The sequence below is a fragment of the Mus caroli genome, unplaced genomic scaffold (assembly GCF_978045245.1).
Source record: "Mus caroli unplaced genomic scaffold, Mus_caroli_1 scaffold_9, whole genome shotgun sequence".
NCBI classification, from domain to species: domain Eukaryota; kingdom Metazoa; phylum Chordata; class Mammalia; order Rodentia; family Muridae; genus Mus; species Mus caroli.
In genome coordinates, this window is record NW_028227264.1 from 92,127,590 (window position 1) to 92,267,851 (window position 140,262).

Genomic DNA, 140,262 nt, shown 5'->3' on the forward strand with positions numbered 1-140,262 from the left:
ATGCAAGGTCTCTTCCAAGAATGATGATGATGGATGATGATGATACTGAAAACAGGAAGATCCGAAGATGCTATGAGGAAAAGGTTAGACTTGCCACCACGGGCAGCAGTGAATACCTTGAGCAAAGAAAGAAAAAAAAACCCTGAAAGCATGGACTATTAGAAAGGCTGGTCTATCAAGGTGATGTAGTTGCATGTAGAGTAAGCCACGTGTGAAGTTAGATGAGGGTGAATGTGAGTGTGCCAAATGGCTGAGCTAGAAGAGAGAATCACAGAAACAAAGCACCAAGAGAGAAAACCTACTGTTGCCTGCACTAGTGCCAAGGGCTAAAATAGAATCCTGGGTAAGCATCAAGGAGATGAAGAGAGAGCCGAGCACTCTGCCCAGGGTGGCACACAGACATTAGACTCAGACTACAGTCACCCCAGTTCCAAGATCCGTAGGGGTTTCAATTAACATAGATGTTTAAATAAACAGGGACATTGTGTTGGGATTACGTGACAGAGGTCCAGGCCAAGATGTGTGCTTAAGAGGTCATACCACACATCAGATCTAGTGCAATAAGTTTATTTGGGGTGGCTGGAGCCAAAGGCTGTCCTGACATGAGTGGGGACACGAGAGAGAGATGGAGACAGAAAGGGTGAGAGAGAGGATGAGGATGCCATGATGCTGAGAGGAAACTTTTAAAGGGTGCACGTGTATCATAATAAATATGAAGCTCATTGTGAATGCAGTGCACCTGGCCACAGTGGGCAATGGCGTAAATGGCTGGCCCTGAGTTGCTGAAAGGCAGGCTGGCAGAGTACCTGATTTATATAATACACTGACCACATTTTTTTCCTAGTCTCTCCATAGGAATTTATCTGTTTGGCGATACTTTGATCTCTATTGATGGACCCATCATAACCATTTTTAAGAGACCCAGGAATGCCAGAACTAAGTCTGTGGCTGGCTGACTATAATAAGGTAATGAAATATCATTATATCCAAAAGAAATGTCAACAGACGATGTTATTGGGATGCACACAGCCTCTTTTGATTCCTTCATTATCAATTCACTGCTCCTCCCTCCTTTTCTTGATTCCTTCACAATTACCTCTACTCCTGACAGAGATGTGCTGCCTGCTGCTCTGACCATCTGGCTCACTGTTTTTGAGAGTCAGAGACTATCAATTCTGAAATGCTGGGGAGGGGGCAGGGGTGTTATACTTTCGAAAATTAGCATAAAGAACTGTGCAACAAAGCTGACAAGAAGTTGGGAAAACACCGTGTGGTAGGTGTTAGGGAAGAATACTATTTTGGTATTGAAGCTTGGAAAAATCTAAAGATACTGATTTTTCTGCCATATGAGCATACATATTTGACTATTTGCTGCTTTTCTTGTTGGCGCAACTAAATAGTTGACAAGAAGACACTTAAGGAGGGAAGTGTTTACTTGGTTTATAGTTTGAATGTACAGCCTGTTGCTGTATGGAAAGAACAGCTGTAAGGATCTGAGCTAGCTGGTCACATCATGCTGAAGGTCCTGACCACAGAGAGACATGAATATAGGTACTGAGTCACCCTCTTCCTTTCAGGGTTGGAATTCCAGGTCACAGGATGATGCCGCCCACATTCAGGGTGGGTGTTTTAGTTACTATTCTATTGCTGTGATAGAACACCATGACCCAAGGTAACCAAGTGGGATAAACTCTCAAGAAGAAGTAGTCCTGAACCTCAAGAATAGCTTTGAATTCTGCTTCCAGCTCCAGAGGATTAGAGGCCAGGAGGGCAGAGCAAAGGCATGGTGATAGGAACAACTGAGAGCTTGTATCTCCAGCCACAAGGAGGATGCAGAGAGCACACTGGAAATGACACAAATCTCTTGACACCTCAAAGCCTGCTCAACACCCCAATGACATACTTCTTCTGGCAAGGCCACATCTCCTAATCCTCCCTAAACAGTCACCAAATGGGGACCAGGCATTCAAATGCCAGAGGCTTATGACAAGCATCTCATTCAAACCACCACCACAGTGGGTCTTTTCTCCTCAGGCAAACCTCTATAGAGGTGTCCTCAACAGGAGTGTGTCTCCTAAAGAATTTCAGTTTCAATTAATTAACTATCGCATGTTGTACCTGAGTTATTCCATCTATTGGTGGTGAATACCCGAGTGGGACAAACTCTCAAAAAGAAGAATTCCTGAGCCTCAACACGGTGTTTGACTAATAAAAAAACAAAACAAAACAAAACAAAACAAAAATACACAATAAAATAGTGCCTGGGAAGTAACTCTCTAACACACCATTTTGAAAGTGGTTATAAGTTCAACACAAGAAAGACGGTTGCTATTAAAAGCAATAAGGTCTAATCAATAATAGTAAATATATACACAATGAAGGATAAGATACAAGTACATTTTAAAAAGCTAATTGGTGCATTGTTTCTTACCTTGCTGGCTTCAGAAACAAAAACTGGGTTCAAACAACTCTAGAGGAATGAAAACTGGGTTTCAATTCTGGTGCAAATTCTGACTGATCAAAGGTAACTACCTAGATCCCAGTGTTGGGTTCATGGATTTACTGGGAACCCAGGGATGTAAGTTATGGGAGATAGTAGCATAGGGAAGAAGACCATGGTGGTGGAGTCTGTGCAGTTAGCTTGACACTTGCCTTCATAACCAGCACTAGTGGGTTCTTTGCTTTGTTTTACATTATTTAAGTTGAATTTAAGTGTATCCAGTTGGTTATAATTGTCGCCATATTTTAATTACTTTTAATTATTTTCAAGGGTTTATTTTTATTTCTTGTGTGTGAGTGTTTTGCTTGCATATAGGTAAGTGCCCTGTGTGTATGTATGCCTGGTGGTGTAAACGCCAGAAGAGGGCAATGGATCCTCTGGAACTGAAATTGCAGAGGGTTGTCCACTGTTTATGTGGATGCTGGGAACCAAACCAGGGTCCTCTGCAAGAGCAGCAAGTGCTCTTAGCTGCTGAGTCATCTCTCCAGCCCCTGAAATTGCTTTTCTGGGAACCAAACCAGGGTCCTCTGCAAGAGCAGCAAGTGCTCTTAGCTGCTGAGTCATCTCTCCAGCCCCTGAAATTGCTTTTCAATCGTACACTTCTTTTTCTCTTCTTAGTTCCACACGTGTGTTTATGCTGAATTGTTTTTTTCTTTTTTTTCTATTTTTGGTTTTTTCGAGACAGGGTTTCTCTGTGTAGCCCTGGCTGTCCTGGAACTCACTCTGTAGACCAGGCTGGCCTCGAACTCAGAAATTCGCCTGCCTCTGCCTCCCAAGTGCTGGGATTAAAGGCATGCACCACCACGTGCCCACTATGCTTAATTTTTAATCTTCTCCCCACCCTCTTTTCTCCTGCATACCCCTTCTTTACAGCAAGCCCTTCCTTTGATGTATTTATTTATTTATTTACTCACCATGTTTATGATGATGCACCATGTTGGATGCATGACTAGTCAACCATCTACATGAGAAACTTATCAATGGGTACACCCGCCTCCTCCAGCACCCATTCACTGCTACAGAACCTCATCGTAGGATAGAACCTCCTGAGGTCCTCACCGGCACGAATGGTGTCTAAGGAACGGTTTCCCGATGCCATAGAATCTGACTTAAAGGCATTTCCTAGATGTCACATGGTATAAAAGGAACCCATGTACTGGATGAGAAAAAGAGTGAAAAACTGTAAAGTCTCTAAGTCACTAACCCTGGGCAAGACAACAGTCATCACTAGGCAACCTAGGTTGTAGTTTTCTGACCTCCACCCATGCACTGTGATATGTGTACACCTACAGTCACACATAATACCCATACATTATATATGCACAGGATAAGCATACACACACACAAAAGAGATTCAAGAGACATGGTGTGTTGATGATAATTGATATAATGAGATTGCATTAGAGCAGCCAGGCAAGAAAGTACAAAATGAGAAAGATGGGTTGCTTCCGATTGAAAGGATGCCTGAATTTAATGGATAAGCATTAGAGGGTCTCCTGGAGAAAACCAAGAAGGGGTGGTTTGAGATGTGTCACGGCCACCACAAGAGGAAGTACCAAGGATGCCAAGATGGAGCTCCTGACGAGATGGTGGTAAGCAGCAGAAATCCTCAGAGGAGTAAACTAAGAAAGGACTATGTTGGGCTGTGCACTGATTAAAAGGCCTGCAGACATGCTAATAGCGAGATTTAGTGCCCCCGAGTAGAGTGGATAAGTATTAAAGTGAGGAAAATAACTATTTGACTCTAATTAGAGAAGCTCAAGGATTGTGTGGCTAGAGACCAGACAAAGAAAAGCTACTAGGAAGCATGACAGATTGTAAGATCGTGGTCTTTTCCATCGCCTGCAACTGGATAAACGTGGTCTATTTTTTATTTGCTGGCACGAGTCTATCAAAGGTTGATTTCAGTAGGCTCACTGCTCTGAGAACTGACAGATGACTCTAAGAAGAAAATAACTCCATCCCAGGAGGTAGAGAGGAGACTGCTAAGCCCAGCTCCCCTGTCTGGGGGGTTACATCAGCCAGGTTTTACAACGACATTTGGCCTCTTTGTTGATCCATTTCCTTAGCTGTGGAATGGGGAAATAATTCCCTTTTAATTGGATCCTGAAGTGATAAGGGCTTTTCAGACTGCTCAGGACTCTACAGTGCTTCCAGACAATAACCTAGCTCAGAAATTTCCCAGCTACATCCTCCTACTCCCTAGAAAGCTACTTTTCTCTTCTCATAAAACCTGCAACCCAAGTGCTCAAGATGTAAACTTGTGTGTGTGTGTGTGTGTGTGTGTGTGTGTGTGTGTGTGTGTATGTGGTTGTACTGGACTTTGGATCATGAACTATCTCCTGTCTTTAATATACCAAAACCAAGTAGAAAACAGCCGAGAATGAATGGCCCAAGGAATTCCACTGTCCATACCATGGTAGCTTCTACTCACTCATTTGTTCAACTGAAGAACTTTCTAAAGCTAAATTCCTACCTGCCTAGGTCACAGCCTCTAGTTTTATTGGATGTGTGCAAGCTCATTTGCATTCTGTTTCTTTCCTCTTAAATTTCAGCTTCTACCAACTCAGTATCCCCCAGGAGCTGCCAGTAGCAGCCATACATCGTTGTTTGCAAATAAACCCCAACTGTCTGATGGAAATTTCCACTCGCATATCCAGCCATCTCGCCCATGCATCACATCTATAGTCAGATTCATCAAGCACTGGCTACTGCCCAGGGGCTCCTGTTTCTACCAGTTGATGTCATTCTCCCCAACACCCTGGCTCAGGTCCTCGGCATCACCCCTATGCCCTCTCTCTCCTTGATCTTTTGTCTCTGTTACTCAAGTCTAAAATTTTTCCACTGAAATGCCTGGCTCAGTGTCTCATAGCTTCCAGGTTTTACACACTTCAAATGTGTCTGCCACCACGATTTGTGAACCTCCCCTCCCTTGATTACCCCATAGCCCTTCCAGGTCAGTGATGTTCCTCTACTTTTTCAGATGAAAAAGACCATAGTTGAATATGTACACTGCAATGGACTGAGGCTCAATAGCCTCCAAATTCACAGTTTGGAACCCTACCCCTCACATTGTGACTATATGTGGAACTGGGCCTGTGATGCAGTGACAACAGTTAAATCCTGATTTAACTGTTATCAGGACAGGGTCCTTACCTAATAGAGCTGGTCTACTCATACAAGGAACAAAAGCAAAGTCATTGTGGTGGCACATGCCTATCACCTCAGTACTTGGGAGACTGGAGTGGAAGAATTACAAGGTCAAAGTTCAGCCTGGGTTACATAGCAAGACCCTAGCTCAAAAAATTTTGTAAGAGGAGCAAAAAGACACCAAGTGTGACAGAAGGACTTCAGGGAGTCAGCTTCAGTGAGATAGCTCTCCTTGATTGTTCCAGGGGTACATAAGGGTCAAAGGGGCTGATTGGTCACACCACAACCACACCTCATTATCACATGGGTAGAAGGAAAGAGCACACTTAAAAGCTGAGTCATACAGTCTTTCAGGAAGCTCTGCACTGGTCATCCTCCAAGTAAGATCAGGCATCTGTGCTCAGACAGTCTCCAAACAAGGTCAGGCAGAAAACAGGCAGCCCCACTGAGAAAGGGAGTCCTCATCTTGCGCCAAGCTCGGAGAGCTATCTGGACATAGTGCACTACAAGCTTAACTGTCCAGGATTCATCCTCTTCCGACCATGTAAAGAAGAAGGAAGAGGAAGTGCAAGCCAGCATGAGTTCCTCACCAGGAAACAAGTCAGCAGGAACCCTGATCTTGAATTTCTCAGCCTCTAGATCTGAGGCTGTTACTAAGCAACCCAGATTTATGGCATCTTGTGATGACAATTGAAGCGTATGAACATAAAGAATATGCCTAACACACCACTAAGGGTTGGAGCTAGGATTTCAATTTAAACTGAGTCAACACTTCAGTTCAAGTCTTCTTGGCTCCCTCAAACACCACTCAGGTCAGATGAGCCCTTTGACCAAAAAGCTTTCTGTGGCTCTTCATTGTCAGCAGGACCAGGTTTCATTTCCATAGTCATCCAAGGTTTCATTTAGTAATCCAGACCCACTTCCACTAATGGACCATCCTAAAGTCCTGCCATGCTGCTCATCAGAGTTTGTCTGTGAGTTCTAGTTGGGTAAGGTGGAGTGCAGAGAGGCTTTCTCTGCAAGGCCAGGATCTGGAAAATAACACTCAGTAGCTCTTGAATGAATGCCTAAAGGAATTGGTGTGACATTTCACCTATGTAACTGTACTACCAAACCATCCATCCCTATGGTGCCCAGGGATCTGAACTAAGATCAAAACTACAGGGATCTTTCCAAACAAGTCACCCTCCATGATCTTAACCTTACTCCAGGCTTCTCCTCCAGGTTTTTTTTTTTTTAGTCCATCTAATGACTTGACACAGGTCACCTATCTACAGGAATCAGCATAGCCACCATGTTCAAGAATGGCCTATGTTGTTCTACCACATCTATGACAAAGAATGCTAGTTGCCTCTCCAAAACTCCTACCATTCCCCCGCCCTATCTTTTCAGTGTTATCAACTAAACTCAAGGCTTAGGCAAGGGCTCAACTTATACCATCAGATTTCTTGCTTATTGTAAAAAACATAACCCTTTAGCTAGAAATACTACTGCCAAGCTAAAACCAGCAAACTTTTGTCCCAGCCTCCTTGGCAGCTAGTTATGACCAAAGGTCTAAATTTTGACTGATGAAGGTAGAAGTGTGTGTCTGATATCTGGCAAGCATCCTTATGGCCATATCTTTTCTCTCTACTCCCTCAGTTAAGGACTCTAGAAAGCACACTGGGCTATGAAGATTTGGATATGATAAGGCAGAGAGCTATAAAGAGTCTAATTATCTGGAGTATCATAGCATGCCCATCACTGCCTTATGCTATCTCTGACTTCACAACAGAGGAACAAACTGCTCTCTTGTTTGAACCATGGCTATTTAGGTGTCTCTAACACAGTCAAACTCACATATACTTGAAATTCTATCAACAGAAAATGTGCAAGACAGATGTGTTGATATAACTGTGTTTATGCACTTATTTGCAAGTGTGTGTGTCTGGGGGCGGGGGAAGTTATGAATGTGTACACCATTCTCCCAACTTATAATAGGTCCTAGTATCTGACTTGCTAAAATCTATAGAAATTTGTTGAACATTTTGTACAATATTATCTGGCATAAGGAATGGACAGGGCGTACCCTAAGAAATAAGATCCTTTATTCTCAATGACATCACAATATATTGTAGTTCCCATGATTTTTCATGTTCCTTATTCTCAATTAAATATCAGCATGTTTGGCTTCTCTTGTAGCCCACTGCTCCCTACCATCTACCACACTTAAATTAGTTTGTCTTAAAAAAAATAACTACCTTATAATTTAAAAGATGTTGCTGGTAAATCTCAACATAGGAAGACAGAGGGAAAAAAAAGACGTCAAAAGGAATAAAATGGCACTTCTCTTCAATACCTGTTTAAAAGAAATTAATACTCAGCCATAGGTTTATTGGGTTCAAACTTACTCCTGCCCTATGTATTTAGTAGCTATGTTTGAGAAGACAAGAATATTCTTCTAGAAACCTGGGGAAAAAATCCATGCAAAGCCCGTGGTCTCTGCTGAGACACAGTGCTGAGGGCCATGGAGAAGTGTCACACATGTCACTGAGCTTCTCGGGAAAGGCCAGCTCTGGTTTACTTAATAATCGTGCCCTTGACATTTGGAAGCTCATGTTTGTTACTAACTGCTTAATTAGGCACCCCAAAGTTCATAAAAAATCATGGGTTTTGCTTCAACTTAAGAGATTCATGTAATGACTCTTGCTCTGAAATCTGATCCCCTCTCATCCACCCTACAGGCAATGACAGCCCTGCCGGCTGCTGGAGGTAACAGACCTCATGTAAACGAGACATCTGAACATGGAATGACCTGGTTTTTATTTTATTTTATTTTATTTTATTTTATTTTATTTTATTTTATTAATGTGTGTATCCACAGACAGAATCATGGAACGGATAAATCAATAAGGAGAAAAGGCTAATCACTCAGTAAATCATTAAAAGGGGTGTGCATGAGTGGAGGGTGACATAGGCTGAGTGCACATGACCTTCAGGAGAATGGCTCCCCAAAGGTCTTTGCATATTTCTCCCAAGATGCTCGAGGAGGGGAACGCCCAGCCCTACGTCTTTATCATTACCAGCTTCATGGAAATCAGCCAGCATTTTTCTGAACCATACACAACTCTTAGCTAAAGCCAACAGTAAATTTGATGAATTTTGGCAGTTTACAAACACACATACACAAAACACCCAAAACAATTATGTCTAGGAGTGAAAACTGGAAAAAACATTATTTTTTCTTTTACTGAGCAGTCTGCAATATTCGAACAAATAACCAAATGGCTTGAACAGAAGGTAACAGAACGCGCCATGTAAAGACAGAAGATGACTCTAAATTCAGGAGGTTGACCCTTCAACAACTATACTTGTTAAAGTGCTCTCATTAAAATAATTCTTTGGTCAAAAGCATTATGAAATATGACACTGAGCACATCTTTTCTGAGACATTCTCATTAGTATACCATTCAGTTAGCATATTAAAGGTTCTATGTAAATGTAACCAGATTGTTTTTCTCCCACAATAACTGTGCCTTTGTTCCCTTTTGGACACTTTAAGTAGTATGAAGTTGGTCTTTCTCTGTAGATTGTAATCTTCAACCTAATGTTATTTTTGTCTTGTTTTTTGTTTGTTTGTTTGTTTGCTTGCTTGCTTGCTTGTTTGCTAGAGAGTCATATAGTCTAGACTGGCCTGAAATTCATGATGAAAATTGGGATGACCTTAATATCCTTTTCCTCCTGTCTCTACTTCCCAAGTGCTATGATTACATGTGTGTGCCACCACACTTGGACTGAATGCTATTTACTATGAAAGTGTTGTCTAGCCATAGTCTCTGAAAGCAGAAGCGTCTTAAAACCCATAAGGTTCTAAAGGAGGTTTACAAAGGCTCAGGAACTAAACAACTCAGGAGTCTCAGGATGTACCTGAAACTAGCCAGATTCACAGATCTCATCAAACCCAAGGCTATATAAGCAGTAAGAATTTCTGCTGTGACAAAGACCAACTAAGCTGCCTAAAAACAGAGACCAGTTGAGTTCCATAAAAGATAATCTCTAACTTCTTAAGTCCCCTGGAAGTTATACAATGATATGGAGCTTGTACCAATATGGAGATGTGGTTTGGTGACAAAACTGTATTTCAGATACTTCCTGATCTTGTTAGTAACCCTGCAGAGACCTGCACAGCTTTGAAATTGACCTGATAGGGAAGGAAGAAACAACAGGCATACATATAGAAAAGGTGGGTTCCAGTGAGCTGTGAGCTCTGATAGGAGCATATCAGCAGCCCAGAGTATATATTATATTCAGCTGAATGAAGAAGAGGCAGGTTAGTTAGTCTCCATAGGAGATCTCTGTAGGAGACCAGTCTCAAGCTGCTGTCATCAGGAAGGAGGAAGCTGTGGTTGATATTTTATGTACCCATTGTCAACATCCATGTGTAGATGGGGAAAGACCTTGCCATTCACTTAAACCTGACCCAGGGAAGGCCTTGTGATCCCCATGGGTCTGAGGCACTAGCATCTTTGGTGTGGCCATGTTCTTGTCCATAGAGAACATTCACACAGGACTTTATCCACCTCCCATATAAACTCTCATCCACACACCTATAAATAACACTCAAAAAGTCATTGATTCACCTATGGAGTTTGGTAGTTGTGTTAGTCACTGTTCTATTGCTGTGAAGGGACAACACGACCAGGGCAACTCCTGTAAAAGGAAGCATTTAATTAAAGGCTTGTTTACAGTTTCAGAGGTTTAGCATTATCATCATTGCAGGGAGCATAGTTGTGTACAGGCTGGTGCTGAAGCACAGGATTAAGAAGTGCACCCTGTTCTGTAGGCAGAGAGATAGAGACAGGAAAAGAAAGACTAGGCCTGGAATGGGTTTTGAAGCCTCAAAGTCTACTCCCCAGTGATGCACTACAATAAGACCACTCCCAATCCTTCTCAGATAGTGCTACCTCTTGGTGATGAAGCATTGTCACAAATGATCCTATAGGGGTCCATTTCTATTCAAACCACCACACGTCACTCAGTCCCCGGCCCCTATAGACTTGTAGCCACATCATAATACAAAATGTAAAATGATTGTAAGTCTAACTTCAAATGTATCCATAGTCTTTTCACAGTCTCAATGCAGTTTAAAGGTACAAAGTTCAAAGTCGCTTCTAAGACTCATGACACTCTCGTAACTATATCCCCCTTAAAATCAAAATCAAAAAGCAGATCACATACTTCCAACATACAATGGCACAGAATATATATTTCCACTCCAGAAGGGAGGATCGGGAACACAGTGAGGAAATGCCAGACTAAAGCAAGACCAAAGAAAGCCAGCAGGGTAAACACGAAATTCTCCATCTCCATGGCTGCTGCCAAAAGGCTGTTTAGATCTTCAACTCCTTTCATCTTTGTTCACTAGAACTCACTTCTTTCTCTTCAGTTGGTTATTCTACAGTGGGTAGCCCATGGCTCTGACATCTCCACCATCTTGGGGCTACACCTTCACAGTTGACCAAAATAGCTTCTCTGGGCCTCCATGCAGGGACACTCTGCCACATGTCTGGCCTTGAGAGGATCTGATTCACCTCGTTTTAGAAAAGGCAGCCATATTAGGCTGTAAACTTCAATTTCCCAGAAGGACAGCCTAGGCTTCTCTGAAAAACCACAGAAAAAGGACAGCCAATCAACGACTCCTCTCAACATCCAACCAGGGGCTTACAACATACAAAAATGTCTCTCCCTTGAGGTATGAACCAATCAGAAGTGTACAAATATCCCATGCCATAAGCTCAACCAATCCTGATGAAGGTGATCCAACCACAACTGGTAAGCTCCTAACTGGCTCTCCAAGGGGTCTGTGAGCTTCGCTTGGGTCATCATTTTGCTTGGATGAAGGGAGATTTCACAAGCCTTTTCTTTATCCTTGACTCTAAATCAAGAACCACAGAGCTGAACCTGCCAAGTTCTGCTGTTTGATGGAGCTGAAACTCGACTGACCATCTTGTTAAATTGCATCTGCCTCAGCTTTCTGGTGTTGATGGTGTCCTTTAGTGCTTAAGCTTTTCTTTAATTCCTTTTCACGAGTGAAGCTCAGCTGGGTGGGTCTTACCCTGAGGTTACCACTCCCTTTATTTCCATTTAGCATCAGATTCCCTTTAAACCTTTTAGCTCCTTGAACACTGGACTCAGCGCCATGACACTTCCTGGTGCTTCTTTTCTCCTCAGGCTATACATTTTATATTTTTCTTTGTCCAGTTTGCGCCTTCTCCTTATAGACCTGCATAAGAGTGACCATTAATAACCACACAATGCAGTCAATACTAGGTGCACTTGAAATCCTTTCTGCTATTGGCCATTAGTCCAAAAAATCTTGAATTTATTAGCCTCAGATAGAATTTTTTTGGACAAGGGAAGGAAGCAACCACATTCTTCACCAAAACATCACAGGAAATGTTTTTAGGCCATTTACTGATATCCTTCCCTGCCAAAGACCCTCATCTGTCTGGGGAAGGATTCGGGTGTCTGGGAGCAGCAAAACAAACAACTTGAAAATAAATCATGGGTCCAAGGTGGCAGCCTACACAGAGGCTGAAAGCCTCTAGACAGCTCTCTCTCTCTCTCTCTCTCTCTCTCTCTCTCTCTCTCTCTCTCTCTCTCTCTCTGTGTGTGTGTGTGTGTGTGTGTGTGTGTGTGTGTGTGTGTGTGTTCTGCTTGAGACAACTTTTCAGTTTGCTCTCTGTGTTCTGCTCTTCTTGAGAGACAGCTTTCTCTTGATACTCTAACATCTCTCTGGATAGCTCATCTTTTGCAGATCAAAAGCCCAGTTTTGTATTGACATTTCAATTCAGTCATTACCCCAGGTTCCCTTTTGATTATCTCATGAATCAGAATCCTGTAACCTTAACCCCATGAATCTTAGAAAGAGACATCAAGCACAAACACAAACAATAAGATAGCTGGGTGGGATCCTGGCTGGAAATTATCATTCTGACCTGGATCTAAATTAGCTCTGTCCCAGACTGACCTTGAACTCGAGAATTCATCTGCCTGTGGAAGCTGAAACAAAAAAATCTGAGCTTGCTGGGTTGTTGCCTTGGGATCACCACTTCCTAAATCTCTTTATCACCTTTCTTTGTATCTTTCTGACAAACTGGCTCATAGTACAGATGCCTCTGTTTCTTTAGATCTGTGATGCTTCTTATACAATTTATATTGCATCCTTATAGTTTGCATAGTTAAGAAATTATATATTTTGGACTCATGCTTTCAGCATTCTTTCCCACAGCCTTAAGGGCTGTCCTGAAGATCTTAGCATTTGCCATTTGGCTAGACATAGACATACCCTCCCCTCCCAGATTCATGCTATCTCTGATTATCATCAAGTTATTAACCTTAGCACAAAGGGCATTCCTCAAAGGAGGAATGTGAAAATATATACCCTATTATACAAATAAGCCTATGGCCACAGCAACCATCAACACTCGAGGAGACCCACATCCTGCTGGCTATGTTTCAGGGACAGGAAACCATGCCATACTGTCCCTTACATTTCCAAGCCAGACTTAGCACTTCCCCTCTGAAAACTCTTAAGCCAGTCCATAAAAATTATATCACTTTAAACACTACTACCTTCCATTCTTCTACTAATATGGCCCATTAAACCCCACTTAAAGAGATCAACTTCCTCACTAATCCAAAGTCCACATTTTTCCAACAACCAGCATGGTCAAGTCTGTCACAGCAACACTCACTCCCTGATACCAACTTCAACTTCTGTATTAGTCAGGGTTCTCAAGAGGAATAGAACTGATAAAATTATATCTATATATCTATATCTATATCTATATCTAATCTATACCTAATCTATATCTATCTATATACATACATACATATATAACATATATATATATATATATATATATATATATATATATATATATTTATTAGTATGACTTGCAGGCTGTGGTCCAGCTAGCCCAACAATGGCTGTCCAAAAATCCAATAGTTCTTTGGTCCCTTCCTAAAGAAATAGGCCTTAGTGCCAGTAAAGAAATGGACTTGGTTGTGAAAGCAAATGGGCAGGGACAGCAAGCTTTCTTCTTCCATGTCATTTCTTTAGGTTGTCAGTAAAAGGCATGGGCCAGATTAAAGATAGATCTTCCTACCTCAAAAGATCTGTATTAAGGGTGTATATCCTCACCTCAAAAAATCCAGATTAAAAGTTACTCTTCCTGATTCAAATGATTTAATTAAGAGAATAGCTCTGACAAGTCAACCCTGATGCTTGGGATTTAGTTAATTCCTTATGTAGTCAAGGTGACACCCAAGAATAGCTATCACAGTGGTGTTCTTACTTGGTCTTTCACTGGCTCTCTATCTGGAGTGAAGAGATAATTGTGTTGCACCTCCCCAGGAATGGTGCCACACATCAAATGGTCATTTACTGAAATGTTGCTGTGGTTGAAACATTATAACAAATGAAATCCGAGGAGACAAGATGTGAATGAAGTAGGATCTTCGATCTTTAGAAGCTTACACTGAAATAGAAAATCTACCATGCATATACCTCAAACTAGAATGCATTCAGCAAATGGGAATTTCAGCAATTGCCGGGGCTAAATGAAAGACACAAGGATTCAGTGTCAGTAATAATTGATGCTGAAACTTAAAGGATGGATTGGAGATCATTTGGGAAGAGATGGGGTTCAGAATACAATGCACAGAACACTCAAGATTTCCCAGGGAAATGATGAATTGTCTAAGAGGGTAGGGTATAGAATGAGAGAGAGAGGAGCCCAGGATAGATGCTAGAAAGATCACCAGCAGTTTCAAAGAAGAGGTGACTTTGTCAGAGTGCTTGACGGCGTGACTGAGGAAGGCAGAGACTCAGGGCACAGGAGGATCTTGAAGGTGATGTGGTTAGAGCTCTATGTGGGATGATTTGCAATGCTGCCCTTACTTCAGTCAGAACTGCAGCCATCGGAGGCTTCTCATCCTCCTCTTGGATCATGGCAATATATAATTTAAGATCTTAAACAAATCCCTGATATGAAGGTTCAGAGAGCTGCACATTTTATCAGAAATGTTCGCAGGCAGCCAAGAGACTAGAAAAGGATGGTTCTGGAGTAACAGCGATGGGCAATAAATCCCGGCAGCCTTTCATAAATTCACTGTGATGGCAACACAAACGAGCAGACCTGAAAATCACCTCTGCACATCTACTCTCGCTGGGGCTGGCAACCAGGATGGTCCTGAAAACAGATGAGACCAATTTTAACACTGCAACTTTTATTGGTCACCAGGCATGACCTTTATCCCTCACAAAGCCACACACTATTAAACGTCTACATGGGGCTTATGTCATGAAGGGGCAGTGAAATGAAAACAAGCAAGCAAAATGGAAATGCCATAAAGCTAAAGACCAAATACAAGCAGAAACTGTTTTTACTCTTACAACTGCTCCCATACTTTATACTGCCAGCAATCTATAATTGTGCTTGACAGAGGAGGCAAAAACGTTGTACCGAAGCTTCAGAGAATTTAAAAATAATTATTAAAAAATATAAGTAGTCAGTGTTCACTGCACTAGGAAGGCTCTCCTATTGCACCACTGAAAGGGAGAGTTGTTCAGCTGAGGAGCCCTAAAGGTTCACAAAACAATAGCAGACAAAGCCTTGATTAATTAAAGTGGATGCTGTACACAGAGGTTTGGGTTCCTTTGCTAAGTAACTAAAGATCAACTGTCCCCCCCCCCTCTTGTTTTTTCTTCTGGTTACTTTTGCTAAAAAAATACTCATGAAATCAGTAAACCCATATCCATATCGCATCAGATCGACTGTCTCCATTGGTTATTTCTAGGCATCAACACAGCCCTGGACTAGCTGTTTATGAGTCACATAGACAGCTTCTGAGGAACGCAGATTCCTGGCCTGCCACGACCCCATTCTGATTCTATATGGGTCTATATAAAATTTCAGAGGTCTTAACTGCCTATGTTTTAAGCATCACAAATTTCCACGATAACTGGATGTTTCTTAATGCTAAAACCTCATGAAGAACTATAGCAATATGCTGTGGCAGAGTCAGGACTATGCTATTGGCTTCCTGGGTAGACCCAGACTACATTTCCCAGCCTCCCTTGTAGCTAGGTGGAGGGCACATGACTGGGTCTTGGCCTTATTTACTGTCATCTCTGCTTTTCTTTGTATCCTTACATTGATGGGAGAACTGTGAGATTCTAGTACATTCCAGGGCCATTGGGATTGAGAGTACATGAAGGGTTATATAGATTAGAGAGGGAACTCCCACTGCCCCTTACTGGGCTGTAGGGAATGAGAGAAACAGGTTTTGATTGTCTTGAGGTACTGACGAGATGCAGATATTTTTTGCAAGTCGTGAACTTATAACTAACTTACACTGAAACAATTTTAAGGTATTTTTCAGTTAAATGTTTTAGAAACCATAGAGGGGTACACTCACATTTTAGCATGTAATTAAAATGCATAAGACCATAGGCCATACTTAACCTTTAAAACAATTTCTGATATGAGCTTGTTGCTTTTTTACTGTGATTTTTCTTCTTCTAAAAGTAGAACACAGTGGAGGGTGGGGGGAGGAAATCTGGCTAACTGAGAGTTCCAGGTAATAAGGCTTCCATTTAGTACATTTTTGTAACAGTTGGAGGAATAAAAATGAACGATAGCTGCTAATGAACTCGAATTTTCCAAGTCCAAATGGATACAAACATTTAAAAAAGCATAAAAATTTAAGACTTAACAGAACCACACACCCCAAAGACTATGCAAAAGGTCACAATGTTTACTTACTTTTGAACAGATCTGTGGGAAGGGATTCTACCTCTGAGCTGATTGTTGTTGTGATTCACAGCAGTGTAACAAAGAGGCCAGGGCTAGGAGTCAGATGGAGTTTGAGCTAAACTGCAAGCAAACTCAAACTCTCACATTCCCCTGCATGATAGAAATGGTTTGCTGGAACCCATGGACTTTTTAGGTTTCCATGGCTCTTAGGCGGTACACAGAAAATTATAAACATTTAATGCTTTGTTAGATCAATTTGATATAAAGGTTAGTTGCACCAAATCTGTTTTGGTTTTTTGTTTTGTTTTGTTTTGTTTTGTTTTGTTTTTGTTTTTTTTGTTTGTTTGGGGGTTGTTTTGTTTTTTGTTTTTTGTTTTTAGAATAGCTAGTCACTGTCTACATTTATAAGGGAGATATAAGATCTGTAGAATTTAGAAGACATAAATAGCTCTGATTTTTGTTTCAGAATGATGATTGGGGTCGGGAGAGGAGAGATGGCTCAGTCAGTGTTTGCTGCCAAGTGCGGGGACCTGATTTCAGATTCTTAGCACGTATTTAAAAATCTGGGTGAGGCAGGCTGGGGTAACATTTTTGCACACTGTTTAAAGGTCGACTTTGTATTATTCAAATATTGATTTCAATACAGGCAGGGGCTTTGGTATTGTTATTGTTACAGATCATCCCCTGCCTCAGTATTTTGTAAACATACACCTCCCTCACTTTCTGATTGGTTTAATAAAGAGTTGACTGCCAATAGCTAAGAAAGAGAAGGAAGGTGGGACTTCTGGAAAGGGATAGGAATTATGGGAAGAATCAGGCTCGGGAAGATTCACCAGCAGGTTGTGGAGGTTGAAGGAAGTAGTACCAGGACTTGGTGATGAATAAATGGGTTAATTAAGTTAGAGCTAGCATAAATGGGTTAATTAAGAATTAATAAATGTAGCCTTGCTATAGTGTCTAAGCTTAAGTCTCGGTGCCATTATTCTGGAGCTGGTGGCCCAAGACAATCCAGTGATAGTGGCAAGATTTACCTATAATCCCAGCGCTGGGAGAGCAGAGACAGGAGAATCCCTGGAGCTTGCTATGAACATACAATTTGGTAGAACCAAAGGCTTCTCAAAACAGAAGTGGACAGTCAGTCATTGAGGAAGAGACGTGACTTCAGGCTATAGGTTTTATAGTCAGTCACATTGTAATGTAAGAGTACACACCCAGAGGAGTATGTTACACACACACACACACACACACACACACACACACAGGTGCTGGTTAAGTCTGGGTTTTGTACATGCCAGCATTGTACCTATAAAGCAAGTGTGTGCTAATGTCTATGCACTTTGATCAAGAACCTTGATTCTGGGCAAGGATCACCAGTGTTCAGCCCCATCTGTGTTCTCAGGAAGAAGAGTTAGGCTACCTGTCATGGTCATTACATCTCAGCTAGTTCAAGCTGCTGGAGCTCTTCGTATCATCCATCCTGTCTCCCAAATGCAGCACGAGCCAGAGCGAGTTAAGAGGAACCTCGCCTGAACAGCATCTGCCCACCCCCCACCCCCGCCCACGCCCACCCCACCCTACCCGACCTGGCCTGTCGCCTCTTTTCTTTTGAAAAGAGCCAAGGAGACTGTACCGTCTTCCCCAGTTTTCTAAGTTTTAGTTTGAAAATTGAATTCGGGAGCTTGTCAAGTCTGACAGCTGAGCTTTAAATTTCAGTTCAAAGACAATCTGCTTGTACTTTATAAAATCCGTCCTCTGACTTCAGAGCAGTGGGATTTTTTTCAAAATCTTCACTGTGGGGAAAGGAAAACTTAAGTTTTCCTTCTTTCCAATTAAGCTTGATTCTGTATAAAGACCATCGCAGTTTTTCCAGACTTAGTACACCAACTCTTTTCCCCTGAACTACCGCTTTCAGCAAACAGGACTGGGCCCTTCATTTCAGAAACCGAGGGCTGAGGCTTTTGTGTAATGAACCCCCATTTCATCAGCGAACGCCGAGAATGAAAATAGAGACACACAGGATTAATCACAAAGCGACACTGTTCAGGTGACAGGATTTGTGACACTTCATGCCTTAAAAACAATAATAAGCAAAACCTATGTGAAGAAGTCACGCCTGGCAACAGAGCCCTCCCCTTCCGGTGTATTGAGAGGTAGGATCATCAATGCTCAAAGGGATAGGTCAAAACCCTAAACATGGCAGGAGACCAAGGGTAAAACCCCTGATTCGATGACAGACGCCAAAGGCCCGCTGCTGCCTGGGAAATTACACGGTGAAATTCATTTCTGACATTTCATTCACACAAGAATAACAGGACCCTCAAGTTAAACAGTGACATTCAGAAAGGAAACACCTCCGCGGGTGACACTTCTTGCATAGTTCAGCCTCCAGGGCATACACTCCAACTTGAATTTCATACCACAGCTCAGGTGTGCGTGGGAGAAGGGCTGCGCAGGGGAGGGGGGAGCGCAGGGAGAGGGCAGAGGGACTTTGAGACAGAGAGAGGGAGAGAGCTGAGAGCTTAGCAGAGGGAGGAGGGGGTAAGGGGGACAGTTGCTTCATCCCAAAGGACTTGAGTCTTCACTTCAGAGAATTTTTTTTTAGTGACATTTGAACGGTGCTGCAGTCTCCCATTCATTTGGTTTCTGGTTGCCCTTTAAATGTAATATTCCAACTGAGAGGTCAAGCTGGTGTGTGGGGTGGGGTTTCATGAAAAGGATCCAAGCCAGACAGTTCTGAGTGTCAAGAAGCTCCTGTCTAAAGCTGGAAGCCCGCAAAAATTAACCATTTACCACCCAGGCCCCGGGACCTGAGCACCACTGTGACTTTCTAACTGTTCCATTCTGAAGGTTTGCTGAAGAAAACCTCAAAAGGAAACAGTGCTATGTTTTCAGAAATTCCCTCCCCCTCCCCCCTCTCCCTCCCCCTTCCCTCTCTGTGTGTGTCCCACAAACCCATTTCCACACCAATAGGGAGATGTTGTTTTCTGTGGTGGCCAGAATTGAGAATCAGATCCCCTGGAATTGGAGTTACCCCTAGTTGCAGGCCACCATGTGGGGACTAGGAATCGAACCCTTCCTTATCCTCTGAAAGAGCAGCCAGTGCTCTTAACTGCTTAGCCGTTGCTCCAGCCCCTAGAAATAGTCTTGTGGCCCGGTGCGGTGGAGCACACCTTTAATCCCAGAGGCAGGTGGATTTCTGAGTTCGAGGCCAGCCTGGTCTACAGAGTGAGTTCCAGGACAGCCAGGGTTACACAGAGAAACCCTGTCTTGAAAAAGAAGAAAGAAAGAAAGAAAGAAAGAAAGAAAGAAAGAAAGAAAGAAAGAAAGAAAGAAAGAAAGAAAGAAAGAAAGAAAGAAAGAAAGAAGAAATAATCTTGTTTGATGATTGGGAATCAAAGAACAATAGGGCCCCGTTCATTCTCCTAGACAACTCTTACGAGTCACCTGCTAATTTCCGTTACTCTGCCTTCATTTCATCATGACCTTTAATAATTACTTTTTATTAAGACAAACTTTTAAATTTGTTTCCAAATGTTCTCAATGTGTTTTTTAATTAAGGATCACTAATATACTATATAGGAAATCATTTTCTAAGAGCTAGGGATATTGCTATACTTCCCAGCATAGGCCCTAAGTTCTGCCTTAATACTGAAGACAGTCAGACATAAAGGAAGAGACGAAGGAAAGAACAGAGGAGGAAGGAGGCAATAAAAGAAGGAAATTAGTTCCTAAATGTTAAAAGCAACAGGACAGAATTTTTACACACACACACACACACACACCTCCAAAAACCTTCCTACTATTTTGTTCTTCCTTAGACAGCACAGCTGCCTGCCATTCCAGGTGATTCTGAACATCCCAACCCTCCCTTAACTGAACACATCCGTAACGATTTCACAAAAGTGATTAAAAACTGTATCTTACGAGCTGCTGTTCTTCTCCCAAGTCATCAGACTACAGAGATTGAATTTCCTCCAGTGAGTCTCAGCAACACAAAAACAGGATATTTAATTTGTTTAAGTTTCTAGAGCAATTTACCAGAGACAAAAATAAAATACCACAGCTTTTTGCTGGCATCTTAAATGAAAAAAAAAAAAAAAGGGAAAGGAAAGACAAGCAAACCAATCTTGGAAAGTCAGTGAGCCCCATGAGAGCCCAGACATGAATCCTCTGTCTGTGTGCTCACATATTTTTATGACTTTGTTCACTAAAGAAGAGCTTAACATATTCCAAGCCATGCACTTCGTGAAGAAGCTTCCAACAAAATGGGTCTTTTTATGAGGTAGAGCCCCTGGTCTCCCAACAGCTAAACTCACTCAAGCAACAGTCTGGAGTGTGACCTCAGTAATCAAATGACCCTGCTCACCGGTTCATGTTAATCTGAGCAACGCGTCTCCTGCTTAAATGAATGAAGTTCCAAGCTCAGAACCAGTCCTGAGATTAAGAATTCATAAAGAAGACTTATGGGGACTTCGTGTAAATCTTGAGATGGGAAGGGTATTTGTTAGGGGGAAAGAGGCTATCTCTAGTTGTTGGCTTAGACATTGTATACGTTCAAAACACTGAGGTAGTCAAGAGACAGGTTTCAAATATGGGAAGTCACTGTCGGTTGTTTTGTTTTTCTTTTAAAAATTACATTTGGAAACCCTATCATTTTAAGAAACTTTCGATTTCTCTACTTTACAGAGAGAACATAGGCGATCCATTGGCCTATCGATTGACTTTGGCAGTAGAGCCCAGCAAATATCCACACAGTTGGGAAAAGAGTTTCAAACAGAAAGCTCTCTTGTCTATGGATTCTGCCTCCTTAATTTGACCTCCATCACAACTGACTGCTTAATAGTTAATAAGCACAAAAATCTTCCAGAAGACACTATCCATTTATAAAGTACCATCTGACAAAGACTAGAAAACAAGCCACCATCTATACTAAATCAATTTAGAATCCTTGGCAACAGAAAACTACCCTGGCTAACTTAAGTGGTGAAAGGCTTTGTCCAAGAGGCAAAGGAGAAGGTAAATAAAAGGCTGGAGATCTGACACAGAGAGGGTGGGGGACCAAGGAAACCTTAAGAAGATGAAGTTGACAGGAACAACTTGACCACTCATAGAGGCATTACTGCTGAAGGGAGCAAGGCCGTTGTTTACATCTCAGCACAGAAATCTCAGAGGAGATAATGGAGTAGATTTAGATTAGGGTTTCCCAACCTAGAAAGAACTGAGCAACAGTAAGTACCACGTAATAGTCTGGAGGGCTATCCTTTGCAAAATAGAGGCTAGAGGCCAGAAGCACCCTCTCTAGTCAAGACAGTTCGGCACCGGGAAGCACTGGCTTATATTAAATAGTAAAACCACCATGTCTTTGCTCAGTAGGGGCCAGGGAAGGTGATATAGAATCCGTGAGACAAAAGGAAGTGGGCAAGTCTCCAAAGCAATGAAACTAAGTTATCGTTGGCAAAAGACAGGGAGAGCGATCTTCACTGTTCACCTCTACAAGGATAAGTGGAAACCAAAGAAGGGTGCTTTCCAGTTCACAGGGTTTCCCAACCTATTTCCCAAGAGACAATAGGGGAAGGAAATTGTAAACTGTTTGAAAACAGAATACAGAAAAAGTAGCCCAGGAAGATATCAGCCCTTCACCAAGCTGTGTCACCAGTGGGCTGGAAAAGCACAAGTCTAGTCAACTGGGTGTTTTCCTCCATATAGATTTATTTTTAAAATTCCAGCTCTCCATATTTCCCTATCTGGTTCTGAAACCCGCCAGAGCTTTTTGCAACTCTTGGTATCTATGGACTTGTGGTAATTGACGTGGCTAATTTAAGGGAAACTGATTCCAAATCCCAGAGAACAACCAGTGCAACTCTGTATTAATTAGCTGGCTAACTCTGTTGATTCCAACATGGTGCTAATGAGTCTGAAGGCATGAATTCCATTCACATGCCATATGGGCTGGTTCAACAGCCAACCTAGAGCCCCATACAACCGAACAACTGTATATGGCTTCTGATGAGAGAGATGGGACAGGGAGAATTGAGTGTAGACATGCAGATAGGTCCACCCTTATACCCACATCTCTCTGACACACCCTGCTTGATGCCCGAGGTCTGCAGAGTCCAACTCACACCCATCCAAGCACTTTCCAAACACTTAGAAATACAGTCCTATGTCTTCCCCCACTCCTTCCTAAAGCTCATGCCTCCTCCTAGGACCCTCCTGTACTGCGATTCCTTTTCCTCCTTCTCGTTAATATTTCTTTAAAAATTGGAGTGCAGAAACTCATCTTCAATCTGCCTGACTCTTAAATTCCCTGATCCTGTCATCAGCGGCAAGACTGGGCCTGACTCTTCTCCCATGATTATTTCTGACAGCTCCAGAGAAATCACTTAATATTCATTTCAGCCTCCCTTTACAGACAGTCTTAAAAATCAATTTCAAAATTTTTCTTCTTGATCCTGTCATTTAGCACAGAAATCATCCAAACTGATTACTTGGGACATCAGCACCTCCCTCCCTTCTCCCTCTGGGATATCAACTTCACTTTGGGACTCCCTTCTGGTAGGCTTTTCGCTGGTTTTCATTTTTCAGGGTGGTTGTTTGTTTGTTTGTTTGTTTTGACTAAGAAACACAATGTAAAATGAAAGATGAATTTGTCGAACAACTTTCAGTTATCCCTTTGAAAAAGCGATTTAAAAGAAAAAAATAAGCAAAACGCTTGGGCTAAGAGAAAAGTCAGATTCAAAGGAGGAGGAAAAGGATGTAAAACAGCAACTACACTGTGTCTTCAAGGAGTGACTGTGAAGCCTCCAGGTTCAGCCCTAAAATGTAGTCACAGCATTGTTGTTGTGTTTGGTAATAGGAAGGAGAAGTTAGAATAGCCATTCGCCATAAGATGCTGTAAGCTGTTTGGGAGGGGGAGGCAGGGAAGAAATGTCTAAAGGATGCAGAGGGAAGAGCAGCCAGTGCACGGGAAACTCTTTGTCTGTGAAGCCAGTGGTGAACTGTCTGCAGAGCCCGGCTCACTGGGATGGTCCCTGACTCTCTCCCTCACTATTGTTTTGCTTTTTGCAGTTGTCTGTTTTAAATTCTCCTAAGTGTCATTATTGTAATTAAGGTACCAGGGAGATCAAAATCCACCAGAGGCAACCAAGAGGGGCGGGCAGAGAACATAACCCCATGGGATGCTTCATCCTCCTGTCCCTGTTTTTTCTCGATAGTGAGCAGAGGATGTCTTTGAAAGGTTACTACAAACATGACCCTGGAGGGCTCTGGACCATGCAAGACAGCCTTCCAGCCTGATGACTGGAACCGTGGTTTGCTGTAAGAATCACGTTGTCAGACACGCAGCTTGTCATTTATGTGACCACAGCATCCTGATGGGCCTCCTTCCATCGTGACCAGTTTACTTAAAAAAGAAAACACTACTAAGAGGACAAGAGACAAGGCCATTGGCATAAACTACAAAGTAGAAACAACTGGGTCTTTCCTTAGAGAATCGGAATGTAAAATCTCATTCTTTCCAGAACCATGGAACCTCAAACTTCAGGGCTTCACAGTGCTACCTCGGGAATTAAACATCAAAATGTGAGCCTGGACCTTAAATCACTCTGAGGAGAATACAAACTATAGGGACCTATCCAGACCACAGCAAATGTCACCAAGAGGACTTTGAAATGGTACAATACAACTTGGGATGACATGACCTGTTTCTTTTTTGCCTGCCATATGTGTGGCCTTCCTGTGCAGAACAAGTGTCCTCCCAGTGTCACCAGGAGACTACTTCCACTAACCACAGTGGTATGATGCCACGTTCCAGAGCCCACTTGCAGAAAATGAACCCATAACTACATTGGACTAAAATGACATCATTGGTAAACAAGAGATGAGATACTGTTGATTATTTTGATGACTCTTGTATGGCTCTTTGTTGGGTATCAATAATGCATTATGCTCCATCTGCAACACAGAGTTAGATACTGCTCCTAGCAGGGTATTTAGTCTACATGGACATGCAGGCAACCAAGAGATGCTGTGAGAGCAAAAAGCAAAACCAGGAGCTGTTCAGCTGTTTAGCCTATCAGCCTTTGCACTCTCCTCCTTGGAGACGGTGCTGGCAGCTGGAAGAATCTACATCACAGTTCTCCAGAAAGTTCTGCAAGACTTCCAGCAAGGGTGACAGAAGAACACCCAGACTTCAAAATCAGGTTGTGTCTCACTATACCAAAGCTCCATCTATTACACGAAGGAATTTACTTGTAAATTCTTACAAATAGCATTAGCGTTCTTAATGCATTCCTAATTGGATTAGAATTATAAACACAGTAAACAGCCAGGGACAGAAATCTGAGCTACCTATATAATTAACACTTGTCCCTAGGCTAATAGACTGCACTGACCAAGAAACAGGACCCCCAAATTAGATGCTGTACCCTTAATCTAATGAGGACACACTCCCAGCTTGGAGGTCTTCAGCTCAAATTTCTTTACGACACTTGAGTATTTGTACAAAACCATCTTTGATTCTAGGAAATTAGTGCCGTTGGAGCTCAAAATGGATTTAGGCAGCATTTTCATTGGCAGGCAACTTCAGAGATCACCAGCTAATAAAACCTCCTTCCATAGTCTGGAGGCACCACACAGACACACCCCATGTAGCTCATGTAGTAGAACCTCTATGGAAGGTGATTGCTTCTGGTGGCTGACTATGGTGCTCAGTTTGCACGGTGTTGGATCCCTTGCAATGCTTAACATCTCCTGATGAATGCTGGAAGGTCTGTTTTGTAGATGAAATGGGGTAAGAAAAGAGAAGAGAGCAGAACTTTAGTCTAGTCGTTCCTGCTCTTTCAAAGGTCTTGGTTCCCAATCCTTCCCATTTTAGATACTTGATCTAACTCTGTACTTCTCTACTGTACCTCCTCGGGCTTATACTCTGAATTCAGAAGAATGATCATGCAAAAAAAAAAAAAAAAAAAAAAAAAAAAAACAACAATCCAAAATGCTTGTAATTAATTCCTTGCAAACCACCTCTTCCTTGCCGGAAAGGTGCCCACACATTGGCCTACACAAAAGCACTCCAGAACGCGTTTGGACTGCACAGTGGCCTCTCAGATTCCCCTCTACCTTATCAACAGCTCCAAAGGTAACTCTCTTGAGCTATTTGTGGAAAGCTCTTTTGTTTTAACATGAGTAATTGTGATGGAACGAAGAGAAGATATTTCATATATCCTCTTTGCCATCCACGGTCTTCTATTGTCTCTACAGGCAGGCAAGACCAAAGGATACAAGGCCAAAGACTATATCAGTAGACTAACATTTAATTTACTGAAGCCCAATAGAAGAGAGAGAAATGCACTGATTTGCTAACTGTTCCATACATATCAGTGCCAAGTGGCTTAGCAGCTTGCCCTGATGTCAGGGATATTTCCTCCTCTTGTACCAAGTGTTCAGCCAACACCAGATCCTGAGCAGGACTCCCTACTGAGAACCCTGTTCTGATGACTGCTCCCTTTGCCCTTTTACAAAACACAAACCTGAAAGTTGACTAACACCTACCCTGTTAGCAACCACAAACATTTTTCATTCCAACAAAGAAATAACATTCTAAAACCTTAAAGACTTTTACATATGTAGCTAGATGTTGCATTTTAAATACTCCCATCTCTTTTTCATCTTCTGGTGACTTTCTGTGTGTGTAAAGTTACCTGCAGGTGGGGGGTGGGAGGAGACCAGGAAAAGAAAAAGACTTTCCCCACACTTCCAGTGAACAGCCAGTGAAAGCTTAAAGAAAACACAGGGGAAAATCTATGTAAATTGCCTGCCTGTTCTTAGAATTTAGCCCAACATGATTCAATTTCACACTAAACACAGCAGAGATATAGGAGACAAAAGGGGGAGAGATGAACTATTCGATGTATGTTCTAAAACAAAATAACGTCATTCTTTTCAGAGCAAATTCTTGTCAACTTCTCCTCCTCTGCAGATAAATAAGAAGCATTTTAAAATAACTAGTCACCATAAATTTTGATGTTGCAAAGTAAATCCCCCCAAATGGTTTGTGCTGCTTCAAGAATGGAAAGCTCCGGTGCATTTATTCTGGACGCAGCGTTGCACCCTAGAAAACACATAAAGCTTTAAAGCCACACCAGGATCTGGACGAGATACTGTACTTTACTTTAGGAGACCCACTTTAAATGCTCTCTTAGAAATACAAAGTCAAGCAAGGAGCCTTATAAATACATTTTAATAGTAAAAACGTGTTAGTGGACTATGTTTAGAGTCACTTGTTAAAATTATTGGAGTTTTAAGATAGGGGCAAATTAAAAACACCAGTTTCATGGTGGGTTTTTTTTTTCCTAAAACATAAATACAGTACGCATATTAAATACCTGTAAAAAAAAAAACCAATGGGCTACCATAACATGTAAATGAATGTTAAAATGTATTGTATTAAATGCTTCATTTTCGGATCCCAGGAATCATAATCAGAGATTGCAGAGCCCCTTTATTCAAGCCTAAAGAAAACTGAAGGAACTTAAAAAAAAATTTTTTTTTGAGACAGCTGTGCCCTCTGGAGGTGGCATTTGGGAATTAAATAAATCTTTCTTCAACCCGTAACAATGACTTTTCCAAAGAACCGGACATGTATTGGAAACATACAGAAGGCTTAGAAGGTTTCATTTGTAGTCCTTTCTTTGTGTTAAACCAACTTTCAGTGAGTACTCATTTAGAATTTCAATTTAGACCTGTTCACATGGGTGCCCAACATTCTGGTGGGAGGGATGTTCAGATCTGAAAGACAGTCATCAGGGACTTGGCTGGATGTTATAAAAAGAAAGAGCCGTGCTCCCAAATCCAGTGCCTCCCAGCCTGCCCTGCTGGACTACAGGGAGAAGCTTCCCAGTAGCTTCCTACTCTCTACCCCACTTCCTGTCTTACCCAGCTTCCCACTTCCCATCCCACCTCCTGGCATTTCTAGAGAGAGCTTGACCAGTCAGGCCAGCAAATGAATCTGCATTGTCTTTTCAGAAGAATCCGTACTTCCTTAGCTTCAGTTTGTCTATTTTGTATATTTGCATTTCAAGTAACAGCGGGTACATTTCTCCACCAGTAGACTACGTCATTCCAGCGGGAAGCATATGAGAAAATAAGTACGCCTTTGTTGGAGTTTTTTGAGATAGAAATTAATAAAGTTAGCTTTATGTATTTAGAATTTCAATAAGACAGGAGAAGGAACACTGAAGGAGATAATTGTGGGAGGAGGATCGAAAGAAACAATCCCCCAGAATTGTCCTCACTTGATGCTAGAACAGAACAAAGCACAGAGAGAGCGATGACATCTTAATTGTGCTTGCTGGGATGTGAGTGAATGCTGTTTGTGGCATCTTAAAATGAAGCAGAGAAAGGAAAAGAATTGAGTAATGCCAGTGTGCGGAGAGGGAGTGTAATTACTATCAGTCGGAGCGGAGGGGAGCAAGCCCAAATACCAGTGGGATGTGGCTCTTGCAGCTGTGTCTGCAGGTGGGACTGAGTAGAAGGAGGTTGTGAGGGAAGGAGGCAGTGTTCTTCTGGCTGCACCTGCATCTTGATTCCCAAGGTTGGCCCAGAGGCATCTTCCCTCCTCCTCCTCCTCCTCCTCCTCCTCCTCCTCCTCCTCCTCCTCCCCCTCCCCCTCCCCCTCCCCTCCTCCCCCTCCTCCTCCTGCTTATCCTCCTCCTCCTGCTCCTCTCCCTCCTCCAGGAAACAAACACCAGTGAATAAATAGCAGAGTTACCAGCTTCCTACTACCAGCCTCTAGTTCCAGCTTAGGGAGGTAGCCTGAAGTATGGACTCTTAATTCAAGGTCACTAGCCCTTTGGTCCTTTCTCTCAAAGTGCCTCTACCCTGGGTTCCTTAAAGAGGCCCAGAAGCAAGACATTTCAAAGAAGACTACTTTGAACCCATGAACATTACAGGTGACCTCCTGTTCCCACTGAGAGGACATGCTCAACTTCCCCAAATATGAAATCAAGCATTCAAGGAACATCGGTGGTCAGGACAGGGACATAACAAGCTATGTCAGGCTGCCCCCTCCTTGCCCAGATCACTTCATCTCTCTTCATCAGAAGCCCACTCATGAGTCCTCTGAGACTGCTGCACCTGTGTGCCAGCACCTCAGAGGGCACTGGCAGAGAGCCTCACTGCCCACCATCACACACTGCCTGGATCTTGGGCCCAACCATTTCAGAATGACCAGTCCCCTAGGTAGGATAGAACCAAGGACACAGCTGTGTGATCTAGGTAATAAGACCTAGGATGCAGCCATGGGATACTAGTTACCTGCTGTGAGCTTTGGGCTTCTCGTTATGGAAACTCTGATGACACTAATATCAAAGCCAGAGCTACCAGTCATGATCATAGGCTCATCAGTTCGTTCATTCATTCATTCATTCATTCATTCTTCATTCTTCATTCAGCAAACAAACCTACATATTCCAGGCTCTATGGAGGCCCTGGAAGAACTCTACTCAAAGCTGCCCTCTAGGACCTCAGTTCCAGAAGACGTAACTGAAAGGATGACCTAGGCCTTTCATCTGTAAGACTTCCTAGGCCAGCTTCTAGCACATAGAGAGCCTTTGGGAAACAATGCTGCTTAAAATTAAAGGTTAGCATCCCCATCTGCTCTGTCTTCTTCTTGCAGATGAGAGATTGCCAAGTCCCAGAGCCAGGCAAAAACCTTGTTTGTATCTAAGGCTCACGAAGTGTTTGATGAACAAAGGATGCGACTGAAGCTCCTTAGAGGATGGAAGAGAGGAGGAAGGGGAAGACTCTGTGCCCCAGTGAGACAAACAACCCTGGGACCGATCACCAGCCTGTGGCTCCCTTCACAGAAACTCCTGGTTATCTGGAAGGTAGCCTTCCTTCAGGAAAGGACATCATATATTTGAGAGACTGACCAATCCCAAGAAAAGGAGCTTCTTTTAGCCAGAAGGTGTGGATCTGCTCAGGGGTCACCTTTCCCCCATGACTAGCCTTCCCACCAACACCTTCTGTAGGCATCCTGGAATTAGCCACTGTCACCCCATTTGAGGCAGTGTTTTCAGAGGCAATTAAAAAAAAACTTTTCGTCAGAGTTCTCCATCAAAAATCTGATCTGAGATGGTCATTTACACGACTGCTTTGCAAACGGCAGCTCTTGGGCAAATGAAAATGTTCCTCTTAACTAGGTAAATTTTTGCAGTGTTCAGCTCCTCGAGATAAAGATGGGGTCTCTATCATTTTTTTACCTACTCCAAACAAGACTTTTTTAAAAAAAAATGCATTTTAGAAAATTTCATTGGACTTCCATTGTTACAGAATAAATCACCACCAATTTTGTAGCTAAATCTGTTCATATTTATTATCTCATGGTGTGCATGCTGTAGGCATAGAGCTCTGAACTCCTCTTGAGATGCACAACAGGCATCCTTCTCTGGAGGCTCTATTGTGAAGAGATGCTCTTCCAAGCTCCCTCTGGCCATGAGCAGAATTCCCTTCCTTGTGGGCACAAGACAGAAGTTCTGCTGTTTTGTTATCTGTTGGTCAAGGATCACACAGCTCCTGGAGGTCACTCTCTGGTTTACTATACTTCCCAATAAGGCCCCTTTCTATTGGTCCTCTCATTCTTCCAAACTTGTCTAAAACTCTCTGATTACATAATAGCCTTGCTGGTCAGTTCTCAGTCACTAACGAGGAACAAAGCCATGGGCACAATAGCTTATCATATTCACAGGGAAAGGGATTATAGTCTGAGTTGCTGTAACAAAATACTGTACACTGGGTGATTTCACAAATATTTCTTCCAGTTCCAGAGGCTGGAAAGCCAACGATTAAGGTGACAAGTGACTCAGTTCCCGCTGATGACCTCTCCTAGGTTGGCAGAGTCACACCCTCATTCCCATCCCTCATTCTCACAAGACAGCAGGAAAGACCACCATCCCCCCTTAACACAGTACCACTGAGGATTAGAGCTTGATCATTTACACTTTGGGAAATTAAGATGTCCATCCCATAGCAACAGAACATACAAGGGAGAGGGAATCTTGCAAGTCACCGTAGATTTCTGTAGAATTTACCTGTAAAGAAAATAACAAGAACATTTAAAGCTCACATAATATACTCACTGCGGACATGAGGTTTCTATCTTACAAACTCATGTTGAAAGGCCACATGGATCCATGACTGGGAGAACCTCTCTCTCCCCATCAGCTCTTTAGACTTTAAAATGGCCCTGTTGCCCCTATTCACCTCTGTGCAAATGGGAATTTAAGTCATCATAGGGATTCAAAGAATTAAAGCCATTACCGAGTGCCTGGGGTACAGAAGGCCACTGTCATCACCCCGTGGAGCCTTTGATGTGGCACTGAGACAGCAATTAAAACGGAGAGGTCAGGAGGACATACCTGTGGCCAGAACACAGCTCTGACCTCTTACCTTGGACTGCTCATCAGGACCTAGTTTCTGAATATCCATTTTCCATCCTTTCTGCAATGAAAATAACAAGATTTTCTCCAAGATCTTTATAATACTGGGAGATAAAATAGAGCACCCCAGTTAGACTAGAGAGATGGCCCAACATGTAAAGTGCTGGCCATCCAAGAGCTAAGTTTGATCATGTTAAAAATTTGGGTGCAGTGGTACACGCCTGTAATCCCAATGTTACCCAGCTACAAACAGAAGAGACTTACTAGGACTTACTGGCAAGCCAGCCTACCAGAATTGACAATCTTGGAGTTCTATTAAGAAACTGTTTTTCAAAAAGTAAAGTGGAGTGTCACTGAGGGAGACTTCTGATGACAATTTCTAGTTTACACACACACACACACACACACACATACACACACAAATACATACACACACATGCACACACACACTCATGCACACATGCATACACAGTTGCACACACATGTGTTCACACCACAATCAATGCATTATGCAAATGGCAAGAGGAAAGGAATCAGGAAACCTACAATCAGCTTAGACAAGCTGTTTCTCATGGTATAGACAACATACCTAGCACAATGTGGGGATCCATGGGGCTTACAGATGCCCATGAAGCACAGCATGTGGACTTAAGCATATACTGTCAAATTAGTAAGACAGTGCTTTCACCCAGTGGACAGTTTAATCTTCAGATAGGACTGTGTGTTCAAGAGTCTACTCATAAACTCTTACCCAGAGCCTGGGAGCTTGCGGCCTCACGAGGTGGTCCAGTCAGACAATTGGAGCCGCTGATTCTGCTAAGGTACCACGCTTCGGGTGCTTGGCCTAAGGTGTTTGCAAAAACAGACCAACATGCAATGGTATGAAGAGGGCCAGAGATACACAGTCAGAAGCACCAATGGCTCCATTCTCTTCTGCTGGTCAAAGGAAAAATCAGGTCAGATGGTCCTAAGAGGGCCTGTTGGGATAGAAAGGAATAAGATCTGTTGCTGTCACAGACTGCTAAGTTGCTCAAGGCTGAAAGCAACAGACAGGCTGTTCTACAGTTCTAGGGGGCAGAGGTTTACATCAGTTCGCCTGGGTACCATCAAGGTTTCAATGGGGCCATGCAATTTCCAAGAACTTGAAAGCAGATCCATTTTTTTTTTCTTGCCCTTTCAAACAGCTAAAGAAAACCTGCATCCCTTGGCTCATGGATTCGTGGAGCTCAACCTCTACTCTCACTATTAGGGCTGTTTCTCTGACTTTACACCTCTCTCTTTTAAAATGCTATATGTGATTGCACTGGGCCCCATCTGGACATCCTAGGGCACTTTTTTCCCCCACTAAGATCTACCAATGGCCCTTTTGCCAGTAAGATCAATTACTAGTGTAACGGATTAGGATATGAGCCTTTCAAGGATCCATTTTTCTTCCTAACAGGAGTGTCTATCTGAGTTAGATACCAGTGAGCAACCCACCCTCCACTGACAGCCCACCTACCCTACCAACATGTTAAGGATTAGAACTATCTGCATCAACATAGCTTTGTTTATATTTTCATAAGAAAAAAGATGCTGGGCTGTAGAAATGGTCATCATCAAAAGGAGCTCCTAAATGCCAGTGGTCGGGTACCATTTAATAACACGAGCACAGAACCTATATTTCAATGGTATTCATATTTCTTTTTTAACCACAGTGTTTGCAAACAGCTGTGATTATTGCTAACACCTATATTCCCCTGACCCACTTTCTAACTAGTCTCTAAATTGACTTGATTCCTCCTATTTTTATTGACAGTTCAGTGACAGGTACAAATTATTCCACTGTTTCCTATGGCAACCAAAGCACCTCAAACAAACAAACAAAAAAAACAATAAAGATTAAAATGAGAGGAGGAAGGGTTAGGAATAGAGAAGAAAGAGGAGGAAGAAGAGGAGAAAGAGGAGGAAGGGGAAGGAGGGCGTTGGCATCAATAAGTCATTGTACAAGTGAAGTTGAGTGCTAACTGGGTAGGTTTTTAGGAAAGACCCATTTTCAATAAGGACCCTTCAGTCAGCCAGTCAGGAAGGAAGCCTCCTGTGAGAAGTGAGAAGGAAGCCCCGTCTCTTGCAGGAAGCAAGGGTTCAAAGTTTTCAGAACCTTCCCCGCGCCCTTCTTCACACATCTCTCCGATTTGGAGCATCTCCTTTGTTTTTCGTCTCCTCCTGCTCTTCCCCGTTCTGAACACATTAGTTACTATGGAAACATTGGTGTGAATGTCAGAAGGCTCAGCTCAGAAATGCTTCATAAAGTCAATTTATAGAATGGTCTGACATTTATATCATGTTTGGGAAATTGAAAGAATTTGTGAGTTTCGTGACTCTGGACGGGGGTGAGTGGTAAACATGGTAATATATCTGGTTTTTAAATTTTTGTTTTCTATGCTCTGGGAAAACATCCAGTTTGGTGTTTTAGAGGAAGAATAGAAACAAAAACAGGACTCTCATTTGGGATTTGAGATTAGATTCATTTCCCCTCAGTTCGGAAAGAAATTCTACTTATAAGTTTATGAAACACATTAGAATCCCTTGTATCAAAATAAATGCTTTTTGAAAAACTTCTGGCTGGCTTAATTTTTCTATCTTTAGCTAGACATTAAGATAGATGGTATTACCCATAATAATATTCACAGAGCATCAGAGTCCAAATGCCAATGGCCATGTTACAAAAATCCTTACTTACCAAGATGATTTTAAATCAGTGTTACTCTCCAGAATAAAGATAGTCACTGAGGATTTTAGCCCCCCTTACTGTGTACCAGGACCCTTTCTAAGGACTTTGTATGTATGGATTCATGTGACCCATTCCAAACATGAATCATAGAAGTTATTCTGTCACATTCATTTTATCCACACGAGAAGCACAGGGGACCACAGTAACACATCCACATAAAGTGGAGAAAATAAGATTCACACCAAAGCAGTCTACAGCAGAGCCCATATACTTAACCACAGTATACACCGAGACAGCAGTATTCTAGACGAAAATAAAATAGCGTTAGTATGAGATCCACATAAAGAGCTTTGAGTTGTCCATGCTGGACTGCAGATACCATAGTCACAGTATTGTCTCTCTGAAGACAGCCCCAGAAGACTGGCCACCCTGCATCTGTGGATGCCATGGCTCCCTGGGACTACTGTGGAATTGTGAGAACAGTTTAGAGCAGTGGTTCTCAACTTGTGGGTTGGGAGCCCTTTGGGGGAAGGATCAAATGACCTTTTCATGGGGGTCTCATATCAGATATCTTGCATATCAGATATTTACATTACAATTCATAACAGTAGCAGAATTACAGTTATGAAGTAGCAACCAAATAATTTTATGGTCACCATAGCATGAAGAACTGGATTAAAAAGCCACAGCATTAGGAAGGCTGAGAACTGCTAGTTTGGGGGTTAAATGTGCCTTTAGGTTAAGAGACTTTTCTTAACTTTTCACCTACAATACAGAAATATGTGTTAGGCAATCAACAGGAAACTAGAAGAGCTAAAAAGATATTGAATTCTACTGTCATCCACTAGAATTTATGTACAAAGAGAATCTGCAAGGCAGTATTTATCCTTTACCATACAGTGTTTCCCATTTCCTTGGGCACCAGCTACCAGATTCATCCTTGTTTTGTTCTGTTGCATAGTCACATCCTGCATGTGACCCACTGGGACCCCAAGATCAATCAGACACTCCAGAACCAAAACCAATCAGTATCTTATCCCGCTGACCTCTGGCTTAAAAATGGGCACGTGACTCCATCAGAGCCAATGAGCCCACAAGATCTTCTGATGGGAAGGTTCAATCAGGAAGAAGATAGAAAACTTCAAAGTGGTATAAGTACCTATAGCTATCTCTGCCACCACAAGAGAGTACCTGGAGATTGCAGAGGCTGCTGGTCAAGGATGGAGAGCTTAGAGCCAAAAAGCACATGAAAGATTAAGGGAAAGCCAGGCAAATGTCATCCCAGAAGCATGAACACATGTGGCTAAACCCTTCTGCTAAGTTTATAAATTCTTAAGCCAATAAGTCACTCTCCTCCCTCCTCTTTCTTCCCTCCTCCACACTGGCTTACAGTAAAGTAAAAAGGCCAAGTAGACAGGGCATGAAACAAATGGTGCATTTTTTTTTAAGCATACACTACACTTTGTTCATCTTGTTACTAAACAAAAAAGCCCCTATCTGTGACTGCAAAAGCCACACATCTCACAACTGTAACTCATTCAGTAACAAAATGTGACTTAATACTTAAATGTGACCCAAGACTAGCCAAAGTGTCGACTTATCCCATATAATGCCCATGTTACTGTTTTGCTGCAGAACTATCATTATGTGTGATTATAAGGTGCTACACAGACTCGGTCATGAACTGATATGCTTTATAATGTAAATAAACTCTTACTAAATAAGAAAATCTAAACTCCAAAGACACATCCAAAAGTTTTAGATAAAACTTTAGACTTCTCTTAACATTTGTGGTGGTTTGAATAAGCTTGGCCCATAGGGAGTGGTACAGTTAGGAGGTGTAGCCTTATTAGAGGAAGTATGTCACCATGGCTGTGGGCTTTGGAGGTGTCCTCCTATGCTCAGGCTCCACCCATTGTGGAAGAGATCTTCCTTCAAGCTGCCTGAGGATTCCAGACTCTTCTGGTTGCCTTTGGATCCAGATGTAGAACTCTCGGCTGCTCTGCCAGCATCTCGTGCGCCTGAATGCTGCCATGCTTTCCACCATGATGATAATGGACTGAACCTCTGAAACTGTAAGCCAGCTCCAATTAAATGTTTTCATTTATAAGAGTTGTTCTAGTCATGGTGTCTTTTCATAGCGATACAAACACTAACTAAGACAACATAAGCTGAATAATTGAGTTGGTGAATAAAATCATAATCTCTCAACTGAATGGAGTCTAAGTTAGGTAATGACACTGCTGCAAAGCACAAGATGAAAGCATCTGTCATTCCAAAGGGATACTGAAGGTAACATTCTGCTCTTGTATCAGACAACAGGCATACATTGAATCCAGTATCAGTTTGATAAACATGAAGAGTGAAGATCTGCAAGTCTGGAACAGAAGCAACAGGGACCAAGGGCACTAAAGGAAACATCACAGAAGAGCTTCAAGAACAAAGAATGTAGAAGAAAATTATCTGCTGCCTTACTCTAAAACCAGACAGTTCACATCCACTGACAAGAGATGTAAAGGATAAAAATAAGTGCGGGGATTACGACGCTATCTGTCTTGAAACCTGCTTTTTATGTCCACTGTGAATGTATTCTTAAACCCTCCTTCCTGGGTTAGTTCTCATACTTCACACACACACACACACACACACACACACACACACACACACACACATCTATCTCTATCCTATCTTTATCTCTGTCTCTGTCTCCACATTTTTAAAACAGACTGTCTCTATCATCTCTCTCTCTCTCTCTCTCTCTCTCTCTCTCTCTCTCTCTCTCTCTCTCTCTCTATCTCTATCCAGATACAGATATAGTTATATCTTAGTGATATGAGAACAATTACAGGAAAGAAGTTGAATATTACCCCAAAGTAGCAAATCTTAGGGTCATGAGATCTCTTTTCTTCTTTCTGTCACTGAAACAGTAGTTAGTCCATGACACATACATTTATATGTACTTTATTGATGATTGTATCACCCACCTCATTCTTATATTTATACCACCAGACAATCCTGGCCCACTGTCTGCCAGATGAAGGAGAAAAAACTAAAGGAATTTAGCTGACCGAGGAGATGGCCCCATTGATACAGAACGATTCTCTGAAGGTTTTCCAGCAGTCACGGGAAAAATACTTTTAATTCAGTTATCTCTGAAATGCCTTCCGGATCTGTTCTTATATGATTTTTCTTCCTACAAAGGCATGGTGGTGCACGCACTTGATTACAGCACTCAGAAGGCAAAGGCATATGGGTCTGTACGCATTTTGAAAACAGCCTGTTCTACACGGTGAGTTTTAGGCCTGTTAGGGCTGTGTGATGAGATTTTATTTCAAAATAATACTAAGGCGCAAAGGTGCAAAGGAACTGTATGGAAATTAGTCAAGGCACCGGCAGACAGAGGCTGTGCTAACTTCTAAACTAGAAGAGGACTCTAGAAATTTGAAGATTGGTTGTATATGAATGTAATATATATGACTATCATCTCTTTCATATATATGAAAATCACACCTCAGCTATCCTCCTCCAGCTAAGAAATGGGAAAGACTGGAAAAGTCACCCAGGTTGAAATGGTCCACATTCTAGAGTGAGAAATGTTGTCTCCACACCTCCAGCATCCAAAGCCTTGGCTGTAAGACCCAGCATGCTGCTCAACTGATCTCTCTCCACATTGCTCAAAGCCAACCTATCTACCCATACACTTCTTTGCATGTAGTTGCTAAATTAATTTTCCTTAAGGAAAAGCTTTCAAACCCTCTGTGCCAAAAGCATCAGCATTTCCCAGCAGCCTTCTGCAGCATGTCACTAACTTCAGTGGGGTCACAGGGCACCTTCCTGTCTAGACCCCTTCTCTCAAACCTGTCCTCCTCAGTGTCTAGAGTACTGAACCTCCATCTCTCCTTTAAAATGCCACAATAGTCAAACACTGGTCACAGCCCATTTTCCTTCTGTATATGATACCCAGAGGTGACCACAATATATTTTTCACTACCGTATAGAGGCAAAAAAAAAAAATCTCATTGTGTTTTTTTAAAGTTTTTAACTTAATTACAATATTTCTTCTTTCCCTTTCATCCCACCAAAACCTCCTATACACCCTGCCTGCTCGCTTTCAAATTCATGGTCTATTTTTTTTTCACTAATTGCTATTAGAGGCATATATATATTATACACACATGCACACACACACACACACACACTTCTAAATTCTCTTTGAAACAAAGACCACTAGAAAAAAATGCAGAATTGTGGAACCCAGTTCCAGTGCATCAATCTATACAACACTCCCATATCTAAGGTTCTGGGAACACTACTGAAGAAGGGACAGAAAGGTTGTAAGAGCCAGAGAATCACTGAGTTTGCTGTGAGATTGTGTCTCCTAGTGATATTAGAAACTACACCAATAATGTCTCATTATCTTTTTAAATACAATGTAACATGGAGAAGATAAACATGGCCATTTTAAAGTACAATTCAACATAGTTAAGCATATCCAAGCATTACTCAACCATCACCATTATTGAATGCCAGAACTGTATCATCATCAAAATATAGAAACCCAAACCTACTATAAACAAGCCATCATTTCTCCAGCCCCCTGTTGCCTGGAGACTGCCAGTATGCTCGGTGTCTGTGGACTCTGCTTGGATAGTTTGTGTAAACGGAAGCATATGGTTCTGACTCATCTGTGTGTCTTTCTCTTAGCCTGACACACATCCACGTGGAAACTTCTTTCCTTTGTGTGGCTGGATAAGAGTGCTTTATCTGAAGATGCTCTTTTGCTGATGAATGTGTCTGCTGAGAGACATTGGGGGTCAACTCTCAGTCACTGAGAACAGTGCTGCTTGGAGTACGATTGTGCTCCATTTCTCTCTATCCCTGCTTTTAGTTCTTGTGGGTATATCCTAGAAGGTGAATGGCTGGACTCTAAGGGCATTTATGCTTAACACACGGACACACTGAGAACTATTCTCTAAAGTTCTGTACCAGTTTACATCCCCACTGGCAATGTGTGAAGGGCCATACCTCTTTATATCTTTGTCAATACTTGTTATCTTATTTTTCTGCACGTTCAGTTATGGCTGTTTTGAAGTGTCCACCAAATGGCTCGTTTGTTGAAGTTTGGCTCCCCAACTGGTGATACTGAGAAGGGGCTGATGTGGGGTACTGATTTCATCCATGGACTAGTCCACTGATGAAGCTGTGGCTAACTGGACCATTAGGAGGTAGGACTAGTTGGAGGAAGTCCGTAAGTGGGGGGTGGGGGGTATCTCTCAGGAATAGGAAGGATGTCTGATCGTTAGAGCTCCTCCTGCTTGCTGGCTGTCCTATGGGGAACAGCTTTCCTGCTCCATGCCTTCTTGCCACACTCTTCCTATCTTACCACAGTGCAACAAAGGAGCCAAACTATTTTTTTTCCTCCTCTAAGGCTGTCTCAATCATGTACTCTATCACAGTTATAAAATGTGACTAGGACAGCGGCTTCCTAGTGTGACTAGGAAGTGGTATTTTATTTACCCAGGCTCTGGATTTGCATTTGCCAACTGACCAACCATATGAATATGTTTGTGTGTGCATGTTAGACATTTGTGTATCATCTGGGGCAAAATGTTCTTTTCAGCCCTTTGCCCATTTTAACTGGACTGTTTGTCTCTTGTTGAGTTCTAAGGCTCCTTCTTACATTCCGGGTATGAACTCCTCAATTCCAAATACCTTTCTCTATCTTTAGGTTATCTTTTCTCTCTCTTTGTGACATCTTTTCACGTACATTTTTACCTTCAACAGAGTCCAGATTATCACTTTCCGTTTGTGTCTTCAGTGTTGCATATTAAAAGGGGCGACACTGACAAAACCAAAATCAAGAAAACGTGTCCCTGTGTTTCCTGCTGCTAGAGGGTTGCAATTCAGCTTTAAAATTTTGATCTCTCGAGCTCTCGTTTTGAGCTCATTTTAGTATGACATAAAGCAAAGGTCTTTATTCCTTTGACAAGCATTTCTGCCTGTTTCATCTCTAGACAAAGACCATTCAGTGCTCCAGGAAAACTTGCCACAGATCCCTTGTCAAATGTATAGAAAGCCCCACTCTTTCCTAACATAGATTTCTGTGAACTCCAGACCCCGAGTGTGTCTAGCAGGCTACTCAGTGCCTACATGGCAACCAAAGAAAACATCCTAATCATATTGCCGTAATTCTGAGAGAATCCGCTCCTCTAGGACTGGAAGCCAGGTGCTCCTTCTGCCTTTGCCCATCCACTTCTTGTCAACCAGAGCTCTATATGACGAATCTGTCCTATTGTCTCAAGTTCCCTTTTCACTCCTGCCCACATGACTGTGGTCTACAACCTGGGTTTCGACAAAAATGGTTTCCTGAGCAGATTTATCTGCTTGGGACCATCCTTGCATTCTTCCACCATACTTCAGAGACCTCTTTTTAAAAAGACAAATCAAGTCACCTGTCTCTTTCTGTCTCCCTGCCCCCTACCATGCAGTGGTCATGGGGACACACATGGCTTTGCAGAACCTGATTCAGACCTCTCGAGCCTAGGTAAGTTAGAACAACTCAACCTTCAGGTCTTGCCCCAAATGACACATATCCAACTGACCCCAGACCAGCCCACAAATGAGCATGCAGCCCTGGCCAACACCCCGAGGGGAGGAGCAAGGGAGGGGGCTGGCAGTGTAGCCACCCCAGGCTCCTGAGATAGAGAAACTGAAAGGAATAAATGTGAGTTGGTTGAAACTGCTGATTCTGGTGATGAATATGCAAAAAACAATGGATGATAGACTATAAACCAAGTAATATATTTTCAAAATTAATATATTTATTTGCTTTGCATCCCAATATCAGCACCTCCTTTTCTCCCAGTACTCCCCCTCTTGAAGCACCTCACCCATTCTCCCCTCCTTTTCTTCTCTGAGAAGGGGGAGCCCTCACAAGTATCAACTCCCACCATTCCCACATCAGTCACTGTAGGACTTGTCTGGCCTCAGTGGGATAGGAAATGTATTTGCATTGCTATGGTTGCTGTTTGTTTGGTTTTGGTGCTGTGTGTTATGTGTAACTGTGCATGATTACATGTGAATGGAAATAAATGTGTGTATATATGTGTACTTGTGCAAGCACATGCGCACACACACATACACACACACACATACTTACACACACACACGCACACGCATGTGGTCAGAATGATTGCGGTCCAGTATCTCCTCCCGTTGTTCTCCACTTCAAATACTGAGGCAGTATCTCTCACTGAGCCCAGAGCCTGCCAATTCAGCTACTCTAGCCAGCTAGCATGTCTCTACCTCCAATGTTGTAGAATTACAAGGGGTTGCCGTGCCTGCCTAGCTTTTGCATGGGTCTTAGGAGCATCAGTCTTCACACTTGTGTGCAAAGCACTTGATCCAGAAATCCACCTCCTCAGCCCCATAGTATTTTGTTTTGTTTTGTTTGCTTGATGCTTTGATTTTTTTTTTTTAATAATTTCGTTCAAATAGTTAGGTGACAGCATACCCTAGTAAGAACAACTGTACTACTAGCTAACTCTCCACTGGTGTAAAGTGACATTAACATGCTTCAAGGTGATGGACTCTACTTCTGAGTAGGATATGTAATTTTTGTTGTTGTTGTTGCCCAGACTCTATTCTCAGCAGGTTGGTGCTGTTGTTTGGGGGGATGGGGTGGTTTTTTTGTTTTGGTTTTTTGTTTTGTTTTGTTTTTCTTTTAATGAACCATTTGCTCTCAGACAAAGGATGTAAACAGTTGCAGAAATAGATCAGCTTTGAGGATCAAAACACATCCATAAAGAGACAATTGGAAGAGCCTGTTTCTTCACACGGCACAATCACTCATGAACTAGTTAACAGTCTGTTTTCCTTGCTTCAGCTGTGTGAGTTGGTACATTCTTAGAAATTATATGGCATTGATAACTCCCTGGCACTTATAACCTGGTACCAAGTAAGCCATTGCTGTAACTGGTATGGGCTGTGACATGAAATCCAGAGCCACTGCAATCATTTCTGATGGAAGGATTATGTTTCCAGTAAGACCCTTTATCTTGATTATACACTAAATTACATGTAGCATGACAAACACATCTGGTGCAACGGTAACCTTATAGCTTCGAAAGCGAGATACTCCTTCCACCCTTGCCCATTTATCTCTGGTCAACCAGATCTCTATACAGTATCCTGAGTTTGTCTTCTCTCAAGCTCCTTTTCCGCTCCTACTCACGTGGCCATGATCTTCTGTATTTTGTCTAAGTAGACCTGATGAGTATGTATCACTGAAGAAAATTCTACTAGGAAGCTAATATATATCCTTAAAAGAAAAAAAAAATAATAGTGGCAAATAAGGATGATGAGAGCCTGATATTGTGCTCAAAAACACAATAGAGGACCAAAGAAATGGCTCGGTAATTAAGAGCACTTGCTGGTGTGTTTATAAATAGATAAAGAGGTATAAGATATGTTCTATGGGGTGTGGTGAGGTATGGGGGAAGGCGATGTCTCAGCAGGCACATGCCAAGGCATCCCTTCCCCCTGAGGGAGCAGCCACATAACTGCATAGTATAGAATAGAGTTTATTCAGGGAATGGGGAGGGGAGTTAGGAGGCTAGCAGAGGCAGAGAAAGACAGAGAGAGGGAGAGAATAGAGAAGTAGAGGCCAGACATGGCAAGAGAAAAGCAAGCAGGAAGAGGGAGGAGGGAACAAGCAGCCCCTTTTATATTGGGCCAGGCCTACCTGGCTGTTGCCAGGTAACTGTGGGGAGGAGCATACCTGGCTGTTGCCAGGTAACCATGGGGTGGAGTTTAAACAGAATGCTAACACTTGCTGCTCTTGCAGAGGCCCTGGGTTCAGTTAGCAACACCCGCATGGAAGCTCACAATTGTCTGTGACTACAGTTCCAGGGGATCTGATGCCTTCTTCTGGTCCCCGGGAGCACCAGACATGCACAGGGCACACATACATACATGCAGGCACACACAGAATAAAAAATAAATAATTCTAAAAAGGATTCAGTGGAACCCAAAACAAATGCTAAGGAAAAGGATAAAAACAATATATAAAAAGTGATACATAAATCTTTGCCTATAGAAGAACCTGCCTCCAAAATAAAGGGTGAGCCAGTACTCAAAAGTAAATTACAACATGTACAGGTTGGGAGAGGAGAGGAGACCCTACTGAATGTTGGGAACTCTATGGCTCTACATGTCTTTAATACTGAAACGCAAGAAGAGACAGCTGGTGTTGGTTGTCAACTTAACACTCATCTGAAGAGGGAATTCAATTGAGAAAGTGTCTCTATCCGATTAGTCTATGGCCAAGTCTCTGACACATTTTCTCGACTGGTAATTAATATAGGAGAATCCAGCCCACTGTGGCCTGTATCATCTCTGTGCAGGTGGACCTGAGTTATGTAAGAAAGATAGCTAGGGAAGCCAGAGAGAGCAAGCCCAGAAGCTTGTCTGACCTAGCATCCTTGTGACTATCACATCAAATCTTTGGGGGATGTAGTAACATACTGTAGTTTGTACCACGCTCAAAGAATGTCATCAGAGCATTGTTATGAGGACATTGTTATGTAATGTTAGAACATGGTATTTAGGGTGATCTAAAGCTGGACCAGAACGGAGGTCCCCCATATTTAGCTATAGTGCAAACTGTATTTTATTCCCTTTAAGAGGAGAACTGCTGGTTTGTGCCAATATATCTGTATTTTATACTTGGTGAGCTTATGTTATGCTAGTGCTTATCACAAAGGAATGATTTACTGTTCATCAAATTAATTCATAATTAAAAATTAAGACAAGAGATTAGACGTGAGCCTTCCAGATGGAGCGCCTCCCCTGAAGTAAGGCTGGGATAGTCTTATGTGCATACCACTAAGCCAGGGACAAGGTCTTAAAATATCTACCACTAATCCTAGAGGAAACCTGTACAAAGCAACTTCCCAGATCTGGGATATCTTATAGGCATAGTAATCATCTCCTTCCCTAGCCAAGGAAACAGTGTTCTCCTTCCCTGGAAAGCCAGACCTGGTGGGGAAAAGGAATGCCAGCCATATTTACAGATGGTAGCTTCATATGAAGAGTCTTGATAGCCTCTAACCAGGGGGGTGGACACAGTTCTCCTCATTCTGTAGTGTACAGGCAAGCACACATCAGCTAAGAGGGTGAAGTGGAACCCCTATTTGCTGCCCACCCCACAAGTCTCACTTACCTCTCTGCAGCAACTCCTCCATGTGGCCTTCATGCCAATACCCAGTATTTCACTCCTGTGACACTTAAGATAAACTTCTTTTATTTTCTTTGCATCAATGTCAATAATTATGCTATTGAAAGAGGGCTCAATACCTGTGATAATATTTAGGTATCCAGATATTCTTTGGTATCATCCGGCAGATAAAAATGTGCTGTGCTCTTCATCTTTTTAAAATAAGAAATAAATGTTTTCTCACTTGCCTGCTTTTCAAAGACTAGAGTAGGTGTCTTTTGACATAAGACGTACTTCAAACGAATTTTGAGAATTTCAATTTGTCTGAATACAGAATGAGGCATAATTGATTTTTTGACAGTTTTTTAATATTTAGTGAGCTCATCCCTAGATTAACGTGAATAGGATCCACAATGTCTGTACCAGGGATATGTCAATTATCTTCAATCATATTGTCATTTTGCTGTATACATGAACCTACCTCACTATTATGAAAAGCTGTTAGTTGACATGAAGAATGAAGGTTTACAATTAATCAGATTTCAGGCTTATTGTGAGTATCGTGTATACCACACAGGGATTAATATATAATAACCCCTATATGTACCCAGCATTGTTCAATGGCTGTTATATAAAGAGATAGTATTGAACCTCTAAGGAGAGGTTCACATCACACTGGACATTGTCTAGACTGAGATAATTGAATGGTTGCCTCTGACTAGTGAGGAGCCAGACTTGGAGATAAATCATTATCATAACTCTACAAAAATTACTATACAGCTAGAGGACATGTATTTGGATGCCCAGAAGAGAATAGGGTTGCCTTTGGGTCAAGGAAAGTTATCACCAGGAAGGTGAAAGGTAAGTTACAGTAAGTAGTGTCCTAGAACTTGATAGTGTTTGAAAGGCAAAAGCAGAGAGCCATGAGAAGGCATAATCCACCCACACATGCACCTCCCCACATGTGCATTGATCCGAAGATTGACCCATTGGATATGGGATATGTGGACAAATAAGAGAAAAGTCTGAAAGGACAAGGACATCATACCAAGGACAATATCTCCTTCTTTTGGACAATCATAATTGCATAGAAGACAACTTGAATGGCTGCACAGACAGTGGCCATGTAGATAAGTGGGAAGCCTAGTTAGAAGGCTATTGAAAACCCAGGTGAGATGTGTGGACCATCTGAAGAACAGCAGCTGGGACAGAGGTGGGGCAAGAAACGTACCTAGCATAGCATGAGACACAACCAAAAGAATCCCAGAGGCACCTATTGGTCCTTATGGTGCTCATTTCCAGTTCCTCTACACACTAAGCTGTATTTGTGTCAGCAGCTTGGCTAAAGGTCTCTGTCATAATTCACTTTCTATTACCATGATATACACCATGAACAAAAGCAACTTGGAGAGGAAAGGGTTTATTGGGCTTACTGACCAAATTATAGTCCATTCTTAGAACTCAAGCAGGGTAGGAACCTAGAGGCAGGACTGAGGCAGAGACCATGGAGCACCTCTGCTCACTGCCTTGCTCCCCATGTCTCACTCAGCTTGCTTGTTTTTAAACAATCTAGGACTGCCTACCCAGGGTTGGCAACACCCACAGTTGGCTGTGCCCTCTTATATCAACAAAATGCCCCCACAAACTTGCCTACAGGTCAATCTGATGGAGATATTTTCCCAATTGGGATCCCATCTTCCCAGATAAGTCTAGCTTGTATCGAGCTGGCAAACACCAACCAACATCTCTGTCCCATATTTATTTTTTTTTCTTGTTTCTTTCAGGATCAACTTACACTCTCAGGGATATGTGTGGTATGCATATGCGCGTACAAATGTGTGCTTGTGCATGTGTTTAATGCATGTGTCAAAAGGCAACTGAAACTTACAAGATTTTTTTTCTCTTTCTTCTTTCTTTTTCTTGGCGGTAGGGGTGGCTGGGCTTCTCAAGATAAGGATCTTACTATGTAGCTTCCAATGGCCTCGAACTCAGGATTCTCATGCTATAGTCCTCTGAAGACTGAAAGCACAGATGTACGCCATGATACCTTACCTCTTGAAGCCTGGTTTTTGAACCAGAATATCATTTTTAGTCTACAACAACCAATGCTAATAATAAACTCAGTAAAGCAAGTGCCCTCTACTTTTTAGTCGTAGAAACTGTCTTCAAACACCAAAGGGCAGATAGACAGTAGGGATGGAAGGCTGGAGACAAGACCACCATATACCACATAGTCTGCAGAACCACGACTACATCCAAGGTCTACCATATGCTGAGAAACAACATGTGCTGTACCTGGGCCTGCTTAAAGCATTGTTGGCTCAGTGGTGAAACATGTTGCCAGGAAGCAAGGAAGACAATCCCAGGTAGCCCCAAGACAGAGAGCCTGTCGAGACGGACATGGGTGTGCTCCCCAAAACCACTGAGTTCTAGCTCTACAGCCTGTAATGAAAAAAACAGAAGCACATGTCCCCAAGAAAACCACCTATTTCTGAGATGCCCTGTAGATCTCTTCTTCCTCATTATCTTTGTGGACAGCTTTGGCTCCTCTTCAATCTATGCTAATCTCTGGAAAAGGCAGTTTCGAAGATGTATCTTCCACACTCTGGTCTCACAGTGAAGGTTTCAAATGTCCCCACTCGGCTTCCCTGGTCATTACATATAGGATGCATGCCGCTTCTGAGTCCTACTCTACAGCAGTTCCAGTATTCCAGCCTTGGTGTTTCTTATGTGTACTCTGTCAGACAAACGAGGCTGCCCTTCCAACTGCAGCTCCCTCCACAACCCAGGGCCTGGACAGGGCTACAAGTCTCATGTAATCATGTACCAAAGGTGGTGTGTAGTACAGTTTTTAGTAGCCATTTCCACTTCTTCTTGAGGCCAGTTTCCCAGTCTCTTTGTCCTCTGAAACATCACCATTAGGAATTATTCCTAATGCTCTGCACACAGAACTCTAGGCTCTTTCCTGTTCCCTCTTTCCAATTCTCCCAATCTGTGAGCATAACTCGTTTCCAAAGCCACCTCGAATGTTTTAGTTATAGTAATAACTCCATTGTGGTACCAGTTTTATCTTAGTCCGTCTTCTGTTGCTAGAAACATAATACCAAACTGTGTAAATTATAAGGAAATGGGGTTTAATTAGCTTACCATTCCAGGGATACAAAGGCCCACTTCTTATTGACAAGAGTCCCAAGGTAGCAAGAGATAGGAAACACATATCCACATGCCTTCTGATCTCTTTCACTCTTCTCATGAAGCCACCAGTGTCCAATCTAGGGTGCTCTGTCTTGATAGCTTTATGTAATCCTAAAGCCTCCCGAAGATTCTGTTTCTGAGCCACATAACTAGATTAAATGTCTCTCTCTTAATACCTCACCATGGGGATTACACTCAACATGAGTTCTGGAGATAAACAAACTGCAAACTGTAGCTTCTTCTCTTGAAGAGGTTAATAGCATTCAAAGATAAAGAATTTCTACATCTGCAAAAGGAGCTCAGTTGAAAAAGTGCTGGCCATGCCAGTACAGGGACCTGAGCTCAATTCTCAGAATCCAGTGTGTGCACGAGAGTGTGTGTGCATATGTGTGTGTTCCTTCCCCAGGTGCAGCATTAGTGCATGCTTTTAATCCCAGCACTGGGGAATCAGAAACAAGTGCATTCCTGAAGCTCACAACCACCCAGCTTAGTTTAATTGAAAAGCTCCCAGGGCCTAGTGAGAGACCTTGTGTCAAAAACTAAGGTGTTTGGCAACTGAGGATGTACAAGGGAGGTTGGTCTCTTGCATTCACACACATGCACACACCCTCACATGCATAAACGCACATGTGAACACATACAAAAACCTGAATGATAAATAAAAATAATTGCTAGTTCCATGTGCATGAGTAGTGAGTGCATAGTGCTAAACAATCTGAGAAAGCTAAGAAGAGCTATGAAAGAAGAATGTTTTTGGAAAGAAGAAAACAGAAGTGAGGGCAGACAGCGTAAGGATCTCTGGTGGATTCTCATAGCCTTGTGCTTTGTCCAAGGTTAAATGAAATAAAGCATGGTTTGGCTGAGAGCAGGGGACTGATCCAGAGCCAGGAAGATGTATTCTTCTAGAATGGAGGAGCATGAAGGACCAACTGAGCACCATGCTACTGGCCTCTGGGAAATGTTCTAACTCTAACTATGGACAGAAAACGAGAGAAACCAAAAGAGCTTTTGGTTCTCCTCACAGACAGAGACAGAGTCATCCACACTCGGACAGATCTGGGATATTGAAGCCAAAACCTGGAGGGAAAGTTTCTGAAATCTGAAATATTCTCTAGCCAACAGAGACTGAACAGATACCAGTATGTGGGTGGCATCCCAGACTGAAGTTCCAACACTGTGTGGAGTTCTCTGCTGACCTCCTTGGAGGTCTATGTGAACACACAGGAAACCAGAAGCAGAATCCTCTGCAAAGCTAGAGCCCATGCATGACCCACAGCATGTCCTGTTAAAGTGATCGAGCTCACACTGTCCCTGTGTGGAACCCAAGGCAAAGTCGGCCACCCCGGAGATAGACGTCCCTAGGAGCATCTAAGTCTGTTGGGCATATATTTCAACTTTGTTTCCTATAGTTGCCTAACCTTTCACGCTCAGATACTGAGAGAAGATTCTAACGAAAGGAAAATTAATAACTAACCTTTCTAATAAACTTAGATGAAGTAATCCCAAACACTAGCAAAGTAAATCCAAGATAATGAGGTTTCTTCAGAGTACCAGGATGATTTAACATTTAAAAATCAATACGAACCTCTATATTCATAGATTTAAAGCGGGAAACCGATCCCAGTGGATTCAGCAAAAGCAATTAGCAGAGCTCAGCACCCATTCACTCCTGATTGAAACAAAGCAAAACTTCGCCAACTAGACAGACAACGGAAGACTCTGTGCCTTTCTCCTGCCAATTACTGAGGTGCATTCAGGACTTCCACAAAATTATCAGTGCTGACCTTTTCTTTGGCTGTTTATAGCATAACATTTGCTTTTTACATTTCAGATCTCTCTTATGAGGAGCATGAAACACTAGAATAGCTAAATCTTTTTTCTTTGAACAGGGCAGCATTACCAGATGGCTTCTTTCGCTCCAGAGGGCCTGCAGCCAATCTACTTTTCTAGTTTCATTATCAACTGGACACGACTTAGAATCACCCAAGGAAGAATTTCAGTGACTCTAGGTTAGGTTGGCCCATGGGAATGTCTGTAGAGATGGTCTTGGTCACCTTCACTGATGTAGGAAGACCCAGGCTAAAAGTGGGCGACATCATTTCCTGGTTTGGACTCTGGACTATGTAAGAGTAGAGAATGTTAGCTGAATACTAAGCCATGCCTTCACATGCATTCCTTTCTGCTCCTGGTGGCAATGTGCCTTAGCTGCTTCAGGTCCCTCTCTTGCTTTCCAACCTAACTTCAAATCCTGAGCCAAATAAACCCTTTCTCACTTAGTTGCTTCTTGACAAGATGCCCTTACCACATCTTACCACAAGGGCATCTTACCACAGGGTTAGGGATGAGACTAACATGAGCATTGAATTTATGTTAGTCTTTCATACCTTCTTCCGTTCCTTTGTTCCCATCCTTTCTGTCACCCAGTACTTCAAAATGTGAATCTTGTAATGAGCCCTTAACTTGTGTTTTGTCTGCTGTTTTAATTGGCCCATGAATTCTTTGTATATTAAGCATTGTTCTTAATGCATTTTAATTGAAATATTCTCTTACTCTTGTTTCCCAGCTGGACTGCATATTCTTTTGTGTTATCTTATTTTTCATTATTTATCAAAATTAACACTCTCTCACCCCCAGAAATAGAAGTGAATCAGCCAAAGGTTTGTGGTTTTAGAATAGGTTTTCACAAACAGCATACCTGTATGCCAACACTCAGGTTTGAAAGTAAAGCCCTGGCCTCAGGAATTTCCCTGGAGCTCTTTGGGCCTTGGGCCCCAGAATTCAGATGAGATCTCTATTGCAGCAGATGAAGTATTCCAATAGAACCCCTGTGGTGGTTTGAATATGCTTGACCCAGGGAGCAGCATTATTAGGAGTTATGGCAATGTTGAAGGAAGTGCAACACTGTGGGGGGTGGGCTTTGAGAGTGCTTCCTTTTAACTGCCTGGAAGCCAGTCTTCTGTTCCCCTTTGGAATAAGATGTAGAACTCTCAGCTCCTCCTGCACCATGCCTGCCTGGACACTGCCATGCTCCTACCTTGATGATAACAGACTGAACCTCCGAACCTGTAAACCAGCCTCAATTAAATATTGTCCCTTACAAAAGCTGCCTTGGTCATGGTGTTTCTTCTTCATAGCAATGAAACCCTAAGACATCCCCCAAAGCATGTACACCTATCAGTGGTATAGTGTATATGGGAGACCCTTTAGTGTCAACTTGCCTGAGGCCACCATGCCTACAGGAAATTGTTAAGTTTCGTGCTAACTTGGAGTATGGGTTATTTCACTGTGCTCTGCAGCCATCAGATCTATAAGCCTTTGAATCCAGCCAGACTGTTCATTACTGAAACCTGGCTGCTGGCCTTCTAGCGCAGCATGCATATTGTCTGCCAAGTTTGGAGTGCTGCTGTTCCTTAAGAGGAAAGCGATGCAGAGGACAGATGTAGGCTCAACTAACCTGACTTCAATAGGATCCAAGGGCTGAATGGTTTTGTCACAAGAGGACCTTTGGACAAATTCAAAGTGTCTCAGCGGTATTGGCCCATATAGTCAAAGTTAAATATAGGTCACCCTTCCAAAGCTTACGGGGATTTCCCTACATCTTATAAAGTCTAAGACTTGGTAATCTTAGGTCCATTACCTTAATAGTCCATTCTAGAGCTGAAGTTGAACGTGTGTATGCATGCATGCATGCACATGATGAGCTCATGCATGTACGTGTGCACACTCAGGTGCGTACATACATACATACACTCATAAATATAAAACACATGTAAAATCTGGGTAATTTATTTATTATTAATGATTATTATTTCCTATTGCTTACTGAAAGCCTTCCTCAAGTCTATTGTGTATGTGTGTGCTCACTGATTCTCTTCAGAGACTCGTTTGCATGTAATATCAAGTCATCCCCTCATTTTCAGTCTGGGCATCCTGAGATCTAACAGGAGTCTCTTGTACACACATGCATGTGTTGTTCTTAAGCCAACCTTTGTGATTGAATTGGCCTGTTTAGCCCAGTTATAATAAAGGTAACAATCTCTAGGCTAGATGTTGCTGCTGACCTTCGGCCCCTCCTTTCTGTATTCCCTGGCGCTTTCTTGCTTTCTCTTCCTTCCCTAGGCTTCTTCCATTGTGTTGTTGAACTTTTCTACAGTTATACTTTTTTCCTTCCTCACTTTGCTATCTATATCCTTGGGTGTTACGAGTGTAATTATATAAATCACCTGAATTACTTAATTATAATAATCAACTTTAATACGTGGCTTCATTTATAAAAATTCTACACCTTACACCTATCACCTTTTAGATTACTAATGATGCAAATTTCTGTATGTTCATGCACAGGTGTATGTGTGTGTGGTGTGTGTGTGTCTATGTGTGTGTCTGTGTGTGTCTGTGTGTGTGTGTACATCTGTGTGTAGATCAGAGGACAAACTCACTTGTGGAGCCTCACCTTCCACTTCCTTAGAGACAGGGTCTGTTTGTTGTTTTCCTACTGTATACATCAGACTAGCTGACGGCCCCTAAGCTTCTGGGGATTCTCCTGTCTCTATCTCCCCTCTAGGAGCCCTGGGGTTACAGATGTTTGTGCTAAATGCCTTTTACCTGGGTTCTAGGGACTGAAACTAAGGACAGCATTCTTGTGTCCAAGCACTTCTACCCACTGAGTCATCTCAGCTGACGAATCTCCCTTCTGGCATTCAAATTCAATCCTAATGATTAGTTGTAGGGGTGTGTGTGTGTGTGTGTGTGTGTGTGTGTGTGTGTGTGAAGCCCAGGGTCTCACACATGCCAGGTAAATACTCTGACCTATAGCCCCAGCCCAATGTCATAGATTTGTAACTCTTTAATTTAATTTTACCGTGGTAAAAACATTTAGTATGAGACCTACCCTATTAACAAGCTGTGAGTGTGTAATATATCACTGTTGACAAGAGATGCAATGTGCAGGTCCCTCAAGCTTATTCATCTTGCTTAACTGGGACACTATAATTACTTCTTATGCTCTTAAAGATCCGACGCCCGATTCAAAAATGAATTACCTTTCAATACTACGTGCCTCTTCTATGTGTCTATGCATTGACTTATATTGGGGATTATTTATGAATAGTTTTGTCTTGCTGTTCACCATGTTTTTACTTGAATTTAGGAAAAGTAACTGCTTTATTCAGATATGAGAACACCAGAAACCAGTCGGCCACAGAGCCTCTACTAAAAGGCTAAACATTTGATGTGTTTATTATATGTTATAACATTCCCTCTACTCCCTTCCCAAATATGTGCACTGAGGATGGTTTGTGGCTTTTTCCATCTACTTTGCTGCACTCACTCAACACTTGCTTTCTAAAATCCTCTAACACACTGTTTCTCAACCTGCCTAAGATTGTGAGACCCTTTAATACAGTCCCTCATGTTGTAGTGACTCCCCCCACCACCATAAAATTATTTTCATTTCTACTTCATAACTGTAATCTTATGTAACTCATAACTGCTACAGCTATGAATCAAAAAGTAAATATCTGAGACACAGTGTATCTAAGATGGGAACCCCCAGAGGGGTTCCGACCCACATAGAGCCACTGCTATATATTTCACCAGCATAAGAACAAACCTTATTTGAAAACAAACAAACAAACAAACAAACAAACAAGCAAGCAAACACCAACATCAAACCAAAACAAAAATTTCTCAGGCCCGAGGAATATCTCATGGATCCAGTGCTTGCCCAGCATGTGTGAGGTCCCAGGTTCGATCCCCAGCCTCCCACTCCCCTACTGAGACATGCCTGTGTGTCCTCGTGGTTGTGTGCTTGCTGAAAGTGTTGACTTGCAGGCTTGCTCCTGGTGCTCTTTGAAAGGTTTATACAGTCAGGAGGAGATGAACAGAAAGATTTTAGGCGGCTGGTTTGGAGCATGAGTCAGTGATTGGGTTTATAACAAGCAATGGTTTAATTTTTAAAAAGTCATAAAGGGAACACGTTACAAGATCAATACAATAAGAGGCACTAAAGGCACTGCTGGTGACAGCTGAAACTGAAGCCATGGAGTAGAGAATGAGACTAGACACGTCTAGCATTTAGGCTAACAAATTATTCTGGCAACATTTAAAAGGGGAAAACAAAGAGTAGGCAGGTGTGAAACTCAACTGAAACACGGATCTGGTCCTAAACCAAGGCAGCCGCTTGTGGAAATAAAGGGCCTTCTTCCCAAATATAGGTGCTGTCATTTCCTTTTCCCAGCCTGGAGCACATAATCTGGGCACCTCCATATTAATAAGGTAGTCAGGCCAGGAGATGGCCCAGTGGTTAAAGTGCTTGCCACCGGAGCATGAACACCTGTGTCACAGCCAGACATGATGTTGTGTCTGTAAGCCCAGTGCTAGAGGGTGATAGGTAAGTCCCTGGAGCTTGGGGACAAGTTAGCCAAACTGGTGAGTTCCAGGCTCAGTGAGGAAGTTTGTCTCAAGACGAAATAAAATGATGGGGGAGCAAGTGAGGAAGACCCCAGTGTCAGCATCTGGCCTCCACATGCACATGCGCATGGCCACACTCACAGAAGCATATATGTGCAACACATACATATGTATACACACGTTAACATGGGACATTTACAAATACTAAATTACCTTTTATAACTAATGCAGTAGCATCCTTAGAGAAAAAAAGAAAAGCGAATTATTCTGGCCATTTTGCCTATGTATTTACACGTCTCTATAAATGCTAAGGCATGGGTTTCAATTCTACATCGGCTCTTAATATACAAGTAAAGGCTTGTATAAAAATGACACAAAAAAACCAACATAGCTTGTCAACACATTTATACATAAAAACCACTTGTGTTTTTTCATTATATCATAATTTGCTTCAAATATAGAAGTATATTATGACTTATGGTTTCATGGTCAAAAACTATGTTGAAATAATGCATAAACTAGTACTTTCAATAGAAAATTAAATGTGAGTGTGTTTGGCAACTTATTTCATAAGGCAGAATAAATATAAAGTTATAGAACAGGAGTAATTTTGAGTTGTTGTAGCTACAGACATAAAGGCATCATTCAAAGGATGTGAGAATGGAAACAACAGTGATCTTTATGTTTTGCACAATTCTGCAAAGCGTTGTGTTTTGTGCACCAAGGAAGCCTATAAGGCAGGAGTGGACTATAGCTATCCATTTGTTTATTCCAGCTGATGCAAACACCAGCCCTGTTGCACCCCAGGTGATAAATGCTTAGTGGTTTAGGCATCATAAAATATAAACTGAGTTGGGTGACCTTAAAGGACAGGGAGCCACCCACACACTCCAGAAAGAGCCAGCCTTTGAAACAAGGACAACAACAACACTATCCCTCTACCAAGAGGCTTTGTAATTTCTGAAATGGATCCTATAAACTGCTAGAAAAGATGTTGTATTTTCTGTCTAAAAGCCATAAGTCTAGACAATTTCACATAGTTTCCCCAGCATATTTCTGCTAGAAAATGGGAGAAAAACACTACGATATGAGTAACCCATTTCAATAGTTGGTCAAAATATCATAATTACTCTTTATAGCTGCCATTTTCTCATAGTGTGAAATCATGGTTCAAGATCGGGTCGAGCATATAATGATATATTTCCATTTAAACATTTCTTGAGTGGTAAAAATCACAATTTACCTAGTAACTGAACTAGTATTATTTCCGTGAAATATATAGACTCTTGCCACCCTTTAACAAATATCATTATCCATAATGCCAGGCATTCAATAAATGAGGAAAAAGAACAAATTTGAAAGCTCAGTGGGTAAAGTGTTGGCTGAGCAAGCATGAGGGCCTGAGTTTGCAATCCTAGCACCCACATAAAAAGCTGAGCATAGCTGTGCATGGCTGTAACCTCAGCACTAAGAGGCAGAGACAGGAGGATCACAGGGGGCTCACTGGCCAACCAGTCTAGCCAATCAGAGAGCTCCAAGTTCAGTGAGCAAGTCTGTCTGCAAAATAATGTGGCAGAGAGTGATAAAGGAGGATAGCCCAAGTCAACCCTGGCTTCCATGTGTGTGTGCGGGTGCACACAGACACACACAGACACACACACAACTTGAATACAACCTTTATTGTGATTCCTTGCCTGTACTCTCATGACAAGTTCTGCAAACCACACTTAGACTTTGCCTTTGAGCAAATGCTGCATCCTAGCCAGGAAGGTTGCAAATTCAGATTTCAGGAGGCTGAAGTACGAGGGTCCCATGTTCAAGGCCAACATATCTCAAAAATAAACAGACTAGAATGTACAGACAAAAGAAGGAAATGGAAAACTAGACTTGACAGTTTCATTTTTCTCAGTAATGATTTGTCATTTATCAAAAACCTGTGTGTGTGTAAATGATAACCATCTGAATCTCCCAGAAAAATAAATCAACCGCAAACAAAATCTCTAATGCTCATCAACAAATAATCATGTATAGATAGATGTGTATTAGGTGAGATGAAAAAAGTAAGGTGGTTACAGTTGATTAACTAGGAACTGTCAAACAGCTACGTTAAAATTTTAAATGTATAGAGGCTGCCACCAAAATGCTACTCAATTTTTCTTAGAAACCAGAAAAATACATTCTATGCTGGGTAAAGTTCATTATTCCATTGGCTTTATTTACTATAAATCCAAAAAGGGGTTTTATTTACTAAAAACCAATCTATGGGTTTACCTAACACTGCACATTCTAACAGTCCGTAATAGTCCCTGTAGACGTGGTCTGCACATGATACAGATTCAGTACCAACTCTCTCCTCATATGCTGGGATGGTTAGTTCTGCCAGCTTGACCCAATTCATAATCAGCCAAGCAAGGAGTCTCCATGAGGAGCTGTCCAGATGATGCTGGCCTATGGGCATGTTTACAAAGGATTTTCTAACTTAGGCCAATTGAGGTGCAAAGACTTGCCCTGGATGTGGTCAACATCACCTCATGGGCTGGGCCCTAGACTAGATACAAAGGAAGGCAGTTATGCATGCATGGCACTCTTTCTGCACTTGACTGTGGATGTGACTATCTGCTTCTATTTCCAGTCACCTTGCTCCTCCACAATGACAGACTGACTGGAATCATGAGCCAAGTAAGCTCTTCCTCCCTTATCACATCTGTCAGTGTATTACTAGCAACAGCAGAGCAAACTAAGATCTGAGTGCTAAGTTGATGTCAAATGATTCTTTCAGTTCATATATCCTTCATAGTTTTGAACAATATTCATGGTGTGAATGGCAGGCAGAAGTCATTTCAACCTACTTATGCCAAACATTAGAAGCGATCACTTTTGGGGGGGACACATGGGAGGGTAAAGATGAGAGGATCAAAGGCCAAGGTCAAGCTTGGCTACATAAGGAGTTCGAGGCTGGCTGGGCTGTGAGGACCATCTTAGGTTGAAACAGCTGATATTAAAATATCCATATCAGAAGCATCATTAAAACCCAGACTAGGCAGTCATCAGTGACAAAAGCCTTCCCATGACCCTTTGGCATCCTTCTCTGACCCCACTCCCTACTGTCTACAACCACTGACTGGTGCCAGGTTAAGTTTGCATGTGCACATGGCCACATAGCACTGGTTTTTACCCATATATTTTGTGTCGACTCCACACTAATCTATGTTAATAGTTCTTCCTTTCATATAGCTGGTGGGGTTCCATCCCACATACTGTGATTTGTTTAGTCATTTACTCATTGTCAAGTGTTTTGGATGGCTTCTAGACTTTGGATATTGCAATAGCTGATATAACAATTCCTGTGCAACATTTGCCTAAGTGTCTGGAGTAGAACAGCTAAGGCATGTGACTGGTGGATGATGGGAGAAACGGTTAAAAAGTGTTTCCTAGAATGACTGTACTATTCTTTATTCTGAGTATAAAACTCACAGTTGTTCCACTTCCTCGACAAATGTGATTTGAATAGGTATGGCCCCTATAGAATTCTGTGTTTGAATGCTGGCCCATGGAAAGTGGCACTATTAGGAGGTGTAGCCTTCTTGGAGGAAGTATGTCAATGTTGGGGTAAGTTTTGAGGTTTCAATCCTCAAGCTACACCTACTGTGGTACAGTCTCCCTCTGCTGCCTGTGGATCCAGATGTAGAGCTCTCGGCTCCTCCAGAACCATGTCTGCCTACACACTGTGATGCTTCCTGCCATGACGAAAGATAATGAACCAAACCTCTGAAACTGTAAGTCAGCCCCAATTAAATGTTGTCCTTTAGAGTTACCACGATCACTGTTGTCTCTTCAGAGCAATAGGAGCTTAACTAGGACAAAGTCATATTTCTAGCTCTCAGTAGTTAAATGAACATACAATGGCATCTCCTGGCTTGGTCTGAACTTCTCTGAGGACTGAGATTACAGTTTTTCCCACTCGCAGTCTTCCCACCATCACTGTCAAAATGCCTATTAGAATCACTTGCCCATTTTAAAACATGTTACTTTTCTACTGAGCTACCTTCATGTCTGGAGTGCAAGATACTAAATGGCATTTTTCCATCATGCCTGTCTTCTGGATCTCTTTTGCACTATTTTTTGAAGAACATTATCAAGTCCAAGTTAACAATTTTCCTTTCAAAGTATTATCTGTTGACATTTACAAAACTGCTAAGCTCAATATTTCCACCTGATACTGACTTTTAGAACCTTAAAGTTTGCACAGTTTGCTCTATTTTGCTTAACTTTTATATAATAAAAAGTATGTCTCACAATCTTTATTCCAGCCATCTACTTATTCCAACAAAAAATATAAACTTTATTGGTTGGTTTATGTCAAAAATCAGTTGACGAATATGTATGATAGGACTAGACAGTGCTGAGGTTCCCACATCTTGTACACTTGCTGAGAGCCATTTTAGGTTTAACTACAGTTTGGTCTCCTTGATGGAAAACCCCACGGAAAATTACCCAACTTTTTTCTAAAAATCCAAGGTTAAGATGCTCCAGCTAACTTATCTTAGCTTCTGATTGTCTGCTTGGGCAAAACCTCCTTCTTCAGCTATCTGCTTACCTTAGCTTCTGTTAAACTGCTTGCTTGTGCAAAACCTCCTCCTATAGCTGCCAAAGTGGGATGTCAGGGTGTGGTTTTTGCCTTAAAAAAAAATAAAAATAAAAACCCTTACTCTAAATGCCCAGTACTATACTTGGGTTCGAAATATCTAAGTGTGTTCCCAGCCAATTGTAGCACAGACTCTCAATTGGCTATACACTTAGGTCATTTCTGGTGGGCTGCCCATAACATATGAGTGTGTGTGCCACAATGAGAATCTACTTTTGGGCTTTATTATACCTTATTGATGTGATTAGATTTACATTTACCTGTTATCTTGGCTAGTTGTAGCTTTTAATGAGGAGTTATGAAATATAAAACCAAAGTGCTATTTTCCCTAGACTCTTTGGTTATTCAAATATTTTCACATATTTGACACATATTTTTACATATCTGGACATTTCACAGTACTGAGGGTTTTAACTCCTGATGTGCATGCCACACTTATAAAGCTTACCTTCTCATTGGAGAGTACAGTGCATGGGTCTATCAAATCTATCCCTCAATAACTCATGTTTTTATGCTATTCAAAGTGGCATTTAACTTTCTCATTAAATGTTGCTTACACAGAAATGAGGCTTTTGTATATTCACTTGCACCTGGGCTTTAAATCAAGAGTGAATGCTGGCTCTGTCAGATGCTTCTGCAACTACAAAAAGAACATTTGCTTTGTGATAGTCTTTTCTTAGATTTCCTCATTATCCCAAGTTTGCACCTTTGAGAAATTGCCTTTAGCTATATCATTTAGTGGACTGCTGGATTTGAACTATTAAAATGTGATGTGGGATTGTCCGGACGCCGTCTCCTTTCAGTAGCAGAGTGTTGCTGGCTTTTTTGAGTTGGGTATCACACCCCAGTTTCATAATACTGCAAGCACTTGTTTATTAGTACTTGCTGTTTTCTTTAAATATTTAAAAGAATTCATTAGTTTTCATACTTGGCTTTTTGTGTGTATGTGTGTGCGCACGCACCTTTGTATGAGATGGAGAAATACTTGTAGAATAGGTAATTCCTTTCACTTCCAATATTGATCATTTATGTCTGATTTTCTCAGTTCTGTGGCTGGTGGCTTATCAGTTTTATTGCTAAGAATTACTGTACGCTTCACTATTTTCACCAATTGATTTGATTTTCCACTGCATTCATTCCTTTTTTTTTTTTACATTGAGGAATATTCTTCTATTTGCAGGTAAAAACTGAGGTCACTAATTCTAGGGGTCTTTCCTTTTCTAAGATAAGCTTTGATGCTATACATTCATCTACAAATAACACACTGTGTGGTTTCCACAATTTTAAAGGATTTAATTATTTAAGAGGAAGAGAACATGAAGATGACAGAGGAGGAGAAGAAGGGATAGGGAGGGGAGGAGAAATGGGGGGAAGGAGGGGAAGGGGGAGGGGGGAGGGAAATGGTGCTATTTTGTTGCTGTGTATTAGTAACAATCTTGTCTTTTGCTTTCAAATTCCCAGAGGGAAGGTTAAATTCCCTCCTTATTACTCCATTTCAACTAGAGGTGAAAGGTTCAAGCTCAGACTGTCTACATTTTGAATGCAAAAATTTATTGTACTCAGTGCTTAAATCCATGACAAGTGTTTTACCTATATACATGTTCTATCAGACCTTTTTTAATACACAATATATACACCTATAGAAAAAAGGAAATAGGAAAATATTAATAGGTTAAAATGTAGTATATAGACAAAGGACTTCTGCATTCTAACGTTTGAGGGACATATAAGGAGACTTGTTACAAGTCATAATGCCAAGAAAAGACCACAGAAATTTGATACACAAATAGACTTTCTGAATCACTTGGGAAAAGTCTTATTCCTGTTCCACTTTTGGAGATAGTTATTCACAGGTTTATATTTATTAAATACACCCTTACAGATTCCATCTCTTTAGAAACACATAAAGTTATCAATCTAAGCTACATTTTAGTAAACATCTTGATCCTAGAAAGCAAAAGTGGGTAACAGATCTACATATAAAGTACACAGTCGAGATCTTTGGGCAAGAGGCAGCAAGAATATAAACGGGTGAGTAGCCCCTAATCCAGCCCTATCAAAGTGTGGATCACAGCAGGCAGATGAACACAGCCAGTGCTGCCAACATGTAAATTCTTTGCATGATGAACCTTTATAAATATTATGGTAAGGCTAAGGATAGAAAGTGCTGTTCAGAGCACACTGTAATTAGAGAAAGTTAATAATAGACAACACAGAAGAAATAATCTATGCCTGTTACTTGTGAGGAAAAAAATGGCAACAATATTCTAATATTTAGTTAGTATAAGAAAATTTCACTGATCCTAAATTGAGTGATGAAAATCTTATAGTAATGATTTTGCACATAGTTAATTCATTAGACAATCAGCAGATATATAGCCCTTGAATCTTCCAAACCCTTAAAAGTTTTATATATATATATAAAATTAGGTAACCAGAACAAAGGTACCATGTATCTGTACAACACAAAGTTTCAAAAATGTATTACATATACACTAAATAAATAAGGCATACCTGATGTCATCATGTTAACAAAATAATTACTAAACTGTGAAAAAATCCAATTGCCACTTTACAATTATTTCTTCATAAAATAGAAGGTATACCGAGGTTTTAAAAATTGACTACCTAAAAAAATTTGGAATACAATTTGTCCATCAAAAATATATCTATTTTTAAAAGTCATTTACAAAACATAAACCTATCCTTATGAACATTCTCTTCTTTTAGGAAAAGGGCACTTAGTGTATAGCTAAGGCATTCAGAAAAGAAATTTCCTGTTGACTTCCCCACTAGGAAGATTGGTATTCTGTTCAGTTTTAATATAAAAATATAAATGTCTGACAGAGATGGAATAGTGCGTGCTGCAAACCCCATTTTCAAGGCCATGCAAACAATACTGATTCCGTGTATTATAGTTGCCAGAAACCTCCTAACTCGGAACAAATCAAGGTGCCCAGAGGCTTCAGAAATGGGCCCGCAGCCTTTTGTTTTCTTCTCGCAGCCTTTCGATCTCAGCCACTAAGCCTTCATTCACGGAGTATCTTTCCAGCAAAGAGTGCATTTCATTCTGGAAAAGGCAGACATACATCTTAAATTACGGGCTCTTCCCACTACACAGTGAGCTGTGTTACATGAGTTGAGCTGCCACTCCCATGCTCAATTAGCTAGCTAAATGGTATTCCTTGGACCTAACCAGGAAGATTGCATGAGAAATTAAATATCGGGGAGATCTACAGTCATACTTTTGGGAATCTTTTTTTTTTTAACTCATCAAAGGTCAAACCTGTTCTTTGATAGAAGCCTCAATTTTCACAAGTTAAAAAGCACAGCCGGGCGTGGTGGCGCACGCCTTTAATCCCAGCACTCGGGAGGCAGAGGCAGGCGGATTTCTGAGTTCGAGGCCAGCCTGGTCTACAGAGTGAGTTCCAGGACAGCCAGGGCTACACAGAGAAACTCTGTCTCGAAAAACCAAAAAAAAAAAAAAAGCACATGTGTAGATGAGATCTGCTTCACTTGTTAAAACATCCCAAACTCTACTTACTTATATTAGCAACTAGCTATAACAACTAAATAAAAATGGACCTTTTTTTTCATGGATTCTTTTTCTCAGATCCTCACCCTACTATACTCTTTAGGACACTATTTGCTATACATACCAGTTGTATATGAAACTGTTTAATCATTTCCACTTGCAGATTCACAATGTCTCTATGGCAAGCTTCCCTAGAAAGAAAATAATTCCTGTTAGAACTGGAACAATGTTACAGCTTTAGATCATTCACTCATAAAGCATGCTTACTGTTTAAATGATTAGGTAGTAATCACAGGTTTACATCACACGCACCAGTGATGTTTGCTGTGTGACGGGCAGTACAGTGATTCCTTTACTTGAAAATTTAGGAACTCATTAATCTCCACAATGTAACAGGCATTTTTCCAATGAAGAAACGGAGACAGAGCAGTTGTAATTCATCTGCTGTTACACAGAGGGCTGAACAGGCTGCCAGCTCTGGCTGTCTTCCTCTGCATCTCTCACTGTGTTACACCCTTTTTAAAGGCAGGCTCACTGGAGAGAGGGACTTCTAGGCAAATCAGGATGCTCATAGATTTCAAGGCCCTCTCATTGCCAATATCTTGGCTACTGAGAGAGGACTGCCAGCAGAAAGGGTCTATTTTATCAGCTCTAAGTAGTTAATGCTGAATAAAACTCAGTAACTATGATAATAAAATGATAGTACATATAACACACATGATCAACTCATGGAGGTTTACCATATGTTCCCATATGATGTTACTGCTTAATGCTTGCAGAAAATTTTAAGTCTTCTGAATATTATTGTATAAAGCAATGCTTTTCTTTAAAAATGTATGTGTGTAATGTGCTTGGGCTATAGCTCAGTGATAGAACATGTGCCTAACATACCTAAGTTCCAGTGTTATGTCTGTTTTCCAGTACAAAAATAGAAAAATTTTAAACTGGAAAGAATTAAAATTTATATATTTAAAATAAAAATGAAGGTATTAGAAAGGGTGAAGGCAAACTAGTAGAGTGCTTGCCCACCACACACTGGGCCCTTAGTACAGTTCCCAGGAATACAACAAAAGGCAATAAAAAGAAAAAAAGACATCAGACCAAACTAACACAGCCAGAGTCTCAAAAGTTACTGTCTTACACAAAAGGAAAGGTCTAGATCAAGTCCATACTTACTTCTGCTTTCCCATCCTGCATGTGTATTTATTTCAGTATGGAGAACGAGGCTGAGTACAACAGGGGCCTGGCAGTTGAGATACCCTTTCCTGGTGGGGGATTGTTAAGAGCACGTGACTACCAAGAAAGTCAAGCTTAATAGGCTAAATAGGCTCAAGATCCTAAAGGGACAGGCCTAAAGACAAGCAAGCCTAACGTATCGATGTCTCCAGGAGCCACATGTGAGTTCCTACACTGGGCTGGATGGCAAGCGAGCAAAGATAAAGCAGCAGCTGAGAAGAGAGCATTTGGACATCCGTGGGGGGTTGGTAAAATAAGACCCCTAAGATAAAAAGATGGAGTGAATACTCCAGACATTGGGCTGCTGTCCCACAAGGGCAAAGTTAAGTCAGGGGAATAAGGGGAATCTAGGGAGAAACTAACTCTAAGAAACCCTAAACCCAGAGACTACAGAAACAAAGAGAGATGCCCAACAGATGAAAACTCTGAAAGATCACTATCCATGCCATCTCTCAATGGCAAGAACAAGTCTGTAAAAACTTTGACTGTTAAAATTATCCTCAGTTGCAAATACAAAGAAATGTAAACTAGAGTAAAAGAAAGAAGGAATTCTTCTTCGGAGAAGAGGCCCAAGATTCTGGACTGAGCATGTGCAGGAGAAATTCCCCGGGATAAGCTAACATTTCTATAGATTATTTTGTTTTGTTTTGTTTTGTTTTGTTTGCTTTTTGTTTTTTGAGACAGGGTTTCTCTGTGTAGCCCTGGCTGTCCTGGAGCTCAACTCTGTAGACCAGGCTGACCATGAACTCAGAAATCTGCCTGCCTCTGCCTCCCAAGTGCTGGGATTAAAGGCATGCACCACTGTACTGGCTGGTTTTGTGTCAACTTGATACAGCTGGAGTTATCACAGAGAAAGGAGCTTCAGTTGAGGAAATGCCTCCATGAGATCCAACTGTAAGGCATTTTCTCAATTAGTGATCAAGGGGGAAAGGCCCCTTGTGGGTGGGACCATCCCTGGGCTGGTAGTCTTGGGTTCTATAAGAGAGTAGGCTGAGCAAGCCAGGGGAGGCAAGCCAGTAAAGAACATCCCTCCATGGCCTCTGCATCAGCTCCTGCTCCCTGACCTGTTTGAGTTCCAGTCCTGACTTCCTTTGGTGATGAACAGCAGCATGGAAGTGTAAGCCGAATAAACCCTTTCCTCCCCAACTTGCTTCTTGGTCATGATGTTTGTGCAGGAATAGAAACCCTGACTAAGACAACCACCACTGCCCAGCTATGGTCAACTGAGACTGGCCACAGAGTTTACAATTCTAAGACCATCTGCTGTCAAGTCTGCCATGACCAACTTTTCCCCCTGGGCCTTGACTAAATGCTTATATTAAAAATAAACAATAAAGACTCATGGTTGAAAGAGACCCCCTAGGGCACAGAGAATGTGATGTCTAGGGGGCAGGAATGACATACTATGAAAAGCCTGTGCTATGGTTTTTACAAAGAGAATCAGCCATGAGAGCTAAAAGACATGACCAAGTGCCTCTCCACACTGCCCCCTCTGTGACCCACAGTGACGGAGGTGGCTGTATATAACTTACTGAACGCAGAGGCAGAGCAACTAACTTAGAAACCCTGAGCCACTAGGGCCGAAGGAACAGGAAGCCAGAAACAGACTTAGAAATGGAAACCCCTGATAATGCAAAGAGGTGGTGGCCCAGCTGCGAAGCAGACTCCACCTGGGACTCAGAGCCTTCTCTGCTGAAAGGAAGGCCTGAGCCCACCTTGTGAATTGGCAGTCATCAGTGAAGTGACACTCAGATGCTTGTAAAATAAACAGGCAGTAAGCACTACCAGGTTCTATTAACTCTGTGTTTAGCCTTCCTAAACACTCCCCTCTGCTCTCGTGTCTGGCGCAGTTCCTTCTCTCTGTGGACATTCCTAGAATTTATAACCATGTCTCTTCTCATGCTGTCCCCACACACTTTAGTGTAAATAAACTTCTCTTCGGTGATACCTTCCTAAATTTCCGGAGAAAACTTCTCCCTTTCTCTGTTTTCAACATCATTTTATTTGCACTAGACTTAGCTGTTATCCAAATAGTTTTCCTATCAGGCCTTAAATATTTATGGTGTCCTCAAAAACTCTTTTATCTTTTAAAACCATGCACTGAAAATAAGAGGACACAGAGAGAAAGGACTGAAGCAGACTACTCAGAATCTATGGAACTGTCTTGAGTACAAACAAGCCCTAATAAAAACACCAGCATACTTAAAAGCATGATAAAAGTCCGCTACATAAACACTGAATATGATCTTACTGAGAAAACCTGATGGTCACTTAATGGAAGGGAAAGAAGAACAGATTGAGGATGTGACATTAAGAGATGAAAGGGCAACACATCCAGAGATGGAAACAATCACAAACCAAATGCTTTCAGAACAGACCACACTGCCACAGCAATCTACGAGAAAGCAGGAGATAGCCAGATTCACTGTGTTCATATATCCACTTTAGTCCAGTTGTTGTTATAGGACAAAATTCCTGTTACACTGTGTACAGTACCCTATTTGCCAATCATGAATTGCTTTACATTAAACAAACACACACATCAAAACAGGATACAATGTACTTATTCTAAAGAAACTAAGGCCACTGTGGGAAGATTCCCACTTCTCTATTAATATCTGATACATATATAAACTAGGCACACCATTATTATCAAAAAGATGATCTTTCAAAAAGAAAATCTCAAATATTTAAAAATATATTTAAAAATATTTTAATCATTAAAAAATGTGCACCAATTAAAAACTACATATCCCCAATTTTCTTCTCATCAAAATCCAAGAAATTACAGGTTAGAAAGGGGGGAAAATCTTATTAAAAAACATTAGTGACTGAAAATAACTTCCAAACCCTGAAATAACCATGAAAATGAAGCAGTAATGTTTTAGAACACATGTTAATATTTTTTGTTTGATCCTGCAAATTTCAGAGACTACATAGAGATAATCACAACGTCTTAATATTCTCTGAGTGAAAAAAATCTATTTTAATTTATGATGACCTAAAATCCTAGCGCCATACCTAAAGGCGACAGGAGGAACAGTCATCAAACACAACTTTATCCTGAAAATTCAAATGGCAGAAAGAACACAGTACATTATAGAAAGATTTATATCTACATATATACATATTTGTAATATCCTGACGTCATCTATCTAAAGGCATTTAGAAGTACATTAAGAGGTGTCTTTCAGGTTTGGTGTGGTGGTGCAGCCAAGCCTGGAGACTAAAGTTTAATCTCCAGAACCCACACAGCAGAAAAAGAGAACGGATCCCGAAGTCTGACCTATGACCTCCACATAGGTGCAGAGACAACTGTTCCCTTCCCTAGCTCCCACACAAAATATAAAACAAGCATAAAATGTCTGTTTCCCACATCACTTGCTATAGAGCACTTAAAGGTGACCTGTAAGTATTGGATGTAAGAACAACATTTGAGTATATGGAAATCTGCCCATATTCTGAAGACTCAAAGTCTGGGCCGCACACTAGACTTCTCCATCAGGCTGGCAAATGTGCCTCTCCACAGTGTACTACGAAAAGGTCAAAACTCATATTTTCTGTTTTTGTGGTCCTCACAACCTAGACACATATACAAATCACCAAGATGAATTCTGGTTCTGGTTTCACACAGGTAAAGACAAACTCAGGGACTAGGGGCGAGCAGTCTCTCAATGCTACCTGAAGTCATCCAGTGTTTCCTGTATCATGTTCTGAATGAAGCGGATCTGGACTGAGGTAAGCGGCGCACTTGTCCGACTGTTCCCAAGGGTATCGACTATTTTTTCTGAGAGTGAACTGGCTACTCCAGCGGTGATGGAGGATGCTGCCTTTGGTACTAAAACAAATGAAGAAAACAATGATAATTAACTTGGACTAAACAATATCAAGCATTTCTAAATAAGATTTGGTAAAGAAAGACTTCGGAAACTGCATAAGAACAGGGTTCCTATGACATTTAGAAAAACTCGCTGTCTGGAGTACAAATTTTAGAAACTTTCTATGACATTATTTCTAACAGTCATTTATCCGTATATATAAACTGCCAACTGTCTAATGTAATAACACATGACAGAGGGATTAATCTTGAAGAGTCCCTGAACCATTTCCTCTTATAAAAGATGTATGTGACAAGCCATACCACAAACCAGACAAACCAGGACTATTGAAAACAAACAGGCGGAACACAGGCTTGAAGCAGCTGCCACTGGCAAAGCCTTAGACTTTAACAAATGCAGAACCAGTTCTCTGTAAAGAGATCTTCTGAACAGGCAACTTCTCTTAGAGACCAGCTTAGCTCCCTTAAATGAAACTGGGTCTTATGTGTCTATGGCATAAACTCTAACAATATAACCTAATTCAAATTTTCTACAGATTTCAGGTATTACCCAAGCCTTTCCAAAAAGCTTTTCTTCATTATGCACACTGAGTTAAATCAAGCCCTTATATATTGGACTGAGAATGAGGCTCATATCAAATGATCAAATCAGGGTTGATGGATTTAACCGCTCATGTCTTCTAGTAAGGAGAAGTCATGCTGGTGAGCTGTCTATAAATGCATTCCTTTACCGTTATCTGGTCTATGGTTATTCTATTTATCCCTTAAAAGCGAAACAATCAGGAACCTTCCCAAATGCAGATTTCAAACCTAAGGACGTTCAATGTGCTTACCTGTAGTTGAGGAGCCATTGACTGAGGGTTCATGTATCAACTGGGCTTCAATATCTTTTTCTGGCTTTTCAAATTTTTCAAGATTTCTTGCTTGGTTAGACGATGGACAGGTATTTAGAATTCCAGGTTCAGCACCAGAGGAGATCAACTTTGTAAACTTGTATTTAAAACAAACAGTCACTTTAATATGCATTTCTTATATTATTATATTACCCACAAACTTTGTATGTAATTCTCACTGCTTTCTTCCAAAGGGCAGGGTCAGAAAAATGAAGAACAGAGAGAGACTGAGGAGCTAGTGCTAGCAGCACAGCAAGCACGTTAATCAAAATGTGAATTTTCAAAAAGCTAATTTACTAAGCACTTGTTGACTACAGGCGAAAATGCAAATCCCTGGGAAGAGGAAGGAGGGGAGAGAAGAGAACTCTGGACTTTCATGTAGTATCTAGATGGAAATATTGAAAACTAAAGACATTTTTGTACTTCTGACTTGATTCTCTTTTACCTTGTAGTTTTAAATGTAAATAAGAAAAATGAACACTGTGATTTGAATACCTACAGACGTAACCTCCCCTTACCCTGAGACCCCTAGGTGCTAATCCTCGTTCTTAGCAACCTCAGATTTGCTCTAACACTAAGAACCACTTCATCACCTGCTTGCTTTAGGCTGCAGTAGAAATATATTTTAAAAGAATTTCCTCCCTTTTCAACATATCTCTTTTCTTTTATGTCTCCTTAAGAAATCAGAATTTTACTCAAGCAGACCCTGTGAACTGAAAATATGCATAAAACACATCCCCAGTGTTTCAGCTTTACTTCTCAGAAGTTAGAATTAGCTGGAAATTTCTTTTCTTCAATAAGAATGAAGAATGTACAGATATAGAGTTATAATATACTATTTTAATTTAACTTTTCTGTTTAAACATCAAGTTGAGTCTTTCCCTTGCCTTCATGAGAATAAAAATTATTTCTCCTCAAAAAAATCAGTTATGAGATATCCTTTTGCAGATGCGTGGTTATCTGTAATACAGACAAGATTTGACAGGCTCCGGAAGTGCTCTTCAGTTATTAAAAACCGGCATCAAGATTTAAAACTATTTTCCTGCCTAGTAAGTACAAGACATCAATAATTAAGACACATATCAGTGGTCACCCCTTGAATGATAAACTTTAAATTGGGTATTCCTTCCTGGTGGATACCTGCTTTATGGAGTCCTTAGGTTCCGGCTTCCCTAGGTATGCTCTTTTAGAATCAGCTGACAGATCATGGCTTTCATTTTCTTCTTTCCCTGAAGATCCCATGAGGACATTAAGAGGGCTGGAGTGCAGCACCAGACTGCTGGAGGCACCTGCATTCTTCCTCAGAGGGAACACTGAGTTTAGCTGTGGTAGAAAGTCAAGGCCTGGGAAAGAAAGGAAACCCCATAAGTTTAAGATGTCTCCCAACCCTAAACACTGGGTATAAGCACTTTCTTAAAATAATGCCAAAAAATTTGACAAAAAATAGGGGATCAGGACTCAGAAGGCTGGCTTACTTCTCAGCTAAAATGATGTGGACTTGAGGGGGGTACATCCTTTCAATGGTGACACTACTTCCTCTCTGGAAGTGTGGTAAGCCTTTGAAAAACCATGTACCTAGGAGCATCGATGTGCTCAGGAGCTTTACACAGGACAGCCTGGGCTACATGGCAAGGATGTCTTACAAAGGTTCTTCCCTTGTAGAAATACTTTGAAAACTACAAACCACAGTCAATGACTGAGGCAGCCCTAGTTCTTGATAACTGAGAGCTCTAACTTGTACGGGTCTGTGGCAGCCTGTAAGATGACCTGGGGATCTCTGCCTTTGTGTGCCTGAGTTAGACGAAGGAAAGAAGTATGGCTAAAGGGTGTGTTGTCACTTCCAAGTTCAGCTAGTCTGGCTTCTCTCAGTTACCCTTGATCTCGCTGTCCACTAGGAGGGAAGCAGCTGCTCTGTTTTCAACTCAGTTGAGAGGATGTCCAAGGGGGCAAGAAACTGGTCTCTACAGTCAAAAGCCACTCGAATGAACTTGGAAGCAGAGCTGAATGCAGCTCTAGCCAATTCCTTAATTGAAGCATCAAGAAAGGAGAGATCAGGAGCCAATGAATGGCATCTGGCCAGTGATACTTAACTCCATGAGACAGTGAGATGCCAAGTGTTGGCTATCTACAGCTAAAGGAGCTGGGGTAAGTATTACAGAGCAGCAACAGCAGCATTACAGTGTATCTTCATGAAGATACTTCAAGATTTCTTACCATCTCCTTTGCCTATAGATTCATCACCTCCTTTGCTGACTACAGCATCTATAATAAAATAAGAAAATCAAATTTTTTATTGTAACATTTTTATAATACAGTTTAATATTTTTAAAAATTGCAAAAAAAGGAGAAGAAGAAAGAAGAAAGAAGAAAGAAGAAAGAAGAAAGAAGAAAGAAGAAAGAAGAAGAAGAAGAAGAAGAAGAAGAAGAAGAAGAAGAAGAAGAAGAAGCAGCAGCAGCAGCAGCAGCAGCAGCTGAGGCAACTTGGGCTTCCTGCTCCCTCTCCCAAGAGGGCAGAGACTGACACTCCTGAGCATGAGTAAGGCCAGACATCAACATCAGACTCAGTCGGGAGTCTCTTTCATTCTTTTAGAATTCATTCCCTCAGAATCCCATGATCATGTAAGGAGATAGCATTGCATGAACAAGCCCAAAAGTAGGTGCTGGCGTCCAACAGCCCAGTTTCCCTGATTCTATTTGGTACCTTTCTGATTTGGGGCAAGCTTCCAATACAGTTAAACTTCAATTTTTGTATGTTTACACTAGAGATAATGCCTTGATTGTCTCATAAAGTTGTTTGGGTAATTAAATAAAGTAAGAATATTTTACCAGTATTACAATGTTATAAAAACATGTGGCATTATTGATACTAACTTCAATCACAGACTATTGCAATATTATAATTATTCATTTGCCAATACCTAACAAAAACTGTGAACTGAATGTTAACATATTAACAGAAGAGTGGACAAAGGCCAGTAAAAAATACATCAGAAATACAAATGGCCAATAAGCACATGATTACCTAGTCTGTCTCTGTTTCTGTCTGTCTCTCTCCCTCCCTCCCTCTTCTCCTCCCCCTTTCTCTCTTGAGTGTACCAGATTTCTGTGTTAGGCAACTGCTCAAATGAGCTTAGATGTCAATACCCCTAACACACAAAATTCTTGTGTTCATTATAATATAAAAATTATTTTTAATAGATGAAGAAACTGAGGCACAGAGATTAAGCCTTTTCCTTAGAGAATTTCACCCTTGGAATTAAAACCAATTCCTAGTCAACAAAGCAAGCATATTTGTCCACATTTTCCTTAAATTAAGAAGCCTCCTAGCTGGGTGGTGGGCAGCACACAAATTTAATCCCAGCACTCAGGAGGCAGAGGCAGGTGGATCTTTGAGTTCAAGGCCAATCTAGTCTACAAAGAGAGATCCTGTCTCAAAAAACAAAACAAAAACAAAAAAACAAAAGAAAGAGTGACACCTCAATGGATGGAGACATATACCTCAAAATTTTACATTTGAAAAATGGTGCAGCAACTAAAGGAAAAGCTAGGCTGCTCATTAATTTATTCTTGCAAAAAAGCCCCTCCTTTAGGTCTTAAATATACAAAAGTTGCAAAAGTTGTGTGAGTTTGTGTGTGTTTAAATCTTCTACTATGGACATGTTAGAGTCTCTCTGGTTCTTCAATATTACAAAAAAAAAAAAAAAAAAAAACAAAACCCTGTAAACACACAAATCTTACAGATGTCTGTGAATATTTTCTGAGGTAAATTGGTAGAAATGGAATTAATAGGCCAGAAAACATGAATAATTTATCTGTCAAATTGCTCTCCAGATATTTTCCTGGATCACTGATACTGCTATTAGCACTGAAACCATCCCATTAAGGAGTGTGAGCCTCAGTAGAACTAAAAAAGCACAGCGGGACAATGATATACATTGTGTCCATGCATCAAGGTGACAATGGTCTCTTCTCAGTGGTGCCTTTACAGGGTAGTGGCAGAGATTATATAACACACACATGAAACTATCATATACAAGTGCCCAAGAGGAGGTAGTCTATTACCTAGAAAGCTAAATAAATACCAAAGAAATACTAATAATCCTTATTTTTGCATACCAAACAACCAAGATTTTAAGGAGATTTATTTGAAGCAGACACAAGTCAAAGATTGTTTATCATGGTAGACTGTCTTAAGACATTGTGTTGGCACCTAAGCTCAGAGGCAGAGCACTCGCTTAACACACAAAAGACCCTGGGTGGCGGGGACTGAGCCATGTACAGTGACCAGCATTTGCTGAAACATGGCAACTTCTCACATAGCAAATCCAGGAAAGATCCAGTTCAGGAACTGAGAAAATGAACAAAGCACTGTATGACTTAGACCCACATCTAAGACTAGGTCCTGATCTGACACACTTACCATCTCGGATTGGTGAGAACATGTCACCTAAACTATTTTTCCCAGTATCATCAAAGCTGGAGAAATCCTGACTTTTTCCAGCATCTGTTTCCTTAGAGAAAATATCTGTAGTTTTGCTTCGAGCCAAACCTTGGAAGAATTAGATACAAGACTCAGTGTTATTACATCAATGTAAATAGCTGCTAACATCAGAAGCCAGACTGTAAAATGAACATTACCCACTCTGGTGCAAGTTTATAATTAAGCATCAAGAAAAGCAGCAGAATATGTCAGTAAAGGGCTTTTCTAAAGTCATTTGTTCACAGACACCACTTCATTGGAAGGTTTCTAAAATTATTAATATGCTTCTGCTGCCCTCTTAAAGTGTACTAAATACAATCTATGTTTGTTATGCCTGGTTGCCTACAACTGATTAAGATAAATCCACAAGGCATATGCATGATGTCTAACATACTACAAGAGACAACAAACATTTGCTCTCCAACTTGTAGACAGTGGGCCTTTATCCCCATCTGAAGTCTTCTTCCACTAATAGTGGGAGTTTAACTTTCCTTACTCTCATTGTTACCCAACTAAAGGACTTGTAACTCAGAGCATTACTAGCAATAAGGACAGGAGGGTATCAGACTCATAAAGAAGAGTGCAGTAGGCAAGAGAAAAGGACTAGCTAGCATATAGCACATAGCACATAGCTTTAGAGCTAAGGCTCTGTGGGAGAAAGCATGGAATAAGGACCATCTTGCTGTGTTAGCAGCAAGCTCTAGCTTCTGACTGGCAGCATGCTGCTATACATTTTAAAAGGAGTTTGACTTGACATCTCAGTCTCAAATGGAAACTAGAAGCCAGAGATGACAGTCAACTGAATTTCCAAAGCTGACAAAGCTGGGCTAAGAAAATGAACTTAAAAACAAACTGCTAAAAACCCACGGGTCTGTGTATCATAACCCTGAACGGTGTTTCCAGCAGGGGTTCCAGCCTGGCAGTGACACAGCTGGAACGGAGCACTGTGAGGCTAAGGGTTTCAGGGTTAACTCTGGTTACACAGGGACTGGGCTGGAAGCAGATCACGTGGGGAAGGAGAGGCTTGCCTCATTTTTCTAGGTTTTTAGTGTATTTGAATGAATAACCAGAGGGTTAGTATCATAAAAACATAGTACTGAAGCCTTTCTTTTCACTTCTAAAATTGCTGTTTCCTACTTAAACCAAGGATCAGCAACAAATTATAGAGGTTCTTTTCAATTACTCGATCAGTTAACTAGAGTAGAAACTAGAATTTTTAAAACTTTAGATTAACTGCAGATTAATCTCAAAATAAGTCAGCATCATGGTTATGACTATGACTACAATATCACTGTTCTATCACTTACTGTCTCATGTGCCAGACACTTGAGATACATTTTCTCTGATTGCTGTAATTATCTTAAATGTTAAATGCTATCCTAGTGTATAAGCAGAAAGCAATGAGACAGCAGTGGCCTGGAGACGGCTCAGTGAGAAAAGTGCTTGTCCTAAAAGCAGTAGAACCTGAAGGTGGCCGACAGACCCCACAAGAAAAAAAGCAACTGCTTGAAGTCCCGGCAATGGCGAGGCAGAGGTGGTAAAGGGATCTCTGCGGCTTGCTAGCCAGCTAGCTTGGCAAGTTCCAACCCCGTGAGAAACCTTGACTCCAAAAATAAGGCAGACAGTCTGCAAGGAATGTGATACCCAAAGCTGTCATCGGGTACACATGTGCCTGCACAGACAGGCACGCATGCGCACACACACACACACACACGCACGCACGCACACACGGTACACAGACACATATAGCACACATGCACCTGCAGACACACACACAGAGATACATATTTACACACAGAGACACACACACAGCAAGTAGGGCTAAGTGAAGATGTATCTGTGTATGTAAAACAACAGAGAGTAAGGAAACAACTGGGAATAAGCTTATGAATTGTGAATTTGCCAAAAGGCAGAGTTCAAGAGCTCAGCACTATGAGTAAAACTTCTCTATAAGCTGACAGCTGCTTCAAAACAAACAGAAATCTGCTTGTGGGGACAAAGCAAGTACTTCTTATGGCCAGAAATGTTGAGACTGTTGAGAGCTGTCACTGTAAGTAACCTGCAAGTCCAGGTCTTCATTTGCTAATGAGAGTGGCCATCCTTAAAGAAGAGCTGTTTATTAAAAACTGATGCTCTACTTCCCAGTTTATAAACCATTATTTTAATTTTTTAAAGTCATGAAAAAGAATTGCAGAATTAGTTATGAAAATAATGGCAAATTTTCATAATACAGTTAATTAAGCATTTTAGGAGACATTATTCAGTTATATTTCAAAAATAATTTCTTCTAGGTAAACAACCACAGTATCTCTAAGATCTTAAAACTGGACCTCGTTATTTTTCTATATGTTGTGACTATTCTATAGCAGTGACACAGAACATCACAAGAAACTGATAGTGAGAACAGTTATCCCACACTATCAGAGTCAACACACAGAAGTTCTGCTGTTATTTGGAAGTAGTAAATTCATGCTAAGGATCAAGGCCTTGACTGGCAAAGTCAAGTCAGTGTACCTGAGTCACTACTGAGTGCAAAGTGTTTCTGAGAATTCATAGACTGTGGCTCCTGTTACAGGCGAAGAACAGAGAAGCCACTACTACACTGTACCTTCCTATGGCCCACCAGAGTCAACGAGATCATCCTTAGAGATCACCTGGACACTAACTTCCAGCTACTACTCGGCATTTCAAAATACTTATCCTCCCAGCTGACTTACTTTTCATTTTGAGAGCTGAAACATTAAGAACCAAGAGTAGCTCTTCACCTTGTTTTTGCATTTTACACTCCTGACTAAGGTCAAACCACACAGACGGCACTGATGTTCCCATTCTGCTCAGGACAAAAGGGAAGATCAGCCCGTCGGAGGAGTGTTAAAGACAAATGGCTGAAATAATCCACTCTTCTCACAACAGAAATCTAGGTGAAGAGAGTAAATGCTCTTAAGAGCTCCATAACAAGCAAAGTTAGTAAGTTTTTCAATGGTATCTACTAACCAGTTTTGCCTAAGTACTCAAATGAGTCCTAGGTTCTCAAAGAAAGGGCTGATGGTGGGGAAAAGACAAAGACCTCAGATCACTCTGACATCAGCAACATTACCTGCTTCGTCCTGAGCAGCCCCTGATCCTTTGCCCAGAGCTGTTGTCACGGGCTGTGGGAGAACTGTGGCAATGGAAGGGCTGGGTGCTTCTCTGACAATTCCAGAATTCTGGGCAGTCCCACTGCTGCTGCTCACAGGGACACTCCGTTTGTTCACTGCTGCGGCCTTATTTGAGCTGCCTTTGCTTAAACTTGCCTAAATGGAATAGAATATTTAAAAGCTCAGGTTACTAATGTGTCATTATAAACATTAATATTTTATAAGTGCCGTACAAAATTAAAAACTTAATTTTTCTTCTTATAAATCTGAAGATTGCTGCTATATCTGAACTTTGCTCTAAACAACACATTTTAAAATTCTTACATAGAAAAATTAAATACTAAATAATTTTAAAATCAAATCTCAAAAGGCTTTATATTCAAACGATATGTAATGTCACCATATAAAATAACTACAAAGCAATACAATGCTGTGTTTAGTTGACAAGAGATAATTTTCATTTTCTGAGTTAGCAATCTCTAGGAAAATAGAAAATGTTGAAAAGAGACTATCTCACCTTCGTCAGAGATGTGGAGTACTGAAATGCTATACATTGCACAGATGTCTTGTGGGCACTGATGGTTTTCACGGGAGATTTCAGCATCCTTAAGTCATACTGATATATTTTCCCACGGGAAGATCCAATAGCCAAAGTGGCTCCATCCGGCATAAAATCTACTGCAGTCAGAGGGGTGTCGGCCACTAAAGTTTTCACTAGCCTTTGGAGGAGGAGGAGGAGAATATGCAAATGCATTAGTGTATGCAGGAGTATAAGCTTAGAGGACACAGCTACTTATCAAGAACACTTAGAACTGGGCAAACAATGAATATCCCAAATACTTGCTTAAAGCGGTTTGGATACGGCTCACAGACACGTCTAACAGCACGACCTGTAAAGAATGAACATCCCACCGTCTGTCTGCTCACATCACACCGGTGCAGCCCACACTTTCCAAGTGGACCTCCTGTCTCCTGGATTAAGTGCTCTCTGGCAGCGTGTGTGACAACAGGCACAGCCTCAGGGCTGAGCGGGCTCGACATATCCAGTTTCTACTGAGTGGCCTGCCCGTCTCTGGAGGGACTGTGACCTTTCACAGGAGCAGATGCTACTCTGCTCTGAGTTGTGCATCTCTTGACCAAAAGGCAAAAACAATATAGTTCATGTGGCCAGACCACAGACAGGCAACTGATACTGACTTGCTCTTTGCTGGTTTATCTGGTACTAGAGGAAAACAAATGGCTTACTGACCACAGAGGCTGTCAGTGAACGATTTTAAGAAGAGCAGAGAGTGAAACAGGCCACAGTAACTAAGTACTGGAGTGTTGCAGCAAGGCCCGGTTCTGGTATCTCCCCCCAGTAAGGAGCCTTAGCATTCTACAGGATCTATACATTCCTCTTTCTTTTTCTTTTTAACGTTCTAAATTGAGCAGTTATCACACAAGAAGGGTTGTCCTGTGACAGTAAGTGACCTTAGCATAGGATCTATAAATTATTATTTTTTTTAATTCTAAATTGAGCACAGTTATCACACAAGAAGGGTTTGAATGGTTCAAAGACCATGTACCGAAGCAGAGGTAACATTTTTAGGGCTATCTGGTAATGTTTGCAGACTATCATGCCTCAGCAAACATCACAGAACTTACTGGGAGAGATGGAGGCCAGTGCTGAGATACGTTACAGTGCTCAGGACAGCACTCCGTGACAGAAGCACCAGGCTAGAATATAACTAGTTTAGAAACTCTGATACAGAAAATAAATTAATTTAAAGCCAAACTGGTTTTTTGTTTGTTTTGTTCTGTTCTGTTCTGTTCCGTTCCGTTCCGTTCCGTTCCGTTCCGTTCCGTTCCGGTGTGGTGTGGTGTGGTGTGGTGTGGTGTGGTGTGGTGTGGTGTGGTGTGGTTTGGGGTGTGGTGTGGTGTGGTGTGGTGTGGTGTGGTGTGGTGTGGTGTGGTGTGGTGTAGTGTGGTTTGGTTTGGTTTGGTTTGGTTTGGTTTGGTTTGGTTTGGTTTTTCGAGACAGGGTTTCTCTGTATAGCCCTGGCTACCCTGGAACTCACTCCGTAGACCAGGCTGGCCTCGAACTCAGAAATCTGCCTGCCTCTGCCTCCCAAGGACTGGGATTAAAGGCATGCACCACCATTGCCGGCTAACAAAACTGTTTTTAAAAGGTATATTTAGTTTCATTTTACAAAAGAATCTTTAGACTTCTGAAATAAAGATGTATAGTGAAGCCTGCCCCCCCACACACACTTCACTCATGGTCTAAAAGTACCCTAATGTCTATGTTGTATCCATTCTTTTCTGTGTAAGAAAACAAAGAAAATTATCAGATACATCATTAGATGTATGTATGTAAAATATTAGATACATCAAGTGTACAAATATCTGATCCCTTTATAGTGATCCGATGCTTGTGTAAGTCACAAACGTCTGTTAATGAGCTATCTGTCACTAAGTTAAAGCATGAACACACTAAGCCTGGAGATGGAGTTCAGGGGACAGAGTGCTCGCCTTGCACACATAAAACCCTAAGCAGCACATCATGTAGGTGTGGTGACGTCCACCTGTAATTCCATCATTCAGCAAGACAAGAGCATCAGAAGTTCAAGGTCATCTTTAGCTAACTAGCAAGTCTGAGGCCTGCCTTTGCTAGGTACGGTCCTGTCTCAAAACAAGTACTCATGACAATGTGACACTTACTTCTTACTTGAAGTATCATAGAGGATGATTCTTTTATCCAGGCCTATGGTTACAAACAGCAGTTCGTTGACAGGAGAGAAGCAGATGCCTGAAGCTGGGGCTTTGTGTGTACTGTCAAAGCTGTGGTATGAACTCTGACTGTTCACATCCCAGAGAGTCACTACTCCATTATCCGAAACGCTGCCCAAGAGAGACTTCCTAAACAATGAGTACTTGATGTGCCGGATAGGCTGTGAGATAATAAAGACACATTGACGTGACACAAACATTCATAAACATGACTCAATCCCACCAACTCTGTCTATGCCGGGCTAGGTATTCTCTGATTTAAAGACAGACATGTTAGATCACAACCTCCACCATGTTATTTAGTGTGCTATAAGATGACCCTGCAACATTTCAATATTCTATTAGTTGAATATCTGTCACGATTTTATCTTAGATAACACAGCTTCTTCAATCTCCTCCATGTCAGAGGAAAACTTTTAATATAACACATCCACATTGTCTACATTGGTTAGAGCAGTCACCATATATACAAGGCCCAAGCACAGTCAGATCACAAGAGAACCCTGGGAGAGGGTGAAGATATTTTGCACTCACTTCTACAGCCCTCAGGCTCTGGGATGCATTCCTGTGGAGCTGACATTCCAACACAGTAAGCAGCACAGTAAGGCCTAGGTACAGAAGATGGGTTCCTCCACACTGGAATGGGCTAAACCTCCTTTGAAAACATGTCAGCCTGAAGGCAGCACAGGACTTGCAGCTCTAAACACTAATCCCCACCAGAAGATAGGCTTCCTTTCTAGTTTATTTTCTGGACCAGAAAATTCAGGCTGAATAAATACAACTTGATTAAAATTGATTGAATTATACCTACCTTCCCTAAAATACTGTGTTCAGATTTCTATTGGCATCATAATTAACTGTGTTAATAATAAAATAACATTCAAGAACCCCACAAAAAAAACTGTAACTCATAATATACATATGCAAAATCTGTAGGGCAAAAAAAGTCAAACAAAAGTAAAAGTAAAAATTTAAAAATATTGAAAAGCCTCGACATGACATTATGAGACAGGAACCTGAAAAGATGCCACCGAGTTTGCTCTCAGCTGACCATCCTGTGGAGCACGTAGCCTATGCTTGAGAGTAGTTTGTTTCTCTGCTGAGACTCTCTTGGAGAAAACTCATTTTTCATTCACAAGTGGCTATCAACTGGAGATAATGTCTGGGCTAGAGATGGGGATATGTGGCCATTTCTTTCATCTCTGAGACCTCACTGGTTCAGACTCCTGCAGGTTCATGCACACCGCCTCTGACTATATATGTGCATTGGTTCTATGCTTAGAAGGCTATGTTTTTTTGTCGTCCCCACTCCAAACTCTTTCCACCTCCTTTTCCACAGGGTTCTCTGAGCCCAGAGTGGGAGGGATTTGTGGAGACCTCCCAATTAGGGTGGAGTGTTCCAAGGTCTCTCACTCTTGCTGTGTATCGTCTGGCCGTGGGTCTCTGTGTTTGTTCCCATCTGCTGCAGGAGGAAGCTTCTCTGATCATGGGTGAGCAAGGCAGTGACCTATCAGGCCAGCAGAATGTCGTCATTAGGAGCCATTTTATTGCTACATTCCTTTTGTAGAAAAGTAGTATTTGTTTTTCCCTGTCTCTTGGCTATCTAGTCTTCGCTTCTGCTCACCCACGCAGTGTCAGATCTCTTTCTCATGGAGTGGGCCTTACGTCCCCTCAGGTACTGGTTCATCACTCCCACAGGCTTTGTGCCTCCACTGCACTAGTGTACTGGTACTGGAGCTTCAGCTAGTGACAAAAGACATCCACTTACAGCTGTCACTGTTATTAGAACACTAACATACACGCACACACAATTTAGAAAGTTTCTACTGTATTAGGTTTCCATATAACCCCTCAAATTACTCTTAATTTTATTGTCCCTCTCCTCCTCATCTTCGCTTCCTCGTTCCCCTCTTCTCTTTCCCTCCCCATTTATCTTCCTGTTCTAGTCCCTACCCCACCCATATATTCATAACTATCTACTCTATTACCTATTCCACGGTCCTAGAGAATGCATTGTTTCCTAGCCACTTACTCTATACCAGTGGTTCTTAATCTTGGGGTCGCAAGCCCTTTGAGAGTCAACAAACCCTTTCACAAGGACGGCCTAAGACCATCCTGGATATCAGATATTTATATTATAATAGATAACACTAGCAAAATTACAGTTATGAAGTAGCAAAAAAAAATAATTTTATGATTGTGAATCACCTCTGTGATTCTAAAAGACTGTAGTCTGCTTACCTTTGATTTAACAACTGACATCCACTCACAAGTGAATGCATACTGTATTTTTCCTTCTGGTTACCTCACTCAAGATGATTTTTTTTCGAGTTTTACCCATTTACCGGCTAATTTCAAGACTTCATTTTCTTTAATAATGGAGTAAAATTCCATGGTATAAATGCAGCACGTGTTCTTTATCCATGCATCTAATGACAAGACACCTAGGCTGCTTTTACTTCTGACTTATGAAAAGACAGCAGTTAGCTAAGCAAGTGTCCCTGTGGTGGATGAAACAGTTTTTGGGTATGTGCCTGAGAATGGCATAGCTGGATCTTGAGGAAAATCGACTCCCATCTTTCCGAGGAGCCACCACACCAATTCCCATAGTGGTTGTGTAAGTTTGCCCTCACACCAGCTATGCAGGAGTGCTTTGTTCTACATCCTCACCAGCATGAGCAGTGGTTTGCTTTATTGAGCTTGGTCATGCTGACTAGCATAAGATAATCTGCATTTCCCTGACAACTAAGGATTTTGAACATTTAAGTGTTTTTCAGCCATTTGAGAGTCCTTTTTTCTTTTTGAGAATTCTGTTTATAGATTTGTACTTCATTTTTTAATTGGGCTATTTGCTTTCTTGATACCCAGTTTTTTCAGTTCTTCTTACATTCTGGACGTTATCCCTCTATTGGATATATAGCTGGTAAAACTCTTTTCCCATTCTGGAGGCTGCCACTTTGTTTGAATGATGGTGTTCTTTGTATCACTGAAACTTTTCAGTTTCATAAGGTTCCATTTATTGTCTATCTTAGTCCTGTGCTAATAATGGTGGTCTGTTTAGAAAGTCTTTTCCTGTGGAATCAGTTCAAGCTATTCCCCATTTCTTTTCTATCAGATTCAGTGCATCTGGCCTTATGTTGAAGTCTATGATGTACGTGGAGTCGAGCTTTGTGCACGGTTATACTTATGGATCGATCTGGATTCTTCTACATGTAGCTATCTAGCTTTACCACACCATCTGTTGAAGATGCTGTCCAGTTTTCCAGTGTGCATTTCTAGCTTCTTTATAAAAAAAACAGGTGTTCAAAACAAGCATGTAGACTTATGTATGGATCTTCAATTCGATGATTAATGTTTTCCATATATAACATAGTTTAAGACCCATAAATATGTTTATTTAAACATCTACCCTTTAATCTTCTTGGTAACATTAATAGAGTATCATTTCTGATCGCTCCACGGGAATTAAACCAACATCTCCTTAGAAAATCAAGACATCACCAGGATAAAGTACAAGCAAAGTACTAATCTGCTACACTATGTAAAATAAATATTAATGCACTTTGGTACCAGCAGCACCAAACTTATTAAGCAATTATCTTGTTTAGCACTTACAGTATCAATGTTCTTTTTTCTTACGACACATTATCACTTTGTAAGAATGTATTTGTTTTTGTTAAGAGGTTATTTATAAATATGAAACACTCTTCATATAAGGGCCTGGCAAACTTATTCCTAAATAAACTGAAGGTTAACACATTATCATACTGCAAAGGTAGCTGAAGACATCACATCAATGAATGACAATAACTGTGCAAACTTCATTTGCAAGACTTAGAAAAGTAAGTAAGAAGGCCATGGGCTAAGGAATTCTTATATCCACGACAGATATTTAGAAAAAAATGAAATAATGAAGACAGTAAATTCACCTGTCACCTAAGCAACTACAGAAAAACTGACTTGCCATCTTTGGAGGCACCTCTGAAGTACCTTTCTGTACACGCATCTGTGCCGAGTGTAATAGAGCCCATACCTGGGATTACATTCTACTGCGACAGTCACGTCAGTAAAATATCTTCTTTCATTTTACAGCTGGATAATATCAATTTATCTCTTCCAGGTTCCAACAAATCTATCATTGCTAATGTTGACTTGAGATAATCTATATCTCTGTTGTCCAGCACCCTCAGAGATACTAAGATGAGAGCACTAAGTTAGCATTTATCTATCTTTGTTCTTATGAACTGTATTAATTTATCTTGCCTATCTTCTATTAAGATACTAAGAATTTGTAAGTGCTAATTTGTAACTGCTCTAAGTAAGGCCATAGATGCTCATATAGACTGTCCATGCTTTCTCCATTTCTTGCTGTATTGATCGTTTTTCTGTCAGAGAGCTGGTCCATAGAAACAGTCTCAATTCTTCTGGACAAGCCCTTCCATTATCAATTCTGTTATTTTAAAAAGAACTGACATCTTAAAGTATTTCATAGTGAAAAATTACAAAACTAAAGAAAGGAATGCTTTAAATCAGTGATTTTCAACTTTCCTAATGCTGCAACCCTTTAATATAGTTCCTCATGTTATGGTGACCACAAACCATAAAATTTTGTCATTACTTCATAACTTTAATTTTGCTACTATTATAAATGGTAAATATCTGATATGTGGAGTTGCTACCCACAGGTTGGTAACTACTGCTTTAAATGTTAGTCCTTTGCTGATTTTTTTTCCCAGAATCTATAAAACATTCACTTTTTCTTTGTATTTTACTATTTTTATATCCTTGAGGGTTTTTTTTTAATTATTTGCTGGATACATAAGTTTCAAAGATTCTTTTCCTTTTTAAAATGTATTTTCTATTTGCTATTTTTGTGTAACACATTTTTTGGTGTTTAAGTGTTTTCTCTCTGGTGCTCCCTGTGGAATCTAAACAGCTGAACACCGGCAGCATCCTTAACTTGCTTTCTGGGCGGCCTCTTCAGCTTGTGGGCTTGTGGTTCAGCTGCAGGTTCAACTGCCTTAGAACAGACAGAGCCTAGAGATTCAAGCACTCGAAGTAGCTCTGAGTTACTAATCTAACAGGGAAGTACATGGCTTTAGAGTCACTGACCCAATGGTTGCTTTTCCTTGGAGTTGGGGTTGGGGGAGGGGGGGTGTCAGGGGCAGCACAGAAGCAGTTAAAGGTTCCTGACCATGTACATGCATAAGCAGGTTGTTTCATGGTGACTTGTGGCTGTCCATTAATATGTTGCCGAGGACTGTGGGCTCCCACAGCCTGGATATTCACCCCTTACCCTTGCAATATCCAATGCACTTGCATGCAATGAGCCGGCACACCTTTCCTCTTGTTAATCTATTGTCAGTTCTTCCTGGCAGATTCAATTACTAACCTACACAGAACACACAGTGAAGCTGTCTGCTGGGTTAATCTGCCCTTTGCAAACTTAACTTCTTTTGTTTTCTTTCCCTTTGCCAGGCATCTTACATTCCAAAGAAAAGATGCACCTAACTGATTAAGATAGGGATAGGAGAAATATCATTTATTAGACCTCCTACTCCCTAATCTTTATTTAGATTACAGAGCCCAGAACATCTGCTGCCTATCGAACCATTAGAATAAGTAAAAGAAACAGACACCTCAGGACTAATGACTGCTCTGGTGCCCACTCAATGTTTATGAATAAAAATATTACCTCAACAGTGAACCTGTTCCTAAATTTTATTGAAAAAAAAGCCAAAATCAGAAGTGACTTTCATAACACTATTACAATACAGTGCTTGCTGTGATTATAAAACTTTGGGAACTATCTAGAACAGAAGAATCTTTAGGTAAGCGGTGACATTAAATAATAAAATGCATGCAGCCACTGAAAATGAGGAGGATTAATGTTGGCATGCCTGGGACACAGCACGATGGCAAAAGGAAGGAAGGCAGGAAACAAGTCTAGACAAAGATAATGATTGCAGAAGAAAGACAAAGATGCATATGGAAACACAGATAGTAATATTCTTCAAATAATTCCATTAATATTAGGAAGAGAAAATCATACAAAAAGTATCTTTGAAAATGGGTATAAAGTATCAATTTATTTTATGCTCACATTAATAAAAATATTTGAGAACATAATACAGGGGCTAGGCAAGAACATAACAAATGTTAAAGAAATATCACTAAGATTATTAAGGAAATGTTATCGTGCCAAATATTTTGCCCAATATAAATTATGCTAATGCATAAACTTAAGGATCACTAATCTAAAAATAAAGCTCTGTAGTCAAGCTTTCTAAATCCATGTAAAACATAAAGCCAATTACAATCTAAACATTTCTGCCATGCCAGAAATAGAACCCAAGACTTCTTATCAAGTTTCTACAGCTGAGCTATATCTCTGCCCTAAACTCATTGTTTACAAAACAATTATTGTTTTAAAAGGCAATTAAGTTACATTCATTTACCAGATTTCTATACTCAAGCAGGCTTATTAACACTTACAAAATCTATATACAAAACAAAATATATTCGCTTAAGGAAAGCAAATGTGTTTAAACGTACTGTGGTATGTTTTAAACTCTCACCTGCTTTACCTAAAATTCCCTTCTTAATCTTCTTAGTCATCAATGATACAGACCCACACTTTTAGCTGCTTGGGAAAAGGTAACTCTCGGTGAGCCCAGGCTGCGGGACTTGCCCAATGCTGACGCTCACGAAGCCAGCAGCTCCGCAGAGATAGTACAGTTCCTTTTCTTTGGACAAAGACAAAAACTAATAGCTTCAGTTCAGCTCAGAGTGAGACTCAGTATACCCAGGCAACCTCACTTCTGACATGAATCCCAGTTGGATGTAGATTCAGTGAGAGGACAAAGGGTTTGTCACTTTGTCTAGGAAGCCAACGTGGTGATTCTAACAACCTCAAATCCTTGACTGTTTAGAAAAACAAAACTAACATTTTCAATTTAATCATAAATAGGTCCTAACTATTACTTTTTTCTCAATAACCCCAGGTACAGTAAACTCAACCAACACAAACCTGAGCTTAAAAACAGTATATCTGAATTTTATAATGTCAGTGTCTAACACACTTGAGATCTTATGAACTGCTTACACTTTTCAATGAATATTTAATATATTTGAAATCTTAAATGAATTTTAAGTAAGCTTATAATACAATGTTTTAATGAACACTCAAGTGGCAATTCTGGTAATGATAGGTAAACAGCAGTTAAAATGTAGGAAAGAACTAATGTAAAAATGCCTTCACATATTTCAATTATGTACAGTAAAACATGAGTGCGCAGAGTTATTACATGGACTTTCCTAAGAGACAACTTCTATTGTCTTGCCTTAATAGTATAGCCCATCAAAGAATATGAAATAATATAGTGTATAAAAAATAACCATTTGTTCTAGGCAGAGGGAAAAGTGCACTTAATTTTTTTCTTTATCTTATTATCAAATACATGCATGCGTTCGCGCACACATACACACACACACACACACACACACACACACACACGCACGCACGCATAATCACTATGGAGTTCAGTTACTGTTGCCTGTATATGCGTAAGCTTAAGGTTGCGCACTTAAGTACTGAGAAACCTACAAGGAGTCTCCTTCCTGAAGAAAACATCGACAACCTGTAGCTCCGCCTGAGGATGTGGACCCTGTCAGGAAAATAACTGCCGAGGGTAAATTCTAACTGGTAAGCTAGCAGGGTGATGGAGGGAGTGCACATACTAAGGATGTTCAAACCAAGTTGGGGAGAAAACCAGGAAAGTAACGTAATGTCTTGACCTAATGAATGGTTAAAAGTTCCCAATAGCAGCTAATACTCCTTGATCCCTTAGCCTAATATTCCCAAGTAAATCCAAAGGCTACCAAAGGTCCTACAGAGGTGCGGCTACCCAAGGAGGAGGCAGTATGCCCAGGGAGAGCTCAGGGTCTGGTGGACTGACACTGGAGACAGACTTGCACATTACTGTTTTCCTAAACTAGAAGCTAAACTTAAGTTCATCCCAAACTAATCAATTAAAATTCTTTGAATATCAACATTGCTACAATCCATCACCTAAGATTTTAAGGTTTTTCTTTTCATTTGAGAAAGAGATATGAATAAACATTAGATCCCTACACCCCACGGCATTGATCGAGTGTCTTATCTGCCACTAGTTGTGGCCATAGGGAAGGAATGAGGAGCTGGGGGACCTAGAACTTTGGAGAGAGAAAGAGGAAAAACTAAAGTGGAGAGCTTTAACTGAGGAGAAAGGATAATACAAAGGGAGAAGGAGCCCAGGTTAGATAACTGTGAAGATGTTTGAAAAGCAATGGGGAATTGGATTACTTTAAGTTTACCTAAAATTATACACACATACACGCACACACACACACAAAGTTATACTTGAGGTGATAATGCTTCTGAGAACCACAGACCAGCCGGTCTCAACCTGTGGGTCGTGATCCCTTTAGGGTTCAAATGACCCTTTCATTGGGGTCACCTTAGACTATCGACAACAACAGATATAACAGTAGCAAAATGACAGTTATGAAGTAGAAACGAAAGAATTCTATGGTTGGGGGTCACCACAATATGAGGAACCATATTAAAGAGTCACAGCATTAGGACAGGTGAGAAGCACTGCCACAGACTATCTAAATAAAACCCCAGTACTAAGCACGAGAAACTTCCTTTTGATTATTGGTTGGGGAAGTCCCAAAACTCCCAAACAATATAGTCTGTGGCCACTGCCCTTTGGTGCCTTCCAACAACAGGTCAGACTACTGTTGAAGACAGCACCTATTCTGGTCTTGGGACGTGAGGAATCAAGATAGTGCTGGCAGGAACTGAAGGCCCCTCCCTGAGGACCAACTCACATAGTCCTGCAAGCTGCCAAGGGAGAAAAGGTCTCCACAGTTCTCCCCTGTGAACCATAGTAACAGGATACCACATCAGGGCAACAGTGACACATATCTGGGGAGGAAACCAACAGGTGAGTCATTGGACTTAAGGTCCACTCAGCAGGAGGGAACTCGTGCCAAACTCAGTAAAGCTGGCCAAGACCTCATGGCTGGTGAGCTCACAGGCACTAGAGGAGGACCCACTACTGCCATCTCCTTACATTAATACAAGACTTAATGGCTGGTGAGCTCACAGGCACTAGAGGAGGACCCACTACTGCCATGTCCTTACATGAGTACATCTTGCAACTGAACTCGGAAGCTTTAGACAGTCTCACATAGTCACTCACAGCTTCCACCAAGCAAAAGCGAGCCAAGAGGAAGTAAGGAAGGCCACCTGAGCAGCTGAGCTTCCAGTCAGTCCGTGCTGTAACTGAGAACAACTAGCTATAGCAGAGCCTTAACTGAGGAGGATGCAGCATAAGTCGGGGTCCATGGGCTGCAAAACAGACTTTAGCACAACACGGGAGAGCACACGGGTAAGAAGAGGCATGGCTATAACTAATTTGTATGTTACTAATAGGTCACACTAAAGTTTATCAATTTGCTATGGTGTCAACACCAAATACAACATATCTACCTTAAAAGACCTTACTGGAACCACGTCTCTAGAAATGTTCAAAGAATGTTAGCCAAGGAAGACTCATTAAGATATTTTTCATTCTTTTAAGAAAAAAAATTAAACTATCTTTTAACCAAGGAAAATATCTAATTGACTAATTTTTCTTTTAAAAGGTTTCCATAAAGATTTCCATTCTAACCTGAAATGTATGAGTTGGCTTTGATTATTTTAATTACCACATACTTTAAAAAAAAAAAAAAAAGCTGTTTTGTTTTGTTTTGTTTCAAAATTTACTTGCCTTTACCTAAACACAATAATTCCCTGTTCACAAGCAGTAAGAATGAATGCACTTATCCATCTTATGGCCAATACAGCTTGAAGGTTGCAATACTTCTGTATCAGAAATGCCATAGAAAGACTAAAATCCTAGTTTTAGAATTGTGCTATCTAAAAATATTTTCATTTTGTTAGAAATACAGATATAGTATAGAAAGACTAAATAGTTAACTATATAAGTGAATTTATACAAGCACTCTAGTATTACATTACAAATTAGCTAGTTTTCCAGAAAGCTAAATAAAACTTATAATTATGTTAAAAAACTTAAACTTACTTTCTTATGTAAAATTTAAATCCAAATTATAAGTTATTAATTTTATTTCTATAAAAACAAAAAACAAACAAAAGACAAAACACCATACCTGCTTACTCCCATGGCCAAAAGGTGTGCTGGATGTGTTAGTGGTTACGCTGTGTAAGATAATCTCACCACTGAGAGACCCAGAAGCAATGTAACAGTCATTCCAATTGTATGCCACACAAGTTACTTCACATTTATGATCCTGAAAGAAACACAGTGAAGAACAGCAGCCATTAACCCCCATATTCTGATGAAAAGAGTATGGCTGTTAATCAATACCTGGGCTAAGAGTTTCCTTCCAACACAACACCACTGAGCTGATTGGGACACCACAGAATCCACACAGAGTCTTAAGAGACAATTTTTCAGAACCATCTTACATGTCCACAGACTCGGAAACATTAACAGTCTAGAACGGTAACTGGCTTAATGCTCACCTTCCAGAACTGCCTGCCTTCCACTGATGTTGATTTATTTCAAGTTAAACATTTGCTCTTGAGTATTAATGTTCAACTAGAAGACACTAAAATCAGCTCCAAAATGACAGCAAATGGTAAATGAAGACTGGCATCAAGGGAACACAAGGAGGAAACAGACATCACTGTCAACTGACTTAGAGACATACAACGGAATCCAACCTTAAAGAAAGAAGAAGAGTGGGGAGTGGGAGTGCACACTTGTAATCCCTATACTAAAGAGGACCGTGAGTTCACTGTACCACATAGAATTCTAGGTTAGCCTGAGCTATATAGTGAGGTCTAATCGCAAAAGACAAACAAGCAAATAAACAAAAGATCATAGGTGAGTTAGAGATAGGAAAGGAAGAAAAGCAAACATAGCAAAGGAGGAGAAAAAGTAACAGCTCAGTTTGAGACAGCAGACAGCAGTGCTCCCACTGGCCGAATGCCTTCTCCACAGGGGCGTCACACACTAACTGGCTAATCTTTAAAACTCTTAAGAGGCAATGTCATTTTCCCCATCTACAGATGAGGCACACGAGACATGAAAGCGTAAGAGACTGGTGCATCTCACATATGTGCTAAGTGACAGACTAGGATTCAGCTCCAAGACAATTTCCAAAGCCCTTGGCCCTCCCAAAAGAGACTGTCTCCCAAACATGAACAGAATCTACTCTGAGGGAATAAAAAGACTTCCAAGACTTAAGTTTACAAGGCTTGTTTCCAAGCATCAAATTAGCCATGTACCAGAACATGTAACCCTGAACATGTGAGTTATAAGGGTGGCATTTTTGTTTTGTTTTGTTTTGTCTTTTAACAATTTTAGTATTCTGTCATTTACTAAGATAATATCCTAAACTTGATACAAAACAACAACTGGACATCACACTGCAGTACAACTCTATCAGGTGATTCCCCACTTCTATCACAGCACAGTTGCCTGAGGGGGAAACTGATGGGCAGTGCTGTCCTAGGGAATTAAGAGTGTGTCATTCAACAGAATGTCTGTGCCTCTGTAAAGAAGCACTGTCTTCCGAATTTCCATTGTGGAAAATACATCGCCAGGAAACACTATGCACTAACCAATGCCAGAGATTGTTTCACATCACCAGGGATAAGAGCATAGATAAAGAGCTCAGGGCAAAAGAAAAAGCTTCATGGATGGGGAAATACGACTAAAATAGACAATAAAGCATTCTATGAATTCCAAAAGATGCAAAAACAAAAGGTTGTCTGCATTACGAAAACGGGGGAGAGGAAATGAGTAGAAGGTTGCCATATAGGAATCAAGCAATCGAAAGCCCAAAACTCTGACAATCTGGTCCAAGACTCACCTCTTTCAGTTTGGTAAGATACTCCCTATACAAAATAGGTATATCTCTCTAAGCACTGTGAATTCACATAGTGCACAACTGAAAGACTGACCAAAGAGCCAGGTGTGTATTTGCACGGACCGCCACTGTGGAGTGGAGAGAATACATATTCTTTTTTTTTTTTTTTTTTTTTTTTGGTTTTTCGAGACAGGGTTTCTCTGTGTAGCCCTGGCTGTCCTGGCACTCACTTTGTAGACCAGGCTGGCCTCGAACTCAGAAATCCGCCTGCCTCTGCCTCCCAAGTGCTGGGATTAAAGGCATGCGCCACCACGCCCGGCTGAGAATACATATTCTTTGACATCTAACTCGCATGAGAATGTTTGCGGCTTTGCAGTCACTGAAATAAACAGTAAGCACTCGCAAGCTAGCACAGTAAGGAACGGCGAGACAAAAGCTAACTGTTTCATTAGTAGCAACTCTTCAGTTTCCTGTTTTATTCTAAGCAGAGTTTAAATACACTTCAAAGTTTAGCTAGGCATAAAACTATAAATTTCCAAAGGTGCCACAAAGCTACTACAAGATCCCATTTCAATTTAACTATAAGAGAGAAGAGGAAGAAAAACAAAAAACCAAATGTCTGGTATATCCTACAAACAGTCCAACGATGGGATGACTACAGAGGTGGTGAGGACACAGATGAAACATTACTGGCCACAAAATGCCTACTAATATCAGATAATGAGTATCATGGTTACCAGTTAAAGGGAGTTCTTCTCTGTGTATATAGGAGAGTACGTAGATACAACTATTTAAATTTTTCTATTAAATACTTGTAAGTGACAAACTTAGAAATAACTTTGTAATGCCTTCTAAATACTTGAAAAAGCTGAAAGTCAAGCTATGGAAGTCTTGACCACACTTTCCTGAGATGAATATGTTTATTTTTTGAAACTACAAAGAGCTACCTAAGGGAACACTGATTTTAACTAGTAAATTATTTTAAGAACTATTCCATTACCAAGTTTAAAAATATCATCAACAGTAGAAGCAAACACACTGAAGAACTAAGAAGCTGACCCATCAACTCTGGTTACTGAATTCCAGAACCACACACATTTTCCCAAAATCCTTAAAAAAAAAAAAAAAAAAAGATCCCTGATGACAAAACTACACTTAAGAAAAAGAAAACCTGGAAGAATACTTCATTCAAAACAATAGAAATACATAAAAAAAATAAAGAAAAGGCAACATGAATCAACAATTTTTATGAGGAAAAGTTTCAGCTAGACAGTACCTATATCTCCCCAATAAACCCCACTTTGATGCTAAAGCACTCCAATTATGAGGACAAAGTTTGGTAACCAATCCAAACAGGGTGTGAACTACCCATTCTGTAAATATTTATGATATATTTGCTTACCTTAAGAGACCGATGAAGTCGTTTGGACTTTAAATCCCAAATATTAACAGTGTTATTTAGGCCTCCACTTGCCAAATACATTGATGTAGAATTTAAATCGACACATGTCTGCTTTTGCTATTTAAACAAACAAACAAACAAAATTAGCCTAACATAGCGCAGAGATGATCATAACCAATCTACTTGCACTGCAAATCAAAGTTTCCTAATAGCCATTAAAATAACTTTTAAAATAAGTAGATAAAGATGGTTTCCACCAAAGATTGATATATTGGATGCCAGCTGTCACAGATATAATTATTGTTAAGGGTTCAGAATAAAACTCATACTTAAGATAAGCTTACCTTGTTGGTAGAAGACCTTTAATGTATTTTAATGAATCTAATGAACTTAAATAATTAATAGAAATTGTATGGTATTATAGGAATACTGTATCTACAAGATAAAAATATTAAAATGTAATTTTAAAATCTAAAAACAAGGTGATCAAATTTCAAAGTTATTTTGTAGCCCACAAGAGCCATTATAATATCGTTAATACCAATCTGTCCACTTCAAAGAGGAAAACACAAAGTTAAAAACAAAACCAGGAACCTAAAATTTCATTCTAAAATTTTTTTTTAAAATAAGTAGGATGGGAATTTCTTTCCCCAAGTGTAAAGGCTCAATAGCTCAAGTAGCATGTGAGTTAACATAGCTGGGGGCCCAACAAAATAATGACTAGAGCCCTAACATGGTAAAAGAAGTTCTTAATAAATTCCTTTATTAAAAAAAACTGCTTGCAAAAAGCTCTTATAACTGTAGCACATTCAAACTTAGAACTCTAATGAACATTTCTTCACCTGCTTTATAATGTAATGCTTAAAGTGGGAAGGGCTAAAATTATACAAATGAACAGGAATATTCACCAAGTTCTCAGAATGACTCACATCTGTATATGTCATCTGCTATAGTATTAAAGCAAAAATAGAATTGGAAGTATCAAAGTACAACGTATACTACTTTTCTTTAATGGGAGGAATTGGACTTGGCTTAACTCATGCCTTTGATCCAAACACTAAAGAAGCAGAGGCAGGTGGATCTCGAGACTTCAGGCCAGCCTGGTCTAAATACCAAGTTCCAGGTACTAAACAGCAGCCAGAACTACACAATAGACTCTGTCCAAATAAACAAACACATAATCAAATAAGTTTAAAAAAAAAAAAAAAAACAAGTGGGCAGAGGCGCTAAACGCTGATTTGAAAACCCAGTGCAACAAAGCCCAGCCAGTTGTGAAAGCTGGAGGAACTGACCTGGCTTTATTATTAAATTCAACAGCAGCTTGCTGGCCACCCCTGAAAGGACCCAAAAGTCCCAAGATCGCTATCACTCCCATCCTGAAGAGTGCTGTCTACCTACTGACCAAGGGCAGTCTCTTCCTCAGCTTTCCTTAGCCCAGTCTGCCTCAAACTCCCCCTGTACCTTTGTCAGACATTCTCTAAGCCTCCACACCGGTGCTGGAAGTGAAATTTAAGTTTACCAAATAAATAAATAAAGAGTAGAAAAGGAGAAAGCAGCAGTAGCAAGGAGCAACAAGGACCTTGTCATTAGGTGCCACTCTTTTTGAAGAATAGCTTTTTAAATGTGAGACTGGAAATGAGGAAAGTGGTATTATCCTGAATAAACTTTAAAAAACACAGGGATAAAGAAATACCCAGAGAGATCGAGAGTGTCCCTGTGTGCCGTGGGCCCAGAACTCCCTGATCGCCCTACCCCTCCACTCCAGCCTTAAGGAAGGTTGGGGCACATCCCTGAGTCCTGAGCGCTCATAAGGCTACCTGCAGAACCAGACCCATCTGCTGCTGCTGCTGCTGCACCCACAGTCAACAGGAGCACTTACATCATGAGGGTTCACAAGGTCAAGTCAACCTAGTGGCCTAGTCGTGCATTGACAAAAGGGGAAACAGAGAGAGTCCCTTCCTAATGAAATCTAAGGCCTAAACTGCTCTCCTAAAATTCACTATAATCTCACCTAACAACCTCTCGGTAACCACATACCCCACCTGTTACTGTATTATTATTCAGAGTTTAGATGAAAAATGTTTTTAAACACAAAGACGCATAACAAATAAGTCACCGTCACTTAAGCAAACTGAGATTGTAAACAGGTTAAAAAGCATATATATAACTTACCCCTTCCGCAAGCTCCAAAAGTGGAACGGGCTGACTTTTGCAACTTGACACCACTATTTTGTCACCACTGGAAGACGCTGTCACTAGAAAGTTATCTAAATGAAGAGTTAAGAAGCATCAAGCAGTCCATGGGCACCCGGGACACCCAACTACAGTCTCAGGAGCACAGTCATGTAAGCCAGCAGAGAGACCAGTACACAAATGCGGCTCACATACCAGCTTTCAAAATGATTCCGGCTACCAACTCCTAATTCTCTTCTCCAGGTCTGCAGGGAAGAACCCTCCCTCTGACCACGCTATCATTGGAAAGATACTTAGCCCATGAGAAACACTACTCCCTTCCTTCCCAGAGCGGGCCAGGTCTAAGTTTATCCTTTCAGATGTGAGAACATGAGAAATGCAACAAACAGAAATAATAATCAGCTTTTTCATACACAAAATCTGTTGAGGGACTATTTTATTGATCAAGTGTTCAGTATCATCTTCAGCATCCACATCACTTTCCTACTTCTTCCAACTGAAAAGTGAAGACTGTTCTTTTCTCAGGATTAGAATCACTGCTGTAGACGCTCCAACCGTGAATATATTATTAATGAATATTATAGAGCATATAGTAAACATGATTGGGTTAAATAAAATCTATGTATGCTATGCAAACTTAAATTTTCAGTTACTCTTAAATTTTTAATTATTTTACTCTATATTAATTATTCATGGGTAATAAGTAAGTATAAAACAACGTATATTAAACCAAAATGATTAAATAATTTAATCAAGAATAATAGTCTGGTTTGGAAAGTCACAGCACATTAAAATATCATAGTACTTTACATTGATGTGTATGTGTGTGTGCACATCCACACATCACATTCCAAGGGTGAAAGGCAGAGGACAACTCACAGACGCCATTCTCTCCTCCCACCGACTGGGTCAGCGCATCAGGTTCAGCAACGAGCATCTTACCCTTTGAGCCATCTTCCTGTCTCCAGAACATAGGAATTTTAGACTTTCTACTTTTAGTAAGCAAAGTCTATGCATGGAAACAACGGAAGCAGCTAGGTAATCCTTATTCTATTATTTTGACATTGTGCAGAGTATCCTGGTATTTTATGACTAGATCACGCATTGGAACAAAGTTTTGGGGGGCTTCTGTAGCCTAGACCAACCTTCATACTCCAGTCCTCCTGCTTCCACTTCGCAAAGGCTAAGGTTACAGGTGTGTACCACTGGGCCTGACTTAACATCATGCTTACAATCAAACCTAGGGCTTCACTCCTGCTAGGCAAGCCTCTACCAACTGAGCTACATCCCCAGACAGAGCATTACTTTAAAAAGATAAAGAAGTTTATTTCGTTTGAACCATGTCTGAACTCCACTGGAGTCTAGGATAAGAGTATTATCTTCTACCCTAAGAATGGAGTCTCCAAGTAGCAGCTAAGCCATCAACAGGTACCAATCTTCGTAAGAACCGAGTCCAATTCTCTGGCTTGTGGACTATCAAATGAATCAGCACAGTGCTGAAATCCAGAGCGAGTCGCCAATGCCCTCTCTTCTAATATAATTACAGGCTTGCTTTTGCACTCCAGGTATTGCACATCTCTGAGTTGAGCAGGCCCTGATAAGTGCTGAGTGGAGCTAGAGGGCAATCCACACACATCATTTCTAAGGGAAATAAAATAATCTCTACCAACATAGCGCCACAGTGGAAAGCCACTGGCTTCTTCTGTTTACCACAGAAAAAGAACCACAGGAAGATAAGCGAGGAGAAGCTAGTTTCTGCATTTTCTTGTAATTTTAGAAGTCCTAAGAAGTATGGAAACCAAAAGAATTAAGAAAACTAAGTTCCCTGGCACCTCATACTAACCCTGTTCTTGGAATTTATACACTGGGGCCCTGACTTGCTGTGTCTGGAATGCTGTTTTTCAGTAGCAACTAACCCAGGGCCTCATTAGGAGTAGAGATAACATGAAGCGCTCTACACAGACACAAGACTAGCTTCTCAAAGTCACACAGCACTACCTCACTGCCACACTAAGGAATGGACTTGTACTGGTAACAATCCCCAAAACAAAGATAAGCAGGAAAAACAAAACAAAAACACACATCCTATTAAGAACTGTTTCTTTTCTTCAAGGGACCAGAAAAAAAAACAAAACAAAAGTGAAGCTGTAAATACAATTAAAACCTAAAAACAGTGAAGCCCAGCTTCAGACGCTTGCCACTCTCCTTAAAATAGTTTCCACATGACAGGCTGGAGAGTCCGTCACACAGTCTGATTAATAGAGTATCCAAGTAATTGGTCTTACTGCTTGCATGCAAAAAACTGAGGAATGATCAAGAGGGAAATGTAATTCAATAAGAAAAGTTGTCATTTGTTATGTATGTGTAAGAACAGTCATTTGAGATTAAAAACCCCTAATATGTTTGTTCATAAATCAGTCATATTTCAAAGCCCTGTCACTTTCCCTTTCATCAGGGAGAATATTAATACTTTGATACTGGTAAAAAACTAGACAGTTCTTAACACTTCATGGTTGTATCAAAACGGTATGTGTTTCACAGAAGACTCCTTTCTAGCACACCCATGGCAGAGTATTTCCACAGCTAGAGAACTAAGAGCGCTTCATCTACCACTGAGGTCCCCAACAGCAGGAGAGTCTAGCTCAGGAGGCGTTTGGATCAGCACAACTGGGAGTTAAAGGCATCTAGTGGTTGGGCAGTAGAGGCCAGGGACACTTCCTAGCACCCTATGGTGCCCAGGAAAGACCGCACAACACTGAATCGCCACCCGCAAAAATGCCAATGACATCTGACGAACCCTAACTTTCAGGCTCCCTTCATCCCCCATTCGAACAGCCAACACAGGGAACTTACACCCATGCTGCCTACTGTGAAACGATGCTGTTTACCTCACAGATGGGAGAGGAGAATCCGAGCACACCATCAGTAAGATGTGGATGACACACAAGGACTTCTGAATCTCCTCTCCACCCCACTTCTATCCCCAAACTCACTGACTTCCACATCTGACTCACAAATATCCAAATGGAGATGGAAAACAAAACCCTCACTGTAAAGTCTCATAAGTGCTCTTCTAGTCTTACCTAACTCCACACATTCAGTAACTGTAGACAATATAACTAATTCTACCGCCTGCATCTAAAGACTAATTGTATTCAGAAAATTAGAGAGAGGTTGAAGTGGGTTGCAACTATAAATTTAAAAGAAAATCAACAGGGAAAACTAGAACACATGTATATGGATTATTTTTATCAGTGTTTTTTTTTTTAATCTAAGGTAGCCACACAAATATTTTTTATGGGCCAACAGTTTCACAGATCATTGGAAACTAACAAAAAGTGATTCCTTTCTTTTAAAGGATACTATTGCTGCTCCAACAAATTGAACTGATTCCATGTGGTGACGTGTGAGGGTTGAATTTATCCACCAATGTCAGAAATGAAGCATCCCATATTTTAACGTCATCTCCTGATGAAGCAAATCTGAGGTTTTCCTGCATGACTGGGCCTATAAAAAGTTCAGAACAACATTATTTAAAACACAGCTACAGAAAATCAAGTTTTCAAAGCTGAAATGCCCCCTGATCTAAAGGCAGGGATGTTACTTGTCCATTTCCGTCCACCTTTCTACCAAGCAGCACACACAGAAAGTATGAGTGACTCAAACACCAGCCAATCACATACGCTTGGCTCATCCTTCCAAGAATCCTCTCTGCAACTACAAGAAACCCAACTTCCTCCTCCTTACAGGACAGGCAGGCCAATGTGGCTGTCCTACCCATCTTGCCTGAGCCACCAGATCTGGACACCGGCCTTCTTCATGTCTATGAATCAAGCCAAGCTCATCCTCCACTTAGTGTCTCTTCACCTGCTGCCCCCCTCTACCTGGAAAGCTCCCCCATGTTCCCCCAAAACCATCTCCTCATCATTTAGGCCTCTGCTCAAAACATCTCTGCTTCTAAAAGGTAAGTTCCCCACCTATTGTGGCAAAACCCACCCTTTATCAGCAGCTACCCTATATTCTACCACCCAATTCAATGTTGTTCATGGAACTTCTACTCTCTTCTTTGTTCCCATAACAATACCCGCCTCCTCACACAGGAATTTTGAAATATTCCTGATCCATACTAAGTACTCCACAGGGAAATATACTAAGTAATGTTCTCATATTTTTTTAATGTGCTATAATCTAGCCTTTCTGGAAGTCTGAATCCTACTGTGCCAAGTTTTCCAAACTCTAAAATTAACAACAAAGTTAAATAAGTTGCCACTGTATCCTAAAACCAACTCTTGGTCCCAGACCTCTTACTTTTTTATTCAGTGTGATGTTCCCAACACATAAATCTGACAGAATGATGCCACAAGCCAAGGCAGTCTAGACAGAAAGCAGAGAGGCTGCTCCAAGCACTCTGAAGGACAGCAGTACTGTGAGAGACAGTGTATTTAAAGATACAGAGGAGAGAAAAAGCAGAGAAATATGCTCTCACACTCAGTATAGGTGGTACCACGGTACTATTATTACAGGGCCGGCAGTGGTGGTGGTGCACGCCTTTAATCCCAGGCAGAGGCCAGCCTAGTCTGTAGAGCTAGTTCCAGACAGCCAGGGCTACACAGAAAACCCTGTCTCAGAAACAAAACAAACAAACAAAAACAGCAACAAAAAAGAGTACTATACTACTATCCAATTAACAAACTTTTGGTAATTCAATTTATCCTATTGCCTGCCTGAAGACATTAGATATATTAACAATGAGTTTAAATGAAGTGGGTTGCAACCGATATTTGTTTAGATAGAAATAAAATCAGTGGAGAAAACTAAGGCACAAGCAGATGCTAGTTTTTAATTCGTGTTCCTGTGTGTGTGTGTTTGTGTGTTTAATCCATGGTAGCCACACAAAATATGTTTCTTTTTATAGGTCAACACAGTTTCATTGAAACTTGAAGTCTAATAAAAAGTGGTTACTTTTTTTTTTTTTTTTTTTTTTTTTGGTTTTTCGAGACAGGGTTTCTCTGTGTAGTCCTGGCTGTCCTGGAATTCACTCTGTAGACCAGGCTGGCCTTGAACTCAGAAATCCCCCTGCCTCTTCCTCCCGAGTGCTGGGATTAAAGGCGTGCGCCACCACGCCCGACTTTTTTTTTTTTTTTTAAGGGATGCTACTGCAGCTATAACACACTGAATTGATTCCATCTGGTGACATATGGGGGCAGAATTTAACCACCAAGATTAAAGGCCAACAGTGGTCACAGACACGCCCCCACATCATCAACAAAAGCATCATACATATCTCTAATAGGCTCCAGAGGACAAACTAAAAAGCATAAGGCAGAAATCATTGAGTCTCAAGAGGAAAAATAAATAAATAAATAAATAAATAAATAAAGTTTAAGGAAAGGATTAAAACAGTTATTTGTTGTGCATATTTTTGGATACAGTATGTGTGGGGTGGTTCTGAGTTAGAAGGGACCCCTAGTAGGTGAGGCTAAAAACTTGCAGAGTCACCTGTTGAATTGTAGACAATGTTTCTATTTGGTGACTAAAGCACTTACTCAATGCCCCTTGTTCCCCAGCCCAAGGAAAAACACAGGGTAGAAAAGTTGAACTCTGAAGAACAGTAAACAGCTGCAAGCTGTTGCTATCCTAACCCCACACAAGGAGCCTACTGTGCCGTGTGGTGCAATGAGTGGATCAAGGCTCTTCAAAGGCCGAGTTAGGTGACCCACACAGCTTCAGTGAGGCTGACTTCACGGAGACCTCTCACAGTCCCTTCGCTTGGCTTCTGGGCTCTGACATCAGTCCCCGGGAGAGGATCCCGGGAAAGAAGAGCGACAGGGACCAACTGCACTCTGCTCAAGAAGAGTTCTCGGGAGTCGCACCCCTAACCCAGGACGCCTGCGCTCAGCAGCTACGGGCGAGCCAGACCCAGGCGTCCGGGTGAGCCAGCCGCTCGGGGCAGCTTGGCCCTTAAGTCCGGGGCCCGCGACCCAGTCCTGTCCTGTCCTGTCCTGCCCTGTCCCCGGCCACTTTGCAGCGCGCGCACGCGCCCGTAGCCGCCCAACGCAGGACCGAAGAGGCTGACCTGGGGGGTGGGGGCGTCCCCGGCCCAAGGCCACCGCGCTCACAGAGCCTCCAGGCGGAACCTCACCTCTCAAGCGTGGGGCCACAGGGGAGGCCCGGCTCCACCCGTTCCTCGCTGCGCTTCCGGCTCCCGCCTGGACTGTTAAACTTGGGCGGCCGGAAGTCCCGCCTCGCATGACGTCACGGGAAAGGCGGTGCCCCGAGCGTTCAGCCCGCGCGCTAGCTGGGTGGCCGCCCACCCTGGGGCGGTGCAGAGGAAGTTATCCTAGCCTGTAGCTACTGCTCCTTTATCACTCATTTGTTTGCTGGCTACTGTGTGCCAGGCACTGAGTTAGGCTGTGGGTGTGCACTTACTGGGTTTAGCTTGAAGGGACAAGAGGTCAGTCAACACGCAGGTTCCCTGGCCTGCTGGAGATTACAGTCTAGTTAGGAAGTTAGTATTAACAATTCTGTAGGGAAAGGGAAGGCAAGAATAAAATGCCGGGCAGTGGTGGCGCACACCTTTAATCCCAGCACTTGGGTGGAAGAAGCAGGCAGACTTCTGAGTTCAAAGCCAGCCTGGGCTACAGAGTGAATTCCAGGACAGCCAGGGCTACACAGAGAAACCCTGTCTCGAACAAAACAAAACAAAAGAGGCCAAAATGGGCCACTCTCAGTTCCCACCCACCCACCAAATAAGGTGTCACAGTTATCACAAAGAACACTCTTAATAAAGGCTGTTAACATGGTTGGTTTAGGAGAGGATTTCTTGAAGAGGAAGCCAAGAAAAGCTGCAGGTTAAACATCTAACTTCAAAGGGGTATGGTGGTGCACGCCTTTAATCCTAGCACTCGGGAGGCAGAGGCAATGGGACCTCTGTGAGTTCGAATCCATCCTGGTCTACTGAACGAGTTCCAGGACAGTTATACAAAGAGGGGAGGGAATGGAGAGGGAATTGTGGCAGGAGTGGGAGAAGGAAAGGAGGGGAAGAGAAAGGAAGGGGTGGGAGGGAAAAGGAGAGCGGAGGAGAGGAACATCTAACCCAAAACGAACCCTAACCCTGAGAACAAACCCAGTAGTGACTTCAGCCTCTGAGCTAGCCGTCTTCATATCTCCAGCTTCACATGCTGCTGTTCAGGTACATGAATACCAACTCAGTGGTTATTCTTTTGAAGGAAATGTGTCTCATGGTGGAAAGGGGCCAATGAACCGAGTTTTCCCAACATTCCTTGTAAAAGATTGCTCTGTTGACAGTTCTTACTTCCATCACTGATAGCATGTTCCTATGGAAAGTGTCGCTCCTTTGTCCCAGGTGCACACCGGATGTGTTTCTCAATGGGATCCATAATGTCCCAGTTATCTGAACCCATATCACAAACAACTGGAAACCTAAGAAGTGCCAATCCTCACCTCCCATAGGAGAAAAAGAAGTTCTCTCCAGCTTCTGGAAGCTGGTGAGGAACAACCATAAAATGAAGACAGGGAGCAAGCAGTATATGCCTTGTGTAATCTGCAGCTGCTTTTGGTGTTATTAGCTGATTTTTTTCCCTGGAATTTGGCCTAAAATGCTGAGATCTAAGTAGGGAGAACTGGAACACATGAAGAAAAGAATGCTTGAAGCAGAAAACACAAATCTCTAACACTGAAACCAGCAAAAAAGCTTAAAACTGGAATATGTGGTGGGGGAAAATGAAGACACCAAGACTATTCCTGCATTAAAAGTGAGATGTTTCATAACAATAAAAGGAAATTAACTGGGCACAATAGCTCACACTAGTAATCCCAACACCCAGGAAACTGGGGCAGAAGGATTGGAATGAGCAAGACATTAACTGAAAACAAAAGTGTTGTTGTTGTTGTTGTTATTGTTGTTGTTGTTGTTTGAGCAAGGGCTCTTACAGGAATAAAACTGATGATATATATAGAAAATATTATTCGAGTGGCTTATAGGCTGCACTGGCTAGTTTTGTGTCAACTTGACACAGGCTGGAATTATCACAGAGAAAGGAGCTTCAGTTGGGGAAATGCCTCCATGAGATCCAGCTGTAAAGCATTTTCTCAATTAGTGATCAAGGGGGAAAGGCCCCTTTTGGGTGGGACCATCTCTGAGCTGGTAGTCTTGGTTCTATAAGAGAGCAGGCTGAGCAAGCCAGGGGAAGCAAGCCAGTAAGGAACATCACTCCGTGGTCTCTGCATCAGCTCCAGCTTCCTAACCTGCTTGAGTTCCAGTCCTGACTTCCTTGGTGATGAACAGCAGTATGGAAGTGTGAGCTGAATAAACCCTTTCCTCCCCAACTTGCTTCTTGGTCATGATGTTTGTGCAGGAATAGAAACCCTGACTAAGACACAGGCCATGGCCCAGCTAATCCAACAATGGAAGATCCCAGAATTTGTTAGCTGTTTAGTACATACTGCTTTGCCACAGACCCTCTGGGCCCCTTTGTCTGCGTGGAACGGGTCTCTAGTCTCGGGTGGGCAAAGGGTCAGATGGAATGACAGACAGATGCACACAGGAGAGGTTGTGTAGAATCTGAATGTAATTTGTCAAATCAAGCATCAAACTTTTTATATAGAAGACAATAAGGAAGTTGGGTGACATACCCGAAAGGTACAAAGAAGTTACTGGATTCTTACATAAAATAGAGGAATGCAAACACAGAAGGTCTAACAGGAACCACCTGGGATAGAATTCATTGTTAATAACTGGGATCAATAAGGGCTCCACTTAAGATTCACTTAATCTTAGAAGCCAGGGTCAAGGGCTTCATGCCTTTGCCATAGTTCCTATTTTAGTCTATTGTATAGTCCACCTTTCCCTTAGGCCATTGTAAATATGTGTGTATGGGTGTAACTCAGCTATCTATAGTTCTAAGTATCTACTCTGGTTTCTCCTTAGGTCTGAAACTTCCTTCTTCCTAGGTGATGGTAAATTCCTGTGAAGGGCAGTGACTTAGCTTTTATTCAAAGTGATAGTGTAGTACCAGAGGCAATTCTGAATGTCACTGAATAGCAACATTCTTACTGAATTCCAAGCCCATGGTCTGCTCAAGGACTTTCTAGGACATTGGAACATTGGCGAAGGCTTTAGCTATGTCAGAATTTAATCTTAAAAGGCACTTATAATAGGATAATACTAAAAGAGAGCACGTGGATCCATACACTAGACTAACGCGGAAATGGAATATTAATGTATGGGTTAGAGAGAACGCCAGACTCCAGGAGTGAGTTTCCGTGAAACTCTTCTGCCTCGTGAGTAACTTCCAAGCCTCTCCGCTTGTCAATCTGACTCGACCAGAGTGCGTGGCACTGCTTGATGTTTCAGCCAGTCTTGAATATATGTCAGAATCCTGAAGAAACAGGTTCTAGTACCAATGAAGGAATAAACTTGCCAGTAGAGTGAGGGCAAGCAGGAAAAGAGCAAAAGCTTTTGTCTGCTTAAACAACAAGCTTGTTCCTTTCCTGGGCTTCCAGGAGAAGGTGTGGCCCAGACTTAGGGTGTGTCCTCTGAGATCTAATGATTCTGATTTAAGGTGGTCTTGTGACCTCAAGTGATCTGGATTTAAAGGTGGGTGGGTCTCCCTACTTCAAAAGATCCCTCGTAGATGTGCCCCAATGGCTTCAGTTTTTAGTTCATTCCAGATATAGTCAAGTTGACAACCAATAGCCATCATGGGCATATCAGCGATTCCTGTTGAAAATTTCAACAGAATTCATTCTTATCTGGGGGAGGGGGAACCACAGGAGTAATGTAGAAGGTTGGGATACTTCCAAATATCTGCATTCACAGAGGACTCCACCTTCCCCCAACTATTGCAAGATTACCATTCTCTTCAGCAACATATCTGTAAACAAAAAGTTGAAAAATTAAGCAAGTTGTAATGGGTTTTGAAAAGAATGTATCTTACAGACCAGGTTTTCTAATCCTAAAAATGCTAAACATAAATAGAATATAATAAAGAAACTAGTGAAAGACCCACAAGTGAGGACTCCCCCATGTTCTAACTCAGGAGAGGTGACACCCCAAATCACTCACAAGAAACGGCCTTGATGCAAACCACAAGAGGAGTTTTTATTCCAGGAGCGCTCTGGGGCCCTCAGTCATACACCATGCAGGGATAGAGGATCTTGGACCCTGAGTAGCTGGGAAAGGGGTTATTTAAAGGAAAAATACACAACCCAAGGGGGTAGGGAGGGCATTATTAGAAAATGCCAAACATACCAGTGAAAAATCACAAGGGGGTACTAAAAATCACAAGGAGAAACTCCCTGCTTCTCAAGATTGTTATCAAGATTTTAATCTAACTTTTGTGGTCGGCCAGTTCCTGGAACAGGGTCACTGAACCAGCTAACCTACATTCTCAGTGCAAGGGGGTCTGAATTTTTCCTGGTCTTTCATCTCCCCACTTCTTCTAGTACCTAGTTCTAATCATAGAACTAGACTAGAGAAGTTCCAAACATCTGAGAATTAAATAACTGAAAGTCCTAGACAATCCTAGATCAAACTAAAAATAAATCACAAAAAATTAAAAAAAAAACATTTAACTAGATGACAAATAAAATATAGCATAAAGATCAATGTAGGTTTGGTGATGTACATCAGCAATTTCAGGCTGAGGCAGGAGGATGGCAAGCAAGGAATCCAAGCTTAAGGCTATCCTAAGCGGCTCTTGAGTTCTAGCATAAGAAATGATACCAATAAACACAATCATCAGGAAGAAGTCCAGGGAACACCCTAATCTCATTTGTTAAAGACAATATGACTCAGGTTCTAACCAAAAAAAAAAAAAAAGCATTAAAAGAAACAACTATAAACTCATACTCCTTTATATATAAAATGTGTATGTCTATATGCAAATAAATTCAATATTATATGAAAGGGATTATGTGCCATGACCAAATAAGTTTTATTCCCAAAATGTAAGATTGATGACAAGGATCAACATAATTGAGGTAAGCTGACCGTTTTTACTCTCTCTGATCCTTCAGACACAATCCACTATATCAACCCTAGCTCTGCAATAAAACAACAGCTACATCCTGCCTTTATCTCCTGTCTGTACCTCCTAAGATCCCACAGACCATTCCTAGGCTCACACCCCCCCCCATCACTGTGTTCCCTGTGAAAACACAGAAAATAAATAATCTTAGACCAGCAAAAACAAAAGGAGAAACACACCCCAACACACACCACCAACAACAACAATGACAGTAATTAACAATCCTTGGTCATTAATGCTCATTAATATCTCTCTATATCAATGACCAGATTAATAAATGAATGCAAAAACAGGATCCTTCCTTCTGCTGCACCCAAGAAACACACTGCAACATTGGGGGCAGACATTACCTTGGGGTAAAGGGTAAGAAAAAGATATTCTAAGCAAATGGACCTAAGAAGTAAATTGTTGTAACCATTTTAATACAAAATAGACTTCAAAGCAAAATTAATCAAAAGAGATGGGGAAAGACACTACATACTCATCAAAAGGAAAGTCCACAAAGGTGACATTTCAATTCTTAACATCTATGTCACAGACACAAGGGCACAATTTTAAAAAAGCATGACTATAGCTTTAATCACATATTGACCCTCACACACTGAAAGCAGGAGAATTCAATACTCCTCTCTTGCCAATGGACAGCTCATCCAGACAGAAACTAAACAGAGAAATGTCGGCGCTAACTAACATGAAAAACCAAATGAACCAAACAGAGATTTACAGAATATTTTACCCAAACACCAAAGAATATAACTTCTTCTCAGCAGCTCATGGAACATTCTCCAAAACTGACCACATGCTCAGACACAAATCAAGTCTCAATAGATATGAGAAGATCAAAATAAATACCTGCATCCTAATCCGTGGATTGAAGCTGGATATCAACAACAACAGAAACAACAAAAGGCTCACCAACTCATGGAAACTCATAAACTCTCTACTCAATGAAAAATGAGTCAAGACAGACAGATAGAACCAAACAGACAGAAAGAAAAATTAAAGACTGTAGAATTCAATGAAAATGACACAACATACCCCAACTAATGAGACACAGTGAATATGGTCCTAAGAGCAAAGATCATATCGCTAAGTGCATACATTAAAAAAGAAAGAAAGAAAATGGAGAGATCTCATACTAGCAAATTAAGAACATACCTGGAAGCTGTAGAACAAAGAGAAGTAAGGATACCCAAGGGGAACAAACAGCAAGAAGTAGACAGTAAACTGAGAGCTAAGATCAATCAAATAGAAACAAAGAGAGCAATACAGAGAATCAGTGAGACAAAAAGTTGGTTCTTTGAGAGAATCAGCAAGATAGACAACCCCTTATCCAAACTTACTAAAAGACAGACAGACAGACACACAGACACACAGACAGACAGGGACAGAGACAGACAGAGAGAGAGAGAGAGAGAGAGAGAGAGAGAGAGAGAGAATCCAAGTTAAGAAAATCAGAAATGAAAAGAGGGACATAAGAACAGACACAGAAGAAATTCATAGAATCATAAGAGCATATTTTAAAAACCTGTACTCCACCAAGTTGGAAAATCTAAAATAAATGAATAATTTTCTCAATAGTTATCACTTACCAAAATTAAATCAAGATCAGATAAACAATTTACATAGAACTGTAACCCCTAGTGAAATAGAAGCAGTCATTTAAAGATTAAAAGTCTCCCAACCATCCTACCCCACCCCAAAACAATCTTATCACCAGGTGGTTTTAGCACAGAATTTTATCAGACTTTCAAGGAAGATTTAACTCCAATACTACTCAAATTGTTTCACAAAACAGAAACAAAATGAGCATTGCCCAATTAATTTTATGAGTTCACAGTTATCTGATACCTAAGCCATATAAAAACTCACCAAAGAATTGCAGACTAATTTTCCTTGTGGACATAGTTGTAAATTATTCAATAGATTACTTGCAAACTGAACCTAAGAACACATCAAAAAGATCATCCACCATGATCAAGTAGTCTTCATCCCACAGATGCAAAAATTGTTTAACATACAAAAAAATCAATAAATGTAATCCACAATATAAATAAACTGAAAAAAAAACCTACATGATCATTTCATTAGATGCCAAAAAAGCCTTTAAGGAAATCCAACACCCCTTCATGATAAAAACCCTGAGAAATTAAAGATACATGAGACGTGCCTAGACACAATAAAGGCAATTTATAGCAAGCCTATAAGCAACATCAAATTAAATAGAGAGAAACCCAAAGCGTTTTCACTAAAATTAGGAACAAGAAAAGGTTATCCACTCTCTCCATATCTATTCAAGATAGTACTTGAACTTTTAGCTCATGCAATAAAACAGCTGTAGGAGATAAAGGGGATGCAAATTGGAAAGGAAATGACAAAGTATCATTATTTTGCAGATGATATGATGGTATACACAAGTGACTCTAAAAATTCCACTAGAGAACTCCTACAGCTGATAAACACTTGCAGTAAAATGGCTGGAAAGAAGATTAACTTAAAAAAAATAGTACTACCCATATGACAAACCATGATAAACAAGCCTAGAAATGAATCAGGAAAGCAATACCCTTCACAATGGCCTCAAAATATAAAATATATTGGAGTAACCCTAACCAAGGAGATGAAAGAGTTGTATGACCAAAACTTTAAATCTTTGAAAAACTATATCGTGTGACAACACCAACTAATACTTGCAGTGCCATGTTAAAATAAGAATGTTGAGAGAGGACATTTCCCATTCTTCCCAGTCTTCAAGAGAGAAAAACTTGTTTCTCGTTCTTACATAAAATATGATCAATATCAAAGTTAGCAAAATATGAACATGTTCTCTATTCAGCTGAGAAAGTATCTCTCTATTCCTGGTTTATTAAAGGTATGTGGATGATGTAATTAAATTAATTAATTGAAGAATATATCAGAAGATGAAAAAGATCTCCCATACTCATGGATTAGTTAGACTAGCCTAGTAAAAATGGCCATCCTATCAAAAGGAATCTGCAGATTCAATCCCTATCAAAATTCCAACACAATTCTTTACAGACCTTGAAAGGATAATTCTTAACTTCATATGAAAAAAAAACAAAAAGAATAACAAAACAAAAACAAACAAACAAACAACAACAACAAACAAGAGTAGCTAAAACAATCCTAAACAATAAAGGACTGTTTTCATTCCAGATTTTACTGACCAATAAGAAGAACTGCATGGTAATGGCAAAAAAACAGACATGCTAACCAATTGATTTAAATTGAGGACTCAGACATAAATTCACACAGGTATGGACACCTGATTTTTGACAAAGAAGTGAGAAATACACAGTGATTAAAAAGACAGCAACTTCAACAAATGCTGCCCATCTAACTGGGTGTCTGCACGTAGAAGAATGCAAATAGATACATATTTATTTACTTATCTATTTATTGTTTTTTTGAGACAGGGTTTCTCTGTGTAGTCCTGGCTGTCCTGGAACTCACTCTGTAGACCAGGCTGGCCTCAAACTCAGAAATCAGCCTGCCTCTGCCTCCCAAGTGCTGGGATACCACTGCCTGATTTAGATATGTATTTATTATCCTATGTAAATCTCAAGTCCAAGTGGATCGAAGATAGCAACACAAAACCAGATACACTGAACGTGATAGAAATGAAGGTGGGGAGCAGCTTTAAATGCATTTGAACATGAGACAACCTCCTGAACAGAACACCAATAGCACAGGCACTAAAATCAACAATTAATAAGTGGGAACTCATGAAACTGGAAAGCTTCCATAAAGCAAAAGACTGTTAATCAGACAAAGAGATAGCCTACAGAATAGGAAAGGCTTTTGGTTTTTTTTGTTTTGTTTTGTTTATTTTTCTCAACTCCACATTTAATAGAGCTCTAAAGTCTTGCCTGGTAGTGGTAGTGGACACCTTCAATTCCAGCGCTTGGAAGGCAGAAGCAGGCAGATCTCTAAATTTGAGGCCAGCCTGGTTTACAGAATGAGCTATAGGACAGCCAGGGTTACATAGAGAAACTCTGCCAGCTATCACCTCTCGGACACACCCAACAGATGCTCCCTGCTACCACAAGGACCCGTGCTCACCCATATTCAGATCAACTTTATTCATAATAGCCAGAAACTGGAAACAACCTAAATGTTATCTCATCTGAACGATGGATAAAGAAAGCATGTTACATTTACACATTTCTTTTTAAAAAAGCAGCTGTCTAAAAAATTGCATAATGAAATCTGCAAAAAGAATGCAATTAAAAAAAAATCAAGCTGGGCAGTGGTGGTGCTTGCCTTTGATCCCAGCACTTGGGAGGCAGAGTCAGGCAGATTTCTGAGTTCAAAGCCAGCTTGGTCTACAGAGTGAGTTCCAGGACAGCCAGGGCTACACAGAGAACCCCTGTCTCGAAAAACCCTAAATAAATAAATAAATAAATAAACCATCCTGAGTGAGGTAACCAAACCCTAGAAAGACACATAAGATAGGTGCTCCCTTAAAAGTGGATGCTAGCTTTTAAGTAGGTGTATGGGGCAAGTAGATCATGCCAGCAGACAGAACTGGTAAGGATGAGGAGGCTCAAACCCAGGGGAATCTCAGGATTGAGAAAGGCAGGAATGGGGCAGCTCCCTGCCAAGCTCTACTTGTTCACGAGCATGTGATCATGGCACCCCACAGAGAGGGCCATGATAATCTTGTAGGGACAATGATTGAAGTCCTCCCTCATGCAGAGCATCCCTAACATCTCAGACTGAGCCAATGGGAAGCATTTACCCCTGGATCCCACCCCATTCCCAAAATGTTTATAAGGTCCTTATCCACATGGAATAAAACACAGGAGTTATTTCACCAAGAATCATCTGAAAGTGACTGTTTTATTGAGCTGTGACACTCTGTAAAACTTTGGGTACGCATTCATGGCTGGACCTCGGTCTGCCTAGCAGGTCTGGCATGTATGTACCCAGTACCTTCTGCAGTTCACAGTTGTCTGATGTTCACTGTTGATTCTAGCTACATCGGGATAGAGGGAGGGAGAAGGAGAGAGGGAGAGAGAGGAGGAAGAGGGAGGGAGGAGAGAGGGAGAGAGAGGAGGAGGAGAGAGGGAGAAGGAAAGGGGAAGAGAGAGAGAAAGGAAAAGGGAAGAGAAAGGGAAGGGAGGGAAGGTGTACTGGCTAGTTTTGTGTCAACTTGACACAGCTGGAGTTACAACAGAGAAAGGAGCTTCAGTTGAGGAAATGCCTCCATGAGATCCAACTGTAAGGCATTTTCTCAATTAGTGATCAAGGGGGAAAGGCCCCTTGTGGGTGGTGCCATGTCTGGGCTGGTAATCTTGGGTTCTATAAGAGAGCAGGCTGAGCAAGCCAGGGGAAGCAAGCCAGTAAAGAACATCCCTCCATGGCCTCTGCATCAGCTCCTGCTTGAGTTCCAGCCCTGACTTCTTTCAGTGATGAACAGCAATCTGGAAATGTAAGCCGAATAAACCCTTTCCTCCCCAACTTGCTTCTTGATCATGATGTTTGTGCAGGAATAGAAACCCTGAAGGGGAGGGGAGAAGAAGGGAGAAGAGGAAGAGAAAGAAAAAAGTAAAAGAAAAAGAAACCATTGAAATTATTCCTAATAGTGTTCTGCTGCATTCATGGATTGGTGCCTTGTCAGAAGGCTTCCACCAGCAGCAGATGAGAGCAGATGCAGAGGTACACAGAACAGCCAGATGGCATGGGGGGGAAAGTCTAAGCTGGAGGTCTCCATTGGGTCTCTCTCCTCTAAGATTGAAGAACCCCACAGAAGAGGGTGAGGAAAGATTATACAAGTCAGAGCGGATGGAGGAAACCAGAAGAACACGCCCATAAAATCAACAAAGCAGGTCTCCTATGGGTTCACCGAGGCTGAAGTGGCAAGCACCAGGCCTGCATGGGTCTGTACATCCACGTTAGGGCTGTCAGTCTGGTTTTTGTGGGACTCTGTATTGCTGACTCTTGCCTGTTCTTGGGACTGTTTGCTCCCTGTTGGGTCGCCTTGTCTAGCCTCAATACCAGGGCTGTTGGCCTTGTCTTAGTGTATCTTGTTTTGTCTTGCTTGGCTGTTGTCTCTTGGAGACCTGCTCTTTTATGAAGTGGAAAAGGATGGAGTGGACCTGAGGAAAGAGGCAGTGGTCGGGGGAGCTAGGAAGACTGGAGGGAAGGGAAACTCTGGTCAAGATGTGTTATGTGAGAGAGGAATCTATTTTCAATTTAAAAAAGAAAAAGAAAAAAATACCAGCATAATTAATTGAAAATTAGAAAATGCTTATAATTTAATAAATACACGTAGCAAAAGCACTTGAAGTGAGCAATATTCCTCAGTGATTAAAAATACTCAGAAAACTTGCAAAGAAGGGAGAAAAAAAAACCCAAAACATCAGTTGGTTCAAACGGTATGAAAATCCACACAGAGGCTGAAGAAAAAAATCATTCCCTAAAGTGCTCACTGTGTGCCCATGGCCTGGGCTTGATCCTCAGAGCTCATGAAGAAGTCAAGGCCTGCTGATGTTAATTCCTGACCGAGCCAAAAGCACACTAGACAACTGACCAACCTACTAAGAAACTAAAGGATACTGACTGGAGAGACTGTGCAGGAACATGTGATGGGGGAAATAACTGCAGAAAACCACAGCATTCCACATATTCAAGGATTATAGTAACTATAGCATGCATATGGAATTTAACCAAAGTTATAACTCACTGATATCGGTTTGATACTGGGATGGGAAGTAAGTGCGGGGTGTGCATGCATGTGTGTCACAGTGAGTGCATGAGTATAGGTGTGTGTGTGTGTGTGTGTGTGTGTGTGTGTGTGTGTGTGTGAACGCATGTGTAGTTGGGATTGACGAGGGAGATGAGGACATTGATTCCTAATCTTCTGGGGTGGAAAGTCAGTGAGTAAAGCCTAAAACTGAAAAGATAACTAGGCAGCTCTTCAGAGGTCTGGAACTGAGTGCTCAAGGAAGGACTTTAAAGGGAAGTGCATACAACTACGGAGCTATACATTATATAATTCAAAGAAAAATGAGTACCTCCTACCTATGGATCACCATCCACTTCCCAGAAGTAAACTGCACCGTTGCTCTGTCATTGCTTTGTGATCATGCATCTGTGAATATTCTTAAGTTCCTAGCAAACATGGTGGGGACTGCAGTTACCTGGATGCCTAGCCAAGTGCTAGCGTTCTTCCACGGGTGGGGCTAGAAAGCATCCAGTCCACTGATTCCCCAGGAGGCGGGAAGGGGAAAGGTGATCACTAACATGAGTAGCATTCTTAACTTGGAAAAGTTCAGATCATGCACAGGTAACCTATAAGTGACACAAACATCTACAGCGTTCAACAGAACACATGGCAGACAGCAGAGGAAGGGATTAGCATTGCCTCTGGAGTTAAGGGGGGCTTCAAGGGGAAGCAAGGTGACAAGCATTCAAGAGTCACAGTGGCTTCCCCTTATCTGCAGAGAATACAAATGAGACCCCTGTTAGTGTATGACTGTGGTTGCTATCAGGCCTTGTACACTCTGTTTTCTCCTACACACGCAGGCCTATAATTAAAGTTTATAATTAGGCCCCATAAGAGCTCTGTGTTAATGATAACAAAACAGAACAATTACAACAGTAATAAGAGTTATATGAATGTGTTCTCACCTTCTCTCTCTACAAATGACATATTGTATTGTACTTATCCTTCCTCTAATGAGAGGGAGCATGTTGCTTCTCTTCAGCATCTGTAGCCTGGTAGCATCACTTCCCTTCTGCATCTGGAACATTTGTAATCACATAAAGGTTACTGAGATAAAGCCCTCCCATAACCAATATGTCTACCAAGTGGAGTAGCATATACAATGAGTTTACTCTTGACAAAGGAAAGATCTACCTCCAGGGTGAGATGGGGCAGAACAAAGTAAGGTTCTGTCATGCTACTCCAAAGAACATACAACTTTAAATGTATGAGTTGTTTGTTTCTGGAATGTTCCATATAACATTCCCAGACCATACTTGACTACAAGCAACAAAGCTGAAAAATAAAAGCATGGTTCATGAAGGCTACTGTAAGTGTTTTCAGGTACCACTAGAAGCCCTGTTATATGGGCATCTACATCTCTTTACCCTTTTCCTCTTCCCTACACCTTTTCCTGCCCATTATTTAGGGTGCTGGTTGCCCCACGTGGTTCTTCCTTGTGTGCTGCTCCCTGAACTCTCCTCTAGCTCCCTCTGGGACTTGGTCCAGGTATGTGATCATATTTGATTTTTTCAATGATGTTTCTGCCCGGACAATCTTACAGAAAAGTTCCCCACACTCATTCACACTTCTTGCTCTACCTAACTTTGTCTTCAAAGCATATATGTGATTGACCTTCTGCCATTCATTTACTTGTTTGAAAATGCCACAGGGACAGATTTTTTTTTTGTCTTGGTTGATTGTCATTGCACCCAAGTACTTACCAGTACTCCCTGCTGTCCAATGGGGCCACAATACCCATCTGCTCAATGAGTAAACCCAACCACCTGAATCCCTCAGCTGTGAGCCAGCCCAGATACTCAAGTGCTACCACAATCTCTCTGCCAAAACTTCCTTTGGATGTCTGCCACTGACATCCCATGAGCTCTTCCAACATCTGCATATCAATATCTACATTTCCCCACCCACAAACTTCCAAAGGGACATCAGAACCAATCAAATTCTTTGCTGACTGTCTCCCAACTGTCCACTTTACTTAGTTGCTACCAGGACTATGTTGATTTGGATCAACTTCGACTCTTGGTTGGATGGTTGAAATAATCTCCTCCTAGTTTTCTTCCCAGACTCAGGCTTTAGCCCTTCTGCTGTCCCCCATAAATCCTAATAATAGTCTTCATAAAAATGCAAGTCTGATCCCATGACTATTCCTCTTAGAACTGAATCAAACTCCTTTGCGTGGATCCTTAGGACCATTTCTACTGTCTCATGGCTATATCTGTGGCCACTGGCCAGCCTCAAGGATGAGATACAACATCACACTGTGCAGCCACTGCCTTTTCTGCTTGTTCCTACTACAGAAAGTGCATGGTCCCATGACTCTTTCTCTGGCTCTTTCCAACTAGCTCTTGCAGCAAGGGATCCTGGAAACTTACCCTCCTTCTTGGCTGCTATTAGAACCTCCTGTGTGCATGGCTATGGTTCTAAGAGTACAAGTCACCCTATTGGCTGTTTGTTCTAAACCTGAGACTCTAGGAACATAATTGACACTAAAAAAATAAGTTTTTGTGTCCCCATGTCCTAGCATAATACCCCAAACAAAGGAGATAGGTAATGAATGATTGATGAAGGGATGAACTCGTGCACACTTGCATGAATCTGGTTTTAATTCTGTTTTAAGAATTTCAGTAATAAAGAGAAACGTGAACTATCAATGGGGAGTCCAGAAGCATGTGGCTTAGTTAAGAGCTGATCGACATATTGCAGGCAAGATGAAGGGGATCTGGACTTGGACAGAGGCAATGGGAATGGAAATGAATCAGAAATAAGAGACTTTTTTTCCAAAAAAAAAAAAAAAAAAGCTATTTTGTGAACAAACACAACTGATTGACACTGGGACGTTTTCTGAAGGACAGCTCTGATATTTTAAATGTAGACAAAGGACTGGAAAGCCAGACAACCAACCCTGTAAGAAGCAATCAATCAGCAAACTTCATGAAAGTGAGAGGAAGTGATTGAAGCAGACAAAGAGGTTAGGGAGACGCAGAGACTTCCTGATGGTGAAATGAAGGTGTCTTAACCACTGAAGAGTCAAGAGACTGACAGGAGAGTGAAGATTTCAGGGCAAAGAAGCTAAGAACTGGAAGCGGTTGCTTCTGTCTTTATTCGTGTAATAAAACCTACAGATAGACCTTCTGTTGGCTAGGAAGTTTGACATTAGACAAGCTTCCATCCATTTGGATAAAGCGGTTACAATAAAAGTAAACAGGTTTCTGGGATTTATTAAAGGAAAATAACTGACTTCCAGAACATGTCATAGGATCAGTATGTGCTCATCCCGTTTGCATTTCACATATCTAGTCTCACAGTATGATGATTCGTTTTATGACATACCTGAGACATGGAACAATTCCATTATGGCATCTGTGATGTGGCCCAAAGTGGGAGAAAAAGTCAAGGACTTTCCCTAGGAGCCTACTGTATGTATGGTACCAGAGTCTATGTGTATCTCTACCGTACCCTCATTTAAACAAAGAAGTGGAAATTACTGTGTTGTCATGAATGACTTTGAAAATTCTCATTTTGAGGAAAAGCTAGCAACAATTTTTTTTCCGGCCCAGGACATCACTCCATGATATAAAACTTACATATATTATACCAAAAGGTTAAATTAAAAACAAATCTTTGCCTATCCCTGAGAGTGGACCCCAATTCCTTTGCTTTAAGGAAGTCACTCAGTGTCGTTTCTTGAGCATTATTCAGTAATATCATATGCACATTCAGTTTTATATATTACAAAGTCTGTTCCGTATCCACAGAACAAAAGCAGGTAGTTTACACCTATTCGGAGCTTCGCTTTTCTCTTGTATCAAAATATAGTCAGTGGCTAATCATTTTATAGTTGGGCAGATTGCTCATTGGCTAAAGTGCTTGTCAGGAAGGTGAAAGGATCAGATTTCAGACCCTTGGAGTCCAGGTAAAAGCCAGGTGGGCAGGGTGGCCTGACTCAGAAAATGAGGTGGTGCCCTCAGAAGGTAGAGACAGGATCCCTAGAATAAAATTACCCATATCAGTGATCTCTGGGTTTGATTGGGATACCCTGCCTCAAGGGATTGAATGGAAGAACAATAAAGAAATATTTTCTGACATCATCTTTGGGCCTCCATGTGCATGTGTATTCATATGCATACATACACATATGTTCCCATATGCATGCAATGTACACACACATATCTTGCATAAAAAAATGGAGAAAAGGAAAGAATGATATTTTAGAATATCCTGGCCTGATTCCTCTTGTCCACATAATGTTCTTCAGATGATTTTCATTTGGCAAAAGCTTTATTGATGAATGCTCAACATTGTATCCAGATGCCCTTTGCACATAAGAAATTTCATATATGTAAGATCCATATTGCTTACACCATCAGTATTACTATGATATAAACAGCATGTGTGGTTTTAAACATTCTAGCAGCTACATGTAGAAAAAAAACTGATAAACTGTAATCCAAACATACTTAAACTGTGATGTCTAAATGTTATTACTTCAACATTTATTACTCAATTAAAAATATAATATTGAGCAGATCACTACTAGTGTGAAAATCATTCATCTTTTTTTTTTCACCACATGAAAGCTTGTATTGTTTTCAGAATCAAATAGACCCTTAAAAATGCATAGAAGTTTAGCCTTTCAAGCCTGGAAGCAAATTCAGAAGAAAAGAAGAATGTGTCTTATGTAATAGCATCTCTGCTAGGATAAATGCAAGTCTCTCAAACCTGAGAACCCCAAAACATCCTCCTGTTTGTTTGTTAACCTGTTCCCTCCATAGTCCTATCTCCTACCAAAGACTGGTTGCATTGTCATCAAGAAAAGAAAGCCAACCTTATGTGTAACTTAACATACCACCTAAGCCAGAAGCTGGGGAGTTAAGAATGAGCTAGCTGCTCAGTATCTGAAGAGCTCCGTCTGTAGCTCCTGTAGTTCATCCTATCAAGCAAACTGAAGCTTGGTTTTGTGACTCTCTCTGAGCATCAGAACTTGGTGTTTAGGTAGCCTAGAATAAATACCCAGAGCACTTGGGTGTGGGGGGACAATTCTGTCCATTGTATTAAAGTTTCCTCAGTTCCTACATATTGCTTGTTCTGTGCTGCTATCTTCAGTCTTCCTAGTGTCAATGCTAACGGCTGCCCTGTGAGAAAGCCATTAAATCTGTTGTTTTACTATTCTAAGCCTGACATCCCACAAGCACCTCTGACCCATAAAGGTTTCAATGATGTTTGTTCCTGACATCAAGTCTATTTTTCCTACCGCAACTTTCTGTATTCTGCACCTCAGCCGGCTGGCCCATCAACCACTCATGGAACCAAGCTCTCCCGTTTCCTTTCATATTCTAGCCATCAATAGATCATACAGGTTTGTTTTCAGTTTCTAAGTTTCCTTCAGTCCATCTGCTACTTATTGCCTTAACACATTTCCCCCAGTTGAAGTGATAACGTATGAATCATCTTGCCTCTAGGTCTTTTCTTTTCCACTACATGCTCCGTGCTACTGCCTGACTGACCATCCTACGAAACAAACATATTCACACCAATTCTTGTTTGAACATACTTTGGTGTCCCCCCGTCACTTTTAGTACAAACTTCCACACAGCCATTTATTCAACTGTTAAATATTTACTTCTGGTACTCCACGAGCTTGTAGCAGCTGTCATTGAGGCTGACAACAAAAGAAAAAATGTTCTGTTGCCAAAGGCAGGCAACAGTGTGCCCCCTGTGCCCATTCCAATTGTTAGGAGACCCTTGTGAAGACCAAACTGCACATCTGCTAAAAATGGGTAAGCCTAGGTCCAGTCCATGCATGCTCTTTGGTTGGTGGCTTAGTCTCTGTAAGCCTCCATGGGCCAGGGCAGATTGGTATCCATGGGGAGGGGGGCTTTCCATTCTCTGGAGAGAAGGGGAAAGGGTAAGAGGGAAAAGAGGTGGGACTGGAAGGAGAGGAAGGAAGGGGAGCTTCAATCAATAAGGGTGTAAAGTGGATGGATGGAAAGATAGATAGATAGATAGATAGATAGATAGATAGATAGATAGATAGATAGATGATAGATAGATAGATAGATAGATAGATAGATAGATAGATAGATAGACAGACAGATGATAAATTGCTTTTTTCTTTTTTGCCCTAAGGAAGTTCCCAGTTTTTCTTGGGTGAGCATACATTTCAAGTTTCTTGAACAAAATTATGAAACAATTGAACGTACTTTTCAAATCCCATGGCAGAACAGCTCGAATAGATGATCTGAGAGGCTCCAGCCTGGGATTTTGCCTGCTTCAGACTGCTTATTCTTACTCATGCTTGCTGTGTTTGCACAGAGATGAAACTCTTCAAACGATGAAAGAAAGATTCAACCTGAAAAGTGACATCTTTGCATTTCTTGTAACTACTGACTGAAGTGAACACTCCAGGAGGTTACTCTTAGTAGCTCTGAACTCTGCCATCTTGATGGAGAAGGCCATGTGCTGGGGAGGATCACCTGTGGGTCAGACAGCAGTCCTGTGGCTTCTAAGCACAAAGAAAGGTGTTTTGTGCCACTTATTTCATATAATATCCCGAAGCTTTGAGCATGACTCTATGAAGTTAGAGTACTTAATTGGTTTCACGCATGCTTCCCCTCCACCCCTGTGATAAAGGGTGCATTAGGCATGTCTAATGTGCATAGCTTGATTTTGTATAGAAACAACTCATTCTTAAACTTAAGGAAAAACCCAGGTACTATATCAGAAGACATTATCTTTCGCCTGATGACGGAAAGGGTACTTTCCTTCTAATTCCGACGAATCTAGACACATCTTTTGTGAAGGAGAGAGATGCTTTCTGAGATGTTATTTTGGCAATTGGAAGTTTTTTTTCTCTAGTTCTTCTGGCTTTCATCAAGGATATCATCTGCAGGGGAAGGGGAGGTGACTCAAACGAAATGTTCTTTAAACCTGGCTGTAATGGTCCAGGGGTAACTCTCGATGCAGAAAGAGCCATGTTAGCAGATTGTTGAAACAGACAAAAAAGATTGTTTGATAGTTATTCCCCTGCCCTGCTGAATTACAGGCCATAAAGGGCATCTTGGGCACTATTAAATATGCTGTTTCTTTAAATAAATAAATAAATAAATAAATAAATAAATAAATAAATATAAGAAAAAGAGTAACCCGGGAGTGGTGGCACATGCCTTTACTCCCAGCACTTGGGAGGGAGAGATAGGCAGATTTCTGAATTCGAGGCCAGCCTGGTCTACAGAGTGAGTTCCAGGACAGCCAGTGCTATACAGAGAAACCCTGTCTCGAAAAACCAAAATCAAACAAACAATAAAAAAAAAATGCTATTTCTTTGTATAAATGCTGTTTAGTAGGTAAATTCAATTTTTAATAACTTCAGTTGGCTGTATGCTAGGAATTTGTTCAGTCATGTATTATTTCAATGCATTACAAAATAACAGAATTAGAAACCCTGCCTCCCAGCTTAAATAAATACACAATGCAAGAATGCCTACATTATTCATACAAGTATGACTACACACATGCACAATTTTCCTTCTTGAAAAGGAGTTGGTTTTGTTTTGTTTTTGTTTGTTTCTGTTGTTTGTTAGAAATCTCTTTCCTATTAAACATTAAATTCTATTTCTTTAATTCAAATTCTTGTTGGCAGGACTGATAGTCCTTTTCAGCACTCACTATATCAGAGCTAATGTGCAGAAGATACTTCATAGGCATGGACTGAATGAATGAGTGAGCTAGAAGATGAATAAATGATACAACTAAAGAACACTGGAACAGATGGCTCAAAGTAGGACTATAATAAATCATAGCCCTCTATTTTGTAAAATGTAACTACGTGCATGATTATTGTACCTAATGGCCAGGTTTTCTGGGCAGCTTGTATCTCATAATCATAGTAAGGGCTAAATGCAATGTTCGACCAAGCAAACCAGACTGTTCCTTGGTATCACCAAGTGTGTCCCAGGAAGAGCAAGGTCTCCGTTACTTCAAGATGGTCTCTGAAGTGTTGTAATTAGAGTACTGTAGAGTAAGACCAGAGCTGTCTTCCCGTTGGGTGTTTGTTTTGTTCTGTGGTGGGTGTTTGTTTTTTGGTTCTTGTTAAAGACTAAATAGTAGATGTTGAATGACTGTTAGGTAGTAGAAGCATATTTAGCCCCATGGTTCTGGAGGCTTGGAAGGTTATGGTTCATATGTCTTACAGCATATCTGGGAAGAACCTTCTACACACATCATGATGTGGCAAAAACATCTGTCTCGTGGTAAGACAGAACAAATGAGTCAGAGAGCTTAGGACTGAAGTACAAGGTGTAGTGAAGCATCTGCCCTCCATGATGTAAACTAGTGCTTCTCAACCTATAGTGTAACCCCTTGGGCGGAGGGGTTCAAAAACACTTTCATAGGCCTTGCCTAAGACCATCTGCATATCAGATATGTACATTATGATTCATAGTGGTAGCAGAATTACAGTTATGAGGGAATAACAAAAATAATTTTATGATTGGAGGCCACCGCAATGTGAGGAACTGGATTAAGGGGTCACAGCATTGTGAAGGTTGAGAAACACTGTTATAAACTTTCACTGTGTTGTGAGAAGAGTCAGAGAAAGCTGAGGCACCCAAGAGAATATGTACAGTGTGGTCTGTTTAAGTTTTCTTCCAGTTTTAATTGTAATAAAACTTTATGCTTAGACTCTTGAAGAATGAATAGAAGAGTATTTCTTATTAGAAAAATGTCTCAAAATAATTCTATCTTAAAACATCACTGTTATTTTTTTGTTGTTGTTCTATTAGTTTTCAGAAAGTCCCAGTAAATTAAAAGAACCATGACTTGGAAAGAAGGGGTATGTGATAAAAATATTAGTTACATATTTTTGTGTCCAAGGTGTAATGGCTTAATGCACTAACACAATAATAAACACTTATCTTTCATAGCTTCTGTGAATCAGGAATTTGAAGGCCATTTTTTTCTGGTATCCACTGAAGTTCTAAAAGGTTTCATCAGAGTTGCATAGCTAATCAACAGCTGGGTTTGTCTGTGGAGCCAGGTTCTCTGACTTTATGGATGGGCAATGGTGACTCTGGGGAGCTACCAACTAAAAAACAGCACTGGCTGGAGTGACAAATGAGTTCAAACAATTGCACAGTTTATGAAAGGTTGAAATATTGAGTGATTGTGGAGCCATCCTGAAATCTAGACACTGCTCAATAATACCTTAAAAGACTACATTCTGGCTATTCCTCTCCACAAAAGAAGGTCTACAGGTCTCAGTAAGCTGCCTTGTCTCACCACACCTTTCTTCCTCGCAGCTCAGATACAAATGAGATTTGGGAGAGAGGCAAAATAGGACCCACTAGAAGACACAATCATCAGGCATAGCAAACATCAAGATTGCTAGAGCACCGTGTATTAGAGAAAATATCACAGAGAAAGAGTACAACTATGCTTCTAATAACTAGCATCAAAAATATAAAATAATTGCACTCATAAAACAAGATGCTATGAGGCAAGAACAGGAAGACTTAATAAAAAGCAAACCAAAAAAATCTCCAAATGAGAGAAAATGTAGGTTTTGAAATTAAAAGCTTAATGGATAGGTGAAGAGGTTTGATACAGTTAAAAAGAGTATTACCACAATGAAATCACTGTCCAGAAAGCCTTAGGAGATAGGGACAGATAACAGGGGAAGCATTAAGAAACAGAATGGATACAAGGAGAAATCCAAAGCTCACTTTGTAGGAGTCCTCAAAGAAGAGATGTTATTGTTGAGAATAGTTTTCGATATCCTGGGTTTTTTGTTATTCCAAATGAATTTGAGAACTTCTCTTTCTAACTCTATGAAGAATTGAGTTGGAATTTTGATGGAGGATTGCATTGAATCTGTGGATTGTTTTCAACGAGATGGCCATTTTTACTATATTAATCCTACTAATCCACAAGCATGGGAGATCTTTCCATCTTCTGAGGTCTTTGATTTCTTTCTTCAGAGATTTGAAATTCTTGTCATAAAAATCTTCCACTTCTGCGGGAAGCGGGTGTGGTCACATAGGCCAAGATGATGCTCTGGCCCATTGCCAGGCCTGGTAACCCCCGCATGTTTACTGCCTTGCCTGAACATGCACAGTGAAACAGCATGCGCATTCCTCATGATCTGGATCTGTCAGCCTATCTGTGACCGACCTGAGCTCGTGCCTGGAGCATGTGTTCTGATTGGATGAGGTGGTGTGGAGCGAGATGAGGTCAGTTGCTGGGAGATAGAGGAGTATAGTGCTTGCTGCAAGAAGGATGGGGGAAGAAGAAACTGCTGGGGAGAGAGATGAAAGAGAAAAAGCGCCAAGTAAAGAAGCTGTTGAGTGAACCCGCCTCGGTGTCTGTGTTGTTCTTGTCTCTGAGGGTCGGAGATGGGGACAAGTGGTGGCCCGTATGGGGAACTCATTGCGTTGGTCAGCAAGGGTAAGTAAAGAAAGTACAGGCCTTTGAAAATGTTGGTAAGCAGCAGTAATGGTAAGGAAATTTTAATAAGCAGCAGTAAGGAAATTTTAGTAAGCAGCGGTAAGGAAATTTTGGTAAGCAGCAGTAAGTAAAGTCAGGTTCCCAGAAAAAAAGGGACGAAGCATTAAGGTTCTCAGGAATAGAGACGAAGGGAATTAAAGAAAGCACAGTGTCCACACTTTGGTCTTCGTTCTTCTTGAATTTCATGCGTTTAGCAAATTGTATCTTAGGATACCCAAGATAGAAGATAAAATTTGCTAAACGCATGAAATTCAAGAAGAACGAAGACCAAAGTGTGGACACTTTGCCTCTTCTTAGAAATGGGAACAAGACACCCATGGAAGGAGTTACAGAGACAAAATTTGGAGCTGTGACGAAAGGATGGACCATCTAGTGATTGCCATTTGCAGGGACCCATCCCATAATCAGCTTCCAAATGCTGACACCATTGCATACACTAGCAAGATTTTGCTGACAGGACCCAGATATAGCTGTCTTTTGTGAGACTATGCCAGGGCCTAGCAAACACAGAAGTGGATGATCACAGTCAGCTATTGGATGGATCACACGGTCCCCAATGGAGGAGCTAGAGAAATTACCCAAGGAGCTAAAGGGAACTGCAACCCTATAGGTGGAACAACAATATGAACTAACCAGTACCCCGGAGCTCTTGTCTCTAGCTGCATATGTATCAAAAGATGGCCTAGTCGGCCATCACTGCAAAGAGAGGCCCATTGGACTTGCAAACTTTATATGCCCCAGTACAGGGGAACCCCAGGGCCAAAAAGGGGGAGTGGGTGGGTAGGGGATTGGGGGGGTGGGTATGGGGGACTTTTGGGATAGCATTGAAAATGTAAACAAGGAAAATACCTAATAAAAAATAAATTAAAAAAAAAAAAGAAGAAAGAAAGAAAGCACAGGCCTGTTAGGTTCCCGGGGAAAAAAGGGACGAAGCATTAAGGTTCTCAGGAATAGAGACGAAGGGAATTAAAGAAAGCACAGGCCTGTTAGGTTCCCGGGGAAAAAAAGGACGAAGCATTAAGGTTCTCAGGAGTAGAGACGAAAGGAATTTCAGTAACTAAAGAAAGCATAGGCCTGACAGGTTCCCCGGAAAAAAGGGGATGGAGCACTAAGGTTCTCAGGAATAGAGACGAAGGGAATTTCAGTAACATGAGTTCAACTGCGACTAAAATGAAAGTAAAAATGTTAGCCATCTGGAACTTGGTCAGGGTGTGCTTGAGGGATGCCAGTGGAAAGTCCAATGCTGAAATACAGGAAGGAGCAGCTGCGCTTGAGGAGGCTAAGGAGATTGCTTCTCAGGCTAGCCACCGAAAACCTAAATAGCTTAGATAACAAACCAAAGATAAAAAAGAGAAGAAGGAATCTAGCTCTGAAGGGTCTACTAGTGACAGTGACGGGACTGATAGCAACAGTGACCGTAGTCGGATGTCCCGCTATAGTTTGAGGCATGGTAGGCCATCCAAACCATCAGCCCCTCTGTTGCCTTCTCCTCCCCCCTATAAAGATGAGGGAGACAAAGGGGGAAATCATAGTCTTCATGCAAAAGTCTAGAAAAATGTGCCCGCAGTTGCGGGGGCCTTCCCAGTATTTCAGGACCAGCAGGGGCAATGGTATCATGAACCCCTGGAGTGGAAGGTTGTACCAAGATTGAAGGAGTCAGTTTCAACTTATGGGGTCCAGGCTGCCTCTACCAAAACTCAGGTTGAGTCCCTACAGCGGTACTGTATGATGCCTTTTGATTGGCAGAACCTCTTCAAGGCCAGTCTTTCAGGAGGTTATTTAACATGGAAGGCTGCTTATATTGAGCATGCCATTGAGCAGGCTGCGGCTAATGTTGCCGCTGGACTCCCCAATGCAGCCTGGAATATAGACATGTTAATGGGACAAGGGAATTTTGCCACTAATCAAACAGGTTATCCTATACGGGTTTATGAGCAGATTAATAACTATGCTCTTAGAGCTTGGAAGATGCTATCAGGCACTGGAGACCTTGGGGCCAGCTTGTCTAAGGTGATACAGGGACCCAATGAGTTTGCAGACTTCCTAGCATGACTAGTGGCGATAGCCGGGAGAGTATTTCCGAATGTTGATGCTGCAATGTCACTGGTCAAGCAATTAGCCTATGAGCAGGCCAATAAACCCTGCAGAGACGCCATACACCCTTATAAGAGCAAATTGCTGGATGTATGGCTAAAGGTTTGCCGAGATGTGGTGGAAACTCCACTGACCAACCAGGGGTTAGTGGCAGCCATAGTTCAGGCTCAAAGGCAGACTCCTCTTCAGGGTGGACGGCAGGGGGGAATCCAGGGGGGGATGCTTCTCTTGCAGGCAGCCAAGTCATTTTCAGCAGCCATTAAGGGATTAGTTATCCATCCTGATGTCATTGATCCTTACTATGAGGGAGAGGTTAAGATCATGGTTTCCTCTCCCAGAGGGGTGTCTGCCATTTCTACTGGAGATAGAATTGCTCAAATTTTGCTTTTGCCTAGTCACCATGCTAGCTTCCCTTCAAGGGGACTGAAAAGAGGAAATCGGGGCTTTGGCTCCACTGGAATACAAATTTGAAAGCTGGTATCCTTATGGTTAACCAAAGAGTAGATTGGTTGCAGGAACAGATGAATATTTTGGAGCAGTTAGTATTTGCTTCCTGCATTAATCATATGTCAGGAATGTGTGTAACCTCTGTTCAGTATCAGAATTTTTCCAGAGCTGCAAATCTGTCGCATGCAATTGGTTTGATGCTGCTAGGAAATTGAAGTCATGATCTCGATACAAAGATGAAAGAATTGTGAGCATTGATTGTTGAGATTGCAACTGCAAAGCAATGGCTAGAGATCATCCAGGGAACTGTGGGATTCTTAAAAAATTAGGGAGGGATGGCCTTTTGGGCATTCCTGCTGACTGTTGTGTGTGGAGGAATGCTTTGGTGGATGGTACATATGCGAAGGCGGCACAGGGCTGATAAACGAGCCTTAGTGCAGGCTATGGCAGCCTTGGAAGTAGGAACATCCCCCCAATGTTGGCTCAACATGCTGGATCAGTAATCAATGATGGGTAAGACCCTCACGTGCACATACCAACCTAAGACAGGATGGCGAAAGTGAGTTCATCACTCCCATGATGGGTAAGGATGTGGCACGGATGGAGGCAACCTAAGACAGATGCTGATCCCAGAGCTACTAATAAAACAAAAAGGGGGAGATGCGGGAAGTGGGTGTAGCCTCATAGGCCAAGACAGCGCCCTGGCCCATTGCCAGGACCCATGAACGAACCCCGCATGTTTACTGCCTTGCCCGAACATGTGCAGTGAAACAGCATGCATATTCCTCGGGATCCAGATCTGTCAGCCTGTCTGTGACTGACCTGAGCTCATGCCTGGAGCGTGCATGATTCTGATTGGATGAGGTGGTGTGGAGCGAGATGAGGTCAGATGCCACAAGATAGGAGTATAGTGCTTGCTGCAAGAAGGACAGGGGAAGAATCTGCTGGGGAGAGAGCTGTAAGAGAAAAAGCCACAAGTAAAGAAGCTGCTGAGTGAACCCGCCTTGGTGTCCATGTCATTCTTGTCTCTCCGGCTCGAAGGACCTGTAACACACTTCTTTGATTAGAGTCACACCAAGATACTTTATATTGTTTGTGACTATTGTGAAGGGTATTGTTTCCCTAATTTCTTTCCCAGCCTGTTTATCCTTTGATGGAAGCCTGACATGGCTATCTCCTAAGAGGCTCTGTCAGAGCCTGACAAAAACAGAAGTTGGCTCACAGCCAACCATTGAACCGAGCTCAGGTCCCTGATGGAGGAATTGGAGAAGGGACTGAAGAAACTGAGGGGGATTGCAGCCCCATGGAAGGAGCAACAGTGTCAACAGGCCAGACACACACACACATACACACACACACACACACACAGCTCCTGGGGACTGGACCACCAACCAAAGCATATACATGAAGAGACCCATGGCACTGGCTGCATATGTGGCAAAGAATGGCCTTGTTGGTTATCAATGGGAGGAGAGGCCCATGGGTCTGAGGGTGTTTGATGCCCCACTGTAGGGGAATGCCATGGCAGGAAGATGGGAGCAGGTAGGTGGGGGAGCACCCTCATAGAGGCAGGGGGAGGGAGGGTGGGATAGGGGGCTTTAGAAGGGGAGACCTGAAAAGGGGAAAACATTTGAAATGTAAATAAAGAAAATATCCAATCCAAAAAAAAAGAGATTTGAGTGAGTGGAACTGAAAAGATGTTTGGAGAGCTATTGTGCATATCTTGAACCTAATAGCCATGTCAATCAAGAACAATGAAGAGAGGGAGATGAAAATATCTATTAATTTCCATTTATTGTCTTATAAAAGTAAATATTTCATGTTGGAGAATCCAGAGTGCATGGTATGCATTCATTCACTGTCAGAGCATACTCTTCAAAACTTGAAAGCATCATACTTACAAAATCCAAAATGAATATGAGTCAAGAGCTGCTCTTCACCTCACTAAAAACTTTGCTCACTAAGTAAGACAGCAAATGTGGTCCAGATAGGTCGGTTGGTTTCTGATGGTGAAGGGGCTCAGTGGATGAAGAACTGCTGACAAGCCTGATGACCTGAGTTCAATCCCTGGTGCCCACACACTGCTTGAATCAACTCCTGTAAGTGGTCCTCTGATCTCCACACATGTATCATGGCAGATAGAACCCATGCACACACACACACACACACACACACACACGGAGAGAGTCACACAAATGATGATCATGATAAACAAATACATGTAAAACTTAATAGGATTGTAAGCTGGATACAAAACTGGTTATATCCAACAAGGTGATAAATGACAAAATTTAGGCTATGTCTCAACACTTATAGCCTTTGGAGATAAAATTTATTTATTCATAATGAAAATGAACCAACTGAATTACTACCAGTTTTTACATTCTAACCTCTGTATAAAATTTACTAATCAAGAGTAAACACAATGCCACAGCAGGAACGGTAGCTGCCTCTATGTAAATGCCAGGGGCTGGGCAAAGCCACAGAAAGCATCTTCTGCAGGAGGACCTAATTGAGGACTGCATGAGAGACCAAGGATTGCTGGCACAGCCAATGCCAGCCAATGGAGAACTGTCATTTAGAAGAGATGCTTTCTTGGGACCAATGGGGTCTGGGTAGAGGATATTAAAGGAGCTTGCAGCAGTGTTCAGATGAGCTTGCTGCGGTGTTTCTCACCTGCTCTCTGAATCCGTATCCTTCACTGTGATTACTTTATGTTGTAGTTCAACCTTGTGCTATCAGCTGTCAGCCTCCAGAGAGGATTTAGAGGGTGAAGAGATGGCTCAGTGCTTCAGGACTCTCTTTCTGCAAGTTTGAGGACCAGAATTTGAATCCTGAGAACCCATGTAAATGCCAGGTAGGCATGGTGGCCTGCCTGCAACTCCTTCATTCCAAAGGCAGACAAGGATTCAAGAAGCACACTGGCTTTCCAGACTAGCCATGCAGGCATAAACTGAGAGGCCTGTCTCAATGAATAAGGTGGAGAGTGGTTGGAAAAGACTCATGACATAAACCTCAGGTCACTATATACATGTGCACACACACCCGCACACATATAAACAGAGAAGGGGAGGTGTGCAAAGAGAGACAATTAGACTTCTCAGAGAAAGACAGAACTCTGCCCCAGACTGCCGGTGGCTAAAGCTGCAGCATCAGTTTTTCCTTGCTTCTGCAGAGTTTAAGCTTCACACCAGAGCGAGCTTGTTCATCCACACCCCCATATATCCCATGTGTTCTATTTCTCTGGAGGACTCTGGCTAAAACAGCCACGAGGTAGACCGGAGCTTCTGCAAATGGGAGACATAATCAGATTTGGAGTCAGGTAATGGAATGTGGGACCACTCTGTATTAGGTAATAAGAAAAGGTTCTAAATGTTCAACAAGCAGTATTTAGTTCAGGTGTTTGTGGTGGTGTTTGCGCATGCTGCATTATACAATCTCCCTGAAACCTTGGTCCTGAACACACGGCACAGACGTTGCCCTGGATACGCCATCATACCATATAGCATCAACTGATGCTGCCCAACACATCCTGGCTCATGTTTTTGGCTGCTGCATGTTCTAAAACACCATGTTTTTATTGTACATACAAAGGTTTCTGCTCTTATGAAACATTTTTGTTTAATTATAGAAAACAAAGACAACATTTTCTCCCCATCATTCCTCGGGATGTAAACATGAAATTAGTGTATCTTTGGGTTGTATTGTGTTGGGATGGTTGGTTCTAAAAACGGTTGAGTGTTGGTCTGAACTTCATGGAAAACAATGTTAAATAGATTTTGGCTTGGGATTAGGACAGAATTCCCAGCAATGTCTGAAATGACACTAAACATGTTTCTGTTATGCTATACTACCTCTATAAGACAAGAGACATTCTCGGGATTCATCATTATAAATTAAAACATCAACCAACTCTGAGAAACGTTAAAAATACTCCACATCCTGAGTATCATTCAGCTAGAATTTAATATTTTATGTAGTAATAAAACAAGAACATTTATTTCATTAGTATTCAAATGTTTTTATCTTCAATAAAGGGTACATTTATGTATGTATATGCATATACATATACCAAATAACTATTTAAAAGTAAGTATAGAATTTATTATCAGTAAATGTTAGATTTATGCACCTACCACACACACACACACACAGGGTCTTGTAAAAATGTCTTGGGTAATAACAAGTTAAAAAGCCTCAGAAGCCTTGAGTTGGCACGGCCGATCACTGAACTAAAAACTGGAAGGGCATCTAATAGTTTAATTTGTCTATTTCCAATTTTTTGGTCATTTTTCCCATCTATACCCCATATAGTTAGATACATTTCTAACAGATTCCAGTTAATTATTTATTAACACCTGTCAGAAAACAACAAGTACAATGTTGTATAGCTTTGAAGTTTTGGTTAGACTCAATCAATACTTCAGTCCATAAAGTAGAAGAAGATTTTGGAGAAAACAAGGAGAGCTTGGCTTTAAAGTTAGAAATCAGCTAGAGGGGAAAACAAAAAACCAAAGCAAAGAACAAAAAGCAGACAGGTCATCTCAGTTATGTCCTCGTAAGGCACAGAGACACAAAGACACAGAGACAAAGAGGAGAGAAGTGACTGGCTGGTTCAAAGACCGCCATTTTTTGCATCAATGTTAAACTCCATAACCCTGCTGAGAGAAACTTGCCCATATGGGGAAAAGAGTTCTGACCTCCTCACTTCATGACATTGACATATTAAAGAACCAGTGTGATTTGATTTGGTACCATAGAAATGTTAGCATCAGTGAGTCCTCTTAAATTTCGGTCTGATCTGCTAGAATCCAGTAGAAGAGTTGGTCCAAACAGTGTTCCCCTCTTCTTATCTAACTCTCCAGAGTTAGCCTCCAATTCTGCTTCCTGGGCCATGCCCAGAGTAACTTCAGAAGCAACTAGTATGCCTGACTTGGTAGAAGACATTGTGGTAACATTACTTAATTTAAAATGACACACTGAGTGTATGAGACTACTTGTATTTTATAATAATAATTTTTTAAAAAGCCCACAGGAAGGTCACAGTCTGAGTGAACATTTGCAAAAGTTGACTCCATCTTCCCGGTCCGCTTGAATCTTAGCCTCCACAAGTGGTAGGTGATCTGAGTGCAAATCTCCCTTCAGCATCCCATTTCAAGTCCTTCTGTAGCCTCCTTACCATAGCCCATTCCCTAACTCGTGAGCAGATGGATCTCTCCATCTGCACCTCTTACAATCCCTGCACCATCATTCCAGTTGACCAGAGCTGTTGGTCTCTGACTGACACATCCCTTGAAAAGTTCAGGGCAATGAAGGGACTAGATGCTCAGTCAGGCCCTTCCCAAAAGCACATGTTGAAATCCTGACCCCAGAGGCTATGGGACCAGGGAGTGGGACTTTGAGGAGTGATTAGATTAGATCAGAATCAGTGTCTTTTAAATATATGTACATATATATATATATATATATATATATATATATATATATATATATATACACATATCCCAGAAGGGGAAGGAAGTCCCTTCTGGTGTATGCAGACAGAGATAAACATTACCATCCATGAACCTGGGTGTGAGCCTTTAACAGGTGCCAATTTTCCTAGCACCTCGATCTTGGGCTTCCCAGCCTCCACAGCTATGAAAGATAAATGCCTGTTATTTCTAAGCCACACAGTCATGGCTTATAACACTCTAGAGTATGATCAAGAAATAAAGGCACACACCAATTTGCCTTGAGACCTCCAAACATGGAATTCCCGGAGCTTAGACTATCAGCTTCCATCTCCAGGAGGACATTTCTTACTTTGCTACATGGTTTTAGTTTAAAAGTTGTCTTAAGCTGGGTTTCCTAGACAACAGAGCATAAAGAAGGAGATCAATGCTGCTTATTTCTGGAGAGGGCAGGCATGTGAAAGCAAGAAACTGTAAAGAAGAAGAAGGAGGAGGAGGAGGAGGAGGAGGAGGAGGAGGAGGAGGAGGAGAAGGAGAAGGAGAAGAAGAAGAAGAAGAAGAAGAAGAAGAAGAAGAAGAAGAAGAAGAAGAAGAAGAAGAAGAAGAAGAAGAAGAAGAAGAAGAAGGAAGAGAAAAAAAAGGAAAACAGGAAAGAACATTAAATGTGTTATAGAGCTCACCACACTGTGTCACAATGACCCTCAAAGAGACACATTTTTCAGAACATTAGATTCCTCAGACTTCCCAGGGAAATGACGCTTCAGTGAGCCCAGCAGTATCCATTCACCCCCAGTTCTCTCTGACTCTTGTTCCCCACTGATCGGTATCTGTGCGTGAGGTGTGACCCAGGTCTAAGGGTGCCTGAGGACTCCACATTGGGAAGGGAGAAGCTGCTACTCAGAGGTCACAGGCAAACCACAGGGACAGAGATCACATGTAACATTTTAACCCTTACCTTACCAGCCTTCTGCCAGGGCCCCCCCAACGTGAGGTGTCAGAAACATCTAGAAGTGTGGAGATGAAACGATATGAAGAAGTGAGAAAGGAAGACTGGCTTCCTCCTCACTGCAGGCCACTGGGCTACTTACACCGGCGTGTAAAGAAAATAAGTTCTCTCAGCAAAATCTTGCTAGTGTATGCAATGGTGTCAGCGTTTAGAAGCTGATTATGGGATGGATCCCTGGATACGGCAGTCTCTAAATGGTCCATCCTTTCATCATAGCTACAAACTTTGTCTCTGTAACTCCTTCCCTGGGAGTTTTGTTCCCAATTCTAAGAAGGTGCACAGTGTCCACACTTTGGTCTTCATTCTTCTTGAGTTTCATGCGTTTAGCAAATTGTATCTTATATCTTGGGTATCCTAAGTTTTGGGCTAATATCCACTTATCAGTGAATACATATTGTGTGAGTTCTTTTGTGATTGTGTTATTTCACTCAAGATGATGCCCTCCAGGTCCATCCATTTGGCTAGGAATTTCATAAATTCATTCTTTTTAATAGCTGAGTAGTACTCCATTGTGTAAATGTACCATAATTTCATTGCATACACTAGCAAGATTTTGCTGAAAGGACCCAAATATAGCTGTCTCTTGTGAGACGATGCCGGGGCCTAGCAAACACAGGAGTGGATGTTCACAGTCAGCTATTGGATGTATCACAGGGCTCCCAATGGAGAAGCTAGAGAAAGTACCCAAGGAGCTAAAGGGATCTGCAACCCTATTGTTGGAACAACATGATGTACTAACCAGAACCCCGGAGCTCTTGTCTCTAGCTGCATATGTATCGAAAGATGGCCTAGTCGGCCATCAATGGAAAGAGAGGCCCATTGGACTTGCAAACTTTATATGCCCCAATATAGGGGAATGCCAGGGCCAAAAGAATGGGAATGGGTGGGTAGGGAAGTGGGGGGCGCTATGGGGGACTTTTGGGATAGCATTGGAAATGTAATTGAGGAAAATATGTAATAAAAATATTAAAAATCAAAAAAAAAAAAAGAAAATAAGTTCTCTTAGTTGGATGAAAGGTTGAAAATGTCATGTATTCTGGGCCAGCTCTTGTAATAATTAAGAGTAAACCTCAACCTTTTCATGTGGGATTTGTTCAAATATTCACAATGACAATGAAACAGTGACCTCCTTGGCCAGAATATATCCATGGAGTGGAAGGAATTGCCAAGGGAGCTTGTCCGAAGGGCGATGACATAAGACTGGTTATGTCTTTTGGAGGATTTGAGAGACAACAGGATAATGAGAAAAATAAAACACATCAATGAAATCACTTTGAGCCTTCCAGTCCAAGTTGTCAAAAGATAACGTTGTATTGCATTGAGAAAACACACTTGGAAATTACACATGAGATGACACCTATTTCCTACGAGGACTTTTCAGAACAGAGTCTCGAAGCTGTGGTTCGTTTTTCTAAAGGCAAGACAAGGCATGTGTGCCACAGGATTCAGATTCCTTTCCAAAATGAGTTGAGAGCAGCATTTCTAAATGACCTAGAGTTGGTGCAGCACAGACCAAGCTCAAAACTGAAACATTCATGCCACAGAGTAACAGCCAAGCTCAAAATAAAAATCCCATTTCAGGACATTATATTCAATGAGTTACACCATTGATAAGCAGTGAACATGATTGCAGCCATGAAACATGAAACAAGAGTTCCTGCAACTTACTCTCTCCTTCGAATAACTCGGGCCAGCGTCTTAGCTAGCATGTGCTGTAGACTCAGTGCTTGTGTGATGTTGCATGCATCCACCTCCATGCATGCATCTTCACCCCTCTTTCAGGATCTGCCCTGCTTCATCCTGATGCCAACCAGATACCTTTTCTTGGCTTGCTCCTGCACGCCTATGTCACGGAGGACATAAATGCCGGACACGGGAGGTGGAGAGGTGGCCTTTATACATCCCTCTTGCTTCTTGCTCTTCCCCCTCTCTAGGCTCCTCCTTCTCTCCTTTTCTCTTGCATTGGTTTCTCTTAAGAAACCAGTTTTCCTTTTTCCCTAGTCCTAGAAAACCTATTTGGACCACCACCCACTTGCTCAGAGCTTCTATTTACCTATGTGTTACACTCTGTCAGAAATGGGCCCTTTTTAAAATTATTATAAAACCTCACCCTTGAGCAGCACTAAGAAATGTCAGAGGTTTTGTAATTTCAACCTATCTCTCGTTTCTCTGATACCAATCTTGAAAATCATTCATCTGAAACAAAAGATTCAGAGATTAAAGAAAATAATCGATAAGCCATCCCCTTTCCCCTCCTCCTTGTCCCACCTTGTACCTTAGAGAGGTTGGTAAAGGGGCACAAGGCATCACCCTCATCATGGTGAGGATGGGTCTCTAGGCAACCTCTAAGAGGGAAGGAATATGCATTTGCCCTTAGATAACTACCCTGCAACAAACACACACACAGAGCCACATACAAACAGACACACACAGAGGCACATATACAGGCACACACACACACAGGCACATATACAGGTACACACACATACACTGTACAGACACGCACAGACACACACTGGCACATGCACATAGGCACATAGGTACATACATAAGCACACAGACAGACATGCACACAGGCACATATACACACAGGTATACACACATACTACACAGGCACACACACAGGCACACAGGTACTTACTTACACAGGCACATGCACAAGCACACACACACAAGTACACACACGCACACACTATACAAGCACACACTTAGGCACACAGGTACATATTCAGGCACACACACACACACACACACACACACACACACACACATACTTTTGTCAGCAGACACTACTAAAGTCCTAAAGTCAGTTTGCATTTTCAGAAACACATTTTCCTCCTCTGCATCCCACATCTGTCAAATGAACTGTGCCAGAATGCATTCAATAAAGAGCCCCGTTTTAATCATTAATTATGATACCAATATACTGGGTGCATTGTGTTATAATGTGACTCGCACTTGCAGACTTCAAAGAGCTTGCCCAGATTTAATTAATCTTTCGCTCTGCTAATGAAAGGCATCTCTTTTGCCCGGCATGGGTTTGGGTTTCTAATCTGTTCCTTAAGGTCACCTCATTTTTCTCAAAAATGTACATTTATAATTTAACACCGCAGATCTTTCACATTCCCTATTAAGCAATTATTTTGATTACTTCATTATCTTTCATTTTTTTCCCCTAGACTATTTAGGTTGGTTTCTGCCTACGACCAGCCAAGTGTAATTTCAACATTCTCCCCCGCTCCCTTTATTAGTGTGATCTGCATTAGCAAGGGATTCATTTTCATTCCGAAGACTGAAAACAATTTCATTATCTGATAAAAATTATCTTCTCATACACGGTAAGAAGCAATTCTCCTCATTTATGGACTCATTAGGCATTTCATCTACCCAATCCATCTTCCCAATATTTCTTTCCGGAAGTAATCATCTTGTGACTCAACTCAGGAGCCTTTGGACCAGGAATTCTTGTTTGTACTTTCTGGCTTCTCCCTGTTTTCTGTTCCCAGTGGAGTCACTCCACCAACTCCTCTGTGAATCTTTACTATGCCCTTCTCCTTTTTTAACATTCTGTTCAGGTTTCACTCTATTGTCTACAAGGTTATGTTGTAAATTGTAAATGTATGTATCGGTCACCCTTCATACATTATGAACATCCTTCGTGCTGGACTGCAGCATACAGATCTTTGTCTCTTCAGGGCCGGGATTGTGTCCAGTTAGGAGTAGTGGGGAAAAAAAGTGTATGCCTAAAAAAGATATGAGAGAAAGAATGTCTAAACACTCGTGCAGACTTATTTTTATAAGAACTAAGCTTTAATTTGCTTGGAAATTTATTCTTTTCAAAACAGGGGAGAGTATTAGGAAGCCAAGCCATTGCAGGGAGGAAAATAGAACAGGTGTATAAACTAAGGCCAAGCAGAAGAGATGTACAAACCTCCAAATACCAGGGAAGGAAGTAGTTAGGCTGCCCCCCTGGAAACTAACACTTGCGAAGTTGCAGAGGCACAGCTGTATAATAACAAACTCAGAGCAGTGCCTGGAGGGTCTAGATTCGTATATGGATGGGGCAAGATCTAAGTCCGTTCTGGAAGCTTCGCTGCTACAGGACACTGAACCGTAAGTGTGCCTTTCTACCACAGCTCCTAGAACTGGTAGAAGCCTCTGAGGAGCCTCTCAGTCTGATGTCAGATTTTTGATTGATTTCCATTTTATTTGTCCCACGGATGGATTAAAAAGGGGGCAGAGGAGGCTCAGACTGCATGCTCACTTCACTACACTTGTCAGAAACACAAGAATGTAGAAGAAGTACAGCCCTATGGTCTTGATAGTAGTTCCATGGGACAGCTCCAGTGCCTCTGCCTGATGCATGAGATTAGACCAATGGTTCTCAACTTGGGGGCCATGACCCCCTTGGGGGGGTGTTAAAAGACCCTTTCACAAGGGTTGTATATCAGATATCTATGTTACAATTCATAACAATAGTGTAAGGGTCTGTGATTCACAAAGAATGATACCCCAGACTCAAAGAGTATGCAACAGCAAAGAACATTTATTCAGCAGGCAGCCTGCATGCCGGGGTCCAACATACTTCAGGATGGAAGAGAGAGGTGTGTGGACTTTGCAGGGTCAATTTAAAGCCTCTTAGGGTAGGAGTGCATGGCTTCTAACTTTCTTTCCCTTAATTGGTTAGTTCTATCTCCAGGGGTATAGGTGCTTTTGTGACTGGTTAAGGCACTGGGGGATTTTTGGGGACTTTTGTTGATTAACTATACTTGGCTGAAGCTAGGTAGTAGGGCAGATTCCTGATTGGCTACCTATAAGGGGTGGTTTTCCCTGGAATTGACTTGTTTGGAGCTTTTCCAGTTCTGGGGAACAGAAACTTAGGCCTAGTCTCCCAAACTGCCAGTTTGCAGCCTGTCATGAAGTCAGCCTGGCTCTGGCTAACTAAGTTCTTTGATCAGCAAAATTACAGTTATGAAGTAGCAACAAAAATAATTTTATGGTTGTTGATCACCAGAACATGAGGAACTGTGTTAAAGGGTCACAGCTTTAGGAAGGTTGAGAGCCACTGGATTAGAACCCTCTGAAAGAAATAGGGTTGCTGACAGATGTTGAGCTTAATCTAAGACTCTATTTGTCTTCTACATAGAGACATGGAGCAGGCAGGGGGCCATGGGGGATATGGAGATGTGGGATTTGACTGGATTCAAGATTAAAAGTTTGGAATGTTGTAGTATGTAAGTGGCAATAAATACGATCACCTTGGATGAGAATATGGAACAAAGTATCTGTATGCCAGGAAGGAAGGAGCACATGATCTTTGCTTTAAACTCGGGGACCAGGCAACTACAGCCTATAGGTCAAATCTGGCACACCACCTAACTTTGTTCTACTTTTAAACTAAGGAAGATTTTATGTTTTTAATTTGAGGACATTTCCAAAAGGTAACATTTTATGACACAGAGAATTTATGATATTCAAATAAATAAAGTTCTACTGGTTCACAGCCGCACTTTGCGGGGATGGATTCTCTACGGCCCCGTTGGCTGTAAACTGCTGGAGTTGAATAGGTTCAAATCTGAGATATTTCCTATCTGGTCTTGTGTGGAGAAGTTAGCTGATGTGTGGTGTTCTGTGAGCCTGGGAGTCTTGGCGCCACTATGGGCATCATTGTTATCAAGGTACAGTGGGGGAAACCAGCACACAGGTGAAAGTCCATAAGGAAATGACTACTTTCTCAGAAGTGGGTCAGAGCTCACGTGTGATTGGGTACTCCTGCACTGATGAAGCCTGAAGTCCCCCTTACCTCTGGACCGCCAAGTCCTGTGAGTAGAAAATACCCTTTATTGTGTGACTTAGGTGGAGGTCTGTTTTCTACCATGCAAACCTCAGAGTCTTTTAATGAATACAGTTATAAAATGCAGATAAAATTTTAGTCTTCTCACTCTTAAAAATACTGAGATAGACCTAATTGTCAACTTGACAGAATCTTGAATCACCTCGGAGATAGGTTTTGGGGCGCATGTGTATGGGATTACATAGATTATATTAATTGATGTGAGATGATCCATCTTTATTATGGAAGGAACCATTTCCTAGATGGTGGGTCTTAGGCAGTATAAAATAGAGAAAATATACCAAGCATGCATTAACTACCCTCCTTTCATTATTGGGGGCATACACAGTGTAGCCAGTTGCTTCAAGCTCATGCCATATTAACATCCCTGCTACGCTGGACTGTGTCCTTGAATGACTGAGCTAGAACAAGCACTCTCTTCCTAGGGTTGTTTTTGCCAGAGTACCTAATTGAAGCAACCAAAAAAAAAAAAAAAAAAAAAAAAGAAGCCATAACCTCATTCCAGCTTGCTTCTCTTGTCCCTGTGATCAAACACTGATCAGAACAACCTTGGAGGAGGAATGAGTTTATTTGGCTTACATCAACCAAGGAAGACAGACTGATTGCTGTGCAAACTGAGATATGTCACCCTCCTCAAGTAGCATCAACATTAGTCCTTATCTGTGGCCCAGAGTACACATGGTCTAGTTTGAATGTCAAAACAATTTTCTAATCTAGGCAAAGTCCTCCTTTGAGGGAACTACTGAAAAGATATGTAGAAGACAGGGCAGAAACTCAAGGCAGGGGCTTCGTGGAAAGGTTTGCTCAGCATGCTCTCTCAGACAACTCTAAGACACACCTTCAATACAGAGGGGACATCCCCCACAGTAGGCACCAACTACAGGGAGCTAGGCCTTCCCATGTCAATCATTAACCAAGAAAACGCAATGTACCCAGAAACAAGCCAGTCTGATGGAGACAGTTCTTCAGCGAGGTTCCTTCTTTATAGGTAGGACTCTAAATTTGAGTTGACAAAAACTAACCAGCTAAGACATGGAATACATTTTGACTCGGATCCCCAGTTCCATAACTCATGGATATCCAGAACCCATCTCATGATTTCTACAAAGTCACCAAAACAATATTTCCATGATCCATAACACCCAAATATCATATACTTAATGAATAATGTCTTCACCCCCTGTCCATCACTATTAGCTTCCTAAATATGCTTTAGGGATTGAGCAGCATTCCCTAAGATCCAAGGGACCACTGAAGGATCTCATTCTCTCCCCTGTGCAACCTGTCATCCTCACAGCTCTCTCTTTTCCTCTTCCCTCGTTACCCCCTTACTCTCCCATCTCCAAGACAAAGAACCTCTTTTTACAGGATAAAAAAATCCCAGTTTGCCTGGACCTTGTTCATTTTGAGACAGTCCTGGCTGTTTATACTATAAGTTGCATGTTGAAAGACTGTTTGCTATGCAAACTGAGATATGTCACCCTCCTCAAGTAGTTTTACCTGCTTCCCTGAAGCATCAAAATTAGCCCTTATCTGTGGCCCAGAGTACATATGGTCTAGTTTGAGTGTCAAAATGATTTTCTAATCAAGGCAAAGTCCTCCTTTGAGGAAACTACTGAACAGATATGTAGGAAAGAAACTTGAGATGCTTGAGAAATGGTTCGGCATTTAAGAGTGGTTGCTGTGCAGTCATGAGCATCAGATTTTGGGTGCTAGCATTCTTGTAACATGACAGGTTACTCCCCCACCCCACTCCCACCCCACAGAGAATCACTGGAATTTTTGTATTCCAATGGAACTGAGAAAACATGAGTCCCAGATTCAGGGGTAGCCCCTCTCTCAAAGGAATAGCAGAGGGTGACAGAAAACTCTTGATATACTTCTCTGCCCTCTGTGCAAGTCATGTGCACTCGTGCACGTGCACACACACACACACTTGCACATAAGCACTTATACATGTACATACCCATACACACACATACATGAACTGACATAGACACTGTCTTAGGGTTTCTATTGCTGTGAAGAGACATCACAGCCATGGCAACTTTTATAATGGAAAACATTTCATTGCAACTGACTTACAGTTTCAAAGGTTTAGTCCATTTTTGTCATGGTGGAAAGCATAGCAGCACACAGGCAGACATGGTGCTGGAGGGGCCAAGAGTTCTATATCTGGACCTGTAGGTGGTAGGAAGAGAAAGACATATTGAACCTGGTTTGAGTGGCTGAAATCTACAAGCCCTTCCCAAGAAACATACTTCCTGCAAGGCTACACCAACTCCAACAAGGCCATACCTCATAATAGTGCCTCTCTCTGTGGGCCTGTGGCCACTATTTTCATTCAAACCACCACAGATACAAATAAAAATAAGTAAGAAGTACATAAAACACACCTTATTATTAAGAGAGCCACAGCAGCTTTCTCAGGTTCAGTGACTACATGGTATCTATCCTTTGTTTTCAACCTGTAGTGCATACAATTTCTGCTTTTGGGGGGAGTGGAAGAAGAGGTTAAAGAGAGGCTGTATTTCAGGCTACCATGGAATACACTATGTATCTCAGGCTAGCCCTAAATTTACAGTAATACTCTTGCTTCAAATCCCCAACTCCTGGTATAATACTTGGCTATAATAAGGCATCAGAAGCTTTGGTCTATTTACATCTAATATAATTAGTGACATGCTTGAATATAAATCTGGTGTGAGTTATCTAGACTAGTCAGCTTATTTATTGACTTATTGGATATATATATATATATATCCAATATATATATATATATATATATATATATATATATATATAATATATATATATTATATATATAATATATAATATATATATAATATATATATATAATATATATATAATATATAATATATATATATAATATATATATATAAATATATATTATATATATATATATATATATATATATATATATATATTGGATATATATATATATATATATCCAATAAGTGGGTGCACACATACCATGGTACATAAGTGAGGTCAGAGGAAAACTTTGTGAAGTCCATTCTCTCTGTCCACCTTTACATAGGTCCATGGGATCCACCTAACTCAGGCCATAGGATTGAACAGCAAGTGTTTATACCCACACTTTTAAGAAAACTCACTATCATTTAGCTTTGAATGTTTCTGATGAGAAGTTGGCTTTCATTCTTATCCTTCTTATTCTTGGAGTTTTGTAATGAGTCCTTTCTTGCTGAGTCCAGCACAGTCATGTAAGGAATAGCATGACATGGTTCTTCCCTGTGGAACAGAGCCAGCAGGGAATGGGCCTCCACAAGTATTGATGGTTGCTGTGGGTGCAAGACTTGTGTGTATAACAGTGTACATATATTCACATTCCTCATTCAATGAATTTTCTGTGCCAAGGTTAATCACTCCATGATAATCAGAGACAGCATGAGTCTGGGAAATGAGGGTGTGTCTATGTCTCAGCCAAATGGTAAATGCTAAGACCTTCAGGACAGCCCTTAAGGCTGTGGGAAAGAATGCTGAGAACATGAGTTCAAAAATATGTAATTCTTCAACTATGCAAAACATAAGCATGCAATATGAATTGTATAAGGAGCATCACAGA

General features: G+C 41.3%; 1 protein-coding gene and 1 non-coding gene across 3 annotated transcripts; both read right to left on the reverse strand.

The window, feature by feature from the left end:
- Positions 1–59,339: 59,339 nt before the first annotated feature.
- Positions 59,340–99,721, reverse strand: Nedd1 (NEDD1 gamma-tubulin ring complex targeting factor). Of its 2 annotated transcripts, none has more exons than XM_021173917.2 (15): positions 99,642–99,721; positions 96,863–97,006; positions 93,479–93,573; positions 91,307–91,423; positions 88,177–88,317; positions 77,887–78,116; positions 75,704–75,905; positions 75,147–75,342; positions 71,990–72,118; positions 69,784–69,831; positions 68,710–68,912; positions 67,510–67,666; positions 66,520–66,676; positions 61,727–61,793; positions 59,340–61,137 (listed from the first exon to the last, which is right to left on the reverse strand). In XM_021173917.2, the coding sequence occupies exons 2-15, from the start codon at positions 96,996–96,998 to the stop codon at positions 61,033–61,035; spliced, it is 1,983 nt and encodes a 660-aa protein (XP_021029576.1). In that variant the 5' UTR covers positions 96,999–97,006; positions 99,642–99,721; the 3' UTR covers positions 59,340–61,032. The 2 variants fall into 2 exon arrangements, with proteins under 2 accessions (XP_021029576.1, XP_021029577.1); XM_021173918.3 differs by having other exon boundaries at positions 99,576–99,675.
- On the reverse strand, positions 65,743–65,887 carry LOC115032258 (small nucleolar RNA SNORA79). The gene has a single exon (XR_003837904.1). It is a non-coding gene; the product is annotated as a small nucleolar RNA SNORA79 (small nucleolar RNA).
- Positions 99,722–140,262: the final 40,541 nt, after the last annotated feature.

Bases quoted from the DNA above. Each gene is read 5' to 3' on its own strand.
- Nedd1 (XM_021173917.2), bottom strand. From the start codon at position 96,998: ATGCAGGAAAACCTCAGATTTGCTTCATCAGGAGATGACGTTAAAATA. The intron at 93,574-96,862 runs GTATCCTTTAAA...CTCTTCATTTAG, and splicing joins AATTTGTTGGAGCAGCAATA to ATAACTTTCTAGTGACAGCG. The intron at 67,667-68,709 runs GTATCCACCAGG...TTTAAATACAAG, and splicing joins CTAAGGACTCCATAAAGCAG to TTTACAAAGTTGATCTCCTC.